This window comes from Chenopodium album, chromosome 27 (assembly GCF_948465745.1).
Source record: "Chenopodium album chromosome 27, dcCheAlbu1.1, whole genome shotgun sequence".
In the NCBI taxonomy this organism is placed as follows: domain Eukaryota; kingdom Viridiplantae; phylum Streptophyta; class Magnoliopsida; order Caryophyllales; family Amaranthaceae; genus Chenopodium; species Chenopodium album.
Genome location: NC_137860.1, coordinates 23,842,867 through 23,987,045, shown reverse-complemented (window position 1 = coordinate 23,987,045; position 144,179 = coordinate 23,842,867). Strand labels below are relative to the sequence as shown.

Here is a 144,179-nt window from a genome sequence, read left to right as displayed (position 1 = left end):
AAGGGTAACTTTAGTGCACAAAAAGAGATAATAACTAAATAAAAAATAAAAAAAAAAGAGCACTTACATCAGTTGAAATTTCTTTAATTTCATCATCAGTCATCACACTTTCTGGAAGATCAAATGCAAGAATGCGGCCACTTCTACCACTTGTAGAAGCCCCTTGACCACAAGTTTGCTTAACAACAGGAGTTATAGGATCCCTAACTTCAGGCTGTGAAACAGGATATGTAAGGGTATCCAATGGTCCCTGCCCAAAATCACCAGCTTTAATCTCCAAATTGATCCGCTTCTTAATCTTCGCATCAGTCCAATGTTGAATCAAAGGAAGGGTACTACTTTCCTTTTCTCCTTGGAAATTTAATCGATGAAAATACATAATTTGCAAAGCTAGCAAACAACCACTTACATTTTGAGCATTTTCATCATTCTTATAATTCACAACAGCCTTCTTTAATTTTTTCAAAACATATGAACACCAATCAAATGTTTTGATTTCATCAACATTTTCCACAGCCTTCAGCAACTTCAATGAAACAGTCCTATTAGTAGTAGGAGCTAAGAAGCTAGACATAGCATGTAGCACAAAACATCTCTTGAATTCTTCACCACCATCATCCAAATCAACCATCCTAGACTCCACTTTTGACAAATGTAGAGGTTGCTTCTCAGTAAGACCATAATCATGTCTCCATGACTGAATGATACGTTTATCTACACTACCTTCTTCAGGATTCTTCTGAAGTTCAGGAACAGCAATCTCACTCATAGGCAAGCCAAAGACATCACATATATCATTTTTAGTAACTACAAACTCTTTACCAGCAGCAATAGTGAACATGCAGCTACCTCCATTAAAGTGTTCAACCAGCCAATGTAGCATTTGACGATTCAAAGTTTTCAATTTCAGATGTAATAAACCACCAAAACCTATTTCTTCAACAGCTTTTTGTTGATTAGGACTAAAATTACTCATCATTAATTCCAATGTGTGTGGTCTGCACCTTGCAATCAAGGGTCTTTTTTCCCTAAATAATAATAATATAAGTAAAACAATATCAGAATCAGAATCAGAATCATGATATATATGATTAAAAAAATACAAAACAAAAAACATTTATACTTACACAACAGTATCAGAATCAGAATCAGAAACTACTTGCAATTCAACATCTGCTTTGGCCTTCTTAGATACAATTTTAGACTTCTTAGGAGATGCTTTAACCTTCTGGGACTCTGCTTTGGCCTTCTTAGGAACAGTTTTAGCCTTCACAGTTTTAGCCTTCACAATGTTAGACTTCCCAGTTTTAGACTCTGTTTTGTCCTTCTCAGGAGCTGTCTTGTTCTTTTTAGCAGGCTCTTTACCCATTCCTTTTCCCCTTGAAGGCGATTTATAACGATATCCACCTATTGAACCACCTATATCTAATTAATACAGAGGATAACCATAAATTACAAATTCACAAATTACTCAGGGGAAAATTTAGAATATATGCATAAAAATCTTTTTTACTGCATAAAGTCACCCTTAAAATACAACAACTAACCCTTTTAAATAAAAAAGTAACCCTTTAACAAGCATAAAGTGACCCTTTTAACTATATAAAGTGACCCTTTTAACTATATAAAGTGACCCTTTTCACTGCATAAAGTCACCCTTTAAACTACAACAAGTAACCCTTTTAAATACAAACGTGACCCTTTTGACAGAATAAAGTGACCCTTTTCACAGCATAAAGTGACCCTTTTCAAAGCATATAATAACCTTTGTCATGCATATAAATAACATATGTATATATTACTCACACACAATGCACAATGCACATATTACTGGTACTCAAACACATATACACAAACACAATGCAGATATGCATACTATTCTCATAATCTAACTAAAACCTAACATCAAAATTTGAAGAATAATGAATAAAACTTCTGAAAACAAACATGCAAAATTTGTTTAACATGTAACAACACCACAACACATATATATCAAATTTTGAACCAATTATCACAATGAACAATAAAATAAAGCAAAATTAAACATAATAACTTCAAAATTGAAATTCAATTATCATAATATGCATAATAAATCAACAGAAAACAATAAAAAATAACATGCACTACTAATTCGACATATATAAGCGAAAATTCAATTGAAAATTCGAAAAAATGATGAAAAATTAAATAAACACACCTTCTTCAGCATCTACAGCCTTCTTTGTAATCTTCTTCTTCACCATTGCTGAAACTAACACTACAAAAAACGAAAACAAAATCAAAATCAAAAAACCTAAAAATCGAAGAACCAAAACAATTTAAACTAACAAAAATCTCAAAAAAATAAGTAAACTAACCACAATTAAGCGATAAACAACTTCACAAGTGAAAGAAAAGTGAGAAAAAGCTCGAAAAAGCTCGAAAAGCAACAATGGAGGAGAGAGAAATCGCTCGAAATCGCAGTTAACTGGTTTTTAGAGAGAGAAAAACGAGGAGAGAGAAAGCGTGAATGAGTGAATGAAGGAGAAAATCAAGGAGAGAGAAAGTTCTTTTTCTTTAATTTTGGAAAGCACGTGCCCATGACAGTTTTCTTGTCCTTAAAATCCGCCATTCAATATCATTATTGAACACCCGCTTTTTTTAAAAATTTGTGATGACATTATCATGTATAATTTGTCAGTTCCGACCTTAAAAAATTATCAAATCCCATTAAACATGCAAAATTTAACATAGATGATAGATCCTTACTTTAATATTATGCATTTATCAATTAAAAAAAAATCATGCATCATTCATTCATTTGTCTACTTTGACCCTAATTAAATATTAAATCCCATTGATAATCATGCAAGATTATTTTAATATAGAATAAACACTTGACGTAAGAATATAAAATTATGCAAAATATTAAGAAAATATCTAGCGAGAAATGGCCTTCAATAATCCACAAATTTCAAACCAATTCATATTATACAATATACTACTATAATGAAGGAAAAATTGCCTGGAATACTCCCACCTTTGGGCTGTCCGCTGAAAATAATCCCACCTTTGGATTATTTTTAAATAATCCGACCTTTAGACCCCATCCGCTTTAAATGGTCCCAACCGGTCATGTAACCTATTATAACAGGTTACTTGACACGTGGTGACCTGTGATTCGGAAAAAAAAATAAAAATAAAATAAAATAATTTTTTAATAAATAAATTAATTTTTTAAAAGAAAAATAAAGATAAATTATTAATATTTAAAAAACCACTCAAGCCACCGCCGGAGTCCCCTACTCCGTGGCGCCAGCCACCAGAACTCAAACCTAGTGCTAGCGACCAACCAAGTGTATCCGGCCGCTCCCGATCCCCTACCCTGAACCACCAACATTCCTCCCCCCCCCCCCCCTCACGAAAACTATAGGAAACCCTTCCCCACCACGTTTTCCAGCCTGACGGCCTCCTTCCCTACCCATGTCCCTTTTCCGGCCCCCTCCCCTTACCCTCCCCCGTCGATTTCGACATAATTCCCTTTCCATAGTTAATTTCGACCAATCTTCTTCCTTTGGGGCGTGGTGGTATAAAGAAGCCGATTTCGAGCCAATCCTCTTCCTTTCGGGCCAACGAGAATGGGAGGAGCGGCGATTGGTGTGGGTCAGGAAGCGACTACCGGCGCGGGTCTGGAAGCGGCAACCAACACGGTCTGGACTGATGGTGGCAACGTAGAGTTGGCTAGCTGGTGGTTGTTGTTAAATTAATTTTAAAATAATTAATTAACGTTAATTATTAACAATCATTTCTAAAAAAAATAAAAAGTAAAATTATTTATTGACCAACCATATACTAACACATGTAAATTAAATGTAACTAAAAAAAAAAAACTTACTCAACCGGTTACAAGTCACTCGGGACCATTTAGAGCGGATCGGATTGGGTTATAAGGTCAAATTATTTAATAATAATCCAAAGGTGGGATTATTTTCAGTGGACGGCCCAAAGGTAGGATTATTCCGGGCAAATTTTCCTATAATGAAATGACTAATTGATTTTTATTTTGCATTTTTTTGTTTGTTCTTTTGGAATATTTGATGGCAATCACTTATTTGCTTTTTTTTTGTTGACAAAGAGAACTCATAATTAAATAACAAAGACAAGTTACAACCTAGGAGCTAAACAAAAAACAAACACACACCAACCAAAACACTAACAACAAACGAACACCCTGTAGAGAAAGAACAAAGTGTATGATAGAACTAGAACGCCTTGCGCCATACCAATTACTTTGGAGCCTTGACAACCATACGAACCCTACCAAAACCTTATCGTGGACCAAGAATTGCCAAATGAACTGAAAATCTCGAGATGGACGTAGACCGCAGGTTGAAACCTGTGAAGAAAACCGAAACTTGCAATGACCCATAAGTCCATTTGCAATGGAAGAAGCGGAGAAATTAAATAACAACCCAAAGTTGTATGCACCCTGCTGCTATAAAAAAGACCTTTGACCCGATTCCAGTCCCAGGGAACGAAAAACATAGCGACCTCCTAGGAGTCCAGGAACATAACCATGAGAGTCGTGTTTTCGAATGACTCTGCCATGAGAAACCCCTTGCACCAAAATGTTGGTTCCTCTCTTGCTACTCTACTAACAGAGAGTGCAAGAAAATGGAGGGCTTTGCTTACCCCAAACATTAAAGATGGGGAGCCTCCTTCAAGATTTCGATTAACAACGATGACAAACTCTGTCATCACTAACACCAACGATGGAATGATATTTACTAAATAGATATCCAAATCATCCCACAACCTAGAAGCAATAAGAATAGCAAACCAACGTTTCCCCGCAAAACCACTCGGCTCCCGCAGACACCAAATGTAGGCTAAACCTTGTGCCTGCACCAAACACCTTACCCCTGGAAAACCAAAAACAAATTTCCACCCAAACAACTGAGAGGAAACACACAATCAAACCTAAAGCTCCCCTTCACCCGATGAAATCTAAACCCAAGGAAACATAATCCCACCCCGAAAAGGCAATCAAATGGACCAACCATCCAACAAGGCATGCACAACCTAAACTTACTTCCCTAAAATCCAAGGGAAAGCCCGACCAGCCTAACTCCAAGAGCAGCAATAACACTTCATAAGCTTCCATAACTAGAACAAGCCTACTCCAGCTCGTGAACAAGCATGTCAAGAGTATTATTGAGATACACAAACCTAAACAAATAATCTTGTATAATTAATATTACAGCTTAATCTTGACTAAACTCTATGGGTCACACCCCAAGCAACAAACGAACCAACACGACAAATTAATTCGAAATGAATTAATGAGTCACTCGAGTAATTAATATTTAGACGTCGGAAATTCGAGCTTGGAGCGTCAAATCCGAGCGTTGGAAGCCGAGTAGAAATAATAAAGGATGAGACGGTAAAATTACTAATAAATTAACAAATTACTAAAATACCCCTAGGGTCGGAATGCCCCGGGAAAACCGATGCCTAGGGGAATTTGGTAATAGCCGAGGTGGCTAGCAAATGCACCAAGCCGAGCTTAGGCTGGCTGGTGTATGCTAGCACACCACGGCCAGCAAGGTGGCAGCCACGACAGTCGGTCAAGGGGGTAGTAGCCGCACCAAGGCCAACTAGCTGGGTCGAGGCTGCAACCGCAAGCCGCGCCTTGGCTGCAATTTCTAGGTCGTGGCAGCAAGCCCAAAACTGGCTGCCTTGTTGCTCCTCTTGGGTTGCCACGTGGCAGCCGGTGGTTGGTTATGGGAGATGATAGGTGGCCGGCCATAAGGAGCTCCTTGGAGATCAAGTTTGGTCCCCTCCCCTCCATGTGGTCTTTACCTAACACTTCACCTAAATGTGCCACTTGTTGATTTATTAGTTGATGTTTATTTTCTTTTGTTTTTGATTTAAAAATAAAAAGAGAATAATCAAATCTCCCACATTGATGGAAGAGAAACTCTTACTCATGATTTTCCTGTAGATACCTAAGTTGGGGTATGGGAATAATCACTTGAGTAAGGTGTTGGAAAAGGCATCTCCATTAAGAAAATCTTTGAACACACATAATTACTCGAGTAAGTTTGGTCGGGCCTAGCTAACCTCTAGGCAATAGACCTCGTCAGGGACTGTTGCGAGTGGATACCGTACGAGGTTTTCGCTAAACGCGAAACTCAAGCTTTCCGAAGTAAGAGCTCAAAGTACGAGCGAAGCACGTTACGAGGGTAATTAATTCTTCTCTTAATCTCTTTTGTTAATTATGTTTATCATGCCTTTTTGGTTATATTTATTGTGAGTGTGATCTTGGCTCGGGTTTTCTTTCGCGATGACTCGGACTTATCAAATCTCAACGGTGGTATTAGAGCCCGGCTCATTTATTTTTATAATCACATTTTTCAAGGTTTTTAATGGCTTTATTTTTCTGGTTTTATGTTGCTAATTAGATTAGTAGCTCGGTTTCATTAATTTTAATCCCGTTTTTGATGCGATTTTTGCCCCGAACCCAGATTTACGCCCAAAAAGAGTGAATACTGGAAATGTTTTCACCCCATTGCCATACACCACAATCATGTCGCAAAACTCCTAACCTAAACCCTAATTTAAGATATCGATAATTCACTCACCTCTGCTCTTCATTGGAAAGTGCAAGTCTTTCTCGCTGCAAAATCGGGCAAAAATTGGGCAAAATTCGAGGAGAACACACAACTCAAACGAAGCTTCAATGTGCTGAACACAAAGCGGGAAGAACAGAAGAACACCAAACTTGAAACGGGCTGAGAAGATTCGAACGGGTAGCTGAACAATTTATATCTGTATTTACATACGTAGAAAGTATCTGCATACTTTATCTTAAATTTTATACGGTATCGATTTACCGATATTGCCCCCGTGCTTGGACAAAGAGGCATATATATAGCACCATGCTGGGCTGAGACTTACTCCAAAATAATTTTTTGGTAATGGCATGTGTAATTTCGAGGAGTTCATACAATCCCTTTCCTCAATTTTTCTTTTGTAATCCCGTGTTTTTTTTTCCCTGAGCTTTCTGTCTGACTGTCTCCCCAGCTCAATACCGGCGGAAGTTCGTCAGCTACGTCAAGAAAATTTCTCAGCATTTATAATAATTATTGTAAGTTTAATAATTTTATGATCAAATTTGTTTTAAATTCGATTATTATTGCAAATTTAGGTTATTATTGCGCGTTTTATCAAATTTTTCGATCATTTTTGCGATTATAATTGCGAAAATGATCTAAATTTTCAATTATCAAATTTTGCGATTATAATTGCGATGATGATCAAATTTTGCAATCATTATTGTTATTTCGGATAATTATTATTGTGATTATGGTTGCTATTTGGATTATTATTGCGATTATCAGCTAATATCAGTGTTCTACATATTTCTTGCGATTATTATTGCAATTCTGATTGCTATTTGATCAAATTTGATAATATAATCTTATTATGAGTTTGGAATTGAAACAAGATATGTATGATAGTTTGATATTTTATAGAGCTTAAGATTGGACGAATTTGATTTCATCACTTGTTTGTTGCATAAAGTTATGCTTGATGTTTATTACGAAGTATATACTTTGTTATTCAATGGATGCTTGTTATCACTGACTGATGTATGTTATGTGTTTTGTGTGCATGTTGTTCTTCCTTTGGGGTTCAACCTATGACAATCTAATACGAAGTAGGAACTAATGTCAACGAGGAGCAGTGGGCGTAAGTTGCTTACAAAAAAGGTATAGACATTCTAAGAACTCGATATTGGTTGTGCATTTGGAGTATAGTTAATTTTGAAGAAAGAGATCATTAGTTGCTCTGTACTTAGTAATTATTAGGATTATTATTGCTATTTTTTATTTGAAAAATTTATTTGGAAGGGACATATATGTTCACTATTTTGTCTAGAATGATCTTATATACTACGTATTTAAAGTGGTCTAAAAGGACCTTATAAGTTTATTTTTTTTGTTTGAGAGGACCTTGAGGTCGGAATCCGGCTATAATTGACTTTTTTTTCCTACGTTGACCTCTCACATCACCTTAAAAAATGACTCCCATTTTCTTTTTTCCACGATATTACTCCAATTCCTCCTTCTCTCTTCTAATCCCCAAATGAAATAAATCAAAATATGGGATTTTGAGAGAAATTGTGGAAAAAAGAAAAGGAGATCATTTTTGAAGGTCACATGAGAGGTCAACATCGGAGAAAAAAGTCAATTATTGCCAGATTCTGATCTCAAGGTCCCCCCAAACAACAAAATAAACTTATAAGGTCCTTTAGACCACTTTAAACATATAAAGTCCTTCCAGAAAAAATACTGAACATATATATCCCTTCCAAACAAATTTTTTATTTTGGCTTAATAGTATCTGATTGTTGTGTTTGATCTTGCTAAAAGAGAGACAAATGGGGTACATGTGTTGTTGATGTAAGTTAGATGTATTTGAAGGTGAATTACATGATGGTCAGAGAAGTGCATGACGATTGACTCTATTTTTTTCCTTTTTACCCTTTAAAGGTTGTTTTTGTGCCTAAGTTACTTCATATAGAAATAGAATCTCTGTCTATGCTTGGTCTTTCTTTTGTTTAAGCTTGTATTACAAGCTTGTGGAAATGTCTACTATTGGTGGTTAATTTGTTTATGTAGAGAGAATTCAGGGATCAAGGTTGTTCTTCCTCTTAAATATCTACTGTTGATAGTCTATTTGTTTAGGAAAAATAATTGAGGATGGATTTAATAGCAGTTTCAGTTACATTTGTGTAGACTGAGCTATGTGTTTTGTTACCCGGCAAAGAGGAAAGGAGTAAAAGGACTACTAAAAACAATAGACTGATATGTTATAAGTTTTGGTCTGTGTAGGGACTTCTATGTTCTGTGTATCCACATTTCTTGATATGAACTGAACAATATATGTAAAGTGAGCATGTGAGAGCTGTGACTACAAGAAAGATATGGAAAAGATTTAGAAGTATGAAATGTGAAGCTAACACCTTTTCTTTGTTTAAAGGAGTGTTAATATGCCATCAACATATTATCAGTCCCGTGCTTATCAGCAAGGTGTGGCATATCTAAGGCTTCATGATCAACTCCAATCTCCTTCACTAAGTCTTTAGTCATGTCCTGTGCAAAAGGACCCTTTTTGACATCATTAGGAAATGGCACAGCACCAATAACATCGTCATTTAAAGCTAAGGCAGAAGACATGTTTTTACAGTCATGATTGTCTAAGCTTTAAATCCAAATCTAGCTTGTTATTGTCTTAGATTGGGCAGAAAAAATGAAGTGCATCATTTAAACTAGTACATGATTGATCTCTTATTGTCCAACAATTGTTTATATTTTTTTTGATATATTAGGTAGTTTCAAGGTTTATATTTACATATAATATATGTTTTTATATACATTAGCCTACTAGCTCAACGGGTAGAGCATTGTGAAAGTGCACAAAAGATGTGGGTTCGAATCCCACGTAGGTTCATTGTTTGTGTGATATGGAGACAAGAGTTTGCATGACAGTTTAGTTGTAACGAAATTGTCACATATTCATTAATCATTCAAGCCGTTTTATGTTAGAAGGCCTGCTTTAAGTTTGGTTATTAGACATGATGGTGTTAAGCATTGTCTTGTAGGTGTACATCTCCAAGAATAAATATAATTTTATTTGAAGGGCTCTTTTCTCTCTTTTCCTTATATATTGTAAATATTATGATTGGGGAGACAGAAAATCTGTTAAAATCAAAGGCTAAATTATGGAAGTTTCTTGATAAAATTTACAACAATGTGTTATGCAATGGTGAACCTATTCAAATTATACAATCTCTTTGAAAATGTTTGATTTTCAAGCCAACTTGATTTCTGTAGAGCTTATTGTGGCAGAAGGCCAGTTGTTTACTGGAGTTATTTGGCTTGGAAATGTTATTATAATGAAGTAAGAGGCAGGCAAGATTCACATTGTTTACTGTTGGCCAATAACATCTGTTAGGAGTTAGGAATAATACTCGTTATCTTAGATCCCTTTGCATGATTCTATTTGACTTAGGCTATGCTAAAATTGGTAGGTGTGTTTGAAACAATATACTTTATGATCTTTTTTTTGAGATTTTGATCATATGAAGTTTAGAAAGCTAGTAATTTGTTATTGACAGGTCTATATGTCATTTATTTTGTTCTATGCTGTATAGCCGTATAGGAGAACATCAGAACAAGTTTCTAATTCTCTTTGAAAGAAGAAGACCAACCTGCACTGAATACGGATCTTTGTCGAGGCTGTCGAATTAAATTACAACTGGATCTATGCATAACTGCATGCTAAAAGTGAAGAAAAAAAAAAATAAAACTGAGGTCGTTAAAGCTGTTGTTTGATGTATTGCTGCACAGACAAATTCGAACCAAAAAACAAAAAAAGCTTTTAGTTTTCATCTTAGCAGTTTATCCATAAAATTTAGGGCATGGAGCTTCATCTTAGCAGATTATCTCAGGTTAATTAGTATAGTCATAATAAGGTATAAAGGATTGAACGAGTTTAGGAAGCTTGTGTGTTCATAATTTGTGACAAGTACACTCATATTTTCAAGTACACCTTAGAGAATCCCTTAAAAAACAGAGTTTAAACTTGACAATATGTTCGCGTGATCTCTGAAATTAGAATGGATAGACTTATTAAAGCCTATCTAGTGTTTTTATAAGAAATATAAGATAAGTAGAATTGTGAAGCTCCAACGTAAATTGTCTAATCAAATCTCTCAATTACATTAGGAAATCCTCTCACAAGGAGGGTTTCCTAATGTTTATTTTTCTTACATTTTCAAAAAAAATCAAATCTCTTTATCAGCTTGATTTCTTTCCTAAATTACTCTGATTTTGTTTCCAAACTTCAAAATACATTTAGCTTTTTTCCATTTTTGAGCATATTTTGCAAAAGAAAACGATTGCAATTCAAATTACTATTGATACACTCATTTATCTACATATTAATTGTGTTAGAAAAGAATAAGAACATTGATTATTTGTTTCCCATAAAATAATAAAAATCTTGATTTGTTTCCTTACTTTCTGTGATAGAGTTGTTATGTAATTGTATGTGAATTATTGGTGATATTTCCCTTCTTGGATTGAATTGTAATCTCAAGCTCTTCCCCTCTACATGATAAGTACCTAGTGTCTAAGCAACTTTGGCAGAAATGAAAAAACATACCATGGGAGCTTTAAACAGAGAATTATTTCCCTGCAACTTCTGCGCGTTGTTTTTAGGTCTATGTATGATATGGCTGCTGGTAGTGGAAAGAACTGCAAGTGCAGCACATGTGGGTAGTCCTTTTGAAGGTGAACCAGTATCAGAAATGCCGTCTGCCAATTTGAGACGTAGTCTTCTTGACAATGGCCTTGGTCTTACTCCACCAATGGGGTATATATGAATTTCTTCTTACATATCCTTTTCATAAATTTTATGTGAAGTTAGCATTAGAGTTAAATCTGCCATATTTTCTTCTCTGGTTATAGGTGGAATAGCTGGAACCACTTTGGCTGTGATATCAACGAGGTAACAATCAGAGAAACAGGTAACAGTTTTCCTAATTGACAATAATTGCTCACCCTTTGGAAGTACTATGTAAGGTATTCAGTTCGAAGATGAATTGCTTTATTATAAACTTGTCTTGCAGCTGATGCAATTGTGTCAAGCGGCCTAGCAGATCTAGGATATAAATACATAAACCTCGGTAAGTTATATGCTTTATGTGATTTTGTTAGCCTGACTGCTGTTTCTTGTAGTAACTATTCTATCACTTACTGTATTGCACCAGATGATTGTTGGGCAGAGCTTAACAGAGATTCTGAGGTGCTAATTTTGCTTTCATATCGCTTGTTAGTTCATGTTTTTGTTTGACTTGCGCTTTGTCAAATCTTTATCATTCTGTCCTAAAAAGGCTAATTGCACAAATATTCCAGGGGTATTTGGTCCCCAAGCTTTCAGCATTTCCATCAGGAATCGGTGCACTAGTGTATTATGTGCATGTCAAAGGGCTGAAGATCGGTATCTACTCAGATGCAGGGTATATATTCAATAAGTTTTCCATCATATTAGGGATAGTATCGTCTGAATAAATCATTACATTAATCTGAGCAGACTTCAGCTGTGCCCATATTTTTCATTATTTATTTCAGAACTCAGACTTGTAGCAAGACCATGCCAGGATCACTTGGTCATGAAGAGCAAGATGCGAACACCTTTGCATTGTGGGTGAGCTATTTTTTTCTTGATATCTAAGCAAGCAATTTCACTGCAAATGTAAATGAATTGAACGAAGAATGTATCAGTGTTGTGTTCTCAATTGTCATTGATTTTCTTAAAAAAATTTGTCTGATTAGGGTATTGATTACTTGAAATATGATAATTGTGAAAACACCGGGATAAGCGCAAAGGAAAGGTACGTACATCTACCATCAAAATAAATTTTAAGTATATGAAAGATGTATACTGGTGAAATATGTCTTGCTAACACACACTTACACTCTTCAATTGTGTAAAGGTACCCTAAAATGAGTAAGGCCTTACTGAACAGCGGCGGGAAGATATATTACTCCATATGTAATTGGTAAGTTCCTCATCAAAACTTATTCTGTTTCTGCTAAATCATGGGAAAGAACTACAGCATTGCAGCGCATCCAATAATAGACACTTTTGTTTACAATCGAAAATAAAAGTAAACAAGAATATCGATCTTGTAAGAAAATTGTTCATACAGAAACTTGGTGATGAGCAGGGGAGAAGAAGATCCTGCAACATGGGCCCCAAGTATTGGAAACAGTTGGAGAACAACTCTTGATATCCAAGATAAATGGGACAGGTAAAAGGAGAGAATTCCATGTTATGTTTTACTAAGAGCTATATGATTAATACAAAGTATCTAGTTTAGATGTTGAGGTGAAAGTGTATTCTACTTTAACAGCTTATTTGCTTCAGTAACTTATTAATGCTGGAAATTGATCTTGCACTTCAGCATCACTAGTATAGCAGACGAAAATGACAAATGGGCACTATATGCTCGTCCTGGATCATGGAATGGTAAGAGGAGATTAGTCTTGCTGGTTTTTCGATATACACCTCAATACTACTTGTTTATTGGATTCACATACACAAAGATTTAAAAGTGTAATGTCGTCCACAGATCCAGACATGCTTGAAGTGGGCAATGGAGGAATGACAAAGGAGGAGTACCGTTCTCACTATAGCATATGGGCATTAGTAAAAGTACCCAATTCTAACTCCTATTAAGCTACTCGATCAGATTTATATGATACTACCTCTGTTTTATATTATTTGCAACGGTTTGACATAAAGTGCAAGTAGAAAATGTCTAATCGTTGCAAATAATATGATATGGAAGTAGTATATGTCTAGTAATGGCTTCCTAGACCTGTAATAGGGATCCTGATTTCCTGGGTTGGTTTCTGCAGGCTCCTCTGTTGATTGGATGTGATGTGCGATCAATGGATCAGGATACCCTTGAACTGCTGAGTAACAAAGAGGTTATTGCAGTCAATCAAGGTAAGATGAAATGGTGCTATTTATATTATTTTCCCGGATAGATCTGACATATTTATTGATCAGATGAGCTAGGAGTTCAAGGAATTAAGGTTAAGCAGGATGGAAATGATGAGGTAATATATACTCCATCCATAATAAATTGTCACTTCGTTCTTACTCATCATAATATAGGATTTGTCTTATTACTATATATCTATCCTTGTTAATAGTGTCTCCTTTACATCATCCCTTCACCCCTCCATTTGAATGGATTTATGTTTAGAAACATAACTAACAATTTCAAGCTTTCACTTAGTTCATTTTTGCTGGCATGAGAATCTTTAAATTGTGAGCTTATGAAATATTTAGGTGTGGGCTGGTATACTGTCTGGTCAGAGGATAGCTGTCATTCTATGGAATCGGGGATCTTCTCCATCAAATATTACTGCCTCTTGGTCCGATCTTGATCTTCAGCCGGCTACTGTGGTGGATGCCCGGGATTTATGGATGGTGAGTAGGTTTTCAGTATTCTTGTTGCTCTAGTTAGCCGATAAGTTGTTGAATTGTGAATTTTCATTCCTATATAGCTTCTTGATGTTCAAACTACATGATTGTTTTCAGTATTCTTGTTGCTCTAGTTAGCCGATATATTGTTGAATTGTGAATTTTCATTTCTATATAGCTTCTTGATGTTCAAACTACATGATTGATCCTTATACAATAATTGCTTGGAAAATGCAGCATTCGACTCAGTCTGGTGTCAAAGATCAACTATCTGCTCAAGTAGAACCGCATGCTGTTAAAATGTACGTCTTGACACCTAAGACATGATATCATCTTCTGCTGATGGATCAAAAGACAGTCCCAGGGCAAGCAAAACTTCTTGCATCAGTCGCGGGTAGGGAGATAATAAGATAATATGTACTGTCCTAAAATAAATTTCATCATTTAATGTAATAGTTAAGAGAACAAAAACCTATGAAAAAATAGATTAAACATAAGTGATGCTTTCAGACACAGATTACTAGCAACGATAGCAATATGGATATCAATTTGGAGGTGAGGGGGGGGGGGGCCGAAGGGTGAAGGTGAACTTTCATTTTCCGTCCAAATCTCTCCAATAATGAAGGGATTTCATTTATGGAATGGGGAAGAAAAATGGATCCTTCCAATTCCCTCCCCTTTTCTCGTTGCATTAGGTATCCAAACAAAAGATGATGCATCATTCCCTTTCTCTTCTCTTCTTTTCCCTTCATCTTTCTCTATCCAAACATAGTGTTAAGAAATGAGGAGTGCGGTCTCTCACTCTCTCGATCTCCTTTGCTGCCTCATTACTACTCCGTACTCGTTAATCTGAATCTGCTTTTGTATACGACAGTTGCAGTCCCTCATGTAGTCCTGTGTATTATGCTCACTTGGCCGCTGCATGTTGTGCTCGGTTTTATGTCCAAGGGAAGCCTACGAGTATGACATTGCAACCTCAAGTGGAGGTGTGGGCATCAGCTCAAGACCTGATGCTCTGAATATTTATGTACTTGTTAACTTTGTTTCGAGTGAATTAGCCCTCATACAGGCTTATTGAGATTACAATTACCACCTTTCTAAAATGCACGGGTTATTTTATTTTGAGATCGTCTTTGTGTTTTGTTCAACATATATCCTCGCAATATGTGATATTTGAGCTACTGACTGTTGTGCCGAAAACTATTACATGATCAGTTGGTCACTAAAAGACTCATGCAGATAAGTGACTGAGTTAAAGACTTGTTTAGCATTTCTCTTGGTATATGTAGATACACAACCAGTTCAGTTACTTTCCCGTTCGAGTCACTCGATATCAATTTCAACGTACTAATGTTCTTGATAAAAAAAAAATTTGAATACTCTATAAAAATACGGAGTTATACACAAGCATTCAGTATTGAAGCAAAATCACAACTGCAATTGTATGGACATACTTTTGCTATATTATCAACAAATTCACTAAACTAATACTCGTATTGATCGCATGTACAAACCTATAAACACTTCTCCTGGCATTCCAAAAGAAGGGGCTACCTACAATAGTTATCTTAAGAAAAAATGACCAGATAAACTGGAAAACCTAGCTATCTGATGTATAACAATAACTATAATCAGCCCTGCCATTTGCCACAAATAAATAAATGACAAGACTCTATAAATGTGGAAAAAAGGAAGTGTGAGACGAACAGACCAAGAAAAACTGGTATATTTCAATGATTCCGATGTCACATAGACATCAGAGAGACCAGCATTACCAGAACACCGAATAGTATTTCCATGTAAGAAGGATTCATCGATGAAATGCTGCTACTCAGCTGTCCTGTATTCACGTATGTATTTGAATTTGAGCCGGTACTTGTAGAAACATTTACAGACTGAGAACCTGCACAAACACACAAGCAAAGTACAATCCGATATCAAAAATAATGGCATAAAATTCTAACCTCCTTGAGTTGAAGCGAATAAGATTCATATTAAACACTGAGAAATCAATTATCTAAAAAAGGCTGAAAATAATATTCACTTACAATCGTAGTTGACCCATCCAACCCGTTGGTTAGCCAAGTCATATACAACAATTTTGTCTTTTAGAACAAGATCTGCAGAAAAATTAGACAATCCTCATTAAAATGGATAATGACTCGACTTTTAGGGCCAATTACAGATATTAAGACTGCTCTCACTAAAGGGAAGAGCAGAAATCAATAGTTCATTGCAAATCAGGCTAGTTTAACTTGTGGATTTTGTAAAGCAAATAGCTTCTTATAAAAGAGAGATAGCAAAAGTATAATGTCTTAAGAGAAGCTTACCTCCTAAGATTGTCATCCCCTGCCCATCGATTTTCTGAAATCCCATGCACCAAACTGCAGCACCAGCCTGCCACCAATAATTTCACCGTTTTAGTAGTAGTAAACTAAAGCTTTAAATTTATTCAATCTTTAGAGACAGCTTACGAGTATCTTATAGAGCTAATTTCCTCTAGATTACATTATCGGCTATGATGATATGTTGTAAAAACAGGATGGATAACAGTCAGATGTCTTAGACATTAACTACTCTTTCACAACAGAACTAAGGTATAGAGAAAACTTACGATAGAGTTCTGCTCCAATAGATAGTCTCGTGGTTTGAGAACCATGGTCGCACCACCAGCAAAATTTAAGTTGACTTGAGGAAATACATCATCGACACTGGATGTTATCAGATAACATGTGTTTCCCCTAGATAATAAGGGGCGCACAGACTGAGAAACAACAGAAGAGATCTGCAAAAGAAACGTAGAAAGTTTATATTCTGGAACTTCGATTTCTTTGTAATGACAAATGATAAGAAATCCTAGTCTTTTTCAACAGCTAAAGGTCATCCATACTCAAATGCTTGAGAGATTATAGGTTGAACACCATTAACTACCAATTAATTACTAGTTGATAATTGAAATTTAGTACCAATGAAACTTACCGCACTCACGAAAGGATCATAAGCCTCTTCAGCAAGATAAGCCAAGGTTGTTCCAGAATCAATTATCGTTCCAGCATTGGTGGATGTAGTAAACGCTGAAGAATCAATGGCCAGCTTTTGGCCGTTTACAGAAATGCTCTGCATATTTAAATTGTAGTGTGGCCTGCAAGTTCGAATTGAAGTAATCAGAATAGCTCTTACTACAATTTGGTACAATAAAAGTACATGGTTGTATGACATTTCAGATAAACCAAGATAGGCTAAGGCAATAACGTTAAGATATTCATTACGCGCAATAAAGTGTTTTTGACCTTTTTTTCCCGGTATCAGAGGTACATCAGAACTGAGATTTGCACAAAGTTAGCAAATAATTCATCTGTACTTTCTTGATTGTTTTTAGACAAATAACAAACTTAGCACTTAAAAATGGTTAGAGCCTTACAGTATAGGAATTTTATCGTTCCTGAATTCTTTTTCACACAAGAAGAAAAGCAGGAAAAAAGAGAGAGGGGGTGTGTCATAGAAGAAGAATCCCAGCAGAAGAGTAAAAGACAGGTTTTCTTTTTTGATATGCTGAAATAGGTGATTTTTTTTCGGTGTCATCTTTAAGCAGACAGATTCCAGTATCCTAAACGATACCATTAACTAGGTAGAGCATCAAACACTGTCATTAGTTTCTAAACATATTATAATGACGCTTTTAAAACAGCAAGTAAACACAATACAGTAAAATGACTAAGCCTCATCCTAAGTAAATGAAAGCAAACATATTCCACACAAAAGGATAGTGGCCTATAGCCCTTTACAATCATCAGTATGCTTTTGTCAGCTTTTTCTTGTTATTCTTGTATCATTAATTCATTATTATGTTGATGCAAAGCAATGAGGGAAGCAACCAATAGACAGTCGTTAACACTATGAAGAAGAAAGGAACATACATAGATGGTACAAGGGGAGTATAAACCATCCCGGGCTCCACAATACTCCCAAGGACCATTATTCCTCCACCATTATCATCTCCCCTCAAGCAGTGGGAGAATGCTGCTGGTGTAATCCCTTGTGTTGACAATTGCGTGACAACAGACATTGCCTGCTGACCAAACCCGAAAATCCCATCCACTGCTCTATCTGTCTTGGTTAAGTCCCCAGTCTGAGACACACTACAGCTGTTCCACAAATTTAGAAACCAAAATTAGTCAATCTTATTCAACTAAGTTAACATGATTCAACATTTCAGCTATAATTTGTACAGATATTGAAGCCTCATGAACTAGAATGAACAACTCATTGATTCTCACCCAAAGATGACTTTAGCTGAGCTGTTAGAAGATTGAGTGTTCCCAACAATAGTCTCGAGATGCAACAAATCAGATACATAGTAACCCTGAGTTCCACTACCATCACCATACTGAAACTGGTAAGCACAATTGTTTGAGTTGTCACAAAGGGCATCAGCATATTGAGCTCCCATCTTACACCGTTTATCGGAGCAAGAGATTACAGATGATGACGATGAGCTTGATGGGTTGAATTCATTAAGTTGAATGTCCTGTAAAAGACCCATTAGTATTGCACAACAAGAAACTCAAACCTTTCTACTTTAATTTACTTCAAATCATTTGTTTGCTTCATAAGTTATGACACTCAAAATCGAAAAATTAATACAAAGCAATAAACTAAGAAGAGTGACTATACTTGAAGTCCAGTAGTTCCAGGACAACCAGTGCATCCAGTGCAACCAATCCACAAAACATCACTTCCGGTATCAATCTGTACATTGAATTCTTGTGCTGGAGACCCTAGTTGTACCTTTGTATAATATAGCCTAAAAAACAAAATTGTCAAATTTACAAAATTAGAAACTTCACTCCCTACATAAAATTCAATATATTGGTAAGGTGCACAACATAACGACATTAGCGGTTTTATTGTTCGCGTTTTTGGTATTGGACAAGTCCGGTACAACCGGTCGATTGGGGCAGGCTAGTGCCCCGTGCAACAAACATATGGTAGTAGAAATTGGTGAAATTCCAGTCATACATGTTTTTTTAAAAGCAAAAGGAAAATGCAAAAAAAAAGTTGTATGAACAAATTAACATGAAAAAAAAAAGTGATTAAAGCTACCAATATAAGGCCACTAACTATTATAATTGAATTATAAATAAAAAGTTGGCAGATATCAATCATATGATTAAAGCAATAACAATGAAACAGAGCAAAACTTCTACATGAAGTAAAAGGTTCTATCTTTAGAAACAACCAAATAAAGAAACCAACAACATAAATTTAGAAATCATATCAAATCAAATCATATAAAATAAAATAAACCCAATTAAATTCACATCAATTTTCAAAAACCCATCAAAATTCACAACGATTTTCAAAAACCCATCAAAATTCACAACATCAAATCTCAAAAAAAATATTTAAAAAAAAAAAAATTATGATTAACTAGAAATGAGTCAAATTACCCAACACGATAAGGATTGAAGGTTCCGGCAACGGGGAAATCAACAACTCCATTAACTGACTGAAGCGCACGGCCGTGCCGAGCACGGTCGTGCGCTCTAAGTTGACTCACTTCAACTCTATCTTTAAGAGGGATTGCACGGTGAAGATTTAAGGTCGTCGGAAAGTCGCCGGAAACCACCGTCGCCGGCGAAAAAGCGCCGGAAAATATTACCCAGATGCAAATTAATGCGTAAAAGTTCGGATTCATTGCTTTTTGTTGAACTTGATTTTTCTCTCTCTTCTACTCCTACCAAGAACTCAACCAGAATTGGAGGAGAGAGAAAATTTGTAGTGTTAAGAAATTAAATTTATATACTTTATAATTAACAAATTAAATTAAATTATAGTAAAATCAGGGAATGAATTGGGATTTGGGAGTATATATGTGAAATTAATTAATAAATAATTGATTACAAGATCAAAAATTGCATGTTTTTGCAGGATGATTTAGAGAGAGAAAGTAAGACAAAGTTAGAGAGAGAAAGTGAAGAGCAGAGGAAGAAGAAGAAGAAGCAGCCGACTAGGAGAGTTTGGATTACGTTAGCATTTATATGTTCTCTGCTTTTACTTTTTTTTTGTCTTTTTTTTTAAAAAATATTGGTAATTAATTAATATTAATATTTTTTTATAATTTACTTCATAGTTAATTGTAGACCAACATAGTACTATTTGTAATTAAGAGAAAATTCTTTGATCTTCTTATTTGCCTTTATTTTGGGAGGAGATTAAAATTGTTTAAGCTACCTCTTTCGTTGCAATTTCCTTCAACTACCAAATAATTAAAGGCCATGTGCTTAATTTTATGTTATCCTTAGTTTACATTTATGGGAAATTCTATAGAAATTTACATTCTTTTGAATGCCTTAAAATTTGTTTTTTTTTTCTTTTAATTTAATTTGGATTTTTCAAATGAATAATACAAGTATTACTTGTATTAAGGTGTGCAACAAATTTTAAAGTATGTTTTTAATTGTATACCTAATTATCGAATCATTGTATTACAAATACTCTGTATGGATACCTAATAAACATTATTGATCTTATTCTAAGACTATAGATTTCAAATTTTTAAAAAATGGTATGCTATAATTGTTCAATCTATAAAAATAAATTCAAAAATAGTAATTATATTGAAGAGTACGAGTTTCCAAGGTAATTCAAACATAACTTATTTCGTAAAAGTAGGTGAACTATTAACTGTTATGGCCTGTTCACATTTACTTAATTTCAGTTCAGTTCAGTTCAGCTCTTAGGGCCTGTTCACATTTACTTAATTTCAGTTCAGTTCAGTTCAGCTCTAATCAGTTCAGTTCTTCTCCAATCAGTTCAGTTCAGTTCAGTTCAGCTCTTAATTTCCCTCTCTCATAAAATATTCAGTTCAGTTCAGTTCAGCTCCAATCAGTTCAGTTCAGTTCAGCTCAGTTCAGTAAATGTGAATAGGCCCTTGATTTCCCTCTCTCATTAAATATTCATTTCAGCTCAATTCAGTTTAGTTCAATTCAGCTCCAATCAGTTCAGTTCAGTTCAGCTCAGTTCAGTAAATATGAACATGCCCTAATAGTTGTTATAACTTATTAGCTAGTCATTAAAATAATTTATTAAATAATAATTATTGTCTTGTAAAACAGATTGGTCACTCTGTAAAATATAAAAATGGGTAGCGGCAAATGCAACTCTAACTCCCTAAGTATATAAAATATACTTTCGAAAACGTTATACATGGAGTACAAACTTGGAAAAAAACCCAAAAAAAAAACCAAAAAAAACCTCACATAAAATAGTGTAATTTACGTTCGATTTTTTCTCAATCTTTCATATATCAATGGACTATGAGAAATTGTGACTTAGTTTAGAGGTGTTTAAAACTATTCCAACTTACTCATAAATTTAAATAAGATAAGCTAGTTGGTCCATAATATAATTGATTGGGTATGTGGATACAAGTTAAACAAGTAGGAGCCAACTTTGAAAGTTTTGAAACTCAAGAAAATAATCCAAAAAAGTCATTTTTTATAAATGGTCCAAGAAGTCACTTTTATTTAAATTATTGAATTATATATCTCAAAAAAGAGAGAGAGATATATAGATTTAATTTCAAATCCCACAAATTTCACAAGTTAATCATAATTAGAATATGTTAAGATCACCGTATATTTGATTTATTGATCCGATCTGAACTTATTTTTTTCTGATTAGATCTGATTTGAACTTTTTTTAGATCGAATTTGATTTAAACTTTTTGTTTAATTAACTAAATGTTAACCTTTTATGTTTGTTAATCCATGCATAGGCCAAAAAATAAAATACGTATAAAGTATCAAATAATGAAATCTTGTTAGATTTGTATCGATGTGTATTTTCTAGATATGTAATTTTCAAAAAAAAAAAATATCATTACAAAATTAAAGATATTTGGCGATAAAAAATCACACACAATAAGGTAACTTGATTTTTTTATTTTTTATTTTTTCGAAACACAATAAGGTAACTTACGGATTAGTTCACCTTATTTTTGTTTATTTCAGAAAGTATGATCATATAACTTACCTTTATTAATCGGAAATATCAAATATGCAATAAGGTAAACTTTTTTTTTTTTTAAATGTAATAAGGTAACTTGATTATCTTTCTTAAGCAAACAAACTTTACAAAGGACAACAACCGGAAAAATAAATAAATAAATAAATAAAATAAAATTACAGTTTAAAATAAATTGATAAAAAAAAAAAAAAAAAAAAAAAAAAAGACAAGTTTACTCGGCTTGCCGTAATTTCCTTGGATTCAGCGAAAGCATTGCTTTCTTTCTTTTGCTTTTCATGAAAATAAGAACTAATGAAGCAAATGTGTTAAATGTTCTTCCTAATTCCTTCTTAATAAGTGATGAATGTAATAAGTTAAGAATCTATTCATCACTTATTAAGAAGGAATTAGGAAAAACATTACATTCCTCCTTTCTAGTTTTAGTATTCCAAAATTACATTCCTTCTTTCTATCTTTGGTAAGTTTTTTATAGTAAATCAACTCTCTTTTTCTGTTTTATATTTAATGCTTTCTCACTTATCCTTACCTAATCTCACTCATAATCCTTGTGCCAAATTACAATGAATATAATTGGTTAAAAAATTTCAATTAGGAGCATGTGATTGGTTCTTTTTTTTTTGCAAATGATTGATGACATGTCATGAGTAATAACTATTCTATTTTTGTACTTCCCATTGCATTATCTAATTATTGTTATTTGTCTTATTCTTCTCTCCTTAATTCTCGTGTTAATTTCCAAAGAGAGATGTAATTTAGGGACGGAGGGAGTAATACAGTACACTTAACAATTTTAAACTAGATGGAAGATCAGTCAAAAGTTAGTGACCACATTTTACATTAAACCAAAGCATACAAAGTACTCCGGCTATATAACCGTGTTTTTTTTTTTTATCTTGTATCTGATTTTCTTAATTCTAAATAATCAGTTTAATGTTCTTAACAATAATGAGTGTATTGATTGTATATATACAGTGATTTGAGATGATTGAAGTTTGTTGTATGCTTGATTGTATACTTGCATTATAAAACAGTAGTAATGAATAACCTCATGTTCTTTCCGTGTTTTAAGAACCCTACTATAGGCATTTTGGGGTGGGGATCTCTTCCCTCTCACTCCCAAAGTGTCTAGCGCGTTAAGCCGAGATCAAAGGATCTGCGACTCTGCGAGAGGTTCCGACCCGATAGGGCCCTTCTCCTTACCAATCCAAAATAAAAATAAATAAATATATACAATTTGAGTTAATGGGTAGACGACTTCACTAACCTAAAAACAACCAAGTGAGGTTTATTAGGAGTAGGCTAGATTGATTATATGTTAGTGAGATGGTACAAGTTTATGTAATGTTGCATGAGAATTAAACCTAATAAAGCTTAAATGAAGAAAGCAAAGTGCATATAGCATGCCAATTTGTTTGGTGCCTACATCACACATGAAATCACTCGTGCGATAATTAATTATATGTTGGGAAGAATGACGTAATTGTATCTTTGTGGTTAAATTCCTTAGAAACATCTTAACTACTCTATACTTGGAACATAATACATCTCATATTAGGGATTTTTTAGTAGAAGTTTATTTCATAAAGGCACGTTAACTTAATCTATTCAAATTGATAGAGACAATTAGTCAAGCATTCTAGAGCACATCTGAAAATTAGAATTCTTTTAATTTGTACAAAGATTTTATAATTATTATTATGACGAACCAAAAGAAATTTTATTACACAATTTTTTTAATTGTTGCTAAATTATACTCGTTCATTACATAGTATTAGGCCGTTATTGACCACTTGACTTGTGACCCTGACCCACGTCTAACGAATCTATCAAAGTTTAGATAAACAAATACAAGTCTAACGTAGCTTAGAGTCGTAGTCCATTAAACTAAAAAAAACGTCCAAATAATGTAATGACTAATGAGTAGTCTAGTAGATTCTATTAACTCCCTAATCAGTTTAGTTATATTTATTTCTAAATTTAATTCGGAGTAAATATGATATTTATTTTTGAGAGTATCAATCTATGCAATTGCTTTTTGTTCCAAAAATTAAAATCTTTGCAATTATTTATTTATTTATTTTTAAGGTAAGGAGAAGGATTATGATCATACCCTCAATCCTCACGGTTTTTTGGTTTGGTATTTGTGGGTCAGACACCTTGAGAACGAGCAGAAAGAAAAAGGGATCTCGACCCTCAAAGCTAATTGAATCTAATGGATATTGAATCCCTAACCTCAAAGTTGAAAGGTGCAACATTTCCTACTACATCAAGCTTAGCTTGGTAATTCCTGCATAATGGCTGGCTCAGGGCCTGTTCATATTTACTTAATTTCAGTTTAGTTCGATTCAATTCAGCTCCAATCAGTTCAATTCAGCTCTTTAATTTCCCTATCTCATAAAATATTCATTTCAGATCAATTCAGTTCAGTTCAGTTCAGCTCTTTAATTTCCCTCTCTCATAAAATATTCATTTCAGTTCAATTCAGTTCAGTTCAGTTCAGCTCCAATCAGTTCAGTTCAGTTCAGCTCAGTTCAGTAAATGTGAACAGGCCCTCAGTTGTCTAGCTATTTTCTATAGATAACTAGTGTATTTTTACAGACTAGTGTAATTTATAGGTATATAATAGGGTTTTTTTTTTTTATGAATGCTTTATTGGAAAGAAGAGGAAGGTGGAGATTGAATATAATTGTGGATAAAATTAAGTCGGGGGAAATGAACTAACCAATATTTATCGAACGATAATTATCTCACAAAAATTAGTAACAAATAAAGATTAGGAAGGACCTAAGGAAGGTATCAACAACCACTATAAATGAAATAAACAAACTAAGGATTTTTTGTTACATCTCATTTTTATGTAATTCTGAAGTTTAGTTGGATTTAACTCAATAAGTTATAATCAGTTTAGACAAGCTTAGACAAATTAAATTCAGATAAATAAATTTTTGACTATTTCAAACAAAATCACTTATAAAATAGAATATTCAAATCAAAAGAAGTTCAAATAAAATTTGTTGAACAAAACAAAACAGAACACCACCAGGAACCCTCGCTTATTGTTTTCTCCCTCCGATTCTGATAAATAACACATCTCTTAATTATTTTTTTTAACCATTTTGATTAATTGGCTAATTGCAAAACTTATAACGGACTCCGTATAACCGTATTGTACTAATTTATCAGTGTCAAGAATACCAAAAAACGCTCTGTTCTCTCTCCTCTAAAACAAAACCCCACCCCTCTGAAACCTAGAACTCACCGGAGTTCCGGCGCCGCGGCCGGTTCTCCGGCGGGTTCCTCTTCCCTGTTTTAGGTTTTTCTTTAGCTCCTCTTCTAGCAGTGAAGTCGAAGTGGAACCAGGCTCCTCAAAGGGCTTCTAACTCTGCTTAGTGCTAACCTCTTCTCGCCGGAAGGGTCTGACGGAGTTGTTATTCTAATTTTTTTTCCAAAGTATTACATATTAGTAGCGTTGTGGTTTGGGTACTGGAGGGTGAGAAGGTTGGTTTTCAATTTGGGTTTAAGGTTCCGGTGACGAAACAAGACTCCACGGCTAGCTCTAACGCCACCGACTACGGGTGATCGGAAAGATCGAGTCGGTAAAGGTAAAGTTAGGGTTAGGGTTTGTTAGGTTCTTGCGTTGGCCTTTATTCTCGTGCCTTTCCTCTGTATCCTGTTCTGTATAAGTCAGTCCAGGTTCGTTTGTCTTGGTTGTCGTCGCCGCCGGTGAAGTAGTTGAGTTTTGGCCTTCACGGTAAAGGCGCGGCTACAATCGAAGCCGGTGTAAGTTGGTTGTTTTCTTGCTTGTCGGCGACTATTTAGGTGCAGCTAGCGGCGCATGCTCTGCCAAGGTGGTCTTTATAATGGTCTCTCTGGTATGTCTTGTTTGGTTATGGAGAAGATTGTTTTTCCCTTTGTTTATCAGTTTGAACTTTAGTTTCTAGTTGTTTGGTATTTAAAGCTTGTTGTAGTTTTAAGTTTTTATGGATAAGTTTGAAGAACTTAGGGGGATCTTGTGTATTGCTCATGTTGAAGAAGATGATATATCTTCACATAAACTAGAGCTTTTAGTTGGAAATTTGGAGAACCCTTATGGAATTCTGGAATTGGTTAGGGGTTTGAAAGATGATGGTAATGCCTTCTACAAACAGTGTAATATGGGATTAGCGCTTACTAAATACTCTCTTGCACTCAAGCTATTATCTTTTGTTACGGTGGGTAATGATGAAGATAAATCAGTTTTTTCGAGCCTAGCTGTGTCTCTTAATCTGAACTTGGGTGCTTGTTATGTCAAAGAGGAAAACTTTGACAAGGTGGGTCAGTTGTGTTCTGCAGTTTTGTGTTATGATACTTCTAATGTGAAAGCTTATTTTAGAAGGGCAGTGGCAGCTTTAGGGCTCAATAAACCCGAATTAGCTTTCATGGATCTTGCACAAGCAATTAGGATTGATCCCAGCAGCAGAGAGTTTCAACAAAAACTCAATGAGGTGATGTCTTTATTGGGTTGGTCTTCGGATTTTGTTAATGAGGCACTTGCAGTTCCAAGAGAGGATAAAATGTTTAGAGATTATGCTAAAATTGGGAAAGAAGAAGAAAAGAGGAAGTTAGGGAAAAAAGGGAAAAGAAAGGAAAGAGATGGTAGTGGAGATGGTTGTGTTCGTAGGTGTATTGGTGTAAAAGATGTCACCAAAAAGGAAAAGGATGTTGCTGGCAAATCTTTGAATTCGGAGGAGGGTAAAGTTAACCCTATCGATCAAGATCGAAGGCCCAACATTATTGATAACAATTCTGATCTGAAGTCAACTTCAGAAACAAAAAACCCAAATCTTACAGGGTCAAGTTATCGGTTTTGTAACCGAAAACGTATTGATTCCTATTTGCATCTCACTCCAACAATGTATGGAGCGATTTCTAAAGGACGGACACTACACTACTATTGCTCTTCCAAGAAGGATTTTATTAGCATCCGAGTACTCGATCCTCCAAAGAAGATGGATTGTGTTGAAACTCAAGAAGTTTTTACACCAATGGAGATTAGTCACCCCCCTGTGAAAGGGCATGATAGGTGTGAAGCAACTCCAAATTTGGCACAAGATGATTTGACCATAGGTATGAACGATCAAGTGTCATCGTGTGAAAGTACGTCGGTGCCCCTTCCAGTTGCTCCAGTCTACTCGTTGAAGTCTGCTGCAAGCCCCAACAACCCCTCTTCTCAGAATTTGAAGTTATTGGTTTTTACTTGTCATTCCAGAGCTAAAAGGAAAAGTCATTCTCTAAGAAGTTTAACTACTTCTATCTTTACTAACCCTTTGTTTTGCAGGATGAGTGGCTCAAAAAGGAAAGCGTCTTATCCCACCGAACTCCTATGGCTTCCGAATAGAAAGTTGTTATATGGTTCTACCCCTAATATCCTAGTGTGTACTTTAGTTTATGATTAATTTAGGGTTTTGCTGTTGTCAAAAAAAGAAGAAAAAAAAAAAAAAACTTATAACGAAGCACTCATTGTGTGACCAAATTAAAGCATACGAAAGATCTTATGTATTCACATTATGATACTTGTAGCCTAACTAAACTAGTCAACAACATGCATGGTCAACACATGATACTATGATAGGAAAATTTTGTTTTTAGAAATGTTGAAATGGTATTTTAGGTAACGCGTAATCGCGTATAACCTGAGCTGCCACAAATTAAAAATTGACTTTATATTTGATAATGCAGCGTATTATAGGTCAACCACCAAAGTAACCAGTCTTTGGCCTCATTCTTTCAACCTCTGACATTTGCCACCCAACCGCCGCCACTTCTAGAAATATAGAAAATACAATATATTTTTCAATTTGATGCTCCTTGTAATCCTCCGTATTAAGTTTTTGACATACTTCATTTATTGATTTTACATGGAAAATTTGTAAAAAAATACTTTTTTTTTTGAATAATGTAAAAAATACTTATATGTCCACTTTTTTTGTGAAAAGGGACTTCATATGTTCATAGTGTTGAAAAAAATTCTTATAAGTCACTTTTGAGAAGAGGGACCTTGACGTTGAATATGAGCGTTGACTTTAATTTGCCGGTGTAGACCATCATGTGTGTGAGACATGATGTTTTAAAAATGCCCTTTTCTTTTTTTTTTCCCCCACGTTTTCACTTTCGCTCTCTTTTATCCCTAAATTTTTTTCTCAAATTTCCTTTATTATCCTCAAAATCTCGCCGGAGGGGGGGGGGGGGGTTCACGTGTGTGGCACGTGATGGCCAGCAGCGAAAAAGTGAAGTCAGTGGCCATTTTCCGATGTCAAGGTTTCTCCTTGCAACAAAGGTGACTTATATACATTCAAAAAAAAAAAAAAATGACTTATGAAGTTTATTTTTATCACTTAGAACATATAAGGCCCTTATCATAAAAAGTGAACATATAAGAACCTTTTAGACAAATTTTTCATTTAAAATTTTTTAATTTATTTTTTTGCACTATTCATCACGTTTATTCACTGGTTTGAGATCTGATCAAAGTCTAAAATTTTACGTTTAAGATTTAGAATTAGACTGATTTTGCCTGGACCGATCCCAACTTGCATGAATTGATAAAATATAAATCTAGGGGTGAAACCAATGTGGTTTAAACCGAACCAAACCGTAAACCAAACCTAATTAAAATGTGGTGCGGTTTTAATTCTAATAGTTAGATGGAGCAAAAAGGAAGAGGATGAAAAATTTCGGAGTGGTTTGGTTTTCTTTTGAAAAGCCCAATTTAAATTGGTTTGGTTTGGTTCGGTTTCAATAGTAATTTGGTGCGCTGTGGTTTGAAAAATCCCCAAACCGAATTAATGTGGTTTGGTTTCAATTTAGGCTATAAACCACACTGCAAACCGAACTTTCACCCCTATATAAATCTATCGGTCCAAAATCTGGACCAATTGTAGAATTTTTTTCTTGTTAAGTTTTTAATACTACCTCAGTTTATATTATTTGCAACGATTAGACATTTTTCCTCTCTATTTTTATGTCTTATCGTTGCAAATAATATGAAAACGTAGGTAGTATATCTATAACAATATAAAAATAAATGACTGTATGGCTATTCCGAACGTCTAATGTAAAATAGATCATTGTATGAAAATATACCTAACATGTTGTAGCAAACAATTATACATACTTCATAGTAGAGGTTTTTATTCATTCGAAACAATAAATCGATTCAATCTATAACCATTTTTAAGGATTTTGGACATAACTGGATCATTGGAAGCCGAAGTTTTAAATTTTTCAACCTAGAGAACGGGTCGGTTCTCTTTAGTCCAGTCCGGCTTAATTTTTTTTTTTAATTTTATTAGATCGATTTTTGAACAACCCTAGTATTCACATACACCACTTTAAATAATAATATTGGTGCTTCATACTTACATAAGATTAAACATGGTCATGTGACTATTTGAGCACTTGTTAGAATTAGCTTAAGTTTAGTTTCCGACATTATATAGTTTATATTTACTGTTTCAGAATGACTGATCGACGCAGTCAAATTTGATACTCATGCATGTGTATTAGATGATCATTACCATCCTCAGCTTTTTATTTATTCCAAGTTCCAACAACAATTGACACCCCATGCACCTTAGTTGCTTCCCTATTATGCATAGTATGTGCATTCCATGCATACCATGTGTTGTGGCTTAGATACCCCTTTTCCATTTTGTGTCATGCTTTTTTTTTCGTGTTGGGCTGTGTCGTCATCAATATTTATAAATACCATTTGATTGGGCCACATTGAGTCATTGAGTACATTTGAGAGTTATTATTTGAGTAGTTTGCTTTCAAATTGTTGTATATGAAATACATAATAAACATAACCTATATTAATAAGATACAATATTACAATATTAGATTACTTGAGGAGCAATTTTGCATAGCCTTAATCTATCCATATATGGCCACTAAATTGTCCTTTTGATGGGTTTAATCACTTTAATGTGCTTTTGATCCAATCTCATGTTTATATGTACGATCCAATCTCAAGTTCAGAAGGTGCGACACCTTTTCTACTGAACCAAGCTTAACTTGATACTCCGTAAACTTTTTCGATAGTTAATTCCTTGTTAATCCTAATAATTGTTATACTTGATCGAAGAACAATAATCAGGCAGTACTTACCCATCTTCTCCACGGTCCACGTACACTTATATTTTCAAATATACTCGTACACGTTTTGCAAAGAGAATTGCAGGTTTCAATTAAATTATCACATCAACAAAAAGCATTACTCATTGTAGCCTATGAAAAATAATTGAAGTACACTTGAACAAACCAACAAACATAGTAAATCAACTAATCAAACAACAACTTTAATTTGGTCAATCTTTATTTTTGGAGGGCCATATATACTTCCTTCGTTTTCTTTTACTTGCAACACACCTTTTAGGCACGCTGTTTTAGGAGATGATTAGTGAGGGTAGACAAGCGATTTTATCAATATAATTTTTACACGAAAATTAGAATAGGGTTAAGTATCATTTGTAAAAATTATAATGAATAATTTATCCGGTTACATTACATAAACCCGACCTCAAAACACGTGCCACAAGGCTGTGTTGCAAGTAAAAAAAAACGGAGGAAGTATATATATATATATCAATTACAGTTGCTGAGTTGCAAATATCAACTTCTGAAAGTGTGACAATCATTCAATATAACTTCCCTTTATATTTCTTTTGGGCACATAACAACCACAATTACAAAGCAATTGTGTATAGCCGCACATTTGATGAGTTACAAAATGTGTTACCATCATTATGTTACTAAAACCTTTACTTTTCTTTATCTACATCGTTAAGCATGTATGTACTAGTAGCAAAATCAACTATTATTATATTAGATCTATGTAGATGTGTTTTTGTTTCGAAATAGGATTACCAACAAAGCTTGATCCATCGTTGGAGCTTTACTTTGTAACCTTGAGGTCCCAATGTTGGTTTGAATTTCATCACTAGTGTACACGGGGAGTTAATTACCTCACTCCCCTCTCCTCGTTGCAAACAGTGGATATTGGATAAAAAGATACGGGGTTATGATTTGAATCGCCAACTTTTTTATCACATTGATTTAACCACCGTGTCACAACATTTTATAATTTGTATGTATATATGTTGTTAAAGACATTATAGGTTTAATTATTACTTGTAATATATAGTCACAAGATTTATGAGGTTGTGCCCAAACTCGCCCCAATGGTCATCCACTCTTGCTTGCTAATGAGTTGATGTGTTATTCGATTATACTTCTTTCTTTCCAAATACAAAAATTAGTTGACACAAATTTTAACATGTTTGTCATGGCAATGTATAAATTCAGTTCCCAAAATATATCTCTAATTATCAATAAGTAAAATTTATAAAAGTTGATATTTTGAATATACACGTTGAGGAGATTATAAGAAGATTACTCATAATCCAATTTTATTTGTTTTATTTTTTCTTATCAATAAATGACAAAAACTATTAATCAAAATGGAGTTTGTGAATAATGTCAAAAGTCAAAACGTGTCAAATAATTTGTTATTTCATATTTAATCATCCTAGTACTATGCAAATTCACTTCATATGTAACTTTAACTTTAACTTAATCCAACACCATTTATAATCAATTACTGATCAAATCAAGTTCTCCAAGTTTTAAAACAATCTTCTTTTACTCATACAAATTATTGATTGGCGTTTCATTATCCTAGTACTACTTGTAATGGACCTTAGCTCTTTTTATAATACAGGACATTTCTTGCATTGTGGCACCAAATCTTCCAACAACAAAAGTAAATTATGGTTTTTTTTATTTTTTATTGTACACTTTAAGAAAATTGGGGGATATAATAGGACATCTTCACGCCATGGAAAAAGCGGAAAGTAGTGCTTAAAGAAAGATTGTCTGTTGATGGATATGATATGATTGGATGTAGTGCAATTTTGCAATAATGCATTCATCAACTAAGTAATGCTTAGCCATGAAGAAACTTGAAATGTCTATGTCACCCCTAACTACGGGCCTATTCTCATTGACTGAACTCAGCTGAACTGAATTAAACTGAATAATTTATAAGAGAAGGAAATAGGAGCTGAACTGAACTGAACTGAACTGAACTCAGCTGAACTGAACTGAACATCCATTCATAGGGCTCGAAACGATTCAAGTTGAGTCGAGTTTTATCCGTTCAAGCGAAGTTTAATAAAGAATTATTAGTGTTTGAGCTAAATTAAAAGTTTAAGATCAATTTTCCGTAATAAAAATACTACCTCCGCTTCACAATACTCGCAACAAAGTACAACATTGCGGAGGCCGAGGCAAAAGATTGAAGGGGGATTAATTAAGGGGAGGGGTAAAGTATTAGGGGAGTTAAAAGGGAGGGAAATAAAAGTGGTCCATGTGAAGGAGAGAGAAAGTGAGGGAGGGAATCTTTTTTAGTGGGGATTTTCCACTCTTTTTTTCTGATTTCTTCCAAAATGGTCCAAATTTTTTGGCTCCTTATTTTTCCCTCCCTCCCCTTTCCACGAAAATTCAAATTTTGCCCCAAATTCAAATTTGTCATTCAATTCAAACAAAAAGACCTCATTATAAAGAGGTCTCCCATCCAACTTACCCCATTTTTTTTTCAAACTGTTTTGAGAATGGGATAAGTGGGTTGAGGGGGGGGGGGGGATAATTTCAGTTTCACAATTCAGTTAAAACATCAATACTTAGTTAGCAAAATACAGGCAGCCCTACAAATTACATCTTCCTACATAATCAAATAAATCCTAATTTCCAAAAGCTATGTTTCCTACATCAGCAGCATCATATTTACAGAAATCAGGCTCCATTGAAGACCGCAAAAAAAAGCCACAGCCGCCATATCATCACCTTCACCTAATCTGAAAAAAAAGGACTCATGGATGATTTTTTTGATGATGATTTCTTTGAAATGCATCATCTTTATGCACAAGAACAGCAGCAGACAGAGTTTTACAATGAGGGACTCCATGAGTACTTCTACTCAGAAGCAGATTCACAACAGCAACAAGGCAACAACTCCAGTGAAGACAATGCATATGATGCAGATGATGATGGTGCACAAGAAGATGAAGGTGAAGATCATGATGCACATCAACAAGAAGCACAAGTAATTCAAAGAGCAAGCAGAGAAATGACTGTGGTTGAAAAGAGGCATCTAGTTGATGAAATAATGCTGAACATGGAAGGGGACTCTTTACCAAAGGGATTTCTGTCCAACTTAGCCAAAAAGAACAATGTTCACCGATCCACAACAACCAGGTGGTTTCAGGTAATTAAAAGACACTTGCTTGAAGGAAATGTCATTGATGTTAGAACAAAAAAAACAGGTGCTTGTGGGCCAAAACAAAAAGAATACACTGATGATTGGTTAAACTTCAGTAGTGCCTCTATATAAGAGGACCACTGAAAGGAGCTATGCAGCTGCCCTTCATGTATCCCCTTCAACCATTCATAGATTAAGGAAAAAGGGTAGGCTCAGAACACATACAGCGAACGATCATCCAACACTGTCAGAAAATCACAAAGTTGGCAGAATGAAGTGGGTTCTAAGCTGGGTGAACCCTGATCCATCATTAGGGGACCCTACTTTCATTGACATGCAGTACTCAATACACATAGATGAGAAATGGTTTTTTTTGAATCCTGAAACCAGAACATTTTACTTGCTGCCTAATGAAGAGAACTCTTATAGAGCACAGCAATCAAAGAGATTCAAGCTCAAGGCAATATTCATGGGCATGGTGGGAAAGCCTTTATATGATGAACACAAGAATATGTTACATGATGGGAAATCTGGGTTATTCCCTTTTGTAAAATATGAGATGGCAAAGAAGAAGAGCAAAAACAGGGATAAAGGCACATTGGAAACAAAGGCAATACAGTCTGTCAACAGAGATGCTATAAGGGAAATGCTACTCAATCATGTACTGCCAGCACTGTATGAAAAGTGGCCTGCACAGCTACCTAAGAATGTTACAATTCAATGGGACAATGCTAGACCCCATCAAGTGCCTAATGATGCTGAGTTTCAAGATGCATGTCAAGCATTTGGGTTTAACATCCAATTTGTTTATCAACCAGCTCAGAGTCTTGATTTAAATGTGTTAGACTTAGGTTTATTTAGGGTGATTCAATCAATTCAATATCAGTCATTCCCTAAGAACCTAGATGAGCTTATTGAAAAGGTGGAAGAGGCATGGAATAATTCATTTGATCCAACTGTCAACAAGTATACTTGGATAACACTACAAAGTTGCATAATTAAAATTCTGGAGAAGATGGGAGGGAACAACTTTGTCCCTCCACATATGAAAAAAAGGCATTTGAATAGTCTAGGTATACTACCAGACTTGTTGGAGGTGGACAGGGATCTTCTACAAAGTGCAGTTAACTACTTGAACACAATTGAAGTTCAAACAAACAGCAACCATCAACAAGAAGCTAACATGGAAGTGGATGCAGATTAAGCAATAGGGGACTCCATCTTTTGGGAAACAAAGACTGCCACACATAACCACTCATCCCTAAACTTTATTTTTTTGATTTTAGTTTAAGTTTTGGTTATGTGTATTTTGGTAAATAGCAAGTGCATATGTAATGGCAGTCTTTTACTTAGAAAATTTTTATCAAAGTAAACTTTTGTAACTAAAAAAGACCATTTGTAATGATGAAACCCAAGAATACTTTTGCTAAAATTCCATCAGATAGGATTTTTTTTCATCAAAGCATAGTAGATAATGGGTATCTCGACAGCAACCTCTAAGAGAAGTCACTAGAGCTTCCACATCTATCAATTAGCTCTCAGTTGAGTCCCTTCATCATATGGAGGTAAAAAATTTAATTGCACTGTATGTGGGGGGACTCATTGCATTATAGGGCCTTTTTTTTAAGCACTCATGTATTCAGTGTTAGGGACAGCAAAATCAACCCACAAACACAGTGCACTAACTAGTAAAACAGAGGCAGGAAAACAGAGGCAGCAGCATCAAAGCTCACAGCACATAAACAAGTCATTCACAATGCCAAAACTCACTGCAACAAACTAGATAAACACCAAAGCAGCATAATGCATCCCAGTACTCAAAATCACCACAAATAAACAAGTAATACATGCAACAAAAACCCAAGGACTCAGTCATACAAGAGTAACAAACATAGCACCAACAGGGGACTCAATCTCAACAACATCATGCTATAAACTTAAAAAAATAAAAATTAGGGTTTCAAAATTTACGCTGCCCCATTAGTTTGGGGGTGGGTGGAACTCAGGATAGTAGATCTGGAGGTAAGCCGTGTACACATCATCTGGCCCCTGTCCATCTGGAAGCCCAGATCTGACCCTCTTGACCCCGGAACTAGGCCCAGCCCCAACCCTACCCATCATAGGATGGGATGGAGGTGGCCTAAGGACCTCCTCAGCAGTCAGCTCCACAGATCTAGACTCTCCTGTCTCAGATTTTGCATCAGGAGCCACATCAGTAGGGGTAGGAAGTGCCGCAACCAAGGGACGGTGCCTTTTCGGGGGTGAATCCACCAGATCTATCACCGGAACACTAGGAGAAGGGGCTTTTGATGCAGAAGGCTTAGGTTTGTCCTCCTCGTCATCACTAGAAATGTACTCAACAAGCTTGGCTCCTCGAATCCTTCGTCTAGCAATTATAGAAGCACGGCGAACAGGCTTGAGCATCCCACATCCTCTCCGAGGAATGTAGTGTGTGACACCAGGAGCAGGGGTAGGAGAAGAACCCTTGCTGTTTGAAGAAAGGGACTCGTTGCAGCGTAGATCTGGGGTCTCAGAAGTCTCAGAAGCCATTTTTTTGGTGAGAAGAGAGGAATAAGGATGCAAACAGAAGGAAATGAAGAGAGAGAAGGAGTAAAACCAGAGAGTGAAGACAGAGGAGGAAGACGAGTGATGAAAGAGAGGAAGAGAGAGAGAGGGAGATACAGAGAGATAGAGAGAGAGAGAATATGAACGAATACAGTTCATTTGGGGGGGATTTTTCTGGAAAATTGAAGAGCCCCCATTCAATGCCTTCAACCACCTTCATTCTCAATTGAATGCAGATTCAATGAAGGTAGTTGGGTTGTGGGTTAATTTAAAAGAATAGGGTTAAATTTGGTGGGAATTGTTAATTTAATTAAGTTGAGTTAAATTTAACAAATTAGATTAGAATTACTAATGTTGTGAGTTATAAAATAAGTAAGTGTAAAATGGTAAATTTATAAGAAAAAAACTACCAAAAAAGAAAAGAAAGTAAGTTGTTGCGAGTAATGTGAACCTTCCTAAAAAGGAATTTGTTGCGAGTAATAAGAAGCGGAGGTAGTATATTAAAACTATTATTATTATATATTTTTTTTTGACAGAAACTATTCTTTGTTATTAGAGTTATTTCCAACATGATCAATGCAGTAATACTATAGTCCAACTAAAATTAAGCTGTGGGCTTGTGGCATGTTATTTGAAAGGAAGTAATTGTTCAACAAGGGAGAGTAATCCTTTGGGCCATAAACCAACATCTTCTACATACCCTCATACACCCAAGTGCACCCAATGCTAGTGTTTTTTTTTTTTTTTGTTTTTGTTTTTTTTTTTCCCAAGATTGTAATATCAGCGGAAAATATCTTTGGGTACACCTTGCAAAAAAATAAAATGTACCAAATGGTATTTTCTACTCATTTAAATAATTTAACATATTATGTTCATTTTTTAATTTTAAATTAAGCCAAAAAAAAAAAAAAAACCTTAGGTGCAACTACCTCTACATGCACTCGTGTGTACCGTGGTAAATAATTTGTGTTGCAATTCAAATTGGATGAAATTAAGAACAAGTTGAAACCAAAATCAATTAAACACCTCTACACATTGACAGATCTAGAAATTTTCCCTTATAGGACTGGACTTTCAGAATTATCGAACATAAGATAATTTTGTTGAATTAATGTATATCCATGAAGATAATAATTAAAAAAAAAAACTTGTACCAGATAAAAGCATGATTGGTTCTAAAAAAAAAAAAAACCAAAACAAAAAAAGTAGCATGATTGTGTAAAATAATGTATATGCTTTGATTTCAATGAAAAGAAAAAATAACACTTCCTTCATTTCTTTATATTTGACACGTTTCATTAGCCGAGTTTGTCAAAACACAAATTCAACCATCAATATCTTTAAATTACTAATAAAAAAGTTGATATTGAAATCTTAAATCGTGACGAATCTAAAAAGATTTCACATGACTATATTTTTCTTGACGTATAAATCACAAAACATGATCGAAAAGAATATGTATCATTGTCCCATGTTACGTTGCTAATTCCCTTGTGTTCTCCCCATCATCGTTGTGAAATAAAGATTTCTATTATTTTGGAATTTGAAATGATTAATGGACTAATAGTGTTTCATTGTATGACAAAGGAAATTGGTTTACTAGAATCACTTAGGTCATTTTGGATATCATTTATTTTAGTTCGATTCATTTTGAGTATAATGTAACTATAGCTCGGATCACTTTGATTATCGGGTCTATTCAAGTCAATCAAATTAAGTTAAAATCGGGCCGGGTCAATTCTGATAGCTGATCAACTTTGGGTCAGGTTAGCTTGAATATCAGACATCAGTTCAATTTCCAGTTGACTACAACCATGTCGGGTCAACTTTGGGTATCAGGTTAAGTTCGGGCCAACTCCACTACAGGTAAGGTAATGTTCGGGTTGTTAAACTCGGGTCATTTTTCGGATCACGGGTCGGGCTAGGATTGCCGGGTCCATTGCATTAACTGCCCCATGGCAACATCAGCAAAACTGCAAAAGTCTCTTCTCAGTTCTCAGTTCTCACCGTGCTCGATAGTTAGACAGAAAATGTGGAAGATGAGCCGTTTTACAGACCAAGCAGCCACTGTAAGACGATCAATTCTAAGCTCTCGAAAACAATTTGCAAATCATGAATCTTTCGCATTTTCTCCATTTTCTCATCCTTCAAACTCTACCTCTGTCCGCTTTCTCGATTTCTACCAGGTTTTTTCTCATACAATTAATGCCCTTTTGAATCTTGTTCAATTTTGATTTTTTTTTGAATTTTTTTTTTTTGGTATTTTGCGAATGAATATTGGTGTTAATATGTAATTTCAGATGGGAAACAAAGATGCAATTGAGAAAGAACGTGCTCGACTGTATGTATCCATGGTTTTGTGAACTTATTTTATTAAATTTTTTTATTTTTGGGTTATCTATGCATTTTGATGTGTGGTAATTTATGTTTGAATTTAGGACAGTAAAGATGAGATGAGTAGGGGATATTTTGCTGATATGTCTGATCTTAAAAAAAATGGTGGCAAGGTAATTTTTTAAGTTGTTAATTGTGGAGAATTTTTAAGGGTTTTTCGATTTATTTCTGTGAAAATATGTTGAATTTTGATGTTATTTTGCTTGTTTTTAGACAATATGCAAAATGGGTTTTTTGTTGATTTGATGTTTATGGACTTGTGTTATTTTGGTTAGATTGCTATGGCAAGTAAGACTCTAATCCCTGCTGCTATAGCTGCAAAGTTTCCATCAGTGGAAGTTAGTTATTCAGATGGTAAAAGTTTTAAGCTCCCAATTGGGTCAGATGGTAATGTGGTTGATCGCGACAATGTGGATCTTCCTAAAGCAACTTTACTTTGTCTGTCGTTTCGTGCGAGTTCTCAGGTTTGCATTTGAACTGCTGTATGCTACCTCTTTATGTATACTTGTGTGTTAATTGTCTCGAGTATTATGATTTCTTCGAAGTTGTTGAATTTGGGGATTGAAGTTATAGTTTATGAAGACCACATTGCTGAAAAACTTGTTTGTATTTCAAAGATTAGGTAGGCATGGTTCTTAAAGTTAGCTTACCTTGTTAATTACTAATTCTCTGAAGTGATTCAGCCTTTTGGATTTTTAGTGTTGCCGTCTTATCGATCCTTTTGTTTCATCCAAATTAATTTGTATTATACCATAATGAAGAATTGAAGAGATTAATGTATCATATATCCGCTAGCAACTCTTTTGTATTTTCCTAATCTTCATGCCAAAAATGTCCTTACCCGTGATTGCATTAGGCTTCACCATATATCCGCTTTTTAGGAAGGATTTCACACTCACTCTCACATCTACGGGCTACAATCCAACTCTAAATAAGGACCTGGTGGCTGCATAACTACTCTAGGAATTATCACATCAGAAGAAGCTCTGCTTTCTGAATTCTGAATATTCCCTGGTGGTGACAATGTATGTTGTATTAGGCAGGAATTTCTCCTGAGTGATCTCTTGTAGCCGTTGCACTTGCTCGGTGAACCAGGAATCACCCTCCCAACTTTTGGGGCTAGGCCCTGGCATTTTAAGCGACATTCTTTTTTATTTTTTTTATTTATTTATGTATTTATTTATTTTTATTATCATGGCCAACAGCTTGACTTTTTTAAACTATCAGGTTGTTTCAATCATAGGCTATCATCTGATCAGATATTACTTCTTTTAGATCCACAACCACTACCACCTCTAGCCATTGTTATATTAAATTTGCACTGAGTTGACTGGCAAATGAAATTTTTGATGTATACTTCGGCATGTAATGGAACCCTTATATCACTCCCATCCCTGTCCAATGATCTTTTACTAAGACAATTAAGAAGATCAGGAAATATGACCCATAGCGGTATGACTTGAAGAGATTCAGCTTTTAATATTAATATTTGAAATTCAGGTGTTTTAAGGATGATGATCATTTATGATGTCTGGCTAAGAGTAGAGGACATTTCTATCCTCAATTGTCCTTAATTTCACAATACAGTATCTTCATGTTGAAGTATGGTAGGTCGTGATAAGTAAACATATTGCATCAATAGGTTATCCTAGATTTATAATTGTCAGTCTCTCACACAACATAGAGATTTAAGAGTAGCATATTATTTCTCAGATATACATATAACCTCATCTTTGTGCGATTGAGCCACTGGTTTTTGTATCCTCAATCATAGTAACAATCTAAGTCAAACCCTTTCTATTAGCAGCGATTCCAATTGAAGCTCCCTATCTCTTCCTCAACAACATTCCCATCCTGCAAATTCAGCCTTCAAGCGACATATTAGCATGAGAGGATTTCTAGTGGGTCATTTGATATGGCTAGCTTTGCCCCAACTTTTGTCCCTTTCCAGATGTATCTCTTTGTCCATTTTCTCAGGGTTGTCCACTTGATCTGAATGTTTCAGGTTGTTGAGTCTTGTTATATCAATGTAAGCTTGTGTTCTTGCTGCAGCTTGTCCTTTTGAACGTTATTTATGGTTTGAGCACTTACACGCAGCCATTGCTAATATGTGCAGTGCCAGGAGATTTGATTTAGCTGTAAGAAGAATGCTCGGTTCCTTTTCATGTTGGGAATCTGTTTTTCAATGTCTTGCTTTTTTCATTTGTTAGAGATCTTGCATTGGCTCTCTTGGTCCAAAAAAACAAACAGCTGTGATATCCAAAAAAACAAAATGCTTATTATCTTTAATTTTGTGCAACAAATCTGGATCTTGGGCCCTACTGCCCTAGGTCATTTTTTAAAGATTTTTAAGGTGACATGCTTTCTGCGGTAGCTCTGTGGTCTGACTTTTCCATGTTCATTTACAGGCAATGAATGATACTTGGACCAAACCATTTCTGAATGCTTTCAGTGATTCCAAGAATATCCACCTTTACGAGGTACATCATGCTTTAAAATGTATCTTAGGATTAAATAGTGGGCTGGCCTTTTGCATCCCCTATGTGCACAAGATTAACCACAGCCCACAAGTTTTATGATTTCTTTAGTAAGCTGTGTTGCGTGGTTGAGTTTTTAGTAGCTGATGCTTTGTTATGTGTTTTGAATGCATAAGGTATAATTCTAATCTTTGATGGTTCAATAAGAAATAAGAACAAGTCCATGCAATGTGTTATATGGCTTAGGTATAATCTGGGGGCTTCCTCCCTAAATTATGTATATGCCTATTTTTATTTATTTGACTTGTTGATGGTATGAATTGTGTTTTAACATAAAATGAAGATGTTTTTATTATTTTAAGTGCATTACTGTATGAACTTATCTGGATGACTATGGATGACTATGTCTAACTGATAACAAAGTTCAACCATCTTAGCATTACTTCTTCCAATTCACAGGTCATATTATCATCTATACCTGAAATTCTCTAGCCTTTTGCATCGACATATTTATTTTTATGTGGATGTTCAGCATTGAATTTAATCCCTATAATTTCTGCAAAATATGAAGTCTATTACATACTTCGTATCTATTTATCATGTTTTCATCCTTGCAGCATTCCAGCTAATTTTTTTAAAGCTCTAATGCACTTTATGTTCAACAAATGAATAGTTAATGTATGAATCAAAATGATCATGTTCAGTGGGTCGTATCTAAGAATCCTTTGCATGTTGCTGGCAGTAGGCTAGACATTTGAATTTCTAAGGTCTAGTGACTATAGAGTTGAACTTCATCGTAGAAATTTTCATTTCTAATATTTTTCCTTCCAAAAGAGGTCTTGGCACAATCACCTGAATTTCCTTGCAGCTTAGCTGATCTTTACTTTAGGTTTTAAGGATTTGGTGTCGTTTAAGAGCTTTTAACTTTTTGCAATACTGGTATGATAGTAGCTTTTAGAATTTTGAGGGTGCTAGTCAGTTTATGAGGTTTGGAGTAACTAAAAAAGAATATACTAGTTAATACATTTCTTCTTTGTACAATCTTCTATGAATCATTTTCCTAAGGTGTTCACTCAATTAGAGATTGATAGACGTTTGACCGTCATGGTGCAAATATAAGAATTGTTTCCTCTACATCTTTCACAAGAACACAATTTAGTATTGCATAGGTTTTTTAACGTTCCCTTTGAATGTAACACCCTAGAAATTCCTTTCCTTTAAATACCCATTTTACTCTTTAAAATACAATTTAGGAATATTTAAGACATTACCGCCACCATGAAAACGACTAAGGCAATTATTAAAGATACACAGCGGAAGACTTAAAATTAAAAACCGTTTAAACAAGTCAACTCAAAAGTCAACCAAACGAAAGTAAAGTTCAAAACCAAAACAAACAAAGTCAAATAAAATCAAACTACAACTTGGAATATTACAGGCCCTTATTCAAAACCATTCCAAAATCAAACCTTTGCGTTAGTCCACACAGAATATGTCATAAATAAATAAAGCATAAAACATATCGTAAATTAATGGAAACTAGCATGATTCACTCTTCACTCATGCCCAGTCATGAATATGCTTCAATACCTGAAGTTTATCTCTACTTGTCCCCACTACTCTCCATTAAAAATGGGTCATTATAGGGCAAGATAAAGACATGGCCAAACACACACAATCAACAAAGTTGAGTACATAAGCGTAATTAAACACACTAACATGCTTTCACCTATCAACACACTCATTTAGCTCAATGCACCTGTTTACAAGCACACACAACAAACAACAAGACACTTTAACTAGACACTAAATAATTCATTTAGCGTTGATTACGCATCGAACGGGTTTCCAACTATACCTCCCCCAAATAAATTGAGGTACACGGGAGCTAACCGTGCCAGCGACAAAACCACTCAAAGGTGGCGGAAAGCCTGCGCATAATAATAAATAAAAAGGAATGTACAGCGTCCTGTACTCCATTAGAAGTTATGGTTAAATATAAAACCCCATAACTCCGCCCCATTGTTCATACTCAAGGTATATACGTTCCAAGAGTTTTGGTGCGTACTGCTGTCAGCGGTGGGGGAACAAGAGCAGCCGAAAAAAAAAAGGGGAAGGAGAAAAGAAAAAGAAAGAAAAATAAGGAAGAGAGAGAGAAGTTTACCTTGGGTTTTCTCCACTCTGGGCAAAGTTGATTGCCTCATAAGTGGGATATTTATACCCTTTCTCAACCAATTCCTCTTTCCCTAAATTTTCCTCTTTTAGTTTTTCCTAATCCCTTCCCTAATAAAACTTGTTAAAATTAAACTTTTTTAAAATAAAACCCTAACTTTTTATAAATAAAGAAATTAAATAAACTTTCCTTTTATAAAAATATTAGTTAAAATACCATAATTAAGATATTAAAATTATTCAAATACTTTATAAACTACATATTTTAAATAAAATACGTATAAAAATACGGGGGTATTACATTGAAGATCTAGATGATGAAAATATGAAAGTCACTATATTTTTTACTACTATAGATCTATAAACGAGAGAATTCTATGTATTTCGGTTGATGATTGAAAGAAGGGGAGCAACCATGGAAGATTATCAATGGTATCAGCATTTTCTTGATGAAGAATGAGTGAATTGAATGTCGGGATCGAGTTTAGTTTTCTTGTGCAGATGATGATTATCAATTGCAATTAGGCGAGCAAATCGGGTACCCGGTCCAATTTTTAGGAACTGGACTCGAAATTGTTTGGGATCGAGTTCTAAAATTCAGATTTGGAATCGGAACCATTCCAACCGATCCTAAAATTTAGGATTTGAAATTGTTAAAATTTAGTACCAAGTAATACTTATTTTGATCCATTTTCGTTTTTCCTCCATTACACATTTTGTGCAACAAACCTTGTTGCACGTTTCCCAAGACAAAATTTGTTAATAGGTGATTAACAAAGTAAAGGGTTTGTGATTAGGGGTAAGAGAGAAAAAGGTGGAAAATTAATCAACCACGCCCACCACCCACAAGCAGCGACATCCACCACGCCCACCACCCACCAGCAGCGACATCCACCACGCCCACCACCCACAAGCAGCGATATCCACCACGCCCACAACCCACCAGCAGCAACATCCACCACCACCCAAATCTACCCACACCCCGAAACCACCACCACCTCATCCCGTAATCACCATCTCACAACCACCACCCTATCCCGTCTCATCACCATAACCACCTAAAACCCACTCCAGACAACTTGTATCAACACCGCAACTCGTAACCCAGTCACCACCGCCAAGCTCCGAAACCTCAACCCACCCAAATCGCAGCCACAACCAAGATCTAAAACCCCTCCATAACCAACCTGTACCAATTCGCAGCCACAACCTCCATAACCACCGAAAAACCAACCTCAATCAATTTATAGGGTTTCAATTTTGAGAATGATCGGCGGCTATAAAAAGGGGGAAAAGAGTCGGCGACGACTTTGACGGGGGAAAAGAAGCCTAGGGACTCGATCGGTGGTGGTTTTCGAAGAAGAATAAAGAAAGAGAAGTGACTTTTGGGTTCGGTGTGGCTGGTCGGAAATTTTCTAGGAATTTCAGGGCGGCAGCGATGGACCCGTTCAAGGTTATGGGTGGCCGGCTGGGTGGGGGATTTCGGCCTGAAGATGGGCTGGGGTCGTGGCAGTGAGAGAAGAGAGTGAAAATTTAAAGTAGTTGTGGTTGTGGTGGTGAATTGGTGATGGTTGCTGTGGTGTTGGTTGTGGTGGAGGTGAGAGAACACTTGGTGATGATAATGGTAGATAGGTTTTGAGGGAGGAGAGAGATTAAGATTAGGGATTAAATTATAAATGAATTAATTTAGTTTAATATAATAACATATAATCTTATTAATTTAATGTGTGTTATTGAACTTAAGTAAGGGCACATGGGTCATTTTACACAAAAATATTTACTATAAATGGAAATTTTTACTTTGTTGCACATAATGTGTAACATCCGTTTTTAGAAATTGTTGCACATAATGCATAACTGAGGAAGTAATACTTATTTTGATCCATTTTCGTTTTTACTTATATTTATATATGCATGAAGTTATTTTATTTAAGTTAGGTACTAATAATATTTGTTTTTTATTTACTATCCAGATACATTCAACCTTTTTTTGTTTTTAAACATATATTTAGTTTAATATATATTGGGTAACCGGGTATCCAAGCGGTTCCGGCCCAAAACTTGAGAATTGCAATTAGAATAAGTTGTAATCGGTTCCTTGATTTATTACTCGGTTCCAATTCCGAATCCCGACCTGCTGGTTCTTCACCGGTTTCAGTTCCAATTCTGGGTATCCAAATTTTTTGTTCACCCCTAGCAGTTAGGCAGTTATAACTTTTCGATCCCTTTGATTCCCAAAAAAAATTGGAGTGTTTGAATTTGCTCGCCTAATAAAAAATGAGGATTGTCGATAATTCATGCCACAAATAATCATTCTCAGCACGTATAATTGAATTCTTATTCAAACAATTATTCAAAATCTTATGTTGCATGTTATGGAAATTTGTATATGTATCTTTTGATGGTGTATAATTGATGTTTCTGATTGAGATTTTAGAGTGGGTTTGTTGAAAGAGTCGTAGATAATTTAGTTAGAGTGAGGGTAAAGAGCTTATTTCTTTAATTTTTAGGTTATGATGATATTTTTTTGTAGGAAATTCTCAATTGGCCATGATGGAATGACCCTCATATGTCGACTTAAGATAGATCATTATTTTTAAGAACAGTGTGTAATTATTAAGGCTAGAGTTACATGAGGAGAGATGATGGATTTGTCTCTTTATTCACAATGTGTAAGCATAGTTTTTTGTTAAGTATCAAGAAAAGTTGTCCTCAATTGATACGAGCTTACATGATGATGATATGTTTCTTTACTTCACATAGGTTTGTCTCCAATTTGCCCCCTTGTTGAATTAAGCACTCTCCTTTAGTGCCTTAATCCGAATTTACGATTAAGCGTCGTAGACAATTAAGCACACAAGCTATCACCCTTGCTAGTATGCCCAACCACTCGTGCCTTGGTTTTGCTCACACTCTCTAAGTGTTTGAAGGAAAGAGATTAAGTTGCAAGAGACCACACGTGCTTTTAAAATGCTTTTGTATTACTCTCAACTTGAATGTACAAATGAGCCTTAGAGCCCTATTTATAGTGCTCCATCCTACTTACAATGAGTATCTAGAAAATTCCTAACCTCCTCAGATGGAGAGTTTTAGACAATAAGGATCTAGAGAGTTCCCACCTCCTTAGGAACTACATACATGGAGGTTTCTACATTCTACCTAGAATGCTAAAGAGAACCCTAGAAAATTTTAAAATATTACTCCCTCTGTCCTAAAAAGAATGACCCATTTGGCCAAAACTTTGTCCCAAAAAGAATGACCCATTTGCATTAAAACACCTACCAATTTGCTACAATATTTGTGCAAAATTAGATTCCCCATATAAAAATTTGATTTCCCATGTTATTTTATTACTTTCTCTCTCTATTTTTTTACAAACCCCATGTAAATTTATCTTTCCAATATACTTTTACTTCTTTTTACTTAACTTCCTTAATACCCGCGTAATCAACCCAAATGGGTCGTTCTTTTTGGGACGGAGGGAGTACAAGAGTTATGTACATATATAGAACTTAGAAGACTTCTAATATGCACCAGACCTTCCTTGATTATTCTAGAGTCATCCACTCTAGAATAGTCTTCAAAAGAACCTCGTAGAACAGCTCATAACCTTCTAGAAGCTTTCCGCGTTTTTCGGACTACCTACCGCCAAAAGTCGTACTTTGGGACCTCATCTCGGTAAACTGACACCACCATGGTTTTCCTTGGCCCAAAATACGGTGGACTTCTAAATTTGGGCCCATTTGGACTTCATTAAGGCCCCCCTAATGGCCCATTATTGTGTTATTGTCACTTACTCACTTGGGTGCTCACTAGTTTTACAAGGCTTCAACTAAATAAAGCTCTATAGGAGAAAGTGTGCTGCTAGGCACCAAGAGCAAGCCCCCTAGCCACGAATATGCCTTGTTGCCTAGTGACCCAAATGACGCCTATCCTCGGTGTGAGAAATGACCTGTGACAATATGCTATAATATTTAAAGGAGATGCATGTACATCCTTTCAATTTCTTTGTTCATTTTCTTTTCACTGAAGATGAACTTTATAACTGCAATTTTCTTAACCTCAGGTATCATTTGTGGACTCATGGTTACTGTCACGAAATCCTATGAAATGGCTCTTGCTTCGAATGATGAAAAAATCAAATCCAGCTGAGAATTCAGGCGCTCTGCAAAGACAGTTAGTCTATTCTTTTGGCAATCACTATTACTTCAGAAAGGAGCTCAAGATATTGAACCTTTTGACTGGGTATTTAATCTTCGGCTTCTCTTAGTAGTTACCTTGTTCAGTAGTCTAACCTCTTGAGCCTTGAGTACTTTGTTAATATTTTTCAAAAAATGTATTTTCACAGGTACACGTTCTTGCTAGATAGTTTTGGTAGAATAAGATGGCAGGGTTACGGAGCAGCAACAGAAGAGGAGTTATCATCACTTCTTTCAAGCACTTCTCTTCTACTAGAAGAAAAGTAAGCTGTCAAAATCGTGTAATGTCAGCAGCAGTTAAAGTGGATCATCTGTCAAAATTTTGGAACATAACATGAATAAATTCTGGGACTACTTTAGAAATAAGAAGCATTGAGCACTTGTTATCTTTGTCTCCGCCAAACGTAAATTCCCAGTGATGGTGATTAACAGCACAAGTCTTTCTGGTCTTTAGCTCTATAGAGACTTAGGGTATTTTAGGATACACTTCGGTTTGGTTGTTGTATTTTGAGAAGATTCATCATTTATAATGTTAGTTTACCCCCAAGAATGCCCTGTGATGGAGCTTGAATTTTTGATTGTGGATGTATAGATTGTGTACATTGCAATTACATTACAAAAAAAAAAAAAGTGTAGTTATGCCATATTCTGTTTTGCAATTCTTTTAATTCTAATGGTCGCCTCTAATTAGTGCTCTTTCTATGCGGTGGAATTTGTTTTGGTTATAATCTATAGTATCCCTCCTGTATATATATTTGAAACATGCATTTATTGGTGTTTTCATGATTAACTTACACATTAAATGACTAATTTTAACCTTGATCTAAAAATTACTAACTCATCCTTGGTAAGACCACACCACCACCAATGCCCACCACTTAAGCCACCCTAAAACCACCCCTACCTACTACTTGAAACAACCTACCCCCATCTCTATCTTGATTTTTTTAACCCTGTTTTACATCCTCAAAATGTAAATCTACGCACTATTAGATAAGGTCAACTGAATCCAGACGCTCTTATCACAGGAAACCTGGGCTGGTTGGCAACGCCCGGAGGGGTAAGGGAAGGGGATTTATCTTTGATTAGAATCGAACCTCACACCTCAAGGATGCGAGGCGACTTTCTATGTCACTGCACCAGAGGGTCTTTCTCGATTGGTACCTCTGGATTAGAAAGAAAAGAACGTTAACATTTAAACACTTGATATTTGCGACTAGGACGCTTAATGCTACTATCGTCTGTAATCATAATAATAGTGCATTAGTGCCCCTACTAATTGTGGATTTATGGGATCGACTTTGTCAAGTTGGGGTTAGAATGTTTTTGCCTTGTCTTAGGTCCTGTTTGGCAAAAGTAGCGTTAGCGGGTAGCTTTTAGCAGTCGAGTGCGGGTAGTTGTTAAGATAGCGAGTAGCGGTTAATTAGTAATGGATAGAGGTTAGCTGTCAAAGTAACGGTTGATAGTGTGAGTGTTTGGCAAAAATAGCGGTTTTAATACCAAAATATATCAAAATTCATATAAATATTATTTTAAAATTAATAAAAATTTGCCAAACGCTACCCGCTACTTCTAAACGCGGCTATTTTTAACGTTTAAGAAAAGCTACCTAAACGCTACCTCTATCGCTAACTGCTGCTAAAATCGCTACATTGCCAAACACTCTCACATTTTTTCAATTAGTGTTTTGACTGGTCAAAACACTACCCGCTACTTCAAACGCTACCACCAAACAAGACCTAGCCTTTTGAGTTTTGATCACTCACATAATGACATACTCCCTCCGTGTTTTTTTATGTGATACATTTTCCATTTCTGGCCGTGTTTTTTTAAGTGATACATTTCCTTTTTTGGCATAACAATACATTAAAATTTAAAATATTATACCTCTCTCCTCTCATGGTCCCCACCCAAACCCACTACTACTTTTTTATTATATCTTTCCTCTCACATTCATTACTTTTCAATAAACTATTAACCCTACTATCTTTCTTGAACAATTTTTTAATACTCCACTACCCCACTTACCTCTTATTTTATTTGAGTCGATTAAATTGCCTAAAACTATGTGCCGGTCAATATGTATCACTTAAAAAAACAGGGAGGAAGTAATGTTTAAACTAATGTGTACACTAACACACCATTAAAAGAATAAAGAACATATACTAGTATAGTAATTAATTAATTAATCTAAGAAAAGCATGGGTGCAGTTATTGGGTGGCATCTTCATTTAGTATATACAAAAAGGCACAAACCCAAAGTGGCCAAAGGTTGGCATGACGACTTGTTTTTCCCTTCAATCCCGTTACCCTCCTCAGTCCTCATTCTCCACAATCATATACATCAGAATCCCCCAATTTCTTCCTCTTCAACTAACATAACCGCCTTGAATGACAGACCAATCACGCCCCGCCACCGGGTACCCGGCCCCACCCCAAAACGGTTACCCACCCCCGCCCCCGCCACAATCCAACTATTACTATCCCAACTACAACGCGCCACAACCTTACTACCCTCCCCAACCACGCGCTACCTTCTTCCGCCGCTTCTTCGCGGCGCTCATCGCTGTCTTTATCATTTTCGGCGTTATTCTCCTCATCATTTGGCTTGTCCTCCGCCCTCGTATCCCCTCCTTCACCGTCGATTCCGTCACTCTTTCTTCCCTCAACACCTCCACCTCCCCCTCCCAGATCTCCGGCTCTTGGTCCCTCCACTTCTCCGTCGCTAACCCCAACCACAAGCTCCATGTCTACTACGACGAAATCGAGGCTCGCTTGTTCTATCGTAACTCTTTGGTTTCCCAGAATCAACTTCCGCCGTTTGAGCAGGGGACGAAGAATGTCACCACAATGGATGCTCAGCTTGTGGCATCCTCGGCTTACCTTGAGTTGGATTTGGTGAACAGATTAAAGGATGATCGGTCTAGAGGTAGCGTTAAATTTGATGTTCAGGTTTTGGCGTTGGTCAGGTTTAAGGCTGGGGGTTGGAGAGCTCGAAGACGGTTTCTTAGGGTTTTTTGCGACGATTTGGCGGTTGCTTTTCCATCCAATTCTACCAAGGGGAATTTGTCCGGTGGGCCGCGACGGTGTTCTGTTGGTATTTGATACCTCTTCTTGTCATCTTCATTTTCCACTTTTCCAGGTGATTTAATTGATTAATCTTTGCTATTAATTCGCTGTATATGAATCATGTATGACAATGAAATCAGAGATACATTATCACGTTTATTACCTAATTCATAGTCTATCAGTTGGAAAAAATGCGTAGTTTGTTAGATACTTCGTATCCATTGATCATGTTTTCATCATTGCAGCATTATTTTTGGCTAAGTGATTTAAAGCTCTAATTAATGAACTTTCTGTACAACAAATGAATAGTTATTGTATGAATCAAAATGATCATATTCAGTGGGCTTTGCATAAAGGCGTTGTTGCTGTGTGGTTGGCTAGACAATTGAAATGCATCTCTAATTTCTAAGGTTCAGTGACTATAGAGTTGAACTTCATTGTTGAATTTTGTCCAAGGTCTTAGCAGAATCACCTAAATTTCCTGGTAGCTTGCTGACCTTTGGTTTGGATTTGAAGGATTTGATGTCGTTTTAGAGCTTTTAACTTTTTGCAATACTGGTATGACTAGTGCTAGTAGCTTTTGGAATTTTGAGGGCAGACTTGGAGTAACTTAAAAAGAAAATACCAAGTATAAGATAACCTTTAGAATCATTTCTGATGAATGGTTCCTTCCTGCTCTCCCGCTACGGAATATTACTAATGCAAGATATAATGAGAAGCTACATCGAGAATAAATCTTTCTAGTTTTATGCCTGTGTAGTGGTGGCTAGTACTCCCTCCGTTTTTAAATACTTGCTCCATTTTCTTTTTCCGGCCGTTTTAAATACTTGCTCCATTTCCTTATTTGGAAAGATCTTATAATATTTAATTAATTTCTCTCACCAAGTGGACACAACAATATTAATTCCATATTCTCTCTCCTTCAATTTTCTCCACTACTTTTGGTTTTTTTTTACAATTTTTTAATTCTTTTACCAACTCCACGTATGGAGAAATGGAGCAAGTATTTAAAAACAGAGGAAATACTATTTAACATGTTAAAACTCCTAATAGAGAACGAAAAGTTCTAGAGTACTGTGTGCAGTATGTGATGGTGGGTTTTGTATAGATTAAGAAGAATTTTCCTGGTATCATAGCAACCACTTTCTCTTGGGTTTAGGTATAGTAGTTAGGATTTTGGTGCAGGGTGCAGCATGTTGCCTGTAGGTTTATGATGGTGTTGCTGTCTCCACAATGTATTCATCACGTGAGGGGGTGGTTTTTCTGGAGACTGCAGTGTGAGACTCACGATCCCCAGTAACCAAAAGCTGAAAATATATATGTAAGGTGTGTGGATGGTTGAGCAAGTCTTTGATGGGGAAGAGTATGGCTGGAAGAAGAACATTTAGGTAGCTTTTCACCCTTTACCTTCTATAGTCAAATGGGTTCAGTTGTAAATGGTGACAGTAGTAGCCATAGAATGAAATGGCCAGGGATCTCATTGAAGGCCAAGCCTCATTTTAGTTTGCCTCCTTTGGGCTTTTCCTGCGCAAATAATTGCCGATTTTACTAGTTAGCTCTGAGAACCATGAAAAGTTTGGTAGCTAGCTATATTTTTGTCTAGAGACTAAATATTCAAGTTCAGTAGGCAGAGAACTGAGGGCTGCTGAAGTCATGCTCATACTTTGTGTTGGCAAAAATGCCCAAGCATGCAACATGGGCCAAATGATTAGAAATTTATTTTGGTTTTTGTTTCGAGCTTGCTTGTCACTCAGTGAAAAAGCTGAATTCAAAACAACTTAGCAGAGTTAACTACTAGTATCAAGCTATGATTTGCACATAATCACATTTATTTAATAGATCCAGTGTTTTAGAACCAAATATCCGAAATTTAAAAACATGGATAAAGGAATTTGGGAGAATTTTGATAATTGGCATACCATCAGTCTTTTGATTGGCTTGACAACCCTACTACAAAGTTTAATAAGATAAAATTTGCTCAATTATAAATCTTTGGACATGTAAGACGGAGACCCGAGGGTGCACCGGTGCGAAGAGTGGAAGAGTGGGACCATGGAGGGATTAAACGAGGAAGAGGGAGACCAAAGATGACTTGGTTGGAAGGAGTGAGGAAGGATATGAAGTGCATGGATTTACGTGAGGATGAAGTTTTGGATCGTAAGGGATGGAGGAGAAAGATTTATGTTGATGACTACACGGAATAATCAAATTTGGTTCATGTTAGCCGACCCCACTTTTGGGATTAAGGCTTTGATTGATTGATTGATTGATTGATTGTCACCTCTAACTCACTCTTTGCCTTCCTTACCTAGCTAATCTTAATCAACTAATATGCTATACCAATAGTAACTTCTATATGATCCAGGCTAGTCTATTACCATCATATCCTGTAATCAGCTATAACCAAACATGGAAAATTTCAGCTTGTTTATTGATGGTTGTGTTATGGTGTCTGTATGCCACCCAAAAGTTGAGAACTTTATTTAGGAACATTAGTGGCATTTCCATGAGTTGAGATGTTCAGTGTGCGATTTGACAGTGGACAGCTGATGAAGGTAGTGAACATTACCTAGAATTTGTGCAGGTTCATCATACGGCCTGAAGATTAATCTGAGTGCTCTCTATATTGGCAGTTTGGTATCCCCTGGAGGAATAAACCAGAAGCTTGGGCTCTTGAGCTCCGTAGCCAGCGTTTCTTAGCTACTCAGATGGATATCCCTTTTGTTTGGTGCAGAATATGCCTCTAAAATTGGATATTGGAGGTCCAACTCTTCTCCTCTCTGGTGCTGGCTTTGGTGTTAGAAATTTAGAACTTAGCAGCAATAGTGGTACGGTGGCACCAATGGGTTCGTATTCTGAGGATGACAATATTTTAATTTCTTTCGTATTTGGCGGCACTTGAATCAAAGCTCAATAGTGGTTGCTGTGCTGTTTGTTCAGTCAAGTTAGATGGATAAGGTGTCCATCTTACAAAGTTAGGGTTGATGTATGAACTTAGGCCTAAAAATTGTTCATATCAAGTGTCAAAAGGAAACAAGTGTGTATCAATTGGTATATGTTGAGTAGAAGTGTGTAGCTTTACTGCAGTATTTTATGGAACAGAGATAGCTCCTCTCATCCATCTATCCCCTGCGAATTCTATTTTCCTTACCAGTCTCAAAGTTTTCTTGCGTATAAACAGTTTTATCTCCATTTTCATGCGTAATATTTTTATCTCCATTTTCATGCGTAAAAATTATAAGATTTAGATATTAATAACTAACACACATAAAAATAAGCATTGCAAAAGCAATTTTTTCTTTTGTTCAAGAAATATCACCTTTTCACTCAACACCATATGAGTTTAGGATTAGTTTGACATTCACAAATTTAAGAGACCATTGAACTACCAACATTTATTTGTTTAATTATCATTGAAATTACCATGTGTTTTAAAGGGAGGTTAAGAAAGATACACTATGTGAATAGTAAAATCAGATAAACAAAAGCCAAAGAGAAAATGGGTTTGTATTCTAATAAATTTTAGGTAAAATGCATTTGATTTCGCTTAAAAACGATAGATAACTAAATCATATAAGTAGTAAATAAACATTGTTTGTAGAATATGACCTTTCTATCTCGCCTTGCTTGCAACATATGTATCCCTGTGTCCTAACTCCTAAGGTAAGTAGCTCAAATTATCAATGTGAATGTTGTGAATCTTGAGATGTTCCATTTTCCGAAGGCATGAAATCGATTAGGAGAACTTGAGAACATAGTACAAAGGTGATCGATTGGTTGATAATATGACCCATTTGTTTTTTCTATTGTACATACCGATGTAGAAAAAGGTAAGCAAGTTAAGAGAAGATAATTACTCCCTATGTCCCTGAAAGAACGACCCTTTTGGACTAATTTCGCGGGTATTAAGAAAGTTAAATAATAAGAAGATAATTAGGTTTTATCATAGATGAGGTAGTTGCATTTCTCAACTCTTATTTTAAAATTTTGTGATGTAAAGAATTTCTTTGAAATATGTATTGGATGAATCTACTAAGTGTAAAGGTAAAATAGTTATAAAAATTAATTAATATAAAAACTGGGGATTCACACGTACACACCTCCCCTAATTATGTTTATTAGTTTAAGACAGATTATATTGCTGGCATTCCTATTGATTGAAGCTACTACAATTATAAATAGATTCATTTTGCATGTATTTAGTGTTACCAAATATCAGTAGAATTATACTATTATTCATTACTCTTGTTTTACGTAAAAACTTAGCCTTTTAAATCAGCTTCTTGAATTTGGAAAGCATGAAGAACTCAACATTGGTCTCTATCCTTTTAGTCTTGTGCTTTCTTCTCTCATCAGGTAACTTAATTTTCTAATAAATACTTCAATTCACTTCTTGCATGGTATTTTGTACTCCCTCGAATTCTATATACTAGTAAAAAAAAAAGTTAACGTGGAAAGAACAAAAAGGATTGGAGGGAGTATGATGGTTTTAATTTGTTCATTTATGTAAATGTAACATGAAAAGAAAATACATTCTTTGACATAAGTTACTTTCTTAGTTCTAATTTATTGTGCTTTATTTATTTATTTTTTTAACTGTGGAGTATTATATTTTTTTCTATTTTGTCTTCGTGTAATTTGTGTCTTTTTTTTTTGGTACCACGCACAGATTACATATTTAGTATTTTTTTGTCCAATATATAAAGTCAAGGTCTCAAATTGTATTTCATTCAACTTGTACGTTTTGATAATACTTACTTCTTCATTAAAACAACTACAATTGCACTTTTTTAAAAAAAAAAATTATTAACATAGCAAGAAAACGCAAATTTACCAAAATCAATACATCAAATCTTATCAAAGATTTCAAATTCATGTTTCACTCAAATTCAAGCTTGTTTTAAACTTGTTTCAAAAAAAAAAAAAAAAAAAAAAAAAGCTTATTACAAACTAAAATTTCATCTCATAATTAATCATATATTCATAACTCAATTAATTTGTACATTTTGGCATTATTATTGTATTTAATTTCTCTAAAAAGGCTTTATTTTTTTGGCTTGGAAAATCAGAAACAAGAGGTAGCATGAGCATGCCATGTGGATTTATAGGCAAATGCAGCCCAAATGCTTGCAAGAAAGTATGCGAAGGAATTGGATCAAAAACACCCATTTGCATCTCTACTACTAATTGTTGCTGCCTTAGTGATCAACCAACAGCTTTGCACTACCTTTTTTATAAGCAACAAAAATTTCAAGGAAACTAAATTGGCCGATAGATGTTTTGTGATGTACCATTCTTTTTATTTGGTTCTTGTGTTACTTAGTTTTTATGTGGCTGTTTTGTGTTTTCTTGTACTAGTTTGTCTTTAGCTTGTATTGTTGTTATCGTTGAATGAACTTCATGTCAAGAAAAATAAAATAAAAAAAAATATATCTACTAATGTTTCCTTTTAGGCCGCTTATTGTATTCTTATAATTTAAATCTACTCTATTCAAATTTAGTTGTTGAAGACTAATCTCGATAGCTATTTTGGACGGAAGAAGTAGTATTTAATCCTAATCCCTTTATCCCTACCTTATAAAAAGTTCAAAAAGAACTCTTATAAATGGTGTGATGACTTTTTTACCCCTAAAAATGTATATTGACCCATATACCCATTTATGTCGTATTAACTCTTATGCTTCTCGTATTAGTTTATCTTCTTTAGTCTTCCTTCCCTTCCAACTTCCCACATTTTCCTCTTTACCCCTCTTTCTCTCTACTTCCTCCTTTACTTCCCTGCTCTCTTTCTCTCCTCCATTGAAGCAAAGGAGTCCTCCATTAAAGTACCTGCCGCCGAGCTAAGCCACATGAAAAAGAAGAGGAAGAGGAGGAGATTGTAGAATTTAATTACGAGTTAGAAGACAAAACTATTTAACCTGATAATAATCCTCCTCAAGGGGTAAGGGAATAGGCTAGATATAATTCACTTTGTCACAAACCCACTGAATTGAGAGAGTGAAGGATATATAGCTCAAGTGGTTAGAGCTTCCTCCCCGATCCAAAGATTCTAGGATCGATTCTCATATTGTCAACTATTTATTTCTTAGTATATGAGTTTAAAAGCCCAACCAATAAATTTTGGGTGCATGACAAATTATTACAACTCGACCATTAAAACCAATTATGTCGCGTAAGTTTATAGTAAAGTTTTGATGACACGTCAAAGTTGCATTTTATTGGGGGGCTGGTCTGTGAAAATATAACACAAAGTTGCTTGCTATTACATTCATTGAATGGTACGATACAAAGTTACTTCAACACCATGATAATAATATTTCTATTAAGGGAACAATCTCAATACAAGTATATCTTTTAGTAAACCTGAAGCATCTCCCTCTTTGTCCAACTGTTCTTAATTGCCAAGTTGGCAAATTATTAACTGGTTTAAGCTAAGAACAATTATTAATAAACTCATTGTATATGTAATTTACTTTATTAGCAAGAAAAAAAAAAACTCAAAATTGTAAAGATGGCACTAATATAGATCCGGAGTACATACATCCGGAGTTGCAGTAGACATGCCACACATTCCATATTAACCCATCAAGCCTAATAACAATTCTAAACAAGTTTGAGTTGCATCGTAAAACTATATTCGTTTGATCTAGACAGACATATCTTCTTGGATCTCGATCTATTGTAAAAATACGTACTTTATATTCACACCAGAGGTAGCAAGAGCCACAGGATGCACTCTGTATCTCATAGGATTTGTGGATACATAAGCAATGGAAAATATGCAGTAGCACGATCACCACAGGATGCCTGCAAAAAAATATGCAGTAGCACGATCACCAACTGTATCTCAGACACTAACTGTTGGTCTGTTGCTGCCTTAATTGTCAATAGCTTCCTATTAAATGGTTGCATGCTACTCTGTTTTCTAAGCAAGAGAAGCATCTATGAAATAACTTCTCCCAGCTCTGCATACATTTCTTACATATTACGAAGTAATTAAAAAAAAAAAAAACAAAAACAAATTGTTCCTGTGGATTGCCTTGAAATCCATAAACTTGCTGTAAAGTTGTTCATACATCAAGTTTGCTAGCTATAGCAGCCTTATTTTGTTTCTCAGTTCTTCTTTATCGTAACTTGCTACTCCAACCTTAGACTTCTTGACAGTAGTAAGCTGAAAGCAAGCCCGGCTGTCATCTGACATTTTTTAATCTTTAACAAGCATTTACAACCAGCAAGAATTGTAAAATCGCAGTTGAATTAATTCAAATTTACAAATTAAAGAGGAGCACTTTCTATAATTCTATGTTCAATCTTCAATACCTATTCTTAAGTTCTTGAGATCAATATAGACATTGGCTCAATCACTCGATCAGTGAACATGTAGAAGGAAGGTATGATACAGTTGGGGGTAATCCCTTGTCCCAAGCCTCCAGGAGTAACCGAGTCATGTGTGTGGACACTTGAGTTCTGGACCCTGAAGTACGAAAAAGGCAGCATTAGGCTTGTTAGAACAGACAGCTTTAACAAAAGATCTACAATTTATCGATCCTAACTTTATAGTCCACCTTGCTAATTTTTTCTCATTATATTGTCCTCTTTGGTTATTAAAATATGCTTACCCAATTAATCATATCTTTTCCCACAGCAATTTTTAGGTTAGTTTTAGTTTGCTTACACCCCCTAAGCATTGACAATATCTCTGAGACTTGTTTATATTTTAGCAGCAAAGAGAAAGGAGGGAAGAGTTGTGGTTTCACAGCGCAATTATTCAAAATACATAGAAGTTCATAAACTGCCTGTCCTACTGAGAAATCTAACTCTTCAAACCCAAACACCTCAAGCAAATAAATAAATTTGACAATTGATAAATTTATGGTATAGGATACTAGTAGTAAGAGAGAATCAGAGAATCTATGGAGAACAATGGCAAAACAATATTCCAATAATAAAAAATGCTGGCCTTTCCTAGCAACTTCTATTCTGCAGACTTACATGTTCAATCAAGTATAATAAAACTTTTACTGCTTGAACACTCAGCTGATAACAAATTTCAGATAATTTCAGATAATTTCAGATGCATAAGAGTCGGAAGGCAGAACAAAAATATGAGCAGATTTAATGTTTTTAAGCACTCTTCAAGCATGTCATACCCCTTCTCTTCCCCCCCCCCCCCCCGATTGGTCTTCTGAGTTCTTGACTTTAAATATTCTAAACTTTTGCTTAAAACATTCTTAATTGGGAGATGGTAACACAGACACCCATCTGCTTCATCATTTAAATAGCCCCTATTGACTACAGATGCTTAAAATGTAAAGATTTTACATATTGGGGAATCGGTACCTATGGATTATGAAGAGAACATTGACATTGGAACACTTACAATGAGTTATTAGAATGCCTTACACTTCTATCACCTGTAATCATAACAATAGTGCCCTTACATGGTAATTGTGGAACGGACAGTCAGGTTGGGGCAAAAATGCTTTTTCCCTGGATTATTGTGTATCCGCAGCTCACTCTTCTTTTCTTCCTGGACAATAAATCACACTCTAAGATATTCTCTCCATGCTACTGCTTACAATAACAAAACATCGACAGCCAAGCCAAATCGGCAGGAACTTACTGATATTTACTAAGTTGTTTAACAATTTACGAACATCATAGGAGCTTCGAAGATCTAGTAAAATTATGTTGTTTTTTTTTAATAAAATTTTTTTTTTGATTTCTTTTTTTATTTGACAAAAATTCTTAATTTCTAAAATGAAATTTGAAAACCTTAATTTGGACTTGAGAAAAGGGTAATGCAATGAGATGGTAATTAATCTTGTTTATTAGCTGCTATAATGTTATCTAAAGTTTATCTTATGTGAATAGTGCAGCTATAAACCAGGACAAAAGTAAAAGATAAATTTATCTAATGCATCATCTTATAGTTATTAAATAGATTATTTACGGCACAGAACATAGGAATATACCAAGACATAATCTGAAAAGAAGTAAGATGCTATGGAGGGGAGAGGGAAGATAATGTTACAAAATAACACCTACTCTAAAGGAAAGACGAAGAAATATCAGAGAGGTGGATTTACACTGCAAACTACAGGGAAAATTTGAACAATTACAAATTTACAAAGAAGATAAGCTCATTGGGTTGTAAGATGGGGCGAGAAAATGGAGGGATAAAACCATACTGCACAAACATAAATTTCAAGTATAAGAAACATACCAAAGTGAAAATGAACAGAGATGAAAACAAGTGATACACTGCTCAGATTGATATCCAATGCTGTTGCAAGAGCCGTAGGGAAAACTGTAAAATCCAAAGGCAATCTGTAGCATTAGTTATCTGATAAGTCAATATTAACAGTTCAATAGTAACACTAAAAGGTTTGGACCGAAATTGGATTTAGGAAAGCCTAATCTATTCCATCCAATGTACACCCCTATATATGGAAATTAACATCTTACAAAACACATACTACATACGAAGTACAAAACTAAGAGGCTTTTGACCAAATTAAAATCTTAGTTAAGATTTTCGCTGGATAGCATATTCACCAAGTGTTTTGGAACTAGAAAAGATAATTTGCAAAGTGTTATTGTAAGCGCAATACAAATTCAGCATTTTGAAGGCTTATATCGGAGAATGTTAAGCTCCATTTTATCTTTTCATAGCATTTTCAATTAACATATACCCTCATATGTTATTTTATATTTCCAAAATGCTACTCCTTATTAAATTGCTGACTAGGAGCTGCTAGTTTACCAAAATCTTCAACTAAATTGTCAGAGCTAACAACTATACAAGTAAAACATCAGGTTTGTCTCAGACTCGAGAGAATTAATCAGCAGTGAAGAAAAAAGATCATATCTGTTTCGGAAAAAGTTTAGAGATAATTAAGCATTGAATACAGGAAATACATATTTTTCAAACAATAAAAGAATTATTTACAGAAGAAAAAAAAAAAAAAAAAGTGGAATAAAATTCCCTTGATCCCGAGGATATTTTGATACTGAATTATGATTGGCAGAGGATAAGTAAATTCATCAACCCATAAAAAAGGTCTGTTCTTTCAAAGAACAGTTTGATTACAACCTGAGGCCAAATTTTTGCAAAGACCAAACTAATTTGTGCTGGCGCTGGGAGGTTTATCAGACAAGTTCAAATTCTTCAAAAATAGAACACTAAGTTGAAAAGGTTCATACATAATAGTAACTTACAGAAATCATATCATTGAACATTCTTCCAATATGCTGCAAAATAGCCACTGCCAGATATACACTAAGTCAGTTCAAAGCCATTCCATAAGTACAGTCCCTAGCCTAGCAACCCAAACAAAGTCAAATTTAAGAAAGACATAACAAAGGGCTTTATTAGTTGTCTATATTAAAACAATGAACCTGACTCACCACCTCAGCTTCATCTAACCGGCATATTCAAGAAAAAATTTCAATTGTACCTCACCGCTGAGAAAAAGCAAGTTCCTATTGTTTATAGGGCAGAAAGAGCATATCCATGCTCACAAAGAGGAGCAATCAATGAGTCTAGACTGGCATAGATTGACTTAGCTTCAGGATGATTCTGGTCACCAGTAACGAATATATGGACGCTATTATTGACCTCAATCCAGCTATAACCAGGATTCTTGTTTATGTTTTGTCCCTTCATAGTCAATCTTAAATCCGACACTGCTTCATATTGACCAGCAGCACCATAAATATTTGACAGTAATACATAACTTCCACAGTGTTCGGGATCAAGTTCATTTATATGCTTGGCAGCAACTTCAGCAAAAGTAGAATTTCCATGGAGCCTACATGCTGCTAAAAAAGCCCTCCAAACAACAGCATTACTCTCAATAGGCATTGTCAATAACAATTCATAAGCCTCATCAAGCTGCCCTGCCCTACCAAGCATATCAACCACACAGGCATAATGTTCAATAGTAGGAACCACACCATATACAGACTCCATTTGTGAAAGATATTCACGGCCCTGCCTTAGTAGACCTGCATGACTACAAGCTGACAGAACAGCAATGAATGTCACCTCATCTGGTGCTATTTTTTCAGAACACATAAAGTCAAACATAGATAATGCCTCATTCCCTTGGCCATGCATGCCAAATCCCATGATCATGATGTTCCAAGATGCCACATCTCTGAAAATCATCTTGTCAAAAACCATGTATGCATATCTCATACTACCACATTTTACATACACATCAATAAGAGTATTGTTTACAAGCAAGTGGTCAAAATCACTCACAGATTTTCTACTCCCAAGCCCATTGACAATCATGTACCTATGGATTTCCTTAGCCTGCAAAAGAGCAGCCAGATGAGAGCAAGCAGGAAGTACTGTTGTAATAGTGACTAAATCAGGTCTAGCACCCACGTCTAACATCCTGTGGAAAAGTTCCACAGCTCCATGTTGATCACCAGATTGCTCATGGACACTTAAAATTGTATTCCATGAGAACAAGTCCTTTTCTTCCATACACTCAAAGATCTTTGATGCATCATCAACACACTTGCATTTCCCATACATATCAATCAATGTATTTGAAACTGAAACAACCGATTCATAACCCCTTTTTATTACAAAACCATGCATTGAACGTCCGTTAATAATGTCTGCACTCATAGCCAAGGCAGACAAAACCCCTGTAGCGGTAAAGTTATTTGGCATAGAACCATCTTCATTCATCCTCCTAAATATTTCCAAAGCCATTTCAAACTCCTCAATATGAACATAACCATTGATCATAGCATTCCAAAGCACAACATCCCTCACAATCAACTCATTGAACACATCATAAGATTCACTCATAGCCCTGAATTTCAAATAGCAGTTGACCAAAGCACTGCCAATAAATACATCCGATTCCAACCCAAACTTAAACAACAAAGCATGAATCTTTTTCACTTCAACAACATCTGAACAGCCCTTTATTGCACAAGGAAAAGTAAACTTATCAGGCTGTAATCCCTGATGCCTCATATCCACATAAAGCTCAAAACCTTCATCATTTAAATTATTGCCAACAAAACCCGCTATGATTGCATTGTATGTATAAACATTATGAATATCTTTGGATGTCAAAAACACAGACAATGCATAGGACATGTGATCACACTTAGAATACATATTAATGAGGCTCGTAATCGATAAAGGAGACCCCAAAAGGTCGTGTCTAAGCATCCATGAATGCAGTTCTTTGCCTTTGCACAAGTTGGAGTTCTTAGCAAACAGCTGTAAGAAGGAAATACATCCAGGAATGGTCGAAATGTTCGGTTCAAAAGGCTGTATAGAGGAAATCGAGGCAAACCCAAGAGAACGAAACCGAGGTCTACTAGCAACAACAACTGAAAAGAGATTACTTCTTCCATAAAACATGATACTAACAAATTAATCCTTCCCTAATCCCTACCAAACTGTTTTGAATAAATTCTTTCGGGTTCTAAAATCAGGCCCGTCGATGAGCATGGGCAACAGGGGCACCCGCCACATTTTCATAATTCAGTCAAACATTAAAGGGTTACACAACAAAAATCTTCAACCACATTAGCAACCAAGTTTGACTCAAATTAGGCTTGATAATTAGGATAAAATTCTTCTTGCTTAAGATTATCAATGTATATTGTACATAGAATAATGCTAACAACAATTTTGCTGGTTATAACATAGCATAACTTCGGAAATTATAATCAAATAGTTCAATAATACAGCTTAGAAGAAGTGAAGAACCCTAATTTACTGAAAACAAACCAAAGATAGTGTGAAACTAAACCCTTGACTGAAATCAGTAATGAATGATTAAAAATAAAATCCTTATCTCAGAAGCTGTTTCAATGGAGTTGAGAAAGCTCAGAAGCTGCTTCAATGGAGAATTCAGAGTGTGCTTCAATGGGAGGGAGAGAGAAAAGGGTGCATCGTAAGAGTGTACATTTTTTTTTGTTTCGTTTCTTATATAGGTGGCCAGGTGAGAAATCAAAAATGCAAATACTCGTAGCATAAATTTCACTAAAAAAAATTGGTTTTAAAAAAATCAAATTAAATTAAAAAGAATTACTACTACGTAGTAAAAAAAGATGATTTCCGTTTCTAAGTGTTCTTTTTATTTTGACCGACTCATTAGTTATTTTTTACTACTTTATATAGAACTAGATTAGTGCCCGTGCATCACATGGTAGTAACAATTTATTTATTTTTTTTCATAATTAATTTGTGATATAATATAAAAAATAAGGTAATTCATATGAAATATACAAATACAATGTGTATAAGAAAATTGAAATAATAAGGCCAAAATTATTAGAATTAAATTGAGAAAAAAATTAGTATTTTTTTGACGAAAAAAATTAATGATGCATTAGTTGTGTTGAAAATAATTAAATGTAGTATACATTATATTACATTAATGATGCATGTTTTTTCCAAAAAAAAAAAAAAAACTATACACGTACTTTACAAAATACGCTAAGTAGATTAACAAAAACCATAAAAAAAATTAAAAATAAATAAAAAAAAAGTAACGATGACATCATATGTTGTTTTGGCGGGAAAATTTTTAATGATAGTTTGGCATGTGTTGAAAATGATGTAAGCAAGTTCTGTTTTAGTATTATTTAATAGATTTAGAGTGTATTAGGGGTAATATGAGGAGTGAAAAGTTAGTGCCTCGACAATAACCTCCATTTTTATTTGAAAACAATATTTAAATAATCAATTGATTAATAAATCTTGACCTGATTAAAGAAATACTTGTATAACAATTTATGATTAATTAACTACTTAGGAAAAGCTTGGCAATAAAAAAACAAACGAGTACTACAATATTGTCAAACTAAATAAGCAATGATCTTTCCCTCAAAAAAAAAAAAAAAAAAAAAAAAAAAGATCTCGAGCAATTAAAAAAAGGTTCAACGTTCCTTTGAATTACATTTTCTTCCATCTAAATACCAAATTTTAACATTTTTTTTTTCCTTAATGTATATGCATGACAAAATTGAATAAATGAGTAAAGTAATTAATTTTAAAAATTATTGCATGCATCGCGTGCATATGGGGTAGTGTAGTTATTGGAAAAAACATGCATCATTAATGTAATATAATCCACAGTGTAGTATATGCAAACAGATTAACTTAATTTTTGTATGGCTTTATGATAATCCACAGTGATTTGTTGAAAAAATGCTTTTCAATTTATCCAAAATTGAGTACTACAATGTTTTGCAAAACTTGGCAACCACACATGTACAGAAGTTTGCTAATAACACCTTCAGCCTAATTGGAGAAAGCAGTAAAATTTCATGTCTTCAGTAATACATGTACAATCTAGTATAACGGTACAAAAATGATACAGCAAGCAGCGTGACGATGTATAATACGAGCAGAAGCAGCCGCTTTTAGCTGGGATGGTTCATGTGTGGTATGACCATGCACCTGAACTGTGTCTGCCATCAAAAGCTGCAGCTTTGGCAGCAATCCAACAAGAAGTTTGAAGACAAATTACGTTGTGTACATACAGTTTGCCTGGAGAAGATGGTCGATGCACTTTTTACAAGTTGATTTTAAGCTGAATGTGTCCCCAGTGAGGGAGCCCTGCAAAATAAGGCAAGCTTTAGTAGATTTACAAAGAAAAAAAGAAAAAAAAAATTTAAAAAAAGGAAATGCAAACCAGAACTTCTAAACAAACTTTTAAAATCAATTTCCACCTACTTCTGATTCTATCAATGTTGTGGAGATAATTGAATATTGAGGTAAAACAAAGTTTGAAAACTCTACTTCAATTTGTTGTAGTTCCCTTTGTGTAAAAATATATTTTCCTGACTCACTTTCAACTAAAAAAAGAAATTGAATTCTTCTATATATAATGATGTGGAGGTGATTTTGACCAGGAGGTGCCAAAATAAGCAAACTTTAAGTTGAAAAAAAGTCTTGGAGAGAGTGATAGCCAAGGCTAACATAGGTGCACATCAATGTGGTCTTTGGCCTAATGGCAAAGACAAATGGCCTGTGTAAGTCACAGGTTCGAATTCCTTCTACCCTTTGTTATTTGTATTGTCCTTGCAGCTCAATTGGACCAAAACAAATATGTGAAATGAAAAAAAGGAAAACTTTCAACTCAATCAAAAGTTGTTCACGCAGTTCCTCAAGGATGGATGCAAAATTTTAACTGGAAAAAGTTTATTTTTTTTTTTTTTTTAATGCATGTGCAAGGAAGCAACTCCTTCAAAAAAATAATTTTTCTGACATTCGGCTACAGATGCTGAGATTTGTTGCACCTGTTGGGATCTACCAACAGACTAAGTTCTTAGATTGTTGAACAGTAAAATTGGACATAGGGTCACATGATGAACAGAAATATAAGGTATGTAAGCCTGTAAGGCATGAACACAAATTGTGTAAGTTATGCAATATGGTGTAGAAAGAAACATCAATAGTTCAGAAGGTAGACCTATTAATTGTGGGATGGATCTTCTGACAGGACACGGATTAAACTAAAATTAACCCAATAAGAAACTTGCTCCCTCGCCCTGTCCCGTTTCATTTTCAATTTAACTCTCCTTATAAACTTCTATCCTGATATTGATCACTCTATGAATTGCATGGTAAAAAGAAAAAAGGATTTTGTAAAAGTATGTTACAACATGAAGCAAACAATATAATTGTCGCATCACTACATCGTGCATTAACAATTTAACATTGTAGAAATGAATTTAATTAAAACAAAAAGGTGAGTTTGTCACCCCAAAAAAGGGAATGAAGAAGCATAATTATATGAGTCTACACAGTGGGTGACATGAACATGAAAATTTGGTTCTCGGATCATTCTTGGATATGCTAACCTAGCTAGGACATAAAGCTAAGGGTACGTATCTTCTGATGTTATTGACAGACCTAAGTGTTTTTTTTTTTTTTTCAATGCATATGATAAGAGGAATGGGGATATAAAACTAAGTACCCTACATACCTTAACAAACTATGCCTCTGATTAAAGTTTTCTTCATTGATGATGCCAAGGTATCGGTTTATAGAAGAAGGTAGTCGATTATGTGTGGTTCAGGTAATTGAACTTCACAATCACAGGAGTCAAAATGTTAGTTGAACCTCCCTAATACACAAAAATATATATTAAATGAATTAATGCGGAAAAAAAGTTTAATAGCTCCATTCACACATGATTACAGGAACAACTTCCAACTGTCCAAATGTCAAACCTCTTTCTGTGAGCTCACAGAACTGGTGATGCGATTTGTCATGCAAGCTAATATACTATGTAATAGGGAATTTATCAATCAAGGTACAATCAGTTTTCAAAAAGAAAAGGAGGTATGCAAGAAATCAAGTTGCCAAACAACGGATAGGCAATTAGATCAACGGAGCACGATAGCAGATAGCTAGTATATGAGTCCCTTTCCCTATCTTTTAATATCCCTACAGCAACTTAAGAGAAAAAGAGACAACTCCCCTGAAATAAGATTCCACTACCACAAGCAATGCTACATTAAATAAAGCTGCACATAAATTACCACCTCATTGACCAATCAGGATGCCCATTTCAGAAATCTACTTTTACTACTGAAATTCACACTTTTCCAGCTATCCCAAGTGTAACTGGAGTAAGATACTTTCCCAATCAAAATTTCTACACAAAGCAATGATTGAGTAAAAATAAGGAGAAAAATCAAGGGAAAAAGTCAGCAATAGTGTTACTTCCGATAAATTAACTCAGTCAATTTTTCCCTTGTAGGAGTGGGGGTCATTCAAGAATGAACTATGAAGTTCTTCTGCATTGATGCAAACTCGTACCTCATAGAATCAAAAGGTTTCAAATGCCATCATGTTGATCATCAGCCTCTTCAAGAATGACATACTTTGCAGGGATATTAGTCGCTCCTAGCTGTTCCCCAACATTTTCATGGACTTCACCTTTCTGATGCTTCTGTAATCTAACCAAAAAAAGAAAAAGAAAAAGTAAGAGCAGAAGCTAAGCATGAAAAGAACAGAAATTCTATCTTATTTATTGTTATATCTCTATTGAAATTCTTTCCACTAGTTTTTTGTTTTTTTTATAATAATAATTTTTTTTTTTATTAGAGTTATTATCAACATATTACTGTGTATAGTTTTACAGGATATTTTCACCACTAGTTTGAGACATGAAGCATAGACATTAGAAGTACAGTATGGTAATAGTAAATAATGGTGGTGTGTAGTCAATTTGTGGTACTCTATAGGACTTCAACAATAAAATTATATTCAAAAGCCAACATAAAGTTCTTGATGTGTGTAAATTGGTGGATAAAGATCAGAAAAATTTGTTTTAAGTGATAAAAGCACAGGGGAAATCATTTTTATGACGTAACCTAAAATCGTAAGCTACATCACAACAAAGAAGGTCACATTGGCGTGTACTTACTTGTACCAATTGAATAAACCGACACCAATCATGATTATCAGAAGACCGATCCCTTTCAACCAAGTAAAGTCATCATGGAAGTAAAAGACAGCAACCTGAATGCAGTAAATAGGAGTTCAGTAACAGCTACCAAATCTCTGAGAATAAATTTTCAGGTTGATTAACTTTCAGTTAAAAAAATAGCATAATCACAGGTAAAATTAAAAGTGCATAAACAAAAAAGGTCCTTCATATCATCAACTAACAACCCAAACAGATGCAGAAAGCACTGAACATCATCTCATCATGCAATGGATCGGAGGTGGGTCGGGTGATGCTTCATCCGCCAAAAATCCATCCATCACCCGGCCCATCCATCACCTAATTTTCCTTAATCCACATCCGATCCATCCGTCATCCATGGATGAATTTGGTGGATCAGGTGATAATTCAGGTGAAATATATATATAAATACAACTTTGCACTTTAATAATTAAAATTGAGATTTGAAAAAAAAATGATCAATTAATTAAAACTTTTATACATCCTTCTAATACTCGTTCCTTTTTACTAAATTAAAAACAAATGTCAATTCCTAACACTACAATAGACATTAATTTATTAAAAAAATATTTGTTTTTATTTTTTTATATATAAATTTAATGGGTGGAGGATGGGTCGGGTGATGGGTTGGATGTATCATCATCCGTATCCGACCCGACCCGTCACCCAACCCATCCATCATCCATCCGTCATCCGCTTAAGTTCGGGTTTTCATCCATATATTTGGATCGGGTGGATGGTTATCCATCGGGTTTGGATGATATTGCCACCCTTTATTCTCATGTTAGGACAATCTTAAGTTTTAGCTGAGTTAGCTCTCACCTGGTCTTCATCTACATTTCATGATCAAGCAGTGACAATGGAGAAGTTCTTCAAAGTGACAATCTCAAATCACTCATGACAATTATACACATATCTTGCAGGTAGATCAAATAATTTGACGCTGTTTTCTTATCATATTCTAAAAAAAATAACTAAAGTTTAACACATTTCTGAGATTATTTATTCCTTTTCTTTTCTTTAAAGCCAAAGAAGTGTGGGTTTTTTCCTCTTCAGATGATTTTTACTAGGTACCCTGCCACTGCGAATCTTTTGAACTCGACTTTCTTCATTTCTTGGTTTACCCTTTAGTTAGCATAAACTGGAAAGGACTCCAGAGTCCAGACAACAGAAGGATTTTAAAAAATTTGGCCGACAAGATGTGTCACTAGTAAGCACTAATACAATACTTAATAATCAACATATCAGTTCAAATAATGAATGCCAGAGCGTATATTTCCTGTATCATAAAAGCCAACTTAATATATAATTCAATACAATTCAAACTAGAAAGGACTCCAGAAAATAGAAGAATTTAAAATTTTTGGGCCAACAAGGCGTGTCACTATCAAGCAATTTCTTGTTTGTTCCTTTAGAAGGAGGCTAACTTCCTCTTTAGTTGAATGTTTAGAATTAGTGGAAGAATGAATTTTGCACAAACATTTTCAGATTCAGCATGCTATAAATTTCAATACAATAATTTGGGTTTTTGCAACAACACCGGGAACATACACTTCTATGAGTATCTCAGTGCATAGGAGACAAGACTGAGATTTTTTCAGCCACGTCTAATATAGCATTACAATAAACATTTCAACTTCATCTTCACAAGTCCATGAAATGAAACTAAATCAAATTAGGCAAGAAAACATATTTTTAGTCAAAACTAGGAGCAAAGGTAGATTATGTTCCTTTTATCAACTATCCTAGATTACTTGTCAAGTTATCATATCTAACAACCATGATCGATTATAAGACTAGGAATTTTTTTAACAGCGCATGCATACCACAAAAGCCATAACATCAATTGCCTGAAAGTTTACCAACGTCTTAAGTAAATATTTACTCTGTTTTTATTTACTTTTTGGCAAGCAAATGAAGATATTAGGCTAGGTAAACGGACATATTAATTAAAATAATTTTACCACGACTAAAAAATAGTATTAAGTTATTATGGTTTAAAACTTTAATTTTAATAGCTTAATCTATTTGTTTAACTTTATTAATCACTTCCACAAATAGTGTGCCAAAAAAGAGTGTTGCAAGTATAAAAAAAAAATAATAAGAGGAAAGATTAAGCTTCTACAAGTGCATGTAGGAAATGCTATCTCTGACAAGTATATGGAAAACAGACAAGTACTGATAGAATCACAAAAAGCCAGTGAACACAGAAACAGCACACAGAATAACAGATATAATTATGACACACAGACATTTTCACGACTAACTGGAAATTTTTTGGGAAGTGTTCATACAATTATGGTAACAGCCTCCTTAACAATACCCGCTACCGTGACTGTCATTGCACTAGTTACTGAGATCAGAACATACTCTGTCAGTACCTGGAAAAAAAAGGAAAGAAAAAAAAAAAGACATTAGAAGGAACCTAAATCTGATTCACTTTTGTCACCTCCAGAATATTAAAAGTACTTCGTATATGTTACCATGAAGAAGGCCAGGGTACCGCCAAAAAGCATGAGCAAACAGCTTCTTGTGATATGCCAGGAGCTGTTAAAGTATTCATTCTGTGGGAACTCATGCCATGGGTCCAACAAAAGTGACATCAAACCAGTCGCCAGTGCCATTATAGGGGTCACATAGCTCATGAAGGTAAGTGGATTCTTTAAACCTGAGTAGAAAAAAGTACAAATTTTAGTAGTTTGGCCATAAGGCTTTTAAGCAAGTAGATTAAGTTTAGAATGTCACTCCATAATGGCATTAAGGCATACAAAAGAGGCTAACGTCCACTATTCCCTCAATCACCCCCCCCCCCCAACACACACACAAAAAAAAAAAGAACCTAGTGTCTTGCAGCAGTCTAGTTAAAGAGAGTACATATTTATTAATTATTATTTCCAAGATGAATTATAATAGCATTTTGGTAAGAGACTATGGCCACAACATTGTCATAAATTGCTAGTGTTCATAATGGATTAGCAAACAAAACACGGTACTTACCATAGGATTCTTTCTTCAGCGCAGTTTTTTGTTAACAGCAAATACAACCACAATGCAAATCAACCGGCCATGGCAAGAGTGAAAAAGAAAGTTAGGATTGAAACAACAAAACCAAAATCAAAATTGTCAAACTACAGCAGTGAGCAGCCATAAGAAATCATCTACTGTGACCATTGAGCTTACTGATCTAAACAACTAAGCATAATATTGGAAAAATAAGCATGGAAATGGCAGTACCTGGAGCAGAATCTGTGTCATACACCAGCGAAATCCAGACATAACAGCAGCAAGCATAACAAAGATAAATCCCCAAAACTCAAATTCTGTTTCCTTTGCAACTGCAAGTAAGAAATAATGAATATGTCAAAAGTAATTCTATTAGCCACTGTATCAGCAATAACATCAAGCACTGCTAACTGCCGTTTTGCAGCTACTGTTAACCGATAAACAGGTACAGCCACAGACAAATACAGATTGTCATAGCCTCTTTGCATTGCAGAAATAAGGTTACAGAATTCAATGCATTAGACCCAACCTAGGGTGCCTAGATTTTTTTTTTCAGCTCTTCTACTTTTGATACATCCATGGCCATGAAGAGATTGAGAAAAAAAAAGTTGCTCATACCCGTCAACAGAATTCCAAATGAGATGACTAGAATGATTCCAAAAAGTTTAAGGCTTGGAGACTCCAACCTAAATCAACCAAGATACAATAGAAAATTTATATCAAGAACAAATAATGTCAAATTCAAGTGGCAAGAATAAGCATATGAATGTCATAACATCCTTCATACTAATTTTTTTTGAAGGGAAACATCATCCTTGATACTTAGTTATAGTTATAGTAGGAATGGAGATAGATATTGATATACCTCAGTTTTAACAAAAGTACATCCCCTATCTACCAAAAGAGGTAGCTATCTAAATTTGTTAAAATATCAACAACAAAAAAATTAAAAAGAAGCTAAAAATGGAATTTGTCCTATCATAGCATTACTGAAACTAATTTTATAGTATTTCCTCAAAAAAAAAAAAAAAAAAAAAAAAAAAAAAAAAAAAAAAAAAAAAAAACTAATTTTATAGTAAAAAGACTAAAAACTATTAATATCACCTCAACATCTGTGTAGCACAGAAAAATCTTGCCTTAGAGGATTTTAAAAAAGGCTCTATGCATTGGCAAAAAGGGTTAACGGGTGTTTTGCTTAGGAAAATAAGAACTTAGAAATTAAAGAAAGCTCTTGCTGAAGCTTACTGGTAGAAAACCATGAAACTGTTAACCATCCAATGTTAGATAATTTTACCAATCCTAAAATCTTGTGTATTCACAGCTCACTCTTCGTTTCTTCCTGGATACAAAAGCGCACTCTAAGAATTTCACCCCATGCTACTACTAATACAAATGACACATCAACAACAACCAAGCCAAATTGGCAGGAAATTCTAGTAAAATTATGTTGAAAAGGTAACATAAAAAAAAATTATTTTCAACATTAAAAATAAATTTGAATACCTCAATTAGGAAGAGCAAAAGGTAATGCATAGAGATGAAAGTTAAACTTGTTTGTCAGCCTCTACAGTGATATCTATACTCTATAGCTTTATGCGAATAGTGCAACTACACGACTAGACAAGAATAAAAAGAAAACTTTTTTAATTCACCATCTTATAATTTTCAAAAAAAAAAATTAAATTAAAAAAAAGGAACAAATCCAACGTAGAACATAAGAATATGCAAAATCAGAAAAGAAGTAAGCCGATTTGGAGGGGAGAAGGAAGATATGACAAGGTATTGCCTACCTGAAAGCAAAAGCAAAGACAAGAAGAAATATCGGAGAAGCGGATTTACACTGCAAAATACAGGGAAAATTTGAACAATTACAATTTTACAAAGAAGATAAGCTCATCGGATTTAAGGAATGAGCTAGAAAATGGAAGCATATACCATACTGCAAAAACATAAATTTCAAGTATAAGGGACAATTCAAGTATAAGGGACAAACCATAGTGGCAAATGTAACAGAGATGAAAACAAGTGATGCATTGCTCAGATTGATATCCAATGCCGTTGCAAGAGCTGTAGGGAAAACTGTAAAAGGCAGAGGCCATCTGTATTGTTAGGAATCAGATAAGTCAATGCTATATTGCTAACAGTCTAACAGTAACAGAAGCTTTTACTACAATAAGATTTAAATAATGACATTAAGTTATCCATCTATCTGCTAGTTATTGAAAGAGACTACAGCATACAACATGCCCTTACAGCTCCAAATAAAATGATCGGTGTAGATTATCCATATTTTTTGGGGGGAAGATGAATTGGAGGGATACAGCGGGGTTTAGATGGAAAACTTGGTAACATCTTGCTAACTCATTTTTAGGTACAAACCCAATCCCCAACCCTCACCCTCATTCCCTAACCCCCACCCACCACCCCCCTCCAAAAAAAAAAGAGAAAAAAAAAAAAAGAAAGCATTCCTCTAATCCACATAATTGTTCCCCATCACTCTTCCTCCTTCATGATACAACATGGCGCAGAGCTTCAATTGCCCCTAGGTTGGCATTTTATCATATCAATTTTGCATTTGTACCATGTCCAAAATCGATCTTGTGTAACCAAGCATAAACCTAAAAGGTAGCAATTGATAACTTAAGCCAAAGCCAAAGGAGCTTTTATCTGAGAGCTTCAAAGGTCTAGGTTTTAAGAATAGGCATAATAAACTTATTGTCTTCAATCACTTCAACATCTTAAGGGATATCATGATTAGCATCTAACTAGTTTTTATAAGATGTCCAACATGTAATGTCATAAGAGAACATAACTGAATCGAATTGGAAACCAAAAAAACTGTGTAGAATATAAACCCAAGTAATTGAACTGGCATACCTTTAGAAAAATAATCCCTCCATGTCATGCGTACACCTTTATGAAATCTTTCATACCAAATGTAAGTAATAGCTCTAGATAAGACAGCTTGCATAGCAAAATGAAATGTGTTCATCAACAAGGGAGCTGGGAACTTCCCCATGTGATCCCCTAATAGAGATTTATTATACCTAGTCACAACAAATTTACAAGTATTAGGATGTCAATTGCTTTGACAAGCACAGCAACAAAAGATGATTTCAATATATTTAAAACAAGAAAAAGAGAGGGGGGAAAAAGTATCCTACTACAAAAAATGCTATCCAACAACTACACTAATATACCAGAAGTCCAAAAGTGAATTCCCTATTTACCTAGGATTTTAAGGGTGAATCTCTATTTTACACAATACCCTTCATAAAAAGAAGCTTAGAACATCCACTTTTGCTACTGTCTACTCAGCACAACTTGTATACATATTTCTTCCTAGGACAAACAACAAGGCTATTTTACAAGATGGTCCATGTATACCTATCTATAAGTGTAATATCAGAATACTCCTAAACCAATCATATTAAACCATATAATTTCTATTTAAGTTGTTAAATATTAATACTTTCTACTAAAAACTAAACACCCGTTAAATTATGACTGATTTGGTAGAATGCTAATTAAGTGCTTTTAAATTAATAATTAATCACCAACCTTACTTTAAGGATTTGAACTAAAAGTGTATATGAAGTACAAAATCACTAGCATAACCTTTTTTTCCCCTTCAATTCCTCAAATGAAAAGCCTTCCAAATACAAGATGGAATGTGGAACCATCCTAAGTTCTCAATTTTGACACATTTTTATAGTTTGTGCTCGTCCTAAGATGGTTGCTTAAATCATCATAAGACGCAACATTATCTTTGTGCCAAATATCATGAAATGTTTAAATCACCCTGTACAACATCATTGTTTCTCTTCAATCTCCAATTTTTAAAGTTTACCCATTTGTTCCAGCTGCAAAACCTAAACTATCATATATCCATCCAATACCAACATGGTTCATAAAATTATTCAAATAGCCAATACCAACTTGCAAAGCAGCTTATGACACTACATTATCAACAACAAACACTCCTTTTTTTTTTGGGTGTTTAGAGAGCCACAAGAGCGGATAATGTGCATCAATCCAGATCCCTTGAATCCGGGAAGGAAGTTTTAAACACTTCAACTATCCTTTACTCTCCACTAATTCAAACTCTTAGCAGTTACTATCGTGCTTTCGCCAAGGGAAAATCACCCAATTTAATAGAGTTGAAAAGTAAAAATGTTACATCAAAATTGGCACAGCATACATATTCAGTTGTCAACATAAATTAGATTGTCGAATCGACTTGCCGACATTATACACTATACACATTGAGTTTATACAAACCCTTACCACCCCAAGTACTCGATTATCATTACTTTCCGGTCCGATACCGATGGATCAAAATCTACCTCCGGTTCAGACATTTTCTACTCACACTTTATGTCAAATTGATGCTAAAAAACGGTGTAGGTCCTAATTAAGAATCAAACTCAACCTAAAGCTCACAATTCCAAAAATAAGAACAAAGTTGAAATTAGAGCAAGAAGATTGACTTACAGTGTCAAAAACAAGCTAAAAGTGTACCAAACACAGATAAAGAACAAAGTCTTAAGCACATTAGCAGGGGAAATTTCAGTCTTGGAATCCAAATCCTCAATCCTCCGATTCCCATTCCCTTCATCTTCAACATCAAAAGGAACATAACTCTCATTCCCATTCCCAATCCCACTCCTATCATCTCTCTCCAAATCACCAGGTTTCTCCATTATTCCAATTCCTGGTTGATTAAATGGCAGTTCAAATTCGTCGTCGTCGTCGTTATCGTTGTCGCTATCGTTGTCGCCTTCGCCTCGTTGTAGATGATGAGTTTGATTAATGTCGCACCACCCAGAAAACGAAGGCTCACGACTGAGAGAATGGCGGGTTAACAGCTCATTGTGCTGTAATGGCGACTCAGTGGGTATCATCTCCTTCCATTAGAGCTCTGATTTCAGAGACATGATCCCGAATTCGACGAATTTGCAGATCGATGAGAGAGAGGGGGGGAGAAAAAGGGGGTGGGCGGGAGGAGATCGGATCTACGAGAAGGAAGGTGGGGATTTTGTTTTGTGGATTGTCAAATACTCAATTGTCAAAATGGGTTCAAACGTTGACGTCGTTTGGTGTGGGTTTGTTGGGAGGTTGGGGTGATCAATTACGGCTCGACCCGCTAGCTCAGCTCCATCTAGTCCGACAAAATTATGGGTTTGGATAAGTTAAAAACACTTTTTAGTTACTAGGGTAGCCTACGCGGCTACGCATTATAGCAGCATACCCGTGGAGCTATGGCAAAATGGGCAAAACCCAATTAATATCCTATACTAATGAAAACATGTTTATATCAACAATTTTTTTCTCTCCTTCCCTCACATGGATATTATTTCCTTCTCTTTCCTCCATTCCATTCCCATGGCCACTATTTCCTTCTCTCTCCTCCCCTTCTATGGCCACGCCCAAGATCAACCACCTTTGCGGCTCTAAATCGACTAGTCGGCCAAACAAATGACACCCTAGTAGCAATTTATACAAATTGGGCCCATACTAACCTCTTAGGGAAAGGATTCGCTCATGCTAGTGGTGCGAAAGTTGAATGGTGGTGTTAATGGTCATGCGATGGGCGGTGGTCGGTGGTGCACTGGTGCTAGTGATTGTGTAGTGGTCAGTTGGTGAAGCTAATGGTCATGCAGTGGTGTAGCAGGTGTACTAGTGGTTGCTAAATTTACAAAATTACCCTTAATGTGGCCGTTAAATTTACATAATTACCCTTGATATTAACGAGTCAAGGTAAATTCAGATAAAATTCAAATAAGATAAAACAGGTCTACATAAGTAAAAATCAAGTGTATAGATTATATCATTAATCAATCAATCAATAACATAATACTAAAACAAGCACCAGGAATAACACGTGTCAATTCCTGGTGTAGTTTTTTCCCTCCAAAAAAAATCTTCCAGTCTTCGCTAAAATCTTTTTTGAGAAGCTTGGTATAATTTAACTATCATATTATTATTTCATATATTTTAAAGTATCTTTTATTACCCCGTTTACCATAAATATTACTTTGTATGACAAATTTTTAATACATCATAATTTTTTTCATTCAATTGATTAATATAATTTAAAATGATGAATAATAGATTTGTACTACATAAATTATTATTAAATGGGAATTTGGATTTTAGCAACATAGTATAACATTATAAACACTTTATCTATACATTTAATCATGTAAGTTAATTTGATTAAATTTTTGTATTTGTATCTCCAATACTTTCATATAGTTTCATAATTTAGGAAAAAAATTGACTGAATATCAAAACGAGGTTAGCATTGTTGCCCATTAAGTGTAATACACAATTTAAAATACTCATGTAGGTGTAATTTTAATATATTCATTTGTCTATCTGACTCTTTCATTATATTTCATGTTTCATTTCATTATATACGCAAAATATGAAGATAATAAATGTGTTATAGGTGTATTTTATCTATGCTATTTTTTAATATTTTTTTTCTTTTATTGATTAAATTTAATGAAATCACAATGCATAATTCGGGACCTAATCTAATAAGATCTAATATGTGCACCGAATTTGTTTCAAAAATTTGTTAGTTATTGAATACGTAGTAATGTGAGTGACCATAAAAAATAAAAATTAGAGGGGAAAAAAATGAAAAGGAAATGAGATCAATATTAGCCGCCAAGCCACACCGAAAGAAAGAAAAAATCTTGTGATCTTTCTTCTATTATATCATCTCTCACCAATCATCAAATCCTCTGTTCATAAACCTTCAAACCCAACTCAAAAAAAAAAAAAAAAAAAAATGGAGAGTGAAGTGATAAGGCGTAGGATCAACACCATTTCTGCTCACTTTGCTGCTGGAATTGTCACTGAGGATGTCACTGCACCTAATACCCACTTAATTCCTTTGGTAATTCTTTTTTTTCTTTTTTTTTTTTTTTTTCCTTTTTAGTTAATTTATTTGGTGTATTAGCAAATGATTAATTTATGTTTTTGTTATACTTCATGTGTTCAACTTTTAATTGCAACCATTTGATTCTTTACAATATTTGATTATCAAATCAAGATATAAAAATTATAAAAAGGTGATATTTTGAAAATAATGGATCTAATAAGATACTATATTGTTTTAAATTGCTAGTAAAAATAATTGGAGGAAGGTTTGTAAATATTGCAAAAGTTAAAGTATTGTGATTAATAAGTAAACGGGATATGGGACTATGGGAGTACTATCTTTGGTCATGACTTACTAGTATTAGATTTCATCTTTAATTGATCTGTACTCCATCTGTCCCTTTATTATCGCTCCAGTATTGTTCACTTTAATTCGGAATTTCGGACTAAGAAATGAAGCAATGAAGCAAAATTGTGCATATGATGTTGCAAGTGAGAATATTTATCAAGTAATAAAATAAGGTAGTGAAACAATCTCAAAGGGACATCCTAAAAAGAAGTATTAAGGCAAAAAAGAGACGGAGGGAGTAACATTTTTTTGGATAGAATTTCAACAAATTAGGAGTGTGTTTAATACATTTTTATTACCGATTTACCGCCATCCGAGTTTGATTGTCGTTTTACAATTCACATTATACTGTCAGGTTGCTCAATAGTTTGATTTCTTAATCCCCTTATCAGTTTATACCAGTAAAATTACTGAAGTGGTATACCATATTGATTTTTGTGGTAAATTTTTGTTCAAATATTGACCATTTTGTGAAACTTTTTGTGTTGGCAAATACTCGATATAATTGATAACCTAAGAAAAACATTTCACAGGAATAATAAGTCTTAGTGAAATAGTGATGATATTATTTACATCATATTGACTACACAATTTGACAAATTTATGGTCAATGTTCTCTAACTTTGACAAAAAAAAATCTGTAACCGAGGTAGTACTTCACTATAAAGGGTTCATATTAGGCAAACAATAACCCCCAAGATTAGTATATGTTGATAAAGAACCCAATAAGACCTTAAATAATCCTATATAGAACTGCCTGTACTAATTTACCAAACTGTGGATGGAAGAAACCATAAATTCGTAGTGATTTTTGGATGTAAAGTTGATTGACAGCGTCTGAGTAACTGCTGATATAAAAGTAATAAAACTCATTGATTAATCTTCAAAAATTCGCTTTGTAATGTAAATTTTTGAATGATTTCTCTATTCTCTTTCCATTTTGATTTTATTTCATTTTATATGCATTAGTTATAATAAGAATGTGAATGTATGTAATGTTTCAGAACTGCAGCAGCAATATAAGCACTTCATTTAGAAGGCTTGATAGCAGAATGCTATTTGGGCGGCAAGCATCAGGCTCTCAAGGGTATTTTATGAGGCAGGCTATGCTGAATTCTACTGAACAGGTATTTTACGTAATGTACACACCTTCCGATCCCAAGTTTGATTAACTTTGGGGTTGTACATTATATCCCCTCTTTCTTACACTGAGAAGGTGTTATTGAATCTAATCTAACTTATTTTGTGCCTTCTTTTATATTCCAGGGAAATCAGGTTTCCAAATGCAAAGATTGTTCTGCAAGGCGTAAAAATGAGAAAAAGACTACTGTCATTGAATCACCATTATTTTCTCGTCCTGCCTCTAAAGATCCACTCTATTCTAGACCTGTTCAAGAAGAATTGAACTTTTCCGATATTGGTGTAACTGAATCCTTTAAACAAGATGAAATGTTACCTGCATCAGAATGCCACACATCTGTCGCTCCACAAGAGAAGCAAAGCACTTGCACAAGACAGAGGTTTTCTTCTTCTCAAATCAATGGTATGTAGTTTGCAAATTTCACTGCTGTATTAGACTCGAGTAAAACAAATCATTGTTTTCTCATTAAGCAATCATACCATTTGCTCTGATTTGAATTATCTACGATCTGCTGTAGGGATAGGATGGTCGCCAAGGATAAACATTGTTGAATCCAAACGCAGTCATGTCATCACAGTTGAGCTTCCTGGGGTTGAGATCAATGATATTAGAGTGGAGATGGACGACAAAAAGTATGACATAACCTAATCACTTGTAACCTGTCAAGTCTTTAGTTAATGTTGTTTTCTATAAACCATCTAACCATTGTCTTACTTATTGCAGCTTAATTGTGAGAGGTAAGCGGTCAATGAAGTGGCTGAAATCAGGAGGTTGTTCAAATGATTCTTTCACCACTTACCACAGGAGGGAAATCGCGCAAGGACCATACCAAATCACTTTGCCACTTCCACCTAGTGCTAACAAGAACTCTGTGTCTGCAGAGCTTGTGTAAGTATAAGACCATTTTTAGGGAACTAAAAGAGCACCATACTCTTGATGATACTACAATTTATCAGTATGTTCTTATATATTCATCATTAACTTCATTTTGATGCAGGGAGGGGATACTTCACGTCACAATCCCAAAACTCTGAGACCGATGATTTGGAAACAAAGGACTCACATATGAGCACGGAAGATTCTATTTACCCTCAATATCGTTGTATGTATATATATCAAAGTCGTTACAAAGGTTGCTTGATCTAGCTTTACACCCCTACTTTTCAAAGGCCTGGACTGCTATCATGTGTTTGAGATGACCCTTGAGGGGTCAAGTCCATTCGTCGTACCATAAAAAAAGATATATCTATATGTACCCTTATATATACCTGTATTGTACGTATATATCAAAGATGACGGACAACACTACGTATTACTATATATGTGTACCCTTATGTAGTGTTATGTTACCCTGTTCTTTGTAGCGTTATTAGCATCTTATTAACTTTTAAGCTCAAGTATGTTATGATTTTAAAAATACAGCAAAAACAAACTAAAATATTATTGTTACCGTCGATCATTCACTCAAAGTGATGTCAATGTGTTTATTACACATTAATTTATCAAGATTACATCTACAGCTTGCACTGTTTAATACATGGTCTATACTTTTAAAAATTGTCCTTTTTTGCTCACATTGCATTACTACTACCTATGTTAGCCATTAACTACTAAGCTACTTGAAAAAAATGTGATCTAAGTTGTTTTCTGAGTTAAAAAAAAAGAGATGACAATTCGAGTAAACGGGATATGTTCATGTTTAGTCACTTATCAATTAGTGTTCGTAGCGAAACAGCTTGGCTCTCTCAATAGAGTCCTAAGGAAAACATAGCTCTAGCAGTTTTGTTGAAACTGAAAGCGGCCCTTCAAATAAAACAACTCAAACATGCAAATTAAAGCTTACCCCAATCTACCATCTCATAAAAATATGCACTCTTGGATCAATTTATTATAATTCTCTTATGAACTAAATGGTATTAAAGTAAGCTAAGAGTTGCCATCCATCTTCATCATCTAAACTAATTAAGCAGTTAACACACATTCTTTTTCTCTCCCTCAGTTTCTCATCCATTACTTGCTTCACTTCACTCGCACACGGTAGCTAAACAACATACATGTACTTTTCCATACCCTATATTAGAATGTACCAATGTTAATACACGAGATAAATTATGCTCGTAATATATTTTACTTATTTTAATATTCGATAATATGTAAACTTCAAAATATATTTTTTCCCTATGATTTTTCTTGTGTATAGTACACTACCCTTAATATAACCACCCACTAACTTTTATTTTATTTTATTTTTTTAATGTATTTATTTTTTACTTTGTAATTAAAAAAAATAACCACCCATTAATATAATTAACCACTTTAAATGCCCAACTTTTCACACCATTTGCAACTCATAACCAACTCATTCTTCATCATGAAGAGCTCAACTGCTTTTGCTATGCTTCTTCTGCTGGTTATGGTGTTGAGTGGAGAAGGGCAAAATTGGAATATTACTAGAAGAAAGAAAGAGATTAGTAAAAACTCATGTGATTTATATACAGGAAAATGGGTTTATGATAGTTCATATCCTCTTTATGATGCATTAAGTTGTCCCTTCTTTGAGAAACAATTTGGTTGTGAAAAAAATGGAAGACCTGACAAAAATTATCTCAAGTTTAGATGGAAGCCTTCTCATTGCTTCTTTCCAAGGTAACATTCGCCTTAAAGGCCGAGTTTCTTTTGTCACGTATTCATTTTTGAACTAGTAACGTGACAATCAATAAGACCCAAATGAAGTTATTATGGCATGTTTTCATAATGATTTGTTTAGTACTCATAATATATTGCATTAGGATATATATTTTACTTTCTAGAACAATTGATGACCTTTTTTTTATACTCAACTTTTTTAGGTTTGATGGTGCTGATTTTTTAAAAAGATTAAGAGGGAAGAAAATACTATTTGTGGGAGATTCAATAAGCCTAAATCAATGGCAATCTCTAGCATGCATGCTCCACACCGCCGTGCCAGAATCTAAGTACACCATAGCTAGGAGTGGAGGCCTCTCCGAGTTCACTTTCCCGGTTAGTTTACTTTCTATTAATGTAACTTTGTCCATTAATCATTTTGTATGACCTAAACTTCAAGGTAGATTGATGTGGTGTTTACTTGGCTATTGTTTTGGGACGGTCTTAAATAGAAATTTTGTGTACGAAAAATCCTTCGTATCATTAGGGAACAAGAAACAGATTCCTTATTATGTATACATATGCACGGATGCAGGACTACAACACATCATTGACGTTGTTGAGAGACGGATTTCTTATAAAGATTGTGAATAAGAAGGCTGGCAGAGTATTAGTCCTCAATTCAGTGAGCCAAGGTAAATCGTGGAAGGGTTTCGACATTTTGATCTTCAACACTTGGCATTGGTGGCTTCATACCGGAAGGAAACAACCGTAAGTACCAAAACAGAATGAATTTCTACAAACACATTATTATTTTGTATCAATTTTGCATAAGGTTAAGAAATTTAATTTGCAAGTAATTTGTATGTTTGGATAAAAAACAGGTGGGATTTCATTGAAGATGGGAATAAATTGTACAAAGACATGGACCGACTCGTTGCATACGAAAAGGGATTGAAGACATGGACTAGATGGGTAGACTTACATTTGAGCTCTTCAGATATCAGGGTGTTTTTTCAAGGAGTCTCCCCTGATCATATGAAGTAAGACAATTTCTCTTGCAAACTCTGCTTTTATTAGACTTTTGATCTGATTACTGAATTACTACCTTTATACATGCTGATCAAAGCCGTGTTGTATGTGTTGCAGTGCCCTGAACTGGACAGCCCCAAATGCAAGAACATGTATAGGAGTAAAGCGACCGCTACTAGGAGCAACAAACAATGGAGTAGTTGAAGAACACCCAGCAGAAAGGATAGTAGAAAAGGTGATTAAGAAAATGGAAAAGCCAGTAGAATTGTTAAGAGTAACACCACTTTCTCAATTAAGAAGAGATGGACATCCTGGAGTTTATGGAATTGGTAGACATAGACTTCCTGATTGTAGTCATTGGTGTCTTCCTGGTGTGCCTGATGCTTGGAATCACCTCCTTTATGCTTCCCTTTATTATTCCACTTCTTGATTTACGCCGTTGCTGCCAGGGATCGAACCCGGATATATTATTCATTGCACTTCTTAAATTAAGATAAAAAGTTTTTATGAATTAAAAGTTATGTTTAACTGTTCGAGGAGTTGATTAGATCGTTTTATCAGTGTTTGTAATTTTGCATGTGGTTATTCACTTATTTGTATACTGAATAATGACATAAATTTATTTTTAAAAAAAAAGCGCCGTTGCCGGGGATCGAACCCGGGTCACCCGCGTGACAGGCGGGAATACTTACCACTATACTACAACGACTTAGTTGTTAAGGAGGAGTAAGATTTTGTTATATAAAATAACTACACTTCAATTGGAGCCTTGTTGTAATATACTACTGAATTTCAACCTAAATACAATCTTCTGTAAAAAAATAATAAATAATAATTTTACAATCTTATTTAAACAGTCTTATAATAATAATGCGATCACTGTACTTCTAAGTTGTTAACATAAGGGTTTTTTTTTCTTTCTTTCTAAAATGTGCATTCTGTATTTATGTGCTTACTTTAAATGATAAGTATTTGGTTTAACAGACTAGCTAAAGCCTAATAACTAAGAGGCCATATTAGATTATTAGTTCTCAACTTCTCACAGCCATGTTGCCCGATCAAACTTGTCGCGTCAATGCTTAGCATAAGCTTCAAAGCCATAAACAAGACAAACAGCCTACCCAGGCCACATGCTCAGGCATATATAGAACAGTGGCTTAGTGCACACATATCTAGAAGAGGAGAGATTTGGCTACACATCTTGTTGTTCAATCTGCTAGAAAGAAAGATGTATACTTTGAATTTTATGAACTGTTACCTTATACTAGTACATCTGTACATGACTACATAATTGTGCATAAAAATTGTAGTGATTAATTAATAAGTGCGGGACTTGTTAAATCACGTTTCTTTGACAGGAAAAACCGAGCCAGAGCAATTTATACTAGAATTTAAAGGTACTCACCTGTTTTACTTCAGGCGTTCTAGCTCAGAATCAATTCATATAAACATGAAAACATCCCATATTGCAATATAACAAATTCATACCATTTTACTTTTCACAGAAATATATCTCTATTAATTTTGTGCCTGATTTTTAGCAAAAGGTCAATGGTCTATTGTTTTCCTTTCAATCTTCAGCCAAAATAAAAGTCTGATAGATATAAGAGCGGGTACATCCGTACACCAGTATATTCACTGACACTCAATGAGAACTCTCAATAGTTTCTAACTACAGCTTTTCAAATGAATAAATTGTATTGCTTGCTTTTGCCAACACCTAAGTATACATAAAATCGACATGGACTGCATCAGGAAACAGATTTTTGAGACAGAGTTCAATATTACCACTGATTTCTGAAAACAGAAAATAAGATAATAACAATGATAGGACAGCAGCAACAGATGAATTACAGATAACTACAAGAATGTGTTTATTAATCTAATCGTTACTTGGTAACTTTACATGAAATGAAAAGAATGTTCCCTTCCACTCGACACAGTCATTACAGGTCGCTAATAATTAGCTGTCTAGTGCTTTTCGGACTACAATGGTAGGGATATGTTTAATGTTGGGCCAATCCTCTCCTATTGGGTTACTTTGGCATCTTCTCTCCAGGCTAGCTGAACACCCTGAAACCCGAAGTTGCTTGAGAGAGGTGAGTTTTGAAATCCATATGGGCAATGATTCCAGCTGTTTGCACGTTGAAATTTCAAGGGCAGTTAAGTACTGCATAGAGTTGGGTAGATTTATGAGCTGCGGCATGTCCCACAAGTGCAAGTAACGAAGGCTCTGATGAAGGGATGGCCACGGTGTGCCAGTACCATTCTGTGTAACTTCTTCTGATAGCCTCAGGTTATGACATGCAGATATCCGTAGCTTCTCCAGTGCAGTGAGGTGCTCCAATCCTCCATACAAAGTATTTAGTTTGTGGCAATCATGAATGATCAAGGATCGCAAGGAAGATGAGCAGCTATGGAGAATCACCCCAAGTTCAGCCAAACTCTCCACCGCTTTATCATATTTAATGCGCATCTCAGAGAGGCAGTGAAAAGCCTCAATTGGCAGTGAGTTTAGCCAGGCCACATTGTCTGTTTCCACTGCCCTTAATTTCAGAATGTTACTACTGTAATTATTACTTGAACTTCCAGGGTCAATTGACTGTGATGAAGAGGGAATGTCAACGTTCAAACGGGAAGGAAATGAGAGAGGACTACCTGAAACTTCATGGCTTCTCATCAGCATCAGTCTTTCATTGAATGAATAAACAGTCAGATCCTCTAGGATAGGACTCAGCAGAATCCATGTAAGTTCTGGGCATTTGTCTATAACCAATGACTTCAATTGAGAAAGACGAACATCACCCAACTCCACCCCTGATTTCATCCATCCTTTCAACTTGGGCAAGTTTTTTAGCCAAAGTTGCTCTAGGGAAGGAAGATATGGTGGTTCTTCTGCTGCCAACGATCCAGCCACAGAAGCCTGGGGATTAACATCTTCTATATACTCCAATTTTTCTAATGATAAAAGCGAGAGCACCTTCAGATGTTGCAATTTACCTAAGCGTGGCACTTGCTCCAAGTCCTTGCAACCTTCAAGATGAAGCTTTACAAGATACGGGAGAGATTTTACCATGTTATTATCAATTGCCCAATCAGGCAGTTTCACACCATGGTATTCCAACATTTCTAACCCCTTGAGCTTCGAATGTGGCTGCAGCTCTTCCATCAATCGCAATCTTGCTTCCTCATCAATGACTACACTTCCATCAGCCTCCTCATCTATAAAATTAAACCTAATGTGCTTGATGTGTTTCTTATTCCTCAATACATTTACCACACTCCTACCAGAACCTTCTTGCTTGACAGCATTAGTACCTTTTCGGGGCCACTTGATATGAATTTCAAGATCATTTTTCAGGTTGTTAAGAGCCTTCAGGTCTTCCATCCCATCATACCATTGCTCCCAACTTGAACCACCCCCTACACCACCCACTATAAACTTACTTAGCGTGTGAAGGTGAGTCAGCTTACCCATGCCCCGAGGCATGAAAGTCAGGCTGTAGCAACCCCATGTATCTAAGATCCTAAGGTTAACTAATCTACTCAAGTGTTTTGGCAACTCTTTGAGTAAAAAACATTCCCTTAGTTTAAGGGTTTGTAGGTTGTACAGTTTTGTGATTGACCCAGGGAGCTCGTCCAGTTCCCCATTAAATGAGAGGTCTAGATACCTTAAGTGCAACAAATTACCCATCGAGCTTGGTAAGCTTTTGATATTTAGCCCAGACAGGTCCAATGCCCTTAAGCACTTGCAACTTGCTACTAAAGCCTTCACTGGTAGCAACTGCTCCATGTTGACAAACTGGAAATCATCGTTAACATTAAGAAAGGAGCGAATATGGGTGTTCTTGAAAGAGTAATTTGCAAATGCACTTCTGTCAAAAGATAAATGGCGAACTTTTTTATCCAGACCACCAATGCCAACTGTTTTTGCAGAAATCTCCTCCTTTGTGACTTTTTGAGCAATGTCATGCATCAGATCATGTATCTTACATGAGTTGATCTCACCATCTTCATTCTTCTTAACATCTTGGAAAAAACATCTCCGCAACAAAATTGAAAAATATTCTTCACCGGCATTTTCGATACTTTGACCTTTATCTAATGGCACAATATAGCCCTGTGCCATCCAAAGGCTTATCAACATCTCTTTCCCTATCTCAAAATCTTTGGGAAACAATGCACAATAACTAAAGCAGCACTTTATTGGAGACTCAAGATGATGGTAACTCAGCAACAATATAGGTGTAATGTCATCACGACTCTCTCTGAAGTTGGCTAATCCAATTTCCAGAAATGATTGCCAGTTGCTCTCGTTTTGGCCAAACAGAAAACTTCCAACCACTCTAATAGCAAGAGGGTTTCGAGCACATCGTTCAACAATCTCTTGCCCAATCTTGACCAAGTTCTCTGAGTGATTTAATTTCTCTGATCCAAAAGCTGCTTTTTGAAATAACTTCCATGAATTTACCTTTGACAACCCTTGCAATTCATACATTGGACCATCTCCTACAATTCTTGCTGTCTCTTTCGAACGTGTAGTCACCACAATCCTACTTCCACTTTGTCCTCCAATCAGATATCGTACCAGAGTACGCCACTGATCACAGTGCTCAGTCCAAACATCATCTAACACAAGCAAATATTTATTGCTTGCTAGTAGTTCTCGGAGCTGGTTCTGTACTGATTCTGAGGTGGAGCCTTCATTCTTCTGGCCAGTAGCTGAAGCTAGAATCTTACCAAGAATCCCCTCTATATCCAATTGTTTATGATCTTGATCAGCAACACAAGTCCACAACCGTGATTTAAATGCTTTTCTGACTCTTTCATCATTAAACACAAGTTGAGCCAGAGCAGTTTTTCCCAATCCTCCGATCCCTACAATAGTAATAAAAGAGAGTTCTTGTTGGACATTGGAATCCAGCAACAACTTTACAATGTTCTCCAAATCGTCCTCTCTTCCTATTATATCAACTGCATACACATAAGAGCATGTCTCGGCCCTTCTCTTCCTGATAGGCTCATGATCAATCTGAAATCTAAACTGATTGTTGTAAACTATAACATCCAACTTCTGCTTGATCTTCTTAACCCCTCGAGACATCTTATGAGCAACACCCAACTTCTTGAAAACAGTCAAGAGACGTACCTTCTTGTCATTGTCTGTGATCTTCTTCTGCTCGATAAGAGTGATGAATTCATCAAGCAGATCATCTGCTTCATAGACTGCATCCTTGAGTTCCTCAACATAGTGCTGCTCTTCATCAGGGAGCTCTTGCTTGGCCTCTGCCTTGCTGAGCACAATTTTAATGGTCTGAACGGTGTTTTGGAGGTCATTAAGTTGGGATTTGTAGCCAAAAATTGAGCATATGTCTTTCAATTCCGAGCAATTCAACGCTGCAAAGAGTGTTTGAGCAGCAGACAGAATTGTGCCAATGTCCATTTTTGTGTCAGAAGAACTTGGGTTAAGATGCCAATAGCTTAACAATCTGGTTGACTGAACGTAATACCAATGCTGCTGCTATATGATGACTCCCTCAACAATATGACTCCAATAATTGAAGATTAATATCCTTCTTCCACGAAGTTTCTCGTCCCTGTCCATTTGTATTGTAAGTGAAGAATAAAAAATATTTCCAAGGAAAACTGGAATAAATATAATAGAATTCCAAGGTTCCACAAAGTAAAGACACATCTGTGTAGTGAAGACTGAAGACCATTTCAAAGCAAGTCAGCGCGATGAATAAAATAGTATTTCCACGAACTTGCTTGTGTGTTTCTCTATGGAACGACTCTTGCGCATGTTTTTTAATTGCACATGTTCATATATTCATATGTTACACAAAACTGACAGTAACGTAACATAATACAAAGTATTATACGAGCCATATATACTTCTTGGTCAGACAAACATACGATACTAATCATAACATTGAAAGCTAAAAAACCATTACTTTATGCAGGAAACATAAATTAAAATGGCACTGCATTTGGTAACAGGTTCAGGTTAAACATCATATACAAAATAAGGTGTTGATGTATGAGACAGTTTCACTCAGATTTCGAAAATTCTTCCCATTTTACAGCATCAGCTTCCAAATTAGGTTACTGCTGCTGACTGAAAGATTTCCTACAACGGTACAAGAAGAACAGTCCAGCAATGGGGAGCTGAACTACTATTTCGTAATACAGAGAATGTGCCAAAGAAATGTTTTAGAAGAGGACCATAAAATTTGGGGTTCTAATAGGGTCTATGAGACAGAATTTTCAGTTTTAACTCTGATTACAGAAAATTTTTGTTGTGTATTTACATTTCAAGTACTACAATGAATAGAAGATAGGCTACCATTTCACAAATTCATGACACGATAAAATCTAGGAAGAGGAATGGATAGGAATGTCGATGTAGAGAACTCCATGAAGTAGTTCTACCTGGACTTTGGCTAGATTGTACATTATTGGGTTCAGATCAATGGAAGAGTAGTAAACCCGAATTCCCTCATTAAATGGATTCTTCACTGCTTCAGCTTCAAAAGACAATCTATTCCCTACAACCTCCAGCTTCACTTTCTCTTTTGGGACTCCTGGAACATCAAACCGAAATCAAAGCGACCCATCTTCTTCCCACGACTCCAAGGATTTCTGCGGGCCCTGTTTCATGAAGACGTTCACGTTCTTGGCCTCTGTTGACTAACCGTAGAAGCTACATAATCCACGTTTGCTGAAGTGTTGAGAAGATTTCATGGTGCACACAATCTTGCTGGCAACAGAATTGAATATCTTCATCTTATGGAGGGCCATTGAAGAAAGTGGAAGGAAAAGAAGCTGCATTGAAATACACCTATCAGATGTACTATTAATCTCTACTGATATACAAAGACAAATAGAATCTAAGATTCAACAAAATAAAGAAATTCAGAAAACAGAATTAATCATTTAGATAGAAAATTTAGACATAGTAGATGCCTCAAAAAGAAGGAATATGCAAAAGAAAGCTTCAGCCACCAAAAACTAAGGATCAAACAAAAAGGAATGGAATGGAGTGATAGCTTACATCTCACACAGGCCAAACAACTATTGTGCATTGTTTTCATTTTTAAGAAATTATATTCAAATGAGAGAATTAATCATATCAAGTGCAACAAATGATGAAACTTCCTTTCGGGTTATAATAGATTTAACCTCAAACTTGATTTGTCAAACTATTATTATACAAAACCAAGAACGCATCACCAAGCATAAAATATCATACAGCACATAGAGCGGTACATATTTACATGACCCCTAACTCTAAGTATATAGGCACACAAGCAGGCAATAACACTTAAAATATTTGGGTCTAATTGCACAAAACAAATCTTATGCCTTTAACCAGAAAACAGCTAACCTTCTTCAAAGTATACTACCATGTATGAATATCATAAACTACTAATAATTGTAAATTCGCAATCATTAATCTGAAATATTATGGCAGATCAATGATCACTTACCTTTTTTCATTTTAATTTTTAATTATTTAAACCACCGGAGAATTAGAGATATACTTATGTTGTCCAAACTTTTAAAGTACGTGTTTCAAACATTTATGAAGTATTCCATTTTTCTTTCGAGGTTAGGAAAAGAAGCAAGTTGATTGTTGCCGATACTCACATTAGTGCACCTAGTAACTGAAACTTAATACTTCAAGCCAAGCAAGAAATCAGTGCTTAAAATCACAAATCATGTCAGCCAGTTGAAGCGGGATGATACACTTCACTAAAACTGCTGAAGAAAAAACATTAAAACCTTCAGCACAAAGTATTAAAGCCAATGAGTACAGCCTGAACAACACAGTTTACAAGCCCCTATTTAATAATCATAGTGAATATTCTGATACATTAGTTTAAAAAATCCAAACTGCAATCTTAATAGTACACTCCATATGATCAGCAATCAAGACTTTCACTCAATAAAACTTCTAAGGACAAAGGCCAAGACTGACAACCTACCCGCAATCAAAAGCAAAAATTGCAAAAAGCCAAGCAACAAAAGATGAAATACAAAAATAGACCGATTAATAACATTCAATTCACTCAAGAGACTTAAACAAACAAGTACTGTATTGTATTCGAGAATACCATTTCAATAACCCAAAGCAATAGTAATCATGATTTAACTACAAACGAAGTAAATCAATCCTCACTATACAAGGAAAATGCAAGAGACCAGCCCAGACCTAAGGTGCGCTTCACATATGCAAGGAGGAAGCCCAAACAAGGGCCTGATAAGAGAGAGTGAGCTGGAATTTTGAGCTCGAAGTTAGTTACAGGGAGGGGTAAATCAGTAATCAAGGGAATAAGTTTGTTGGTCCTAGTTTTGTGTGCTGAGTTTGTTATTTCTGCTTGTTAGTTATTTTTGAGTATTTAAGGAAGGATTGTGAAGGGGGAATGTATCTAGAAAATTATTGTGGAATTCATTCCTTGGGCGAGCATCCTTTCCTCTCAAAAGAAAGGAGTTGTATTGTAGTTTCTCTGACTTGCAATACAATCCATCTTTGGCTTGCTAATTTCTCTCTGTATTGCTTAGTTACTCAGTTTTTCTGACCCAATTCCTAGCAGAAAAGCAAAACCAAGTCAAAATTAAGGACTCAAGACACAAAATGATATTTTCCCCTTACTTTGCTAATAACTCAAAAACCTCATCTTTTATTACTGCATCAACAAAACCCAAAACGCAGAAACATCAACCCACCAAATTTCAAAATCACCAGCATACACAAGAACACAACCCAAAACACCGCCCCTTTCTTTTTCAACTCGGTGTAGGACTCAACTGAATCACTCCATCAAATCGATAAACCCTCAGCAATCAGCACCTCCTCTCATACACACAACCCAAACTCTCAGCAGCCAGTCAGCATATCCTCTCATACAGACAACCCAACCTCTCAGTAGTCAGTCAGCACTTCCTCTCATACATAAATTTCAAACCCTAACAATTATTAAAACCTTAAAAGTAGTGCAATTGACCAACAAATTCCTTAATATAATCACATTTTACACTGAAAAATAAAAACCCTTGAATCCTTAAAAACACAAGCATATAAAATATTACACAATGAATATTTGTGAGCTACTCACAATGCTTAAACCCATAAAAGTACATACAAGATAAACACAAAAAGCACAGTAAAATATGATACAAGTTAACTAATTTCATTTGTATTCACTCATTCAATATGCATCAAAAAAACTCACTTAACAATCGGCTAATTCAGGTCAATCTTCCTGATTTGCATATTATGGCAATCAAGGGTTATAATTGTCAATTCGCATTGCTTACTAAGGGATATTCATGTACAATTTGTCTGCTCACATGTCTATTGATCAATAGCGGCATTCTCTGTGTGTTCCTAATTGTTTATGCCGTCATTATTACTTTGTTTCATTGTTAATTCAATTTTTTCCGGTTCAGATGTCAAGCTCAGGTCTTGGTAAGAGGTCCCTGTCCAACAATGGGAAATGCTCAGCATATGTGAGCTCCGATGAAGAAGATTCTGTGCAACAAAATTGGGAACACGACACTGTAAGTATGTAATTAATTATCAATTTGATCTGATACAGTACATGCATGACGGCATTCCAACTATGAGAGTAATTGTTTAAATCAGATGCTTGGATTTGTTAAATCGTAAATTCTCTTGATTTAATTAATTAATCAAATGAATTCCGTTTGTAAAGGGAAATTTCAATTGCTATTCATATTATGTTCACCAATTGTTAAAGTTTGTTTTCCTGGTAGAGGTATGAATTTGTACCTCCTTCCAGAATTGGTTGTGTACAAAAACTATTTCCAAGTTTATGCACTGAAAATGTGTTAACGCAGGCATCACCAGTTGGATTTCATCAAAAGACTGTAGAATTATGCCCAGAATTGTTTAAGGTATAGATATACAAACGTGTGTTGTGTATTGGGTAAAAGTAGATGCGTTAAGGTGTATGTTAAATTAATTTCAATTTTTGTCATATAGGATGATTCATTAACTGTAGGGGGTTACGTAAAATCAAGAGGACAAGTCATCCACGAGTATTCAAAGGCTAGTCGGAGAGTGAGTTAATTATTACTTAATACGATCAATTCACATAATGATATGAATCAACTGTCTATATTGGTGTGATTTTCATGTGTTTAATTTATTTATCCATATGTCAGCCTCCAAACATGAATTGTCGGGTAGAGTCGTTTGGAAGAATATGCCAGAAATTTGATGAGAGGAGAACTAATTGGGTTTGTGAGATGGGTTTTGGGGGACTTCTCCATCTTGCCTCACAGATGCATTTACATCGTCAGTTAGCATATTGGATTATGACGAGAATTGATCCCATAAATCAGCTGTTAATCGGAACAGACGGTCGTTTTGTTCCCTTTTCCAAGAATCAAGTTCGTTGGGTTTTAGGCATCCCGTGTGGAACAAAGACCATTCCTTCAACAAAGACTATGACCGACGAAGTTAGGGGGGTTGTCCAGAACATATTATTAAAGTACGGTAGAACTTGGGAGACCAAACCAGCTACACAATATGGTCGGACTTATACGTCTGTGGGCATACCTGTAACGGTAGAGTTGATGGATAAGTTAGAGGGTCATTTTGGAGACGATCAGGAAGAAGAATTTAAGACCTTGTTCTTGATAGTTGCTCTTCAAATGGTGTTATGTCCGACCCAATCACCAAGACTCGCGCACGAATTGTTACCTGCTGTTAGTTGTGCAATGGATTGTATTCAATACGATTGGTGTGAATTGGTGTTAAATAAATTTATGGAAAATGTAGCAAGCTTTGCTAGACGCTTTTATGCAAATGGGTTTGCAGGAGGTTGTGGTGGATGCGCAATATTTGGTGTAGTAAGTTCTGATACTTAACTATGTGTCTTAAAATGTAGTTGCCTGATGTTAGTAATGCCTGATGTTAGTAATGTACATGTCTACTTACCTGATTAGTGTATTTCATGTGCATGGTTAGATATTTTACCTTGACCGGCTCAATTTGAATCCCGTCCAATGGGGTACATTTCCGCGAATTAAGGCTTGGGACATGAAGCGTATAGGCAGTGCAAGGAAGCTTGACCGTGTTAAATCTGGTGACTACGGCAAATTAGGGGTAAGTCACAGTTTTGGTCACGCTTTTAAATGACTATCTTGAATGTTTTTTCTCACAAACGACAGTCACGTGGTTGTGTAGCTGCTAGATGTTGCCTATGGCGAAAAGCACCCTAAACAAGCCCGGGATACATCTGGTCCCTCCGAATTTCCAATGTATCGGGTGAGTAATTGTGCATATGCCCGTTGTATTAGATTAAGTTTGTAGGTATAATTTGGTTATGATTGTAGTTACTAATCTTACCGGTTTGTATATTTTATTTCTTATTAGCACGTCTCCAATTTGGTTTCCACCAGTAGGGAAAGAAGAAGGCATTATGACTTATGTTCATATCGGGGGAAATCAAAACACGTTGGTTCCAAAACGACTGGCAGGTCGGATCAGGACACGGACAAGTGACCCTTTTGTAAGATAGAGAACTCGTCCACATATCCGTGAGTTGTGTATCGAGTTATGTACGTGTTATATTTGTGTACAATTAAGTACTATTGTCATTTATCCAAGCTAGCCGTCATTTATGGTAACCGATGGATTGCTTTATATTATACTGAGTGTCCCGTCCAGTATGGAACTATGGAAGCTCTTTTTATGTATGTTTTGCTTGCTTATTTGGTTTGAGTTTTGCCGACCCTAGGACACCGCAGGAACAACACTATATGAATCTTACATTCACATATAACTTTAAACATGACATCATACATGATACAGAGTAGAGTATATAATACCACAGTAGTTAGATTAGAATATATAATACCATGCATGCAAATATGCAATCCATATGTAACACAGCATATAGTAGTCCTCCTACAATCTTACATCTAGGTGAATAATAAGTAAAAATGTGGCCGATTTGGGCCAAATGCAGATACGAACACTGAATCACCGGCCTTAATTCCTTTGGCCCATTCATGTACTTCAAGTATCTTATTTGACAGCAATACATGTACTTCTTTTATCTTTTTTGGGCTGGGCTTCCTTAAGGTATTTGAATTGTTAAGGATACGTACTCAAACTTCAACAAAGTCATGATAAATTGGATTATTTGAATCCATACAAATAATACGTACCCAACCCCTTTATTTAATCGCCTTCCTTACTCAACAACACTCAAATGTCATAGACTCATAGTTGTTAAGATAATAAATAAAGTCCCTATTAAATCTATTTGTTTGGTTGACTTAATTGTTATAATGAGGACACTTTAGCTAATGGGAAGTATTTACCCAATACGACAGTCCTATATTTTCCCCTTACATGTAATGCTTAATGCTTTTGATTTTAGGTGTGTTTGGTTCCAACAATATTATTAAAATATTGAGTGACGAATGTATTCTATATTGTTTAAATTAAAGCCTAAATTATGTAAAATAAATGGGGGGATTAAATAATAACTGGGGTATTACCCACTTACCTTTTCAGAACAGCAATGTTTAAATGAAAATCACATACGAGGTGCGAATGGGAGAGGCAACAATGTTTAAGGTGAGATAAATCATTTAATAAGGTTTACACATTATTCATAATTCCATGGGGAATAACCACAAAAACGACTTACATATATAGCATATTAAGTAGAATATTAAAGTTAAGTATGGTCTGTTCAAACGGCCATTTTAACGAATCTTATTCGACGACAACAAACCATACCTAGATACAATATTCATAAACTACTATCTTATGATATCAATACGAAAACTTATCAAATATCACAACTGAGCTGCAATTTTACGTCAAACACAATACAGTCCCCGTGTCGATACCTAACGAGAGCACCTTCATTAACATGTACTTCATAGGCATCAATAAGCTTATCAACTCCATTCTTAATGAAACATTGAATAAGCTTATTATCTTTTCTTCGAATCTTCAATTTTGCTTTGAACTTATCATCATAAACTTGCACGACGACCCCAGTAGATTTAGAGAACGAACCAAAATGTTCTTTAGCAAAATCCAAAGGAACATTCTACGTGGGTAAAATAAATAAAAACAAATAAAAATCAGTATACCACTCCAATAACAAAAGCTGAATTAAGTAAGCAAAAATAAAATAAAAGTGTGAACTGAAACATACTATAATACCCTGGGTATGATAAGATTCAGAAAACAAAAATTTAAACAATTTTCCATTGCAATTAGCCACAACTGAATTAAACCAATCGTTTGTATCGGCTACAGTATCATTGGACCCCTGTACAAATGGTTTACGTCCCCGCTTTTTACTTGCACTCGCTCTTGTATTCACCATTGTGCCTAATGAAAATAAAATCAATGAAGAAATTTTTCATGTTACACAATTAAAACCAAAAAATAATTCAAATATATTGCAAAAATGTAGAACAAGTTATTATAGCAAAATATGTGGAACTATAATCAAACACTTTATCATCACAAACTGAATGACATTGATTTTATTAATGAATTATGACAACGGCTCAAACTAGTGATTGTATAAACGATTCCAATTAGTGGTTTATTATCAGAGGAATTAAATTGCAAGAATCAAAGAAGAACCTCCATACATCTTTAGTTTGTTGATCCTAAATTGTCCTACTGTTTATTACTGCAGTTCTGTACTTGTGTTTGTGTAGCCACGAAAAATGGTACGGAAAAGCCTACCAAATTAAATGTAACACATAATAATGGACTCAATCTTCAACAAAATACAATTGCATCATGATTTGCTATGAAATCATATGCATAAATAGGTGAGGTCGTGAGGATATGAAAGAAAAAACCAACTCAGAGTTTTTCACAATATTAAATTGAATGGAAACCAACCGATAAATTCCCATATCATTGAATAAATACGAAGCATAAAAATCACCCAAAAAAATGATACACTCGACTTACTCATCCAGAGTACTCCATCGATTCATAAGTAAATTAAATAAAATACAAATAGCGTAAAAAAATAAATAAATTATATCCATTACAGATAAAATTATGATGATTTGGAAATGCTAATTGATACAAAACCTTACCTACATTCAACGCCTGTTTATTTTGATACCTAATGTTTGGTATATGGTAAATATCCTTTCAAGCAGTTTATCAACATCTTCTGGGGCATTGAAATTGTTGATTAAGTAGAAAACTATGTTTATTGGAAATTTGAAATTGAGATTCAAAGTAGCCTAATTGGTAATAAGTATAATAAATTAACTGATGATACAAAAGCTTATAAAGCACACAAGTGTAATTATGGCTTTATCCCACAAGAAAGTTAAGAGTCGGTGTATTTCTTCTACATATTCACTTTAACAAAGTTGTCCATTTATCACATTTGATCAAGAAAATACAAATCTAGACCAATGTTGTGAGTTACATTAAATGGTCAACGCGTAATAATTACTGTAATAAATAGTTGAATGATACCATAAAACCATGGATGACTTACATTAGTCACTAATACCATGATTTGACCGATTGAAACTTCAGGAGATGAGGGTGATAAGTGTTGATTGATATGCTTTGTTTTAAATAGATTATAAGTAACATACTAACATACTACTTTGTGGAACCCGTAATAAACTCTATTATAGAATTACTCCCTCCGTCCCTATATTACATTTCTTTTTGGAAATTTACGCGGGAATTAAGGATGGAAGAATAAGACAAATAACAATAATTCTTGTCATGCGTAGAGACCACCCACAAAATTAACCATAACAATATACAAGGAATATTATCAATTTCTTCACTACATTTAACGAAAGAAGTTGATTTGGAATGTATGTTAGCCGATTGTATTGAAGCTAATCTAATGAAATGAATTGTAATGAATTGTGCTTAAGTAAGTATAGTGATATTGATACAAGGATATGACGATACGGGATATACAATATCTAATTGATCTGATTAGAGATGAGGCAGAGGACACTAATTAAAATGGAAAGGTCTTAAATGTGTACAGTCCTAATTAGGCCTGTTCTCATTGACTGAACTGAGTTGAGTTGAATTGAAATGAATTGAACTGAACTGAGATGAAATGTGCTGAAATAAACTGAACTGAACTCAAATGAAATGTATATTTTATCATGGAAGGAAATAAGGTTATGAATTAAACAGAACTGAACTGAACTTATTTGAACTAAGTTGACCTGTTCTGAAGTGAACTACATTAAAAAGAACTGAAATGGAACTAAACTGAACTCACATGAAATGAAAATTTTATAAGAGCATGAAATTAACTTTTGAATTAAAAAGAATGGAACTGAAATAAACTAAGCTGACATGTACTGCACTGAATTAGGGACTGTTCTCATTGACTGAACTCAGCTGAACTGAACTTAACTGAAATGAACTGAACTGAACTCAGCTGAACTGAACTGAACTGAACTCAGCTGAACTGAACTGAACTCAGCTGAACTGAACTGAACTGAAATGAATATTTTATAAGAGAAGGAAATTAGGAGCTGAACTGAACTGAACTGAACTGAAATGAACTGAACTGAATTGAGCTGAACTGAACTGAACTGAACTGAACTGAAATGAATTTCAACGTAAGAGAACATGCCCTTACATTGAAAAGAACTGAACTGAACTAAATTGAAATGAACTAAATTGAAATGAACCCAACTGAGGTGAGCTCAACTAAACTACATTAAAGTGAATTGAACTAAATTGAACTGAATTTCAACATAAGAGAACATGCCATTGGAGGTTAGTTTCACCATAATTGTCACAATGTCATTAAATTACTAAATTAGGTGCTGTGGCCATACATAACGACCACGTATACAAGAGGTGAATGTAAGGGCCAAACTTGTCGACCAAGTTATGGAAAAAATGCCTACACACCTTTTTGACTTTGCTATATAAAGGATTGACTCCAGGAACCCACTACCCAAACACTATCCTTGTCTTCCTTCATTTGTTTCACCCACACCCTATTTGTTTTCCTTAGAATGGCAAGGCGTACCATCACATCAAACGGTGTTGTTGCCTATCTGTATTTTGCTCCACCAGCCGGGATTAATTCGGAGATGGATTTCAAATCTTACCAGTACCTTTTAAAAGATAAATCAGATCCAAATAAATACACCGTGCTTACACATCAAACTATATCTTTCACGATTCTTGATCCCACTACCCCAGACATTAACCACCTCAATACACTCCTAATGCATAGGGGTGAAGGTGATGGTGTTTTACGCCCAGCCCATCTTCCCAACCAGGATGAAATTTTCCCAATAAGGTGTGAATTTCATGAGTTCTTGAGTTGGTGCACAGGTGGTTCTTTACCGCTTCATGTTATAGACCCTAAGCCATGTATCAACTTCGATGATCCTGTTATGGTATTGGATAACAAGGGTCTGAAGATGTGTATGGGTACATATACAGATGCATTCCAGGTTTTCAAAGTTCCTGCTTTCTCACATGTGTTACATTTGTGGGTCTCGTACCACCTACAAAGCAACGCCATTCCTGCATTTCACAATGTAGAATTCACCCCTCATCAGGGTCCAGTTGCATGTGGCGTTGTAGGCGGTCCCTGTATGTCCATGCCATGTAACACCAACGTTTGTTGTTGGAATGTTAGGGGTCTTGCTAGACCCTCCTTTATTGCTCATTTCCAGGAGCTATATGACCGCCACAAGCCAGGTGTTGTGGTGTTGTTGGAAGGTCGGCAGTGCTTGGAGAATGTTAATGCGGTTGTTACCACCCTTCCAGGTAACTATAGCTGCGTATTTTCTCCACCACAAGGGCTAAGTGGTGGCTTGGTTATACTATGGCGTAATGACATAATTGCCATTGAGTCGAGGAGAGTTGAATCACACTATGTGAAAGCAGATGTAGTGTTTAAGGTAATGTACTTATAATTACCTCTGTTAGAATTGCCCTTATACTATGATGTTTATCTTTGTTCTTTTAAGTACGATATTATAAAAATTTGTAAGTCCATTAACTCTATAACTTTAATGTTCATTTTACAGGGCCATCCTTTGAGGCGACCCTTGTTCTAATTGAAAGACTTGTCGTGTGCTCACTCACCTCGCCAGATGAAAATTTCTCCTTATTACATCTCGTCTTTAATAGTTATTCCCCAAATAATGTCCTTGAACAAATGATGCTATAACATCTCTTATTTGTTACCAAGGATTCTAGGTTTGTTTAATGATCTCAGGCTTTGTTTGTCAAAATAAGATTCTATGATGCTATGATGTGAAGTCGTACTTAGATTTGTATGTTTCTTCGAACCATGTGTTGTTCAATGTTCATGAAGGTATCGGATGTTTAGGGAAACTCGTTTATTTGTAAAATAGTCTACTATATGTTTCATTGTTTCTACTAAAGCGATTTAAGGTCTTATTTTGTTTATATTTGGTTTTATTTTTGTTGCAATTTTCGTAGCACACAATCCAGTATACTTACAATCTCTCAAAACTACTAGTTTACTACCCAAATAATAAATTTCTATTGCCAAGTGAAAAGTAATACATAATTATTCTAGAGTGGTCTAATGGTTATTCATTCTACGTAATACAATTGTAAGAACTACTTTAGGCGAGGTGTACAAACCAAATACAAATAATGATGAATAACACCACCACAAGGAGATTGGTCCTAATCGCCAAGCTAATGTAGTTTCTGCTCAGTGCTTGAATGTCAGCCCGAACTTCACATAAATCTTCAGACAAAGCATCACTGAGACGCTGTAGATGGTCTAGTTTGTCAGCAACTCCCGATCTTTCAATTCTCTTGTTATCTGCAACAACATCATCTTCCCACACAAAGAATCCACAATCTCTCATTTTGTCCTACAGTCACGTACAAATCAACATATGAGTATCAATTTGAGTGAAAAACCATGCATAATTTTGGACAACTAAATTAATGATTACCAAGTTTAATCACCCGAATACCTTCCAATTAGGACAACCGTAAAAGCGTTTGCCTATGTTAGACCCCCTGCGTACAGTAGCTAGCTTGGCAAGCTCGCCATGCTTGCATGTTAACTGAACCACACTAGCTGATGTTGCGCTTGATTGAGAATCCATTTGTGAAGCCGTGAATAATGATACTTAATATTGCTTTGTTCCACAAATAATGTTACATTAAACTGATTATTTTTGTAATTCCCAAATAAGGGTAGTGTCCGTGAGGCATCTACTTATATTGAGACTATCCCAGCGTTATACGTGACACTAGACGACTACCAACTTGTTACATACACTACTTTAGCTTGTCTTGTACGTGTCAGGGGTGTACATATATTCCCTAGAAGGCGTATTAAACTTAATATAATCCAGGTTTTAAAAAAAACAAAAATAACTTAATATAATCTATAGACCGCTAGTATTGTTTAATTCGACATACGAAGCTGATGTGGATTTACACCATGCTAATTCAAAGGACCAAATTGGATTTATGACGTACAGCTACGGTTAATGTTATTGAATTCATGGACATATTACTATCTGGAAATTTTGCGCTTGTATATATATGAAATACATCTAGTTCTACTCACATACCCACCCTTATTCCCTTAATGCAAATATTATTTAGTGTTTAGTGTAATCTTTTTCGCCATAACCGCAAATTCGAACTAATAATCAATAACATGAACAACATAGGATGATAAGGTGTTGGCGAGAGCCACATGAAATTACATCCTGAATGCACATACAATGTAGGCGTGCGTGTCACAATATCAAATCAATGAAATAGTTCTGGTAACCTGTCTTTCATGTTTTGATATCACCCATATATATTTCCTGTACATTAATTTTGCTCTGTTAACAATTTCCACCATAGAAATTTATAGTACATTTGGTCTACAAGTTCTAAAATCAACCAAGAAATTGTGTTATTCCTTGTGCTGCAAGTATTAAAGTTTTTCTTAGAATTTCTTCTGCCTTGTGCAGCAAGTGATTCGTTTTTAAGAGTGAAAATTTTACAACTTGCAAACTGTGTGTTACAATATCAACCATATATATACTTAGTGGATTGAAGAGCAAGTCTTCTTAGTCAACCCTAGAAATTAATTGTACCTTTAGCAAGGAAGTCTTAAAACGGGCCGCCTGCAAGCTTATAACCTTGTATTCCATCGTTGTGAAATCAAGCATATAACTAAAGTAAATACGATGCACTCACCTGTATTACTTCAAAATTTAATACTGTTGATCCTTCCGTCCATAAATTACATTTTTCTTTCTAGCAGTCATTCTTCCCATAATAGAGAGAAAGAGGAATGTAATTTAGGGACGGAGGGAGTATAATTTAATCTATATGTCATTTGAACAACACTATCTCAATTTCTGTATAATTTTCTAATTTTCGCCGACAAAACTGCAAAAGTTTAAATTAATACAAATAAATTCAAATAAGTAATTTAAAAAAAAAATGGAACCGAAACAAAAAGGCGTTACACCTCCTAACCAGTTTTGCAACCAGCTAACGGTGTAGGTGGTCAAGTACATGTAAATCATTCATCACAATTCACAATGCAATACATATTCGAAATGTAACTATGATCGGCGACTCAATCTCTTCTTTAATTAATTAATTGGCGGATACAGGCCTTTCAACTAGGTGAATAATATACACATATTTGACGATTTAGACTTCAAACTATTGGGCTCGGGTCACCCACCTTGACGGGTGGCACGCACACTCCACTCCAATTTAGGGCCTGTTCTCTTACGTTGAAATTCAGTTCAGTTCAGCTGAGTTCAGTTCAATGCAGCTCAAAATTTCCTTCTCTTATAAAATATTTATTTCAGTTCAGTTTAGCTGAGTTCGGTCAATGAGAACAGGCCCTTAGTATGATATTGTCCGCTTTGGGCCTAGCCCGCACGGATTTGTTTTTGGGCACCTTCCCAAAAGGCCTCATACTATTTGGAGTGTGCACTCACTTTAAGGAGCTCTTCTCCTCCTTTCTCCTTCCATGTGGGACTTGGGATGACACCCCAACACAAACCTCCCCTCAGACTAAGGACCGCATAAGTACAAAACTCATGGCCTCCCCTCTAGCGAAACTATCTTGCACCGCCGTTATCACCACGGGACACGCCGCCTGAGCCACAACACAGGAGGACTTTCGACGCAAGGCACCAAAATCGCGAGGTCACACATTTTGAGGGAACCGTCCCACACACAACGCCCGTACTGTCCCAGCCGAACCGTCGGCTTTGATACCACTTGTTGGCCCCGGGTCACCCACCTTGACGGGTCGCACGCACACTCCACTCCACGGTAGTATGATATTGTCCGCTTTGGGCCTAGCCCGCACGGATTTGTTTCTGGGCACCTTCCCAAAAGGCCTCATACTATTTGGAGTGTGCACTCACTTATAAGGAGCTCTTATCCTCCTTTCTCCTTCCATGTGGGACTTGGGATGACACCCCAACACAAACGACCATGCTAAAAATTAAATGTCTTCTAAAATAATTTATTTAATTTGCTAACAATTCAATTATTCTACCATATATCCTAACCAATAAAACAAATGAATAATATATCTCGCCATAAATTAAATATGTTGTTTTTTGAATGTTATTAACTCAAAATATGAGTGGTAAAAAACGAAAATAGGAAAAATTACCAACAAAGAAGGCAGTAGAAATCGAACATGGAACCAATATAGAACTTGCTGCACACTAACAAACAACTCCTAACCAAAGCTCCAAACGTATTCAACAGATTATTGACTGTCCTAATAACTATTTTCACCCATTTATTAATTACTTTTTTAAATAAAACTAAAACTTAAAATTGATTTCCATCTACTTAAAAGGTTCAATGACACCCTTTTAACCCCCTAGATCCGCTAGGAAAACACTATTTCAATAACGAAATTCTTGAAGGTGTCTAGTTCAACATTCGAACCTCGATTAGGTCCGGATGCTTAAACTGAGTGGAGTCATTATTGACTACCCTGTTGGATTATTTATGCCTTTTTTTTTCCATTTACTTCTTATAAAATGCAAATGCAGTATTAAATCTTATAGTTGTTATTTACAAAAAGGAAAGGCTAAAGTCAATAATTACCAAATAAAGTCCATATTGTGTACGAAACAACAGATTATTGTATAAATATTGCTTCCTACATCATTGTAATATTTAATTTTTCAAGTTGTATTAGATAGTGTCTGACTAGTTTCCCTTGTATGTGAATTAAAATTTTAGTTTTGTTTTAAACTTTTAAACACACTTGAAATGATATCAAGAAACTAATTAATGGTTTATTGATGAACAACTTAAATTACTTGACGTGTTGAAGATATTCTATAATATTTCTGTTAGCAATATACTTCCCATTATTTTACCCTAATAACAATATTTCAACTAGTATTCGTTGTTTCACATCAAATTACGTTTATTATTAGTCTGTGCATATTTTATTAATTACTCTACAGCATTCACATGGAGTTATTTTTTTTTTTTTATTTAAATAAATATTATCAGCACACCACAGACATAAACACAATTCAATAGATCCTAATTAACATGACACTACGTACATAAGCATGTATCACATTAGTGGTCAATACACTTTAGTGCACAATGTATGTAGCACTCTTCTTCAGTACACTACTTTGTTAATATCTCATACACACCTAACCAAAAGGGACACTCCTACTCAAAAGGTTCCTAGATACTGATCAATGTCTCATACTCTCCTACTGCAAGCATACCTAATTAACTATTGCAGCTATCACAAGGACTATCATAACGGGGTTACGATATCTTGTACTACCATAATAGATTAATAGATCTACTATTACTAGTGCTACCAAATTAGAGCTACGATAACTAAGGCTAACATAACAGAGCTAAGTTAAATTCTACTACCATACTGCGAATATGGCGAACCCACATTAGACATGGTACGAAATCCAGAAAAATGGGGGCCTTCTTTCGGCATAAAACTGTGCCCTCACGATTTGACCTGGAACAATTTTTTCATCTCTGACCATATCGGTCACACCCAATTTCACCTTGCACTCGACGATGTTGTTGTCGTTGTCATATTTGACTGTCATTGTTGCAAGCCAATGGTTATATCCGTGGAGCAGCTGCACAATAGATTCCTCCGGAAATCCATTCATGTATTGCCTTGCGTAATTGACAGGAACATATTGGAAAGAACAATGGTATTAGTTACACAATAAAACTGAATATGACATCGAACACACAGCCACTACTAATCACTCTAGGATAAAATCCAATATAATCACATGTGGTTTTACTAATAATCGATGAATCTTACCAATTGGCCAGCCTTTATGTAATGCTTTGTGAATTTAGCTTCGAATGCTGGTGGATCGTTCTTGTTAATAACAAAGATGTCATAAACATCACGTGGATCATCTTTCAACTCAAACCCATCCCGATACACTCTTGCCCGGAAGTATCGATACCCATAATAAGACATAAAGGAAAGCTCAACCACATCAAAATCTCTTACGCCATTTTGTAAAAGGAAGTGTGTCCATCCCTCTACCAAGAAACCTCTCCAACGCCGTCCTCTTTGAACAATTCGAACGGTGACCTGATACGGGATAGCACTGTCACCCATTACTACATAGTAGTTCGTGTGTTGGAGCATGTCCTTGATATCTTCGGGGATAAGATACACACAATAGAGTAAAATGTTTCAATTAAGTATTTTTAGAATCATGTGTTGAAGCTAATACATAGAAAGAGAAAACAGTAATCTGAAGCAAATAATAGGAGCACGACTCCACTAACAAACCCACTATCTCCTAATATTTCTTAACAACAATAAACATGCAATTCACTAATAAACAAATTGGCCCACTAATATACTCCAAAAGCCTTTAGGCATGACCAAGTACACGTAACTAGTACTCCTAATAATAAGGCATAAATATTTTGAATCAATCACACAACATCATGGACTACAAAGTTTCACGAATTCGAGACAAACGAATACAACATTATATACAAGTACTTTACAAATCCACACGAATTTATTGCAACTAATTGGATCGAAAAAAACAAACATTCAATAAGGTCCGATGCATAGCAATTAACATATAGAATTTATGCACTGTTCCTTTAATTATTATCTACATGCAAAATTGCATTCTATTAAATAATGTGCACAATTATGTGGTGTCAATGCATACATATATTATGTGTATACCAAAAAATTATAAATACATTTCTCCCTAATTTTAAGTAGGAGTTGCTCACCACTTTCAATTTCGTCTTTTCCGAAACCATGATTTGAAACCATGGTCCTTTGTATGCTGTGGGCTCCATATTCGGATTAATTACCGCTGTGCATAATGAAATTGTCAATATGTGTTTATTTTACAATATGATTCTTATATAAATAGTAACAAAACTAACATACAAAATAAAATGAATAAAATGCACATAATTCCTGTAATTTTGGGCATGACATGATTCACACCTCAACGCAATGTTTCATCGTGATTGCATCCATCGTGGTCAATCCTCCAATTAATAAGGGTTGTTGGAATTTATACAACAGTTATACTCAACTACATACAAATACATAATAATAAAACCCTTGCATGTAGAGGGAAAGGGAACTTAATGATTTTTACTTTGAAAGATATATAAAAAATCATTACTAAATACTCAAAACTCAGTTCACCAATATACTTACTAAAGTCATTATTATCGAAATTTTTTACACATCCTAACAAACCATTTGCATGGTTAATATTATTGTGAGTTAACGATAGAAATTAATCTTTTCAAAAAGATAATGAATTTGGCTTATCAACATCTGTAATTTATAGAGCCGTAATTTATATGCTTCAAATTACTTGAATAAACTTGAATTCGAAAAGTTGATTTTAGATCTACACAAATTAACCAACAAATCAACAACAATAATGTCACTAATAATTACTCATGAATTTTGAAACATAAATAATCGTGAAATGTAGTGATTTATTTTAAACAAATAGATCAAGTAAAGGCAAACCATGACATATTCCATTTACCAAACCATGACCAATTACCTTAAAAACTTCGAAATTGCTAGAACTTCCAACTTGATCTACTTGTAATTACTCCTTGGCCTCTTCCTTTAATTTATTTTTTTTGGAGTTAATGAGGAGTGCTTTTTAGTAAGTAATCTAAAGGATGAGGAGTGATATTCTTCAACTAACTAAATGGAAGAGGTGAAGGGTGTTAATGTGGAATCCCAAATGGATGAACAGTGTATAGCAGCATATGGAGAGTATTGATGAGATGATGACTATTGCAATCTTTGCCACGTGCTTCCAAAGTGTTTTTATATTAAGTCATGGAGAAGGTAATTTTTTTTTTGACAAAATAATATATTATCAATTTATTTTTATTTCTAATTTTTTATAACATGTAATGGTGTAATAAATCAAGGTCATATATTATTCTTACGTTGTTCTTTCATGTATTGGTTTATTAATAGTGTTAAGCTTGATAATGAAATTACCATTTATTTGTAAAAATTTTTAAGATTGACAAATTTTTTGTATTCGATTAATTCTTACAACAGAATAGGTAGGTACTTTAACAACAACATAAAACTAAAAAGTATAATTATAATTGTCATCACATAATGTGATCTTTTTTAAAAAACATGTACAATGAATTAGCTACGGTATGTTAAATATAATGTTATATATACTATAAAACGGTTTAAATCTGTTGTTATAATTTAATCAACTGTTGTGTTACCAAATATATGAATGGGTGTAATGCAAATCTTAATTAGAGTCATTAATTTTCTATGAGAGCAACACTCAATGCCACAATGCTCGCATATTTTGTCAAATTTATAAAACCAAAATGATGGAACTCATGGAAGTTTTGTGAACCATTTTCCTGAATTTGGTACAGTGGGTTGCTTGACTTAGTGAACATATATTGAATGTAAAGCTTCACTTATGACCAAAGCCTACATCATACATATGCAACTAATGCAAGTATAGGCGTATATATAGACGTATAGGTGAAAAAAGTACAAACCTCTTTGATGAGCACTCATATCTTGTCTCTTCAAGCTAGTAAAATTTATTTCAGACTGATACAATTTGCGCAACCTTTAACCACTTTCAATTAATGCAATGAAAGATTTTTCAACTTAGTAAAAGTTTTGAAGCATAAAAATTTTGGGAGTATATTTGGTGAATAAGTTTTTCTTCATCTGATTGTAGAGTTTTTGTGCACATGGAACTATGGAAGGATGAATGAGGTCTTTCTAAACAATTGTCATATTGGAATTGTATGAAATTTTAAGCTAATCTGTGTGTTATATAATAAACAAAAGTGGAGTACATATCACTATATCAGTCAGTTATACAACAGGTTAGTCAATCACTCGGGAGCCATTGGGTAGTTTTCTAGCGGTTCAAATTTATTATATACTTCACGGAATGAGGGAATATTTTTATATTATACGCTACCACGGTTGTAATGTATGTTGCACTTGTTCAGATTTAAAAGCATATTGTATTTTTGTAATGCTACAAGGATGCTAAGATATAGAATCAAACCTAACTCTTAAACAAGGGTTTAATTCACAGTTGTTATCACTTCCTACTGAATAAATTGTTAGTAAAAAAGAAAGTAGCTCTCCTTATTATTTGAGATAGTACATACTACCTATTTGAGCGCTACTATTTATCCATCTCATGCTAGATATTTTAATTTCAAACTGATATAGCTAAGTACACTATCAACTACCTCCAATAAATGCTTTGTACTAAATATTATTTGTGTTGCAATTATCTTCGTACAGCTTTGTGAACAACATATAGTCCTTGCTATGAAACATGGGTGATTATGACATTATGTCCTTAAAAAAATATAAAAATAAAAAAAACCGCTAATGGAGAAAAATTATATAACAGAACACGTCCTTACACCTGTATAATTAATTAAGTAGACTACCCTTTGCAACTGTTTGTTTTTTTTTTTTTATTTTGGAATAGTACCCTATTTAAACTATGTTGTATCTCTCATATACGAAGTATAATCGTAGCAAAGAAATTGTGTATTTTTGTTGAAAAACAAAAAATTGTGTATTTAATAAAACAGTAATAGGGATTATTGATTTTAAAATAATTGTATATCATGTAATTTCATTTTGTTTTAGTAAAAAACTTGCACTATTTTACAATTGGAGAATCGTGTAACATGACACCTATAATTCTTTGTCTTCACTTTAGGATAGGAAAAATAGGCTTTGTTATGGGGTGTCCATAATTTAGATGACAACCCTAATCCAATTAAATCCTAACCGAAATATGAATTTGTGTCTGATATGAACTTTCAATTTATATGAAATTCAGATTTTCGTATTGTATCGAACCGGCCCTAATACCTTTGCAAACCTAAACAAATAACCGGCCCATATTCCCTTTCTTAAGGATACTTTAGTGGGTGGTTGGGTTACAACACATGATATAGGCCGTCTGCCCGTCTTCATATACTAGTTATTATCAAAAGTTAGGGTTTTCATTGAATTGTCAATTCTTTAACTTACGCTTAACAGCCAGTTCGGAAATGCTGATTTAAAATATCCGTTTTGAACTGTAACCGATCCGATTTGATCCGAGGAATTCAAGACCCAAACCTGATCTGTAACCGAACCGAACTCAACCCGAATCCGATCTTGACCCGATCTGAACTCAACCTGGAACCGATTTGATCTGACCTGAAATCAACCCAAAGCAAATTTGACCTGACTTGAACTCAAACCTAACCGATTTGACCCGACCCAAGCTCACCCCGATCCGAAATTGACCCTGACAAATAATTGATCAGATCCGATCTGTGTTAACCCGAACTGATATTAACCCGACCCGATTTTAACTCGATTTGATTTTTACACGATCCGAATTTAACCCGACCATGATTGATTATTGACCTTTTTATTCAAGTTCTTATACTACTTCCTCCGTTTTCTTTTACTTGCAAAACACATCTTTTAAGCATGCAGTTTTAGGAGATGATTAGTGAGGATAAACGAGCGATTTTATCAATATAAATTTTTACACAAAAATTAGAATAGGGTTAAGTATCATTTGTTAAAATTTTAATGAAAAATTTGTCCGTTTACATTACATAAACCCGACCTCAAAACACGTGCCACAAGGCTGTGTTGCAAGTAAAAGAAAACGGAGGAAGTATATTTTTACTAATTATTAATAAGTTAAATTTTTTACTAGAAAGAAATAGTATGAAGTCTTAAGTTTACTATAAACCCATCACGTGAGAAAATCTGCCCAGAAAGTAGGTGGGTTCCATATAAAGAACTCTCTCTTCCTATCTCTCTCCTTTTTGCTCTCTCTACCATGTGTTTTAAGAATATTTTAATCGTTATGTATTTACAAATACATAACATTCCTTCATTACTACTTCCTCTACAAACTGTGCATTATCCTAGAATTATAGGCAACATACATCGTACGGTTATATACACACTACATACATATGCAATAATTTATGCTCAAATAAAAAGAATGTACATAGTAACAATTAACTATCACTATGTATAATGTCAAGTTTTTAATATAAAAATTGTTAGTAATAAAGTAATTCTAACAACTCTAATAAATATCTTTTACAACTTGAATTAGTAATAAACTAAACTAATACTCCTTAGTACAGAACTCATAACATGGCAAGATTGTGCAGTTGATGAAGAGTTGTAGCCTTGTAATAACCTTTAAAAATTGATATTCTATTTTGTATGCATCACCATATGTAACTATTATTACTCATCAATCTCACTAGCTCGGTCTCACTTATATAGGTATGATAAGTTATCGATAATTATTCAATCTCAATTTTCCTCTAAGATAAAAATTATACATAACTTTATCAAATGAGATAACTGAATTTTCAATTCGTGCTTCATAATTAATAATCTATTGAACCAATAATAAAGTAAAAACTCAATAATATCTCTAGATTAAAAATAACCTTATTTGGATATGAATTTGGTCAGCTCGACCAAAATCGAGCTACACACAAAAAGGAATTGAATCGAAACTGACCATGTAATGAATCAACGGATCAACCTTATCTTAAACAAACAGAACTTGACCGAACCGAAATCATCCGAACATAAATTAACCCGACCCGATGTTATAAGGTTAAACCCGTTTTAAACCTAATCCAAATTTATACGAACCGAAAGTGAACCGATATGGAGTTGACCCGACCCATATCCGACCCAGACACGATAAAACATGACCCGATTTAGACTCGATCGGAATTTGACCTGGTTCGACCCGATCTGAGTTAAAAGGATAATTTTGATCCGAAGATATCCAACCCGAGCAGAACGGACCCTAACAGACCTGACCCAAACTCCATCCGGTTATCGGAATTGACACCTCTATGCGTAACCACTGAACCAACTTACTTTAACACATCACACTTAGGGCCTGTTCTCATTGACTGAACTCAACTGAACTAAACTGAACTGAACTGAATTGAACTGAACTGAGCTGAACTGAACTGAACTGAAATGAAGTGAACTGCACTTAGCTGAACTGAACTTAACTGAATAGAACTGAACTGAAATGAATATTTTATAAGAGAAGGAAATTAGGAGCTGAACTGAACAGAACCGAACTGAACTGAATTGAGCTGAACTGAACTAAATTGAACTAAACTGAACTGAACTGAACTGAACTGAACTAAACTCAGCTGAATTGAACTGCACTAAACTGAACTGAACTGAACTGAACTGAACTGAACTGAATTTCAACGTAAGAAAACAGACCCTTACTTAAACGTGAACCATAAATATATGGTCTATTTCAACTACCCGCCAAAATCTTGGGACCGATAACACAACTCTTTTTAGGTGGTACGTGCTAACTATTCTATAAATAAATGTTCGCTCTAAATGCTTTGCATATCCAAACGAAACACTTCATATCCACAAACTCCAAATGTCTTCCAATTCTCCTTTGATTGTGACATCCTCATCCCCCTCCCCCCCTCATTTGTCATCCTCATCTCCTTCCCCGCCCTCCATATGTAGCCCATGAGCAGCTGCTTCGTCGTTGGTTTCCCCACGAATCCGACGTCGTAGAAGCTACCCATTTCGAAGTCGTAGAACATACTCTTTAGCCCGCCAAAGAATCTTGAAAACTACAACCCTACTCGGACGGACCTTAGCAAGGCTAAGGGAAGCCCGTAATAGAATCAATGAAGTACCAGTAGAGGATCAAGTTGTTCCTGACTTGAATGCCGGCATTCAAGTTCAGTTGCCTAATGAGGCCCCCCTAGTTGTTGATGTTGGAATCCAAAATAACCCAATTTTTCCCGGCCCCATTGGGGTTTTACTATCATGGAAATTGTGCTAGGGAACCCACCTAGTTTGCTACTTGAACATCCCGAACCAGTGCCCTTGTTCGCAATGGATGTGAATAACTTTCAACCTAATACCGTTTATCCTTTGCCAATGTTTGTCTTAACCGTTAAGAGCATGGAACCCACCGACCCTGGGGTTATCTATTATGTTAGTGGCAACGAAACCTTCCAGTGTGTTTACTATGATTATGCTGCAAAGGTCAATAGACGTGATCGTTGACATTATGGATACCCCCATGGCTCTTGGTTTGTTTAACGGGGAAATATTAGAAGTCATGTCTCACGTAAGTGTACCTTACATATGTTTAATTTGCATACCTGAAGTTTGGAACATTGATCAAAATCATGTCTCCGGACCAGTTTTTTCCTAACACGTACCATAGGCGATGACTAATCTTTGTGATTTTTGTGTTATGTGTAGAACCCTGCATATAATTTGAACACTGCAGTGAAGGTATTCTACATCAGGGACCATAGGACTTACCCTTTACGGTTGAAGATAAAAGGCGAGATAAACGCACGGCTTGAAGGATTGTACGACTTGTACGCGGCCTACACGAACGTTGATTCCGCCTCAGTATTTATTACCCGTGAGAATGGATGTCTTACCCGAATTCACACCGTCAATGATGCTCATATTAGGAACGAGGAGGAGGTGTTTGTGCTGCCGAACATTTAATTGCAACGTCTGCGGGTTGGAATTGGGATTGTATCCAATTTTTTCCCCTACGGATGGCACTTCTTAATGCTTCGGCTATGGCTAATTAGCTATTAGTGTGTACTGTGGTGTTCATTTATGTTTTGTCTATGTGTTGTTCCTTCTAATAGTTTGTTTTTTCATTATCTTAGCATGTTTAATGTGTCCTCTTTTCTAAGCATTAAAAACAAGGGTTATTATGATGTAGGGCTTGGTTAAATTAATCTCAAGGTTTCTGCTGTTTAGTTCTAGACTTCTATTTCAATGTTTTGTACGTGTGATTTTGGAATTAATCATATGTAATCAATGAATAGTATGTTGCTTGAATCCGTCTATGAAATTTTATCGTGCCATAGTAATTAGGTCATTTTTCCTTAGCGTTAATCGCTAGCTTAAGAATAACCATAAACTAAAAATATATTAGTAACACGTACATATAGGGGAGCTGATTAACAGCAGTGTACTCAAATATATAGCCTTCATATGAAAAAATCTTAAATGAATAAATATGGAGTGGTGAATTCCAAGTTCGTTACAAGGATGGTAAGATTGCTTTCATCAGTTTCATGTATAGTGAAAAATCCGACCCTTGAGAGTATCTATATGGGTGTTTTACCGTATAATTTTTATAAAAAATTTGAACATGATTGGATTAAAATGCCATCTAAATCCCAACTGGAGCAAATTATGGGTCAATAACCGATTTTTGTACTTTTTAAATGAAATATTTGATTGAGTGGTGGTGAAAATTGATGCTTGTGTAAATAAACTTATGATAGCCATTTGCGAAATAGGTAGTATTAAGGGGGGGGGGGGGTGGGGGGTTCTTTACAAAAATTTAACACTAAATGAAAAATCACTACATATGAAGATACAAAGTTTGCAAAGTCTTATCTTGTAAGATACATAAGATGAATGTCATACTCCCTATAAAAGAAAAACAAAAAAAAAAAAAAAAAAAAAAATTTAACAAAAATTTATAGTAAAAATATATATACAAAGTTAATGTAAGACGATGGCCAACATTAAAGTCGTTTAATGTAGATTTTCCCTTCCTAGATATTAATTTCTAAATGATGTGTTGGACGAATAATTTCTTCCAATACACTTGCAATATTTAGTGGTCATAAAAGGATGAGGAATTTTGCTAAAAGGTAAGAGGCGTAAATTCAAAAGAGAAAAAACATGTTAGAACCTTTAAGCAAAGGACGTATATAGGTCAATATGCGTGGAGGAAAAATGTAATCGGCACTGCAACTCTGCAAGCATATTATTATTTATGTATGGTCGTGGTGAATGTGTTTTCCTTCTTTTCTTTTGCATTTTGAAGACAATTATTTAACAAGTTACATATGTAATTCATACAGCAGTCCTACCCCAAGGGGAAAAAAAAGGTGGTGCCCGGGCGATTAAAAGCAGTTTAAAACTTATTGTTTCACCTAATACCTTCACTAAAAGATTGTCCATCAACCGTTACACCAAAATATGTTCACAACCCCATACAGATAATTATAAGTTTTATTAAGAAAATTTAATATGAAATCATGAAAACCAAAAACTATGTATCCTATATAAATTTCGAATTAACTTCCTTTCAGAGTCATCACGGTTCGACTAACAAACACACGCGTCCTAAAATTGACGAGTCATCATCACCACATACCATAATACAAAAACACAATACAATAAGTATAGCTACTAACTCAATTAAACAATGTAGTGCGAATTATAACTATATTTCACATTGTAGTATACGTCTAATAATACAATCCCTTACTAAGTTAACTCATGTGTCTCATAATTATGTCAGGCTATTTGTTGCACACCTAGCCTTGGACATGGATAATTAAGAGTCCAAACAAAAAAGTATAACAACTACAATATTCTGAAAAGCAAACAAAAAAAGGCATCAAACACCGGATCAGAATGGGGGGCAATTCCTACTGTAGGGGACCCATAGAAAAATAATCTAATATATATAAGTAAAGTAGTCATATTTTGAGAGCATTCGGCGCGACACATAATAAAATGTAATTTTTTGACCATTTTATATATAGAATTTTATCAAGAAATTTATTATTACATAATTCACATAGCACCTACATAAAATGGACGAATGAGATTTAAGAAATTTATCAAGTTGGTAAAAACAACGATAATGATTTTTGAGCCATAATCAATCTTTTAAGTTAATCATGTTTACACAAAGGATTTATATATATAAGATATGCAAAAATTTGGCGCGAATTTGAAATTATTTCACACCCAAAATCCCACTCTTTCTCTCCTCTTCTTGTTCACTTCCCATCCCCAAATCAAAATTGCTGAATTCCCAACAAAACCCTAAAAAATCACTTCAAAAACTTTCCCCCAAATCAATTTCTGAAATGGGGAAGAACGATCCAGAGCTATCATCAGCAAGGAAAGCGTATAGGAGTGTGTATATTTTTTATTATATAAATTAAAAAAAATACTTTGTAATTGTAATAAAATTAAAATTTGGGATGCCTACAACTACATAACGACGCATTTTATGACATTAATAAAATAACATGTCAATACAAAACTATGTCAAGCTACTTTTGTATCCGTTCTAGGACATCAATGGTTGCGTAACTTTAATGGTAATGTTTACATTTTATGTGTTACATACTTACATGTACATGTTTTTGCAAGTTGCTTAAGATTTGTTTATTTTGAAAAACCTATGGATTGAAATGTTTATAACAATAACAACAGCCACAATCAATTAACTTTGAGTTGGAAGCTTAAACTACAATATAATTTTGACATGTATCAAAGTCTTTTTAATACAAATATCACTTGATACTATATATATAGTTGCATCAACGTAAGGTAATACATGATAATCTTTTAAAAAACAAGTTCAAAAAATCGAATTATCGATAGTGTGATTACCTATCAACGACACAACACTAATTTGATGTTATAAGAATGTTAGGCTACCACGAGCATGTACATGATGAATTCTCTTACATCAGTATACAATTAAGAAGTTCATAAACCCACCGTAACTTATAATGAGTACCTTAATATGGACCATTACATTGTTTTAAAATCCGACTTTTGTACAATGTTTTTTGTTTGTTTTTTTTTTAGAACAACTTTTGTATAATGTTGTTTGCTTGTTTTTATTACAATTTCCAACGTGAATCCATTAAAATCTTCATCGCGTTAAGAGCATAAATGCATAATGTTTTATGTATTTACTTTGCTTACTACAAAAACTCAACCTAATGATGACGTATTAATCGAATTGCCGTAAGCCTAGGGAAAATTTAAGTTTTGATATTTTTGACAAAGAGAGTATCTTAGTTATCTGCGAATTGTCTAGTATATACCCAAAATTCATTCACTACCATTAAATTTGGAACAAGTCGCTTGTACTGGTAATTTATGAACGCCAACTACCACAATCACCCTCATAATGTAAATCCATTGTACTCCATTGAAAGCTAACAGACTGCAAAAATCTTTCCCAAATTCTTTAAACCGAACATTTAACTACATGGCAGCGCTGGGTTTCTAATTTAATTCAGATACATTTGAAATTCTTTTTGAGTCCTACCTTCGTTTTCAATGAACCCCTTCCGCCTTATATCTGGCCATAAAAGGCCGGGTTTTACCTACCGTCTTCGAAACTCTTACTTACAAGGTTCTAAGCTGCTGAAGCATTGGTCTGCAGGTCAGGTTTTGGTGAGTGATATTGAGTTATTTGACCCATTAGTTCCTAAATGTGAATTTGCTCCAGCTTGGGGTGAAAGCCCTACCTCGGAGGATTTTGACGAGATCCTTGCAAGGGAGGTTGAAATACAAGAGCTTAAGGCCCCTAGTTCCCCGGATTCGGAAGAACCCACTGTGGAGGAGCTGATTTTACCCGATGAGGTGCTTAGCCGCGTCCCTAGTTTTGCGTTTCCAATACTCTCAGACACTGTTTTGACAACTACCGGGTTACTTGAAGAGCCAAGAACACCAATCCATACTCCATGTCTTTCACCTGAAGGTTCGCAACTCCACACCTTAGGGGAATTGCTGTATTCCGAAAAAGTTCGTGAGTTGAAGGGGGTCCTAGCGGCGCGGGTGGATGAATCGCTGAATGGACATCAAGATCTAAACATAGGTGGGAATGAGGCCGCCAGACCGGTGGTTGTTCGAAAGGAAGTTGGAATCTTGCGGAAGGTATGTTTATTTTTAAAATGCTGGAAGTTTCCTTAATTGAATTAACAACTGATGGTTGTTATTCATTTGAAACTACGGACTGATGTGGCCTATACATATGTCTCTGAACTAAAAATATACTCGTAATTGATGCCTTTATGTTAACTTAGCTACGTTTTGCTTCTAAAGGAACATCAATTGTTAATGTCGGTTATGTATTACTTACCATGGTCACTATTAGTATATGACTGCCAACACTGTGGTTGTCGACAATGTTTATGTAAGAGTAAAGACGTTTAGTACGTAATAGAGTATTTAACCCGTATGTATTATTGTACCTTGTATTCACATCGGTTATGTGATGTTTTCAAAATTCCTGTTACACTGGTCAACAAATTTGTTTTGCCGTCTTTAACATTATGGAGTGTGTTATCCAAAATCTTATTCTGATTCTAATTTACCAATACACTAATTCTGATTGAAAAATAAAAAACTTGGAAATTATGATTCTACAACGACATAAATTAAATTGTTATGTTCTGTCATTTATTTAGTGTAACTTTGTAAGGTTAAATAAATGCGGACCACAATCAAATGTTGTTGAAGACTTGAAGTTGTAAAAGAGTATGTGGAGAGTAATTGACTTTATGATGCAATTGAAAAAGGCCAACTTTAAGCTTTGACATAGTAAATCCTATTTGTCCTTTGTCAAAAAAAATGGTAAATCTTAACTGCGTACAGTAACTTTGGTGCTATTACCTTTAAGGGCCTGTTCTCTTACGTTGAAATTCAGTTCAGTTCAGTTCAGCTCAATTCAGTTCAGTTCAGTTCAGTTCAGCTCCTAATTTCCTTCTCTTATAAAATATTCCTTTCATTTCAGTTCAGTTCAGTTCAGTTCAATTCAGCTCAGTTCAGTTCAGTTCATTTCAGTTTAGCTCAGTTCAGCTGAGTTCAGTCAATGAGAACAGGCCCTAAGTAATTTAAATCACACAAACGAATATGAAAATATTTTATGTAGGTAAGTTTTCGTGTCCATGTCTGACCTAATTAAAATATTCAGATATAATCCAATTTCCCGCAGTTGTAGACCTAAGCGGTAAAACTCTTTATGTCTTCCGCTATTTAACTAATACTCATGCAAATGCTTTTATGCATCTCAGCCGATCATATACAAGGGAAGGATTAAAAAAACAATAGATTGGAAAAAAAAAATAATGAACATTATAGTTTTGGAATCAAACAATTATTACTTGTCTCTTACCAATTAGTAAATTAAATATTTCAATTGCCACATTAGCATGCCGGAAGAGTGAAGTTCAAACATACCTGACGTCTTGGTCAGGTAATATGGATATATTTTTTCGAGTTAGTCGTTGATCCCATGCTGGTTGTGTCCTTGTGTGTTATACTTTTTACACATGTACAGCGCAAGGATATGTTAAATTGTACACCCAATAGATTTTATCAACCAGTGTAGGAAGCTGTACATTCATATCTCCCCACAATCGTCAATTAGAGTGTAACTACTAACTAGTGTAAGCGCTATTAATCTGAGTACGTTCAGTACGGGGCATTATTGTGAATTTTATCATGCCAACCTCGATGTCGACTACGGTATCAACATTTTATTCGTAGATGAGATGTCATACTATCATACGAGTGGTAGAATATATCAAATAGTCATGGAGTAAAGGGCATCGCGATTATGTAGTTTATTTTTTTAAGGATTCAGTAATCGTAGGGATGCATGATTAAGTAAGTTGGTAATTATTATGTAACGACGTCTTACGTAAATAGAGTAAGGTTTAATATAATGTAAAGCTATATTTACCGGTAATAAGCCTAAAAATAATGGTTCAGGATGTGCTATTGGCTTCACCTACAAGTATCACGTACATGCAACGACCTAATTTGATTTTGGTTATATGCTGACATGCTTATCATCTTAGTACTATAAACTACCATATGTTCAATTGGAGTAGACGTGGTGTAATTATAACCTTAGTGAACCATTGCACAATAAATTTTACTATTATGATGTTTTCTCCTAAACACCACATCACCCAAGTGTGTGGGTGATGTGGTGTATATATGATTTTGGTTAAATGCTGACATGCTCCATATCATCTTAGTACTATATACTACCATATGTTCAATTGGAGTAGACGTGGTGTAATTCTAACCTTAGTGAAACATTGCACATTAAATTTTACTATATGATGTTTTTTCCCTAAATGCCACATCCCCAAGTGTGTCTTGTACGACAACTTTGGTCTATATTAGAGTTTGTAAACAAATCAAGAAATTATACTAGACAAAACAAAGGAAATATGGTGTCCAACAAGCAAACCTATAGACCGTCACCGGTAAGGAATGTCTATGAATCATCTCCCTCACCGAGTCCTACTCCATCTTTAACCCCACCCCGTTCTCTAAGTCCCACCCCTTCTCCTCCTCTCACACCTCCTACACCCCCTCTGTTAGATATCTGTGAGGAGTCGGACATACTCGAGCTTGATCTGCCTAAATCAGGTATATCCGATATTAATCCGAACATGATTCAATATATGCTCGATACTCTGAGCTTGGATCATGTAAGGATAGCACCGGATGCACTCATCCGTAACATTATCTTGAATCCAATGGAAGTTCCATCGGAATGGAGGGATCTCAAAATGTTGTCGAAACATGGAGATCTACTGCCTGCGCATCTTCCAGATATTGCTGATCTACAGTTCCTTCCTGAACCAGCAAAACAAATATTCTTCTGGAGTATGGCTAGATTGAAAAAGGATGACTCATCTGTCATCATTCCAGAATTTATGGAAAATCTTGTTGACCCTCCTCCAGTGATTCCTCATCGCAGGCAAATGGTTGTGATTGATTATGTTCCAGTATCGATTAAAACAATGAGTTGGTCGAACAGTCTTAAGGTGTTGCTATGCCCTCTACCAAAGAGGCAAGTGCAGTTCCAGGTGGATTGGGTGCCTAGAGGTGCAGCTGATCAGGGTAGGGAAATTAACATAAAAGTGACTCCAAGGGACTATTTCCTTTATGATCCAGTGTCATGTACGGAAAGAGAGTACAGGTGGGACGTAGGTGGTAATCCTGAACTATTTACCCGGTTTCCAACAATCCAAAATTTAACAATTTTATACTGGAATGCCAGGGGAATTGGACGACGATGTTTCCGGAAAAATATAGGTCGTCTTATAAAGCAGCATCAGCCTCATATTGTTGTTTTAACTGAGGTAAGAGTGAGCAAGAATAATACATTCGAGATTATTAGGAGTCTACCATTTGATGATTGTGTACTGGTGGAACCTATTGGATTTGCCGGTGGTGTGCTAATCAACTGGAGCTCTAGCCACATAAGCGTCGAGGCTATACATAGAACCCACAAAGGAATCAAGGTCATAATCCAGGTAACATCATGTACCAATGCTTTTTTACGTATATGTTCACCTTTTAAATGCTTATACTCACTTTACGAAAACCAATGCTTAAGTTCATATTTTGAAATGTTATGTTTACGTTTTGAAATGCATAAGTTAATAATTTTTTTATACCTATGTTCACTTTCTGAATAGCTAATGTTCACATTTAAGGGAACCTTTAGCATATGTTCATATTTTGTATGATTATGGTCATTGATAAAAAAAATAAGTGCAGAAAAGCAGATAAAATTCAAATCATTACAATTAAGAAAATCAAATACTACCTACGTTGATGAATCATATTTTTTTTTTTTTTTTTGTTGTGTTTACTAGATTTAATTGTGTAAGTAGACATCTAGTTTCACTTGTGAATAGTAAATAAGATCATTTTAGTAGCGGACCGTTTTAGGGGCCCAGAGTGGGTCTGTTGTCAGGCCAGTTGTTGAAGCCCAAAACCGAAATATGAGTGTGTTCTAGAGTTATCGTTAAAGTACTTGAGATATCTAATATTATCGTTAAACATAATTTTATCGTTGACGTACTTGATATATCTACTATTTTGAAATGTTTAATTATACAACTAGGTTGCATTTTGAGTATTACGTACTTCATACTTTTCTATTTAGTTGGCGCGTTTGATTTTAGGCACATATATTAAGGAGAGGAGAGAGTGATAGAGAATGAAAAAACAGGTGGGGTACCTTATAAATGCAAGGTTAAAAGTTTACCTAATAAGGAAACGTGTCAACTAAAAAGAAACTTCCTAAAATGGAATACGTGTCAACTAAAAAAAAACGGAGGTAGTATGTCGGTATAGTAGTTGAGATATCTAATTTTATGTCTGGAAAAATGCAATCATGTTTTGAAAATTCTTATACCCGGCCCACATAGAAGTCGATGGTCCGACATATTTGCACATCCTCCATATTTCAGTAGCGGACCATCTGAGGGGCTTATAGTGGGCCTGTTTAAATGCCATAGATTGAAGGCCAAACTAGATATGACTGTGTACAAAGATAATCATATATGTTCCTAATTAAAAATAAATAAATAAATATATAAATAAATAAGTATTAATCTACAACTTCTGCGTCTGATACTTCCTCGAAAACTGTGTTGGTGTTAGTTGTTTCTAAACATTGGGATATAAATGTACAACAACATGTAGAATTACCAAGAATTTTACATACTTGTAATTAAGATATATTTATGTCATTGTTTGAATTACGTTGATTATTTTTAGTTACGTAGTTAACTATTTGATTAGTACATATGCTATGGGCCTGTTCCTATTTACTGGGCTTAAGTGAACTGAACTGAACTGAACTGATTGGAACTGAACTGAACTGAAATGAATATTTTTTGTGAGAGGGCAATTACGAGCTGAACTGAACTGATCTTATTTGAACTGAAATGAACTTATTGGAGCAGAAATGAACTGAACTGAAACTAAGAAAATGTGTACAGGCCCTAAGATTGGCACCGTGAACGTACTGTACGTATCTAAGTTATTCTCACAATTAATTTGGACAACACTAATCTTATGTGTTTTGTACTTCATTAATGTCATACTAGTAGGCCCGTTGTGTGCTGGTTGGTCCTTTGCAAAAGGGCCCAACATTATAAGGGCCTCCACCCTCCAATATAATTGTTTATATACAATATGATGCAAAATATAGTATGTTTTTTAAAATCAATAATACCAGCAACTATTAGAAACACCAAATTTTTGTAGGCTTTGTACTTAGCAAATATTTGCGCAAAAATTTTCACGACCTAGAAACAGCAAACATTCAAAGGCAAAGCAATTGAAGAAGATGCATCAGATAATCGAGTCTAATGCTCAGAAAATGAGCTATTAGTTTAAATATTCAGAAATACATAATGAAATATCGGCAGCCGCCCTCTAGCGGAAAATAACAGCTGCCGAAGTACGTATAAATTCAAAATGCAAAATGAAACAGTTTGTACATTAAGGCAAGCTGAAGCAAAACAAAGGCAAAAAATTCAGAAGCGGCAAGTCATAAGTTAAGCACAAGTTGATCCGCAAGATTCTGAAGACGACTGCCCGAGTCCCTACGCTTCAGCTGAAGTATCAGGCTTCTCAGTAGTGCTGGGCCCCAAGTTGGCTTCAGTTCCAGCTGCGGAATGGGCAGACTGAGTTTGACCTTGAGCCTGTTGACCCTGATCTTCCTCAACTTCTTCAGCTGCCCGCTCCTCTTGGAGACGAATCACCAAGTCAATTTCAGCTTGGCTGGCAAACTTCATGTTGGGATGCTTCGGATCTTCAGCCCACAGCTCACATTGATAAAAGTCCAGACTTGGGTCCAGATGAAGAGCCAACCTTCGGGCCACATAGAACCCATTTTTGAAAGACGTGCCATATTCTGCTTCAGTGTATTTGCGCACCGCCAACAGATTCTCAGCATCAGAAAGTTGCTTCTGGACAACTTCCAAAGCCCTCTGAGAGGCATCCTGCTGATCCACCAGTTGTTGCTTGGCTTCGTTCAGATCCAACTGAACCCTGTTAGCAGCTTCATTGGTATTATGCAGCTGGTTCCGAACCAAGTCAGTAGCAGTCTCAGCCTGATTCAGCTCTTCAATTTTAGCCTTAAGTTGGCTCTCTAAATCTTCAATTCTCAGGCTTTGATATTTAGCTTGGGAGTTCGCCTGAGAAATCTGAGCGTCCTTGGCTTCAATTGCCTCTTCGGCAATCTTTCCTTGAGCCTCAAGGACCTCAACCCTTTGCGGAAGCGCTTGAGTCTGAAGGGCAACTCTGCTATTAACTTCTTCAGTAATTCGGCCCTCAACAGCCTCCCTAAAGCTTGGGATATCAATGGCTCCATATTCGTTGATCATTTTCACTCCTTCAAATATGGTGGGGAAGATTTCGTTCCGCATTGCATCGCAGAACGTCTGGAGAGCTTCAGCAGTTTGCTTCTCATACTCAACAGCTGATCCCTTCTCTCTTCAGCAGCCTTTGCCCTTTCATCGGCCAGAGTTGCTTCAGCCCTGGCGGCCTCCAGCTGGTCCTGGAGGTCATCAATCAGCTCTACATTGAGTCTGATTTTGCACAAACTGGGAAACAGGTGCAACAGTCAATAAAAAAAATGATAGTAACTAAAAACAACTGAATATATATGGGAAAAATATAGACAAGTTAGAGATTTACCTGCATCATCAGCATTTGGTTGGATCTGGCAGGGTCAGGGACCCTTCTGTTGGATTCCCCCATTCCAGCTGTGGCCTTCAGCGACCACACTCTTGCCTTTTCCACTTCGAAAATTCCAGAGAAGTTGCCGAAGTACTCAGCAGCTGCTTCCCTATTCTGACCCTAAATGATGTCCCAAATTTCCTCGGGGATCGTAATGCGAGGGGCCGAAAATCCCATCTCTTCAGATCTGAAGGACTGGATGGAGGGAATGGAAGTCGAAGACACCTCAGCATTTTGGTCCTTCGTCTCTTCAGCAGCTTCTTCACGGTTAATCTCCTCAACCTCAGGATTTTCTGATGGCTGCTCCAGGAGGTCATCAGCAGCTTGCTGAATGTCCGCAGCAAATCCTTCAGGAGTGGCAGTACTAGTAATGTGTGCTACCACAGTCTCTTCAGCTACTTCCGAAGTAGCTGCCTCCTTAGAAGAGAGTTTTGCAGCGCTCTCCTGGTTCAGCTCGCCTCCCTGAGCCGAGCGGCTCAGGGGTCTTTTGGTCCACCTCCATTTCCTGCGGCTCGGGAGCTGGGGTTCTTGGAGGCGTTGGGATGCGCGGCTGGGGCTGAACTGGGGGTCGAGGACACCATGCACCTCTGGTACTCCGAGATCTGCCTCGGCCAGGTACGGGTTCCCTTATAACAACCCCTGGCATTGGCGTCATCTCGAAGTCACCGGGACCCACAACAGCTGGCCCCGTTCTTTTTCTCTTCCTTTGGACGAGAGGCTGTTCGTCCATCTCTTCAGAATCAGACTCGCTGTCTGACAGATCTTCTCGTCGAGCTGGAGCTTTACCTACTCTCCTACTGCCTCCTTCAGACTGCATAGTGGGGGGCAAGAAAGGCTTCAGCAAGAAGAAAAATTCCAACAAAATTCTGAAAGTGTTAAGTCTGGAAAGCTTACCAAGACCTGAGCTTCAGCCTCCGCTGCTTCTTCCTCAGCAGCTTTGGAGGTTCCCTCACCTCCTGCGCAGGCTTCTAAAGCTCGGGCAACCTCCTCGGCTGTTTGAGCAAGTTCTAGTTCTTGTGGAAGAAGTTGTTGCCAAGAGTCACGCTTCCTCCACCAGGGTTTCTGCTTCAGATAGAGGGCAGAAGCTTCAATTTGGAGATGAGCCTTGTCCAAGTGCACATCTCTATCATTCAGGTGAGTGATGGGAGGGTCCCGTCTACGAATGGTCCTCCCTACGTCAACGCCGAGACGCTCGTAGTCTTTTCTGGCGGTGACTTCGTTCAGCTCTGAACACAAATAATGAGCAAAGGTTATTTCAGCAACAATAAAATGCTGGATAAATTATAAAGGCGAAGCAGAAAAGTAAAAAGAAAAGGCTTCGGCCCCAGCCGAAGGATCTTACCATCCTTAAACTTTCGGCTGAGGCCGACAGCAGCAAGCATATGCTCCTTGAAGACATAGTGGTTGTCTGGGAGCCAGGTTTCTGGAATCCACTTCATTCGGCCGACACCCTGCGGGTTATATGCCTTCCCAAATATAGTTTCATGTTCTAGGTTGTGGTCTCCTCGGCCATCATTTTCTAAGGGGCCCAGACTGAGCATCTCCGGGTCAGGTTCGGAGAGATATCGAGGGGCGCTGAAGACGAACGGATGGTCTGGGTCTGTGGGTGCCCTAACCCAGATCCACTGGCCTCTCCAATCTTTATCCGAAGAGTCATTCGGCCACATCGTAAGGTAATCGGTTCGGCATTCAATTCGATACCATCCAGAACCATGATCACCATTCCCGCTCTGAGTATTCGGCATCAGCCGATGGATTTTGTTGAAGCAGTGCATGTTCAGAGTATACGTAAAGAATTTGCAAACCCACAAATAAGTCATCACCCTTCGGATGCTGAGTGGCGTTAATTGGCAGAGGGGGATTTTATAATGTATGAGCATGTCTCGGATGAACTCATCCAAGGGGAACCTCAGCCCGTACTGCAGCTGCCTAGTGTACACCCCCACATAGCTAGGGGGTGGACGATGAATCCTATCTGATGCCAAAGGCATTCGGCACCAGTACCCATCTTCTTCAAAAATGCCGTAGTGCAGCTCAATCTGCTCGGCAAACCGATAAACATCAGCATTATCTACCCACCAACCGTACGGGGTATTCTTCATCATAGATCCGATTACCTCGGGATTTTCCCATTCCTGATAACCAGGGAGCACATCCCATAGCATAGCAGGGACATCTTCGTCCTGCCCAGAAGTGCTCGGCCCCTCCGTTTCTTCAGGAGGCGCCGACGAAAGTGGAATCGCTCTGATCCCTTCAACAGGGTCAGGTCCCACCCTTTCTCCATTCCATGTATCAGTCCTGTCCCGAGGATCGGGAATTTGCCTTGCTCTTCTTGGAGCACGGGGTCTACGGGGTCTACCTCTCACTCCTCTCACCATTGTCGATTTTTTAAAGAAAAAGTCGAAAAAAGGGGAAAAGAGTTCTAATTCGATGAAAGACAAACGAAAATCAAAAGAAAATTACCTTAATCTGAAGCGAAAATTGCCGATCTACAAGTTTGGAGTGAAGAATTTCGGTTTCTAAGCTTAAATCTCGGGGAATTTGCGAAGTGTTGATGCGGGTTCTTGGGTTTTTTTTAGAATTCTGGGTTTGTGTTAGTGAAGAAATGAGGAGAGAGAGTGCGCCTCTTCGATTATATTTCCAAAAATGGGCAGTTTGGGAGTTCACGCTCTAATTTTCTCTTCATCCCTCGTAAAGTAACCGTTAAACACGTTTTCCACTAATTAACTACCCATTATCCCTCCAACTTCCATCATTATCCAGCCAGCTGCCGTAATTTCATTAATTGCAGTTTCAATTCAAAATATTGGATTACTTAAATCATTTACTTCCCTCCTTTTTCTGATTAATTGAACCCGACCCGTGAAACTTCCAAATCGGGTGTGGGGGGCAAGTTTTTTGGGTCCAATTTAGTCAGATTGGGCCTTGTCATTAATTGATCCAATTATCTGTACTGTGTTTGTGGTCAAAATATAGTATGTTACAGATTGTATTTAATGATTGACGAACTGTATCATGATTTTTACTATATTAATTAAAAAAAAATGTAAAAAATCATAAATATATACTTACGCTAGTTTCCCTTGAGTGTTATACTGTAAAAAATGAGTTCAATACAAGAGAAGGGAAAAAGGACTAAATTAAGATGTTGAAATACAAAGGGCCCATATTTATAATAGCAAAGGGCCCAATAAATACTTAGGACGGCCCTGCACACTAATCAGTATTTATTTCGCATTCATGTTGTTGAGGTAAGGCCCACAAAGAGCTTTATCGACACCCGATAAGATATCCGGTGTCCAGATCATTCAACACTATACAATTAGTACGAAGTTTGCTTCATGTTCCTTACATATCTTCTTGTGTGGTGACATATGCAGGGCCCCTACAATGAACAGGAAATCGGGTTGGAGAACGATTATGTGGAGATATGTGGGGACAATGCAAGCTAAGTGCTGAAGCATAGGATAGTAAGAAGTTAGTAGATGCTCCTAATGTTTCATATATAGTTTGTTGTGTGAAATGCTTCCATTGATTGTGAGGTTGGGAGTCGTCAATCCTTAAGTTATGCATGATTAATGGTAGTTGTCTAGTTTCCGAAATAAACAGTAGCAATGGTTCTCAAGTCTTAACTAGGAGCAATGTTGGATTGGATGAAGGTGTAACCAAATTGTGTAATGTTGCGCGCCGTACTAGTTATTACGGCTAGATATATAAATAACGTTTATGTGGACCTATTGTTGTATGTGTAATTGTAATGCTTAATCGTAAGTTCACTTCGATGTTACTTATCACCGACCAATTAATTCCAGCTTGAATTAAGTGGGGTATTTTGTATTCACAATAAACTTTCCTGTATAATTTATGTATAATGTACAACTTTAATTTGTAAGTAATCTAATGCCTCACCAACTATCATATGTTCAAAGGTGTGAATTATGTGGACCAATGGTACACTCATAGGACCGTCTTATACTTGGCCAAAACAAGTATAACTAGTTATGCTTCATCGAACCGCATTTGTTTGTTGGAAATTGGGTTTAGTGATCGCGAATAGAACAACTGGAAAGTGTTATTAGATTGTCTACCATTATTATAGATCCGGGTACCATAACCTGACCTTTGAATGTAGCTTATAATGTCAATGATGTGTTTTGGTAAATACATTTTTACAAAAAAATTTCCTCCGAATGTATTGTATTTGAACATGAGCAACCCTATTTAGTTTAATAAAAGTATCAAGCCAAACACAAATTAAAAACAATGAATTCATCAACACTTGCCCTACCCTCACTTAAACTCACTTTGTGTAATAAAATAAGAATTCCGGGAACTTAACAGCGTTTGTTTATTGATTTAATAAACACATGAATTTTCCGGTATAATATACCATGATAATAAATATGAGATCCACAATTATTTTATTACCACACATACATTATTTAAACAAGAGAGTACAATGTTCGATTTAATTATCCTTTAATTATGTTAATTTAGGGCTATGTTGATCATTTTTAATATTCTTCAACGAAATGTGATGTATCGAAATGCTGGTTGCGTTTATGCGGTGTTTAATTGATTGCGCTATTACAGTACTCCACACATATGCACTCGTTATATTTTGACTTAAATATAGCATGTGAGAAAATATACTCTCTCCGTCCCCAAATGATAGTCCCTTATGGCCTATTTATAGTCCCAAATTGATATTCCCATTTGTTTTTTTCAAGTACCATTAATATAAATTTTTTATCAAAATGTCCTACAATTACAACAATATTTGTGCAAATTGAACTTTTAAATATAAATTTTGTTTTTCAATGTACTTTAATTACTTTCTTTCTCTACTATTTTACATACCCTATGTAAATTTATCTTTTCAATGTAATTTTACTACTTTTATTTAAGTTTCTTAATCCCCGTGATTTTTGCCCATAAAGGACTATCATTTAGGGACGGAGGTAGTATAAAGAACCATAGGAAAATGTTATAATCAAGGTCTGCTCAGACTTACTGTAGTCACAACGTAATAAATTATTATGATAATAACAATGAATTAGATAAATTGCTATTATAATTGAGTACAGAGGTCCAACTACCTAATCAGGACCCTAGATCAAGCAATCCAAAAAAGTTACATTCAAAGTTAAGATCTAAATGATTTAGCACTAAAAGCCACCAAAAAAAAACCAAAATGTTTGTTTAAAGGACTCTAGGAGTTCATCGTCAACAGTAGAGTACGAATATTACTGTTTAGTCCAAAAAAATTCAAATTTCAGGAACACACAGCATTAAATCAATCAGAAATTCAATTACGAAACATGGAAGAATCTTCACTATTATATTCATTTTATTAATGACTGTTCCCGTAAACGGAATCCGAACCGGTGTTATCTTCACCGTCGTGATCAAACTGTTTGAATTGAATAATCTGAATTGAGATTGTCTTCTTTCTCAGATTCAGATTCTTAGTCAGAATAAACATCGCTTTGAGATTCTTCATCTGTTTGATCGTCTTCGTCTTCTTCACTATCCTCCTTCGTCTCATCCGTATCTTCATTTTCTTCTTCCCTTTCATTCTCTTCCTCGACTGGACCAGAACAAGCAGCACCCTCATTAATGTCTGAGGCGACCTTAATAATTGGGCATTCTCCACAGACGTTCATCGCCTTTTCCCGCTTCCTTTTATTACTCGATTCTCTCTTTACTATTTGTTTATCAATTTCCGACTTCGCTTGTACCTCCAGCAACTCAATAAAACTATTCATCTTCTTCTTCATTTCTGTAACATACAAGCGAAAGCTTGCAGCATTTTCTTCAGATGATTTAAGTTCATTTGGCTTCCATATTGGTGGCGAAAAAACGTTGCCGGATGTGGCAGTACTATCAGTGCTTCTCATTGTGTTTGGAGATGGAAATTATAAAAAAGTAAATTTAAAAAAATTATTACAAAGAGAAAGTAAAGGTCGGTGAGAGACTGAACAAAGCAACAGAGCAACTCATACACACCACGCAAAATGTTGACAAACACGTGGACAAATCATATTAAAGCACGGATGTAAAATTATTGAAAAAAAAATGTGAGGACTTTATGAATTCCCAAGTACAACCTTTCAATTAAACTGTACATGTTCTACAATGTAATTTTGTACCTATTGGATTACAAGGCACCCATTAGAAAAATAGAAAGTAACTATTGATAAATAGTACCTTTTCGTAAAAAATATTTTTATGCACAATATCTAACCACACGTGTGCTTGACGGTGTACCTATTTTTAGAATCCAATTTCACACGTAACGCACCAAATCGTTGCCGGTGTACAATTTTAATTATTAAAAAAGAACCACACCTTACCACAGAATTTACCCCAAATGAAGATTTTTTACCATTTTAGAACTGGGGTTGTTTACACCACACATCAAAGTATCAAATTTGTTAATCCGTAGCTTCTATCAAACCGAATGTATTAATTTTAAAATTAAAGGACACATGAAATAAAGGATACACGAGAAAAGCAGGCCACATGTAGTGGCGTATCCATGAAATTAAAAGTGTGTGTTCGCTATCGTTACAAATTTAGGGTTAAACCCCCCCCCCCCAGATATTTTTAAATTGCAACGTGGAGTATATTACGCTTGTCATGCAAATTCGATAAATTATATGTATTAAATTACGATATTGTCAGAAGTAACTTCTTGTTTACTTTCTAACAATTATCAACTTTTTAAACTTTGTCATTATTATATAAACCCGGGTGTAGAATGCAAAAGTACGATCAATGGCAAATACAAAATACTTAGTTCAAACGGAAAAATGTAACAGTCACTCATTAATGGTAATTGAAATGCAAATACTTTAAAGACGGTTCGAGTGTAAAAAGTTGTAACTGCATCATCTACTAAGGAAAATGATTTTGGCACACCATATATTGATTATGGCACAACCCTATGTGAGAAGAGCATAGACAACTGTGCTCTCACATAAGAGTGTGCCAAACTCAATTGCGGGTGTGCCAAAATCATTATAAACACCGATATCATTAAAAATATTAAATGACAATTTAACTTTAAAAAAAAAATTTAAATGCCAATGATATCATTAACTCCCATTACTCACCTACATTTACCCCAATTGAATTCATAATTTTATAACACTGTTCCAAAATTTCCCAAACGTTCAACAATACCACCTTCTCGACTTCCCATTTTTGCCGATTGACCTCAACCTCAGCGAATTCGTGCTCCGATCAGGTAAGTACCACCTTCATCAGCTACAAAAACCTTTATTTTCATACTTGAATATAGTAATGTTGTAGTACTAATCGTAATTCTATGGTTTGTTGATAAGTATTTTGCTTTTCACATGTCTTGCGAAATAGAGTAGCTATTTATGTCCGAAAATGGCAGATAATATACATGCATCATCTTAATCTCTTTCTATAAATTAGGAATTATTCACTTCTAATGCGTTTTATTGTTGTTAATAAGCCCAATTGATTATTTGATCCAAGAATTACGGGTAATTCTAAAAAGGATGTATGCAATGCTCTGTTGTTTCCGGATTTTGGGTTGCGTTGCTTGATTTTGTTACTCTATTATGTGTAGTCAACTCCAACTACCCATTTAGTCCATGGATTGGAGTTAGAAAGGGGGGTCATTGGTTTAGATCTACCAAAAAAGGAATAACTCTGGTTTTTGACAACCCTAGCTCAATATGGCAATTTCACCTTGAAGTACAAGTACATATACATCTAAATATAGCAATATGGCATTATAATGTTTTCCTAATATTACAAGTCATATTATACTTGTTTTTGATAATAAGAGTGCATTCTGTGATTTATGTCCTGGTGTATAGAATTACTCTGATCATATGCAAACTCTATTATCTTAAGTATTAGCATCCCATGAATGTGTGATATTATCCCTAAGTATTAGCAACCTATTAATGTGTGATATTTATCCTGCTTCAAGAGAATGTATTTGCCTATTTCCTTTTCATCAGCTACTGATTAATAATTACATTTGTTCCTTGGTTTTTTTGTTTGTTTACCTTCCAAATCCAAGTGCCAAATTAAATAATATGTCGGCTTGGTGTTATGAATTCACAATCGATAATCATCGGAAGTTTAACAACTCGGTGAGTAGACCACTAAATAATTGAATTTATTTTACTTTTTAGTTCCTTACACATTTGGTGAATATTATACTAGTATTTTGGTAACTTTGTTAGGTAATTCCAAAAAGAATGAACAATGAATTGCACGAAATATGGAATAAGCAAGAGGCTATGAAAAATGCTAAGAAACGTGTTAAGAAGTGTGCTGAAAGAGGTGTGTTACGTTTACACCGGGGTACTGAGAACAGAGTACCCCGTAAAGTTATACTATGACTTTAAGGGTCCAGGGAAGGTGGAGATCTCTTTAGGTAAGGGCTGGAGACAGTTTGTGACCTCTAACAAGATACGCTATTTTGATCGCATCCGGTTAATACTAGAGGACACGGATGCCATGTATTATCGGGTTCGGATTTGGCGTGGGGAAACAGAAATGACAGTAACCGACCCGCATGTACTAATAGAGAATGACGGCACTATAAGTGATGTGGATGAAACTGAGTACGTGCCTATGGAGTGCTTGTTCGTGCCACCATCCTTCATATTCTTATTCAGCAAAGGATATCTTGAGAAACCACATATTGTAAGTTCATAATTATTATTTCTTTAAGTTATCATTTCACCACTTATCAAATTAGATTATGTTTGAAGTTTAACAGTGTTTTGAAACTGATATGTCCCTGTGTATTTGAAATTGTTATCTTATGATCTGGTTTATCAATCTGCATAATACAATCTGTTTAAAATGATTTTGATATGATTGCTATCTTGATACATTTGATTAGTGTTAAGCATATCTTCTTTATTGTTTATCCTGATTAAAATAGATTATCTATCCTCATTTAATTAGAATATTTAACCTGCTTAAATTAGAGTATTTCTCTTGTTTAAAATAGATAATTTGTGTATTTAACATTGTATAGAACCTTATCAATGTTACCTTTAATCTATAAGCTAAGTTGCTTTTATTAATTTATTTATCCTGAATTCCATGTGTTGTCCATATATTTTTAATTTGTTTCTTTTCTAAACAAATAAATTGTTGAATGTGGTACGCAGAATGTTCCGGTTTCCTTTGCTCGAAAACATTTCGAGGGGATTGAAGACCCCACAGAAATTGAAATTTATGGCCGCCGAACTTGGAATGCAACCATGCGCTTTACATACAGAAGAGACAAGAAGATTGCTACTTGCACTATCCGGAAAGGAGTTCCACAATTGGTTGCGGGTGAAGAGATTGAAGCCGGTGAAAAAGTGCTTGTTGAATTAGAAGGTACGGATCCAAAACCAGTGCGACTAACCATTAGATTTACTTGATCTTTTATAGCTAGCAATCTGATGTGGTTTTGGTATAACATATATCACTTGTAGTTTGCTCTTATGTCGAGTATAGGGACCTATACTTTAGATTATATAGATTGTGATTCCATAATCCATTGGCTAGGTAATGTTTACTTTTTGATTGATGCAATGGATTAGTGGGTAGTATTTTAAGATACTATTTTTTGTTTTGGAATGGACTGTACAATCTCGAAGGTTAGGACTTTAACTCTACTTATTGTGTACTCTTGATTATTCAGTAACTCGTATCTAGTTATTGTGTTATATATAATATTTGGATGAATATATGGCCTTCGGTTATATCATTGAGATGTATCACCGGATAAACGAAGTTGAGAATGAATATTTAATTACCCCGTGAAATTTAGTATAAAGTTCTTTTTTCATGACAAGCATTACATTTGTGGCACAAGGACATTTATCTCTGGTCTCATATTTACCGATGTGGCATGAGCAGTTCTTCCTGTTATGCTTTTAATGGTCATGTATAAGTAATGTTGTAAATTAAGGTTTTATCCTAGTAGATAACTTAGATTTATGTTAACTTTGATCGATATGTAATTTGGACCAAAACCCGCTTTAAACTGTCAAACACCGTTATTAAACCTATTGTCTTTAATCCGATCTGATTGTGTTCTTATTATGTGCCTTGTTCAGCGCTTATAGCAAGCATTTAATATTAATACTTAAAGTTGTCATGTTCATATGGAGTTCCATGTTATAAGTTGTAGGAATAACATCACAGTCCTCAATACAATTCTAGCTAACATATTTTTAATCACTTTACTTGCTTACCCATGTATCACATTACAGGCAAACACCAAAAACAACTTTCCTTTTTACTTTCCCAGTTTAAAAACAAAAAACCAAAAATTAAATTATGGGGAAATGCTTGCACAGACGCTTTCTGATTTGGGGAAATGACGTGTTCTGATTTGACGAGCCAAGTCACTGCCCTTTTCAACACTTCGATTTTTACATCTGCAGTAATGGAGTTTGAAAAATACAGTGAATCAGTTGACTACTGCCTTATTCACCCTCCTATAAATAGTTACTACCAAGAAACTACAGACGCACATTTGTTGAGAGTAGAATACCATCTTACAAAGAAAAAGTTTTTTCACCAAAAAAAAAGATAAAATTTAGTAGAGTATGGGGAGTTCAAGTGAAGAAACCGACTATAGTGAATCCAAAATAGAGGAGCGTGCTGAAAAACCATACAAGGCTTTAGTCGACGGCAAGACTAAAATCCGGATGTCCGTAGAGGGGTGGAGGTGCCCCTTCTGCGTGGGGAAGAAGAAGAAGCACTTCAGCTTCACGTCTCTCGTACAACATGCCCATGGTGTGGCCCATGGATCTGAGTGGCGCCGTGTTAAACAGAAGGCAGAGCATCTTGCGTTGGACAAGTTTCTGAAAGAGAATGAAGTGAAGTACAATCGGCCTCCCCCACCCCCTGAGCAAGAGCAAGTACAATTGGCCAATCAATCGGCCAATCCATGAGTAGTTCTTCTTTTAGTTTTTATCATTTTCATGTGTGTAGGTGTTGCTATGTTTGTTTGTTAATTTTTTTTTCTTGTCTTATGATGTACCGTTTCAGTTTGAGTAATAATAATATCAACGTTTTCCAATAAACTATTTTAGATTAAGTTTCAATATCAGCTATTAAGAGGATGCAATCTCCCAATTCAATTAGTTTAAGCTAATTTCAATAAGACATTAAAACCAAACTCGTAAGTTTGTGCATAAAGCAAAATTATCGTGAATAAAGTCATGGCCTTAACACCTTAACCAAAACTGGAAAAAAAAAAGTAATAATAATAAAGATAATAATAATAAAGATAATAATAATAATAATAATAATAATAATAATAATAATAATAATAATAACAATAATAATAATAATAATACTAATAATAATAATAATAACACAGTTAAACGAAATATTAATTTAAAAAAAAAAGGGGCATTTGAGAGGAATCGAACCCTCACCTTCTGCTTGATAGAGAGTTGTGAAGTGACCATTGTGACAGCACTAACAGGGCAATATGACATGCATTTGTTCAGAAACGTTTTTTACTTGCATCCGATGCAATTAGCAACCCAGAAGCTCCCAAGGTCCTGGGTTCAATTCCTCCCAGCAACATTGGCCAGATCTTAAACGGTGGAATTTAATTATATTCACTTGTTTTCTTGCAAAATACGGTGTGTGTAAGGGAAACAATTACGGAAACAAAAAGTGAATCTACTGCTTTGTCGATGCCACTGACAAGCTTATGGTATAAAAATGTTTGTTGAGCGCAAATCAACACGGGAAATGACTGTCCCAATGGTTACTTGCATCCCATACAATTAGCAACACACAGCCTGTTCTCTTACGTTGAAATTCAGTTCAGTTCAGTTCAGCTGAGTTCAGTTTAGTTCAGTTCAGCTCAATTCAGTTCAGTTCAGCTCCTAATTTCCTTCTCTTATAAAATATTCAATTCATTTCAGTTCAGCTGAGTTCAGTTCAGTTCAGGTCATTTGAGTTCAGTTCAGTTCAGTTCAGATGAGTTCAGTCAATGAGAACAAGCCCTAAGTAATTTAAGGTCTTGGGTTCGATTCCTGCCCACAACATTCTAGCTCTCCCCAACCCCACACCCTTTTTTTTAAGTGGTACTAATTTTAAATTTGGGATATATCTGCCGAAAAAAGATTTTATAAGAGTTATTATTTTACAAGCTTTACCCATATTGATTGACAAATACCTGTGTAAATATTGTTTCACACGTTACAATAAAAACATAGGCAAGATCTTAAAAAAGTGGAATTTAAATTAATTAACTAATTTTATTACACAATACGTGTCTTTAAGGGAAAAAATAAAGTTGGTCTATGAAAATATAAGTCATACAAAGTTGCTTAAACTTGAGGATTTGGTCTCGAGTTATGAATTGTTTGGAAACTTAAAACTGGGTGGATGTTTTCTCCACGTCGTTCCCATGAGATCGTTTTGTCGGCCGCCATTTTGGTTTGTACTCCCTAATACAAATTAAGATTAGGGAGTAGATACCAAAATGGCGGACGAAAAAACGATCTCATGGGAACAACGTGGATAAATCATCCTCCCAGTTTTAAGTTTCCAAACAATTCAAAACTCGGGAACAAATCCTCAAGTTTAAGCAACTTTGTATGAATTAAAATTTGATAGACCAACTTTATTTTTTAATGAAATCCCATACAAATTTCGTTCACATTATTGAAGCTATTACAATTAACAAAAGCTTGGATATAAATCCACTACTCAATTATTAATAGATTTTACGGCAACATTAATCTTCAGACAAGCAAACTTCATCACTTGAAGCAGATTTGTGTAGAGGTTCAATAGGACTGAATCTTTCTACCATTGACGCTGAAAATATCTACAACAAAGAAGACAAGTATTAACATCAATAAAAATCTTTTGCATACCAGCTCTTGTCGACATTCATCTTGAAAAGACACCAAATGGGACGACAAATTCTGATAAAAGCTCATGATTTTAATTACCAATAAATCTATTCAAAAATACAAACTTATCTACTTATATAATCGATCAACGAAATAATTGACTATGCAAAAAACTCAGTAACTCCACCTCTAATAAGAGTTATTTATAGTAGATATTGACCGCAATTAAAAAGATCTATTAGTGATGTACTAATCACTTATAGGATATTCAAATGTTCACATTGAATATTACTTACAAGCATTCAAAGCTGTTGACTAAAATATGCATACACATATACTATGTAAGATCGAGTTTCCTATGTACATACAAGAATTTAGCAACAACAAGGACTAAACAATCACATAATTAAATCAGTCATTAGAAGTTTTCTATGAAAATCAGTTTTCTTTGAAAAGTTTATCTATAGCCTAAAAATCAGATATCTTTGAAAATCAATTACTAACAAATTTCTTACGCATAAATGTTACCTCCAATTTCTTGATTTCTCACATATATGATATTCAAATGTTCACAATGACTATTACTTACAAGCATTCAAAGCTCTTGCCTAAAGTATGCATACACATATACTATGTAAGATCGAGTTTCCTATGTACATACAAGAATTTAGCAAATACAAGGACTAAACAATTACATAATTAAATCAGTCCTTAGAAGTATTGAATATTTCAATCAATAAATCTAATATAAACACCACACATTTACAATCTAATTAAATGAATTAACATTTAAGTATTGAACTATATAGAATTGTAGAATAACTAGATAAGCAAAAGTAAATCTGATGAGTACCTTACTCTGTTACTCTCTGGGCTGTTGGGAAGGTGGTGGAGCCGTGGAGGAGCAGTCAGGTGGACCCGTGAGTGGTGTCGGAGTGCCGCGGTGGGCGCTGGGGTGGAGCTGTGGAGTGGAGGTGAGTAAACGAGGAGAGGCAGAGAGGCGAGTTACAGATTTAGGGTTTTCGAATTTGGGGGAAATAATTTGAGGAATGACTGAAGCTGAAGACAAATCTCGATTTTATAATAATAAAAAAAAAGGACAAAAAAAAAGGATTATGGGAGGGTTTGAACCCGTGTCTTCTTTGTAAGAGGGAAAATTAAGGCGTGCAAGGGAAATCACCAATAATATTTAATTTTTCCTCAAAAAATCAGTGGGTTCAATGAACACACTTGAACCCAACCTGTATCCGCCCCTGAGTATAAGTTTATGTGAACCCTAAAGCTGGTCGTACAACAAGCACGACCTAAGCACAAAGACCCAAAAGTATGATAAAGAGGGTGTAATTTCATACCTGGGTATAAAAGATGGAAAAAAATATTCCCGTGAATGTAGATCCTACTGTTAGGAAAATCAGAAAATACATACATGCAGAAATATACAGAAAATTAGTTTATGACAAGTTGGTCAACACAAGTTCTGAGCTTTTCATTGGCTTTTTTAATCGCTATTGGCTTTTGGGTTTTTCGTTTGGTCAAACATTCAAAAATTCTTGTTTGGTAAATAGCTTTTTCGGCTAGCTGAAAAGCGGGCTTTTAATTAAGCAAAAATGAAAAATCTACCTTGAGTAGCTTTTGGCGTTTGGCTTTCTAAGTAACTAATAACATCCAACAACCAATTTTACCAAAAAAAGTGTACAGACTAATAAAAAGTCAAACAGCCAACAAAAAAGCCCATATAAACAGCCAGTCAAACTAGCTAATAAAACCGCCGACAGCCAACATCCAACATCCAATTGGCAAACAAGGCCTAAGACTTTAAAAGACATTAATTCCTTTATTCTCGTGCGCTACAATATATGTTTTTGATAATTTCTCAAAAAAATTGGAAGAAACTACATTTTTTTACAGTTAACCAATAAATGTGAGCAATAATCTTAGATGAAATTTTGGTCCACATAAGATCTGATCTCTGCAAGACGGAAACAAAAAGTGAATCTAATGCGTAGTCGTTGGCAATGACAAGCTATAGTATAAATATATTTGTTGAGCACATATCATCACGGTCGATGACTGTCCCAATGGTTACTTGCGTCCCATACATTTAGCAACACACAAGCTACCAAAGGTCTTGGGTTCGATTCCTGCCAGCAACATTGTGGCTCTCCCCAGCCGAGCCATTGGTGTTTTAACACACATTTAGGTTTAAGGGTTAACATGTATCGCGCCTAAAATGTATTTTTCATTCACTAATAAATTTATAATGCATGTTGAAATTGGTACTAATGTTAATATTTATAATCATAAGTTAATGTTAATCGGATAATACGACTTAGGGCAGCCTGTTCTCTTCCGTTGAAATTCAGTTCAGTTCAATTCGGTTCAGTTCAGTTCAGCTAAGTTTAGCTCAGTTCAGTTCAGTTCATTTCAGTGTAGTTTTGTTCAGCTCTTAATTTCCTTCTCTTATAAAATATTCATTTCAGTTCAGTTCAGTTCAGTTTAGTTCAGTCCAGTTCAGCTCCTAATTTCCTTCTCTTATAAAATATTCATTTCAGTTCAGTTCAGTTCAGCTGAGTTCAGTTCAGTTCAGCTGAGTTCAGTTCAGTTAAGTTCATTTCAGCTGAGTTCAGTCAATGAGAACAGGCCCTTAGAGTATACTGAACAACTACATATTGCATGAAAAAGCTTGTAATATGAGTTTCAATAGAAAAATAAAGGAAGTAGTTCACCATATTAATGTCGCAAGAATAGTGGAGTATAGTACTGATTTGAGCACAAGTTTTTCACCATATAAGGCAAGTACTTTTCTTTTCAAACTGATAAATTTTCTTAAACAATCAACCACCTACATTTAATGCATACAAGTGGTTTGTTCTAATTCTTATTTAGGTTGCTATTTTATGCAAAGACTTGTGCACCATGTGTACTCCGTGTTAGGCAGTTAGGCAACATTTCTTTATGAAGTGTACATACGAATAGAATTGTACTATTTATGAAGTATGGACCATTCACAAGGTGCCACGCATGTGTGATTATGTCCTAAAATTATTTATTTATCACATTTATTTATGACCACACGAGTTTGGTAGATTATTGTAAGATTCAGATAATTATTTCGCATAAAAATTACCAGCATACAAGCACTAATAAGTTTTACTTTTTTAGACACAGAAACCCTAACCCCTGTTCTTCATCAGATACCTGTGGTGCAATTGCTGGTTTTGCCCGGAGCCGCCATCAATTACAATCAGTTAACTTCCGGCAGGTAGTATTCCAAGCTCTCAAGTCTTTTAATTCTTGTTTTAGGTTACTGAAATGCATCAAATACCTTAATTAAGCGATGTGGTTGATGTATTTTATATAAATTTTCCCTTTTGAATTATATACACTTGTGAATTGGCGAAATTAATTGTCGATTGTTGGTGAGGCCATGTTAATTAAGTTGATAACTGGTAGTTCCGCGTGGACTATGAGAAGGTCGAAATTATAATGATCACATTAGTTGATTTTGAAATTCCATTTGAATATGTGTGAGTGTGGTTTATAATTTGTCTTGATAGAAGTCGAACGCACCCTGGTTTGATGTTTCGGGAAGTTGAATTTAGTTTTGTCAAGGGTCTCTTTCTCTGAATGGGTCCTTGAATAGATTTGTTTTGGGAAGGTGATGGCGACTTGTCATGGTATATATATTTTAAATAAAGGTAGGGATTTGTAGTCATGTGGTTGTTATGTACACATTTCATAGTATGATCATGCATGTCTTCATTTTGTTGGCTTTATTTTTACCTAATTCGTATATAATTATGTGTGTCCAATTCAATTATATCTATAAGCCCATGTTCTTCTCCCTGCACCTTGTATTAGGTGGAGGTATAATGTCAGCTCAGCTATGTGAATTGACAATCGATACACCTAGGCGTGTGAAAAATATGGTGAGTTGCGTAAGCTAGATACGTGTTAAGTTGATATTTGATTTGGAAGCAAAAAGTAATTGATTTGCTATTACAATGCTATATGTACTATGTTCATTGTATCAGGCTATTCCACAGCGTATGGCTCGTGGGATTAAACACTTGTGGACCTATTGGGATAAGAACCGTGGAGAGGTTGTTCTGAAATTACATCGGGGAAATGATAACACAAACCACTTGGTCCATTTAAAAGAAACTGTTTGGGGTGATGGGAGTGCTGAGACGTTTTTATGTGATGGTTGGGGTGAATTTGTTAAATCAAACAACATACAAGTTGGAGATCGTATTCAGTTTACCCTACAAAGCTTTGTGGATATGATTTACCGGGTTAGGATTTGGCGGGAGGAGAAGGAAATAACTGGAACAGAAGAGGGAACAGGTAGTGATGACCAAGACCCATACTTCAAATTCAAATTCCTACCCAGCTATGTGTTAAAACCTACAATTGTAAGTGCAACTCTAGTTCATGTTACAATTCTACATGATGGTTAATGTGCAAGTATAGCATCATGCCTGACATTCCTTAATGACTTTATTGTTGTAGCACGTACCTGTGTGGTTTGCCAGGAAATACTTTAAATTCCTTGAAAAAGAAACCAATGTGGCATTGTATAATCATGCTAAGAAATTTGAAGCCACGATGCACATTAAGAGGGATCAACATAAAAACATAGTTTCTTGTAACATCAAGAAAGGGGTGCTAGAGTTCATTCGTGAGGAGGAAGTTGAAGCCAATGAGAAAGTTCAAGTTGAGTTGTATGGCATGAATCCGTACCCAATTTTAATGATAACTTTTATTTGACAGCTTCATGGAAGTGCATGCAGGTAGTTTTTAATCTGTCTTTAGTTACTTAAATTGAATGGAAAAATAAGCATGTTAGCAAATATTTAGCGTTTGATTTCTAACAATACCATGTTTCTATTGCAGAATGTGCCATTGCCAATGTTAAAGAAGACTAAGATGGACATCAGGATGGGAAATAGGACGAGTGAAGGAAGAGTTTTTGATGATGCGACTTGATGGCAGTGTTTGTTATGTATTAGACGTCCATGAATCCCACCTAACCTTATGTATAAATTTTTGTTATGTATTTTGTGGTTCAATAGAACATATAAACTGTGGTTGTTCGTGCCTGGTATCGCTGTTCAGGGCTCGAGACTTTTGCTCAATATTGCAGTCTATTGCAGAAAGACGTATATAAAGTTGTCTTTGTTGTGTGTCATAAATTTAGGAATAATTTTCCTATGTTGGACTTGTATCCTATGTTGAAGTTAACCCCGTGTTCTAATGGAGCATTATTTGTCCATACTAGTAAGAAAGTAAAATGACATTATTCTTATATTATTAATGTGAAATGTGACCACATTGTCCACTTTAAAAAAATTATTACTTGAGATGCACGTAAGTTAGAAGAATTAAAAAGGATAAGATTCATAGTTTGATTGTTTGCTTATTTATACGGGGGTTTAAGTGAGCCAATGTGGCCATGAATTACTCCCGACCGAAGTCGGTAAAAGGTTGGTCAAAGAACGTGTATAAGTTAAAAACAAGCTTCGAATAACATCTTAACATTGTCAAATAAATTGACATGTACCGAAGAACATAATTTTCGGCTCGAAAATGCTTGTTTAACACCTCGTTTATGCACAATTAGGTTTAATCTAGAGGAGAACTCGGTGAGAGCTTGCTAAGCGTAAAAAACCTCAAGGCAAATGAACCATACAATGTTATAGCTATATATCTCCTACCCAACGTTATATGTTACAATCCTAAATTATTACATCTTCTGTTGTCATGGAAACTTTGGGATTACCTCCAAACTATGGAAATAAATGAAAACTTCACATACAATTTTAAGTAGATGTGTTAAATGTAAAACATTTTATGATCTACTATGATTGTGTATTTAATAAAGCTTATTGAAATTATGTTAGAACTGATGATCGAAGGTTAAAAAGATCGTGTGTGACCAAAAATTAATACTCGAACTTGTAAAATATGTAATGAGACAAGCTATAAAACCAATTTTGAAATCACTTTCTCGCTTGGAATAGCCTTAACATTACGTTGTCTTTTCATGCTTTGTAAGAAAAGACTAAGGGACTGTTTTCAATGACTGAAATAAATTGAACTGTACTAAACTTTAACTTAAATGAACTGAGCTTAATTGAACTAAATGTGTGTATGTAAATGAATAATGTATAAGCGAAGGAAATTGTTTGAATTACTAATGACTTGAATTGACTTGTAACCAACCTATTACATTATATATATGAATGTAATGTTTCACATTACTAAATAATTTAAAATATTTCTTCAACAATCTCAATCAAGTGTCAAGTAGAGTCTTGAAATGTGTAAACTTAAATTATTACTTGAGATTGGGACCCACTTCACCCAATCAAGGTCATTTGTATTTTTATTATCCCTTTTTTTTATAAAAACTTTTGTACCAAAAATATGTCAAATCTTTAAGTGTTAGTGTTATAGTGTACAATTTGTTTAACTCGTAGTCTTGTCAATAATAATGTGATGACATCATTTTCAATGGGAACCACCAAAAGATGTCACACATCCAAGTCTGAAGAATTTTGCCTAAACTTGCTCTTAAGGGTCTATAGTTCTATACTAAACCTTCTTCATCTGTAGAAACTACTTCGTATATTCTAAAAATCCCCACTCATAGCAAAAGCACTGCAGTCGTTGTCTTTCACAATACCAAAAACCCTCCCAGGACGTGAGGTGCTTGCAAATGGAAAGTCAATATAGTGGTCCCCTACCATGTTATTCTAATTGAAGTCAAATGGTCTTCAATTAAAGTACATTTATAGTATTTGAAAACCCTTCCCTTAAAGCATTAAATTACTACTAATGCCGTTAATTTGCAAATTTTTTTTATTGAACCGTTTCTTATGCCTTTTTTCACTCCGCTTTATCAAAAAATTAAAACCCCCTATCCATTTCCATCCAAAACAACAGCCTCTATCCTGTAAGAGTACTTCTGTCGGAGAACCGCTCACCGCGAAGGGAAATTTCGTGCATCCACATCCTCTCCTATTCAGGTAGTTTTCATCTTCTTCACTCTCATGGGTTTATGCATCCATTATGTGTTATCAATCTTTTAAAAAGTTCATCAAATTCATATAAAAACTGGTTCGTAACTTCTGACAAATACTGTTCCAGTTTTCTGAGTTTCTGTAACATTAGATTTTCCGATTTCCGAGTAGTATGTAAAAAATTGTGGTATATAGTATGATATTTGAAAAGTTGTCGTTGTTGTGTGTAAAATTCGTGAATCAAGTTCCTATTTAAAGTGGTTTGGTTTTGGTGGTGTTAGATCTGTTGAGTATGTTTGTGTGGGCTGAATTTGTTCAATAACATGTGTTAGTTGGTCGTATTTCGGAGGTCTGAATGTCCTATTCGTGTGAAGATTTGTATGTTCTGTATCGGTAACTGGTTTAATTGTTGAAGGATGTCGATTTTGATGATCAATTTGTTGCTGTTATCGGTGTTGGTATTGGCAAATGGGACTTGTTTGTTTGAAAGATCTATGGGTAATTGA

General features: G+C 35.3%; 9 protein-coding genes, 1 non-coding gene and 1 pseudogene across 15 annotated transcripts in view; 5 read left to right on the top strand and 6 right to left on the bottom strand.

Moving 5' to 3' along the window:
* Positions 1–1,163, bottom strand: part of LOC145620556 (uncharacterized) — a 2,117-nt gene extending 954 nt beyond the window's left edge. Inside the window, exons 1-2 of the mRNA XM_081675248.1 lie at positions 1,128–1,163; positions 68–1,028 (exon numbers count right to left, since the gene is read on the bottom strand). Of these exons, the coding sequence (XP_081531374.1) occupies positions 68–979 (912 nt within the window). The 5' untranslated portion in view covers positions 980–1,028; positions 1,128–1,163. The remainder of the gene's footprint in view (positions 1–67; positions 1,029–1,127) is intronic.
* Positions 1,164–11,215: 10,052 nt separating this feature from the next.
* Positions 11,216–14,376, top strand: LOC145619812 (alpha-galactosidase-like). The gene is made up of 15 exons (XM_081674506.1): positions 11,216–11,424; positions 11,520–11,578; positions 11,681–11,737; positions 11,822–11,856; positions 11,967–12,070; positions 12,183–12,258; positions 12,387–12,445; positions 12,548–12,613; positions 12,782–12,865; positions 13,019–13,083; positions 13,187–13,269; positions 13,476–13,566; positions 13,630–13,679; positions 13,915–14,055; positions 14,287–14,376. Exons 1-15 carry the CDS (start codon positions 11,216–11,218, stop codon positions 14,374–14,376), a joined length of 1,269 nt encoding a protein of 422 aa, XP_081530632.1.
* A 1,070-nt stretch (positions 14,377–15,446) lies between these two features.
* LOC145619204 (aspartic proteinase 36-like) lies at positions 15,447–20,114 on the bottom strand. The gene is made up of 9 exons (XM_081673846.1): positions 19,500–20,114; positions 18,724–18,853; positions 18,327–18,577; positions 17,967–18,194; positions 17,029–17,191; positions 16,664–16,834; positions 16,380–16,446; positions 16,098–16,169; positions 15,447–15,952 (listed from the first exon to the last, which is right to left on the bottom strand). Exons 1-9 carry the CDS (start codon positions 19,745–19,747, stop codon positions 15,795–15,797), a joined length of 1,488 nt encoding a protein of 495 aa, XP_081529972.1. The 5' UTR covers positions 19,748–20,114; the 3' UTR covers positions 15,447–15,794.
* Positions 20,115–37,865: 17,751 nt separating this feature from the next.
* On the top strand, positions 37,866–47,830 carry LOC145621238 (uncharacterized). The gene is made up of 7 exons (XM_081675977.1): positions 37,866–38,130; positions 38,245–38,285; positions 38,388–38,451; positions 38,614–38,802; positions 40,747–40,818; positions 47,054–47,232; positions 47,336–47,830. Exons 1-7 carry the CDS (start codon positions 37,900–37,902, stop codon positions 47,451–47,453), a joined length of 894 nt encoding a protein of 297 aa, XP_081532103.1. The 5' UTR covers positions 37,866–37,899; the 3' UTR covers positions 47,454–47,830.
* A 1,603-nt stretch (positions 47,831–49,433) lies between these two features.
* LOC145620641 (NDR1/HIN1-like protein 10) lies at positions 49,434–53,356 on the top strand. Its single transcript, XM_081675341.1, has 2 exons — positions 49,434–50,328; positions 52,889–53,356. Exon 1 carries the CDS (start codon positions 49,578–49,580, stop codon positions 50,289–50,291), a length of 714 nt encoding a protein of 237 aa, XP_081531467.1. The 5' UTR covers positions 49,434–49,577; the 3' UTR covers positions 50,292–50,328; positions 52,889–53,356.
* A 3,775-nt stretch (positions 53,357–57,131) lies between these two features.
* On the bottom strand, positions 57,132–63,181 carry LOC145620469 (pentatricopeptide repeat-containing protein At3g14730 pseudogene; annotated as a pseudogene). 4 transcript variants are annotated; one of them, XR_014108237.1, is made up of 5 exons: positions 60,666–63,181; positions 60,477–60,523; positions 59,482–59,565; positions 58,636–58,785; positions 57,132–57,729 (listed from the first exon to the last, which is right to left on the bottom strand). The product of XR_014108237.1 is annotated as a pentatricopeptide repeat-containing protein At3g14730 pseudogene, transcript variant X3 (transcript). The 4 variants fall into 4 exon arrangements; XR_014108235.1 differs by having other exon boundaries at positions 60,477–63,181; XR_014108236.1 differs by having other exon boundaries at positions 58,697–58,785; positions 60,477–63,181.
* Positions 63,182–64,435: 1,254 nt separating this feature from the next.
* Positions 64,436–75,718, bottom strand: LOC145619456 (putative sugar phosphate/phosphate translocator At1g06470). 2 transcript variants are annotated; one of them, XR_014108131.1, is made up of 13 exons: positions 75,224–75,718; positions 73,607–73,776; positions 72,723–72,808; positions 72,520–72,569; positions 71,348–71,415; positions 70,961–71,061; positions 70,724–70,736; positions 70,210–70,394; positions 70,021–70,107; positions 67,685–67,779; positions 67,075–67,214; positions 66,236–66,337; positions 64,436–64,863 (listed from the first exon to the last, which is right to left on the bottom strand). XR_014108131.1 is itself a non-coding variant. In XM_081674146.1 (12 exons), the coding sequence occupies exons 1-11, from the start codon at positions 75,631–75,633 to the stop codon at positions 67,094–67,096; spliced, it is 1,386 nt and encodes a 461-aa protein (XP_081530272.1). In that variant the 5' UTR covers positions 75,634–75,718; the 3' UTR covers positions 64,440–64,863; positions 67,075–67,093. The 2 variants fall into 2 exon arrangements, 1 of the variants encoding a protein (XP_081530272.1); XM_081674146.1 differs by lacking the exon at positions 66,236–66,337 and having other exon boundaries at positions 64,440–64,863.
* A 1,626-nt stretch (positions 75,719–77,344) lies between these two features.
* LOC145620684 (uncharacterized) lies at positions 77,345–80,462 on the top strand. The gene is made up of 6 exons (XM_081675392.1): positions 77,345–77,639; positions 78,977–79,099; positions 79,239–79,515; positions 79,631–79,745; positions 79,837–80,001; positions 80,111–80,462. Exons 1-6 carry the CDS (start codon positions 77,532–77,534, stop codon positions 80,145–80,147), a joined length of 825 nt encoding a protein of 274 aa, XP_081531518.1. The 5' UTR covers positions 77,345–77,531; the 3' UTR covers positions 80,148–80,462.
* Positions 80,463–81,484: 1,022 nt separating this feature from the next.
* Positions 81,485–83,200, top strand: LOC145619811 (protein trichome birefringence-like 43). The gene is made up of 5 exons (XM_081674505.1): positions 81,485–81,759; positions 81,963–82,134; positions 82,334–82,509; positions 82,623–82,781; positions 82,888–83,200. Exons 1-5 carry the CDS (start codon positions 81,485–81,487, stop codon positions 83,198–83,200), a joined length of 1,095 nt encoding a protein of 364 aa, XP_081530631.1.
* Positions 83,201–83,407: 207 nt separating this feature from the next.
* TRNAD-GUC (transfer RNA aspartic acid (anticodon GUC)) lies at positions 83,408–83,479 on the bottom strand. The gene has a single exon. It is a non-coding gene; the product is annotated as a tRNA-Asp (tRNA).
* A 1,254-nt stretch (positions 83,480–84,733) lies between these two features.
* LOC145619810 (putative disease resistance protein RGA1) lies at positions 84,734–88,213 on the bottom strand. The gene has a single exon (XM_081674503.1). The coding sequence runs from the start codon at positions 88,211–88,213 to the stop codon at positions 84,734–84,736; it is 3,480 nt and encodes a 1,159-aa protein (XP_081530629.1).
* Between the last annotated feature and the right edge of the window lie 55,966 nt (positions 88,214–144,179).

Excerpts from the sequence above, each read along its gene's own strand:
- LOC145619204 (XM_081673846.1), bottom strand. The coding sequence starts at position 19,747 with ATGAATCCGAACTTTTACGCATTAATTTGCATCTGGGTAATATTTTCC. Across the intron at positions 17,192-17,966 it reads ACTCCCCTTGTACCATCTAT|GCCACACTACAATTTAAATA; the intron begins GTATGTTCCTTT and ends TCGAACTTGCAG. Across the intron at positions 16,170-16,379 it reads GGGGATGACAATCTTAGGAG|ATCTTGTTCTAAAAGACAAA; the intron begins GTAAGCTTCTCT and ends ATTTTTCTGCAG.
- LOC145620684 (XM_081675392.1), top strand. The coding sequence starts at position 77,532 with ATGGAGAGTGAAGTGATAAGGCGTAGGATCAACACCATTTCTGCTCAC. Across the intron at positions 79,100-79,238 it reads TGCTGAATTCTACTGAACAG|GGAAATCAGGTTTCCAAATG; the intron begins GTATTTTACGTA and ends TTTATATTCCAG. Across the intron at positions 79,516-79,630 it reads TTCTTCTTCTCAAATCAATG|GGATAGGATGGTCGCCAAGG; the intron begins GTATGTAGTTTG and ends GATCTGCTGTAG.
- LOC145619811 (XM_081674505.1), top strand. The coding sequence starts at position 81,485 with ATGAAGAGCTCAACTGCTTTTGCTATGCTTCTTCTGCTGGTTATGGTG. Across the intron at positions 82,135-82,333 it reads TCTCCGAGTTCACTTTCCCG|GACTACAACACATCATTGAC; the intron begins GTTAGTTTACTT and ends GCACGGATGCAG. Across the intron at positions 82,510-82,622 it reads CATACCGGAAGGAAACAACC|GTGGGATTTCATTGAAGATG; the intron begins GTAAGTACCAAA and ends GATAAAAAACAG.
- LOC145620641 (XM_081675341.1), top strand. The coding sequence starts at position 49,578 with ATGACAGACCAATCACGCCCCGCCACCGGGTACCCGGCCCCACCCCAA.
- LOC145619812 (XM_081674506.1), top strand. The coding sequence starts at position 11,216 with ATGGGAGCTTTAAACAGAGAATTATTTCCCTGCAACTTCTGCGCGTTG. Across the intron at positions 12,071-12,182 it reads GGTATCTACTCAGATGCAGG|AACTCAGACTTGTAGCAAGA; the intron begins GTATATATTCAA and ends TATTTATTTCAG. Across the intron at positions 13,084-13,186 it reads TCGTCCTGGATCATGGAATG|ATCCAGACATGCTTGAAGTG; the intron begins GTAAGAGGAGAT and ends TGTCGTCCACAG.
- LOC145619810 (XM_081674503.1), bottom strand. The coding sequence starts at position 88,213 with ATGGACATTGGCACAATTCTGTCTGCTGCTCAAACACTCTTTGCAGCG.
- LOC145621238 (XM_081675977.1), top strand. The coding sequence starts at position 37,900 with ATGGCAACATCAGCAAAACTGCAAAAGTCTCTTCTCAGTTCTCAGTTC. Across the intron at positions 40,819-47,053 it reads AGAATATCCACCTTTACGAG|GTATCATTTGTGGACTCATG; the intron begins GTACATCATGCT and ends TCTTAACCTCAG. Across the intron at positions 47,233-47,335 it reads ATATTGAACCTTTTGACTGG|GTACACGTTCTTGCTAGATA; the intron begins GTATTTAATCTT and ends GTATTTTCACAG.
- LOC145619456 (XM_081674146.1), bottom strand. The coding sequence starts at position 75,633 with ATGATACCCACTGAGTCGCCATTACAGCACAATGAGCTGTTAACCCGC. Across the intron at positions 71,062-71,347 it reads ATTTGGAATTCTGTTGACGG|TTGCAAAGGAAACAGAATTT; the intron begins GTATGAGCAACT and ends TCTTACTTGCAG. Across the intron at positions 70,108-70,209 it reads GTACCCTGGCCTTCTTCATG|GTACTGACAGAGTATGTTCT; the intron begins GTAACATATACG and ends TTTTTTTTCCAG.